This window comes from Gigantopelta aegis, chromosome 2, assembly GCF_016097555.1.
Source record: "Gigantopelta aegis isolate Gae_Host chromosome 2, Gae_host_genome, whole genome shotgun sequence".
In the NCBI taxonomy this organism is placed as follows: Eukaryota; Metazoa; Mollusca; class Gastropoda; order Neomphalida; family Peltospiridae; genus Gigantopelta; species Gigantopelta aegis.
In genome coordinates, this window is record NC_054700.1 from 25296396 (window position 1) to 25420793 (window position 124398).

At 36.3% G+C, this 124398-nt stretch overlaps 4 protein-coding genes across 7 annotated transcripts; 1 reads left to right on the forward strand and 3 right to left on the reverse strand.

The window, feature by feature from the left end:
• The first annotated feature begins 1474 nt into the window (after window positions 1–1474).
• On the forward strand, window positions 1475–44400 carry LOC121383104. 2 transcript variants are annotated; one of them, XM_041512897.1, is made up of 5 exons: window positions 1527–1582; window positions 2127–2143; window positions 35057–36769; window positions 39692–39817; window positions 40949–44400. In XM_041512897.1, exons 3-5 carry the CDS (start codon window positions 35381–35383, stop codon window positions 41138–41140), a joined length of 1707 nt encoding a protein of 568 aa, XP_041368831.1. In that variant the 5' UTR covers window positions 1527–1582; window positions 2127–2143; window positions 35057–35380; the 3' UTR covers window positions 41141–44400. The 2 variants fall into 2 exon arrangements, with proteins under 2 accessions (XP_041368823.1, XP_041368831.1); XM_041512889.1 differs by lacking the exon at window positions 2127–2143 and having other exon boundaries at window positions 1475–1582.
• Window positions 44401–46068: 1668 nt separating this feature from the next.
• LOC121383114 (leucine-rich repeat-containing protein 61-like) lies at window positions 46069–64845 on the reverse strand. Of its 3 annotated transcripts, XR_005959264.1 has the most exons (9): window positions 64749–64845; window positions 61724–61810; window positions 60299–60445; window positions 59823–59883; window positions 59065–59216; window positions 52103–52171; window positions 50127–50252; window positions 49261–49399; window positions 46069–47192 (listed from the first exon to the last, which is right to left on the reverse strand). XR_005959264.1 is itself a non-coding variant. In XM_041512910.1 (8 exons), the coding sequence occupies exons 1-8, from the start codon at window positions 64762–64764 to the stop codon at window positions 47113–47115; spliced, it is 738 nt and encodes a 245-aa protein (XP_041368844.1). In that variant the 5' UTR covers window positions 64765–64845; the 3' UTR covers window positions 46069–47112. The 3 variants fall into 3 exon arrangements, 2 of the variants coding, with proteins under 2 accessions (XP_041368844.1, XP_041368851.1); XM_041512910.1 differs by lacking the exon at window positions 49261–49399; XM_041512917.1 differs by lacking the exon at window positions 46069–47192 and having other exon boundaries at window positions 49335–49468.
• Window positions 64846–74670: 9825 nt separating this feature from the next.
• LOC121383127 (induced myeloid leukemia cell differentiation protein Mcl-1 homolog) lies at window positions 74671–77387 on the reverse strand. Its single transcript, XM_041512935.1, has 2 exons — window positions 76346–77387; window positions 74671–75812 (listed from the first exon to the last, which is right to left on the reverse strand). The coding sequence occupies exons 1-2, from the start codon at window positions 76817–76819 to the stop codon at window positions 75696–75698; spliced, it is 591 nt and encodes a 196-aa protein (XP_041368869.1). The 5' UTR covers window positions 76820–77387; the 3' UTR covers window positions 74671–75695.
• A 15439-nt stretch (window positions 77388–92826) lies between these two features.
• LOC121383134 (anti-apoptotic protein NR13-like) lies at window positions 92827–112882 on the reverse strand. Its single transcript, XM_041512948.1, has 2 exons — window positions 112230–112882; window positions 92827–93108 (listed from the first exon to the last, which is right to left on the reverse strand). The coding sequence occupies exons 1-2, from the start codon at window positions 112812–112814 to the stop codon at window positions 92992–92994; spliced, it is 702 nt and encodes a 233-aa protein (XP_041368882.1). The 5' UTR covers window positions 112815–112882; the 3' UTR covers window positions 92827–92991.
• Window positions 112883–124398: the final 11516 nt, after the last annotated feature.

The following is a 124398-nucleotide window of genomic DNA, read 5'->3' on the forward strand; positions in this document are numbered from 1 at the left end:
CACATATTAAACTAATGTATTGCAAATTATCCACATATTAAACTAATGTATTCTAAATTATCCACATATTAAACTAAGGTATTGCAAATTATCCTCATATTAAAGTAATGTATTCCAAATTATCCACATATTAAACTAAGGTATTGCAGTCCACATATTAAACTAATGTATTCCAAATTATCCACATATTAAATTAATGTATTCCAGATTATCCACATATTAAACTAAGGTATTGCAGTCCACATATTAAACTAATGTTAATGCCTCCTTCTCCCCTCCTCATTTGTGACATGGTCACCACCATAGGATATAGCTCTGGTAGAGTTCTCACCTGCTATTTGTTATGTCACAGGATCAAACACCCTCATGGTGCACTAGCTGGAATGAGAAATAACCCAGTGGGCCTCCCCAGCAGGGATCAATCCCAAACTGACTATGCATCATGCGACCGCTTTACCATTGCACTACGTCCCACCTGATCTTTCAACCAAGCAAGTATTAAAATATACACATTTGATACTAAGTAGCCAGCAATAGAAATAAGAAGACATTTTCACTAGTCCACCAGACAAGCACAGCTAGAAATCTACTTGTCTGCCAATATATTTCACTTGTCCAAATAAATGGTTTGTTTTATTCAAGTCCAAGGACAATGCTTTTGATTGCTCAAATTGAAACTGCAATGAACATTTTCACTTGTCCATTGGACAATCATTGAGGTACATTTTGCTTATCTGAGTATATTTTAACTTGTCAGGACATAAGGCTGGTACAGGGTTCAAAGCCCGGTGCCAGCATCCACACAGAGCATTTTTTAATGACTCATTGGGTAGGTGTAAGACCACTACACCCTCTTCTCTCTCACTATCAACTAACAATTAACAACGAACCTACTATCCTGGACAGACAGTCCAGATAGCTGAGGTGTGTGCCCAGGATAGTGTGCTTGAACCTTAATTGGATATAAACCCGAAAATAAGTTAAAATGAATGTCAGGTCAAACAGACAAGTGTTTATTTTTAATACTGACAGCCATACTTTAAAAACGTGCTGAGGTGAATAAAAAATATTCTTTTCTGTTGTAAAGTCTTTGTTACCACAGCAAGCATTCTTTGGTTACTAAACAATCATCATAGGCATCAGAAGTTGGAGCAGGGGGCACAGCTCCCACCCCACCCCCAACTTTGGCCTTCCCTCAAATGAAAAGTGATTCAATATAACTAGTCATCCATCTTTTGACATTTTCACTCATGACTGGTCGACAATAAAAGTAACAATAATAATTGGCCGGGTGTTTTATTCTGCTAGTGACTCATTGCAACACGACAGAGGGTCTCGGTTAACCAATTACCAGCCACTCAAAGTAAGTAAACCTTCGTTTCGTCAATCAAATACCTGTCCCTGTGCCCACCTGTTGATTCTAGGGGAAGATGAGTCCACTGAGAAGCAGGTGAGAACAGGTAGGAAATGAAGCCCAGCTCGTAGTGCTAGGTGTTGTCTAACTCACTGGTGTAAGAGTGTGGGTGGCACTGGCTCACAGGTGTAAGTCGTTACAGGTAAACACCATTTGCAGCTTGAAAAGGTAAGATCACACTACATGCAAAAGGTAAAGTTTGTTTTGTTTAATGACACAACCAGAACACATTGATTAAGTAATCAGCGGCTATTGGGTGTCAAACATTTGGTAATTCTGACACGTAGTTTTTCAAAGAAAACACACAACATTTTTCAGTTAGCAGCAAGGAATCTTTTATATTCATTTCCCCACAGACAGGACAGCACATACCACAACTTTTGATATGCCAGTCATGAGGCATCAGTCCATCCAGGCGTAAAAGTAAACATTGATTAGTCTTTAGGACCAGGAATGTGAAATGTAATTTAATGTCTGTTTACTAGTTATTTAAGACTTTTTATTAAAAAACAAAACAAAAAAACTTCTATCCCTAAAGTGTCCCTTAATTAAGTGTGTAAGTATTTGCATGTGCAGGTGCGTCGTGTCTTCAAAATGTAAGCTGGCTGTAAGTAAACAGACTGGCTTTGGGTATTGGGGATGTAAAACATACTTAAATGCATGTTCTGTTTATATTAAGGGTTGTTTCTTTTTCTTTTCATGTAATACAAAGATGATCCATGTCAACGGGTAAGCATGACTTGTATACATGATTAAGCAATAAAAATATAATACATTGCTTTAAACTTGCAATATGTGCTCTGTTTGTAAAATACCATACCAAATGTCAATTTTTTTATTAATTGTCTTTTTTTTTCTCATTCTTTTTGGTAAATAAACTATTATCTTACACAAACAGACAAAGATGGTTGAAAAGTAACTTTTTTATTCGACCCATTTTATCTGAAAATCACTATTATCTTACACAAACAGACAGAGATGGTTGAAAAGTAACAATTTTTATTCGACCCATTTTATCTGAAATAAACTACACTATTATATTTACTGAGGACAGGATGTAGCCCAGTGGTATAGCACTTGCCTGATACGCAGTCGGTCTGGGATCGATCCTCGTCGGTGGGCCCTTGTTCCAGCCAGTGCACCACGACTGTTATATCAAAGACCATGGTATGTGCTATCCTGTCTGTGGGATGGTGCATATAAAAGATCCCTTGCTGCATTTGGAAAATTGTAGCGGGTTTCCTCTCTAAGACTATATTTTGAAATTACCAAATGTTTGACATCCAATAGCCGATGATTAATAAATTACCAAATGTTTGACATCCAATAGCCGATGATTAATAAATTACCAAATGTTTGACATCCAATAGCCGATGATTAATAAATTACCAAATGTTTGACATCCAATAGCCGATGATTAATAAATCAATGTGCTCTAATATTTGCCATGTTTGTTTCATGTGTTAAATACCATTTAATACTACAAATACCATTTAAAACTACAAATACCATTTAATACTACAAATACCATTTAATACTACAAATTAACAATAAATGTGTTACATGTACATGTATATATTGTCTGATAACCTCACAGCACCAACTCACATTAATATGACATCATATATTAACAGTAACATCATACTCATATTACCTGTGACATCATACTCTTTAAGTGCAATCATTTTTCATGGGAGAACTGTGTCCTGTATACTTAAGAATTAGAGAGAAACATTTATTATATAACATGCAGTGAAATATCTGGAAATATCATTGAAATAAAAGTGTTATCAGTCACTCGGTGACACTTTAGAGTGACAATTTAACTATTTGACTCTAAAATGTGTTATTGTCACTGTAGAAAGTGTTATCTTCACTGTAATAAAAAACATGAAATATCCTCTATATATTGGAGATCCCTTTTGAGACTTGTGATTGGTTGCTCTACAGAAATTTTGCCACAGCCAAACGATCCAATGAGACAAACATGATTGAAATTTAATGCTCTGTGGCACATAAATTAACCTAAAATTGATTGATCTGTGACACATAAATTAACTTAAAGTGCAAGTGCTGTAAATACGTTTTGATTGAAAAGGACATTTAAATTGATTTTAAACCTGGTTTTGGGAGAAATGTAAGCAATAGACTAAGACATTTGTGTCCGTTGGATACCACTTATTTTAAAGCTTCTTGTTCAAAAATGTATCCAACTTGCTTTCGCTTAATAGATACATTATGAAGCAACTTATAAGAAATGGTATCTAATATTTGGCCATTCATGTAGTATTCTTTCTATATAAGCTTATAAAATGTTCCTTCCACATTAAATTCTCCATATATTAGACCATATACCTATACGGTAGTTGTGCACTTACGGGGATCTTGGGGGTGGGACGTAGCTCAGTGGTAAAAGCGCTCGCCTGATGTGTGGTCAGTCTAGGATCGATCCCCATCGTTTGGTCCATTGGGCTATTTCTCATTTCAGCCAGTGCACCATGACTGGTGTATCAAAAGCTGTGGTATGTGTTATCCTGTCTGTTGGATGGTGCATATAAAAAATCCCTTGCTACTGATGGAAAAATGTAGCGGGTTTCCTCTCTAAGACTACATGAATATGTTAGAATTACCAAATGTTTGACGTCGAATAGCCGATGATTAATAAATCAGTGTGCTCTAGTTGTGTCATTAAACAAAACAAACTTTAACTTTATCTTTAAGGGGATCTTAGTGCTAAGATTGCTTTGTGGAACCGGATCCAATCCTTTAAACAGCAAAATATGCTTAAATTGCAATTTTTATTAAAGCTGCACCCTTCGGTTTTTTGGTAAAGTAAACTACTACAGCTTTTTTTTACCTTTAACTTGTAAGATTTCATTTAACTGATCAAGTCTGACAAATCTAATGTGTGTCTGCTCCTCCTGGTGTTTGTAGGAGCTAAACCTTAGTTTTATGTCAACACGAAATGTCATGTACCTCCGAAACTAGGACCAGCAGCCAGTTTATTCATTCACCTCTTTCAAGCAGCCACCTGTCCAAAGAGACCTTTTCTTTTTTGTTCTTTATGGGATCTAGCCTGGTGAGTAGAAAGCTTGCCAGAGATGCTGGGCTTGTTGGGTCAAATCCCTTCGGTGGACCCATTCTGATTGTGTATTTGTTCACCCCACCAGGCCACCATGACTGGTATATCAAAGGCCATGGTATGTGCTGTCTTGTGTAGGAAAATGAATGAATATTTAACAACACTCAGGTACAAAACTATACATCAGCTATTGGTGTCAAACACACGCAAGCATATAAATACATTACATTTTATATATATATATATATATATATATATATATATATATATATATATATATATATGTATATATATATATATACAGTCAAACTTCGATCACTCCACCTTCGATCTGTCGAAAACTTTGATCTCTCGATCTGAAGTGACGGTCCCGGCCGAGTTGCTATACAAACTAGTAATAACAACCTTCGAAAACTCAAACTTCGAAAACTCGATAACCTCGATCTCTCTACCTAATTCTTTGGTCCCGCCATAAAGATTTAATAGGGTATGCACCTCTAAAACTTGTCGCATGTGGATTGATCAAACAGTCGTTGCCGATAGTATTTTAAAGACGGATGTGTTGTCAATCATGTCAAACAAGCAAAGCGCACCTGTCTCAGGTGGTCTTGACTGTCAAGGATTAGGGTGATAATTACAAAATAATAGATCGCCGACTAAGTGGAATGAAATGATCATATGTTTAGTGTTCGTCCGTGGCGGAGAGCCTCGCTACGTAATACTTAATTACAGACATAGTCTGGTTAACATCAAAGAGCATTTGTAATAATTGATAACACTGTTTGTTTTTGCTCTCAAAGGCGTGAATTGTGTCAAACTTTAGCTTTTCTATCTATGTATTTGTTAATGTTTATCAATTACCAGTCATTTAGTTATTGATACATCACAGATTGAGAAGTCTGGGGAAGGACCCGGTAATGTGGGGTTTGCCAAATCGGTTTTAAAAAGTTCTGCTTTCTTATCATCCAAGCAATCTTGTGTAGGGCCAAGAAATGGAAGGTTGGTGGCCAGATTGGAGAAAGAAAGTAGAGGTGCAAAGCATAAATAATTTTGTGTAAAACAAATGTACTTATAGTGTTATTAGGCATCCAGCATTCTATTTGTTAGTTATGTTCCGCCATGTTTTGACATCTGTAAAGTAAGTCAACGTTACGTTTTGTTATTTATATATGTATGTAAATGCCTTCTTTTTTCCTTTTTTCTGTCAATAAATACATGTAGCCTATATGCCCAAGCATATATTTCAAATTCATCTGGGTGATCTTTTTTGTTTTATTTACTTATTTTTACAATATGCGCTAAATTAATGTATGACAGGCATCGAAGATGCCAACAGCTGGGGTGGGGTGGGGTGAGGTTTCTGATATATTAATTCGCCTTTCAACTGGAGATGCGTAGTTTTTAGAATTCAGAGGTATGCGTCGAACCGCACGCTTCTTACCATATTAAGCGAAATAAACCAGTTGCAATGCAGTTTCAAATTTGAACTCTTATATATTAATTTCGAAAACTCAAACTCCCTGAAACTATTTCCTCATTCCCTTCAAGATCGAGTTATTGAAGTTTGACTGTATATAATATATAATTGTGTCAAACTGGAGTAAAGAACAGTGGAATGTCTGTAGGAAATTGCATATAAAAGATCCCTTGCTGCTAAGACTATCAAAATTACCAAATGTTTGACATCCAGTAGCTGCTGGTTAAAAAACCCATGTGATCTAGTGGTGTCATTAAACAAAACAAACTTTAACTTTTCTTCTTCATGTGTCTGTTTAAAACAGGATGGACTGTATTTCTATAAACAGGTACAGCCATGATGAATCATAAGGCTTGGAGCAGATGATATACACATATATTGCACAACAGGTGGAATTTTGACTGTCAGGTTTAAACATATTTTATGTCACTCATTAACAACAAGGGATTGCTGAACAAGCTCACAGAGACTGTGATATTAGTGCCACTCCCACCACAGCAATATTATAATAGAAATAGAGATTATTATACAAGCTTGTGTGTCATACTGAGATTATGAAACGAGTGTCGGGATTCTTGTATCGCCTGAGCGAGATTGAGGATAATACACAAATCCTGACACGAGTTTTGTAAAATCATTATGATTCACATGTGACTGTAATCATTTCTTTATTATCCATATTATCTATAATATTTTTTTTTATGAGTAACAAGGACCATTTAAAAACATTTCAAATGTAACTAGGACTAGGAGACGACAACACGACATCATTTTAGTAAAACATTATACAGAGATAAGACTGGGGAAGCCGCATTAAGTTATGATATCGCTTCCTAAAATTATGTCATTATTTGTGCACGTAAAATCAATACTGGTTATATTTCTCTGTATATCTTGAACTATGTGGATAATAAACTTTTTTATCTTCTTTGATTATACCAGTTTATGATGATACTATCCACAATAAAGCTAGTTTTGCTTATTCCTAGTAACAACACAATTTAGTATTTGTTGTAAATGTTATTTTTATCAAAAATGGTTCATTATTGTTATTTGAATTAAAATGTTTGAATGTGCATGCATAAACATGTTAAAATGTAGCAGTTTGTACCTAAGCAAATAGTGGCCTGCAAGAACCTGCCAAAACTGATCCATGGGCATCCCTTCCCATTCATTTAAAAAGGCCAAACCAATGTCACTTTTAAAAAAATAAAGGTAATGTAGGAAATGCCTGAAACTATTATTTTCTGTGATGAGGTTCTTGCCATGTACTGTTTGTGTTTAAAACAATAATAAAACTTCTCTCCCTCATACTTGTTTTGAAGATAAAAGGAAATAAACTAAAAAACATTTTAACTTGTCCTTATTAAAAATAATTGTATTTATTTAAGACAGGTATGGAACGTTAATTAACAACATGGAAAAGTATCCATATATAAGTGATTTATCAATTCAATTTCTTTTTATTAGATGATAAGTCATTTTGTATTTTAAGACTTAATCTATGCAATATGATTGTACTTTATAAACAAACTTGTTTACACTGCATTTTTAAAAAAAATGTTATTTGAGTTGATATGGGTTTAAAACTCATTTTTAAATTGCATGCCAATTTATCAGTTCCCTTTTGTAACAAATGGACTATAAATTTATAAGATGATTTAAACAATAAAGAGACTTATTAAGAGTTCAATTTGTGCTGTATTAGATGATTATTAACTTTATGAAAAAAGTGATACTTCCATTTGTTTAACACCACCACTAGCACCGTGATTCATCAATCACTGGCTGTTGAATGTCTTTGTTATCTTTACACATCAAGAACACTAGTGGGGTGTCACGATACACAGCTGCATCGATGCATCATGATACTACCGCTGACAATATTATCATACACGATACACTTGCTTGTGTATCGATTCATATTTTGACCATTTCTATATATTTATCCCATATTCATTTACAAACACCAATTTGTACTGGTATGTACTTATATGACAAGTTATTTCTCAGCACAGAATAATATGTTACTGCTGATGTCAGTGTATCTATGATGTGGAATTTATGGATCATAACTGTTTTAGTTTCAAATTTTTATTTTTTATTTTTAAATCATTTCACCCAAGCTTCAAATTCTTGTTTTACTGGGAAAACATTATGAATCAGGTATCATGGTACATATCGTATCGTGGGTTATGTATCGTGATATGTATCATATCGTGGGTTATGTATCGTGATATGTATCGTATCGTGGGTTATGTATTGTGATATGTATCGTATCGCGGGTTATGTGTCATGATATGTATCGTATCGTGGGTTATGTATCGTGATATGTATCGTATCGTTGGTTATGTATTGTGATATGTATCGTATCGTGGGTTATGTATCGTGATATGTATCGTATCGTTGGTTATGTATTGTGATATGTATCGTATCGTGGGTTATGAATCGTGATATGTATCGTATCATGGGTTATGTATCATGATATGTATCGTATCGTGGGTTATGTATTGTGATATGTATCGTATCGTGGGTTATGTATCATGATATGTATCGTATCGTGGGTTATGTATTGTGATATGTATCGTATCGTGGGTTATGTATTGTGATATGTATCGTATCGCGGGTTATGTATCATGATATGTATCGTATCGTGGGTTATGTATTGTGATATGTATCGTATCGTGGGTTATGTATCATGATATGTACAGTATCGTGGGTTATGTATCGTGATATGTATTGTATCGCAAGGTAGGTGTATATCATGACCGTCTAGTAGGGCCCTCATGAAATAATTTTACTTTATCATTCATTAAAGCTTGTGATAAAAGAAAATCCTGCGGCTGCACAGTGGTAAGTCTGTATTTACGAGGAATCCTAATTATCGCTCGTCATCAGCCTCAGACATAGTAACAGGTGACTGGCACTACTTTAGGATTGTTGTCATGTGATGGCATTTTGTGTCTTACCGGGATTATCACCCGGGTTTAGTTTATCAATACAGTTCTGAGCAGCTTGGAGATTTCTTAGCTGACCATAGACACGCAATGGCTTCAGGGATTTATCCAGGATTTTTCAGCAGGGTCCCATTGCTGATGGGATTGGGAAAATTAGCACAATTTAATCAAAATTTGGATTTTTATTTAAGCAATTGAATGATCGAATGAATCATTGTTAAACTAAATTAACAAAAAAGACATGATTACAAGAATATTTAATTGAATCAAATTGGGAATGTTCAGTGACACTTGGTTTTGGTAAGGGGCCTATGTTTGGTACCACAGAACATCTGGATAAATCTCTGGGCTTACTGCAGCTTAGTACCAGGGAGAGAAAATGTAACATATGTGGATGATAAGTCAGATGATCACATTTTTCTCACATCTTTAAAGGGTTTGCTGCCACTGATGTTTTTTTATTAAGAGAGATTCTTTAACCTCTAAAATTACATATTAAATAATTTTCTTGTTAAAAAAAATAAGTGTGTATATTCAGTATATTTATTGTGAATGAAGCTAAAACAAGGGTGACTCTCCATCACTCTTTTAAGGCTAGTTCAAGCAGAGTGATACTTAGCTCCCATTAACATGTGAATTTATATGGAATCAGTGTGGTAATGTCTTAAATGGCTCTCCACAATCCAAGTTAACGTGAATTTATATGGAATCAGTGTGGTAATATCTTAAATGGCTCTCCACAATCCAAGTTAACGTGAATTTATATGGAATCAGTGTGGTAATATCTTAAATGGCTCTCCACAATCCAAGTTAACGTGAATTTATATGGAATCAGTGTGGTAAGAAACTTAAATGGCTCTCCACAATCCAAGTTAACGTGAATTTATATGGAATCAGTGTGGTAATATCTTAAATGGCTCTCCACAATCCAAGTTAACGTGAATTTATATGGAATCAGTGTGGTAATATCTTGAATGGCTCTCCACAATCCAAGTTAACGTGTGAATTTATATGGAATCAGTGTGGTAATATCTTAAATGGCTCTCCACAATCCAAGTTAACGTGAATTTATATGGAATCAGTGTGGTAATATCTTAAATGGCTCTCCATAATCCAAGTTAACATGAATTTATATGGAATCAGTGTGGTAATATCTTAAATGGCTCTCCACAATCCAAGTTAACGTGAATTTATATGGAATCAGTGTGGTAATATCTTAAATAATGGCTCTCCATAATCCAAGTTAACGTGAATTTATATGGAATCAGTGTGGTAATATCTTAAATAATGGCTCTCCATAATCCAAGTTAACGTGAATTTATATGGAATCAGTGTGGTAATATCTTAAATAATGGCTCTCCACAATCCAAGTTAACGTGAATTTATATGGAATCAGTGTGGTAATACCTTAAATAATGGCTCTCCATAATCCAAGTTAATGTGAATTTATATGGAATCAGTGTGGTAATATCTTAAATGGCTCTCCACAATCCAAGTTAACATGAATTTATATGGAATCAGTGTGGTAATATCTTAAATGGCTCTCCACAATCCAAGTTAACGTGAATTTATATGGAATCAGTGTGGTAATATCTTAAATGGCTCTCCATAATCCAAGTTAACATGAATTTATATGGAATCAGTGTGGTAATATCTTAAATGGCTCTCCACAATCCAAGTTAACGTGAATTTATATGGAATCAGTGTGGTAATATCTTAAATGGCTCTCCACAATCCAAGTTAATGTGTGAATTTATATGGAATCAGTGTGGTAATATCTTAAATGGCTCTCCACAATCCAAGTTAACGTGAATTTATATGGAATCAGTGTGGTAATATCTTAAATGGCTCTCCACAATCCAAGTTAACGTGAATTTATATGGAATCAGTGTGGTAATATCTTAAATGACTCTCCACAATCCAAGTTAACGTGAATTTATATGGAATCAGTGTGGTAATATCTTGAATGGCTCACCATAATCCAAGTTAACGTGTGAATTTATATGGAATCAGTGTGGTAATATCTTAAATGGCTCTCCATAATCCAAGTTAACGTGAATTTATATGGAATCAGTGTGGTAATACCTTAAATAATGGCTCTCCATAATCCAAGTTAACGTGAATTTATATGGAATCAGTGTGGTAATATCTTAAATGGCTCTCCATAATCCAAGTTAACATGAATTTATATGGAATCAGTGTGGTAATACCTTAAATAGCTCTCCATAATCCAAGTTAACGTGAATTTATATGGAATCAGTGTGGTAATATCTTAAATGGCTCACCATAATCCAAGTTAATGTGTGAATTTATATGGAATCAGTGTGGTAATATCTTAAATGGCTCTCCACAATCCAAGTTAACGTGAATTTATATGGAATCAGTGTGGTAATATCTTAAATGGCTCTCCATAATCCAAGTTAATGTGTGAATTTATATGGAATCAGTGTGGTAATACCTTAAATAATGGCTCTCCATAATCCAAGTTAACGTGAATTTATATGGAATCAGTGTGGTAATACCTTAAATAGCTCTCCATAATCCAAGTTAACGTGAATTTATATGGAATCAGTGTGGTAATATCTTAAATGGCTCTCCATAATCCAAGTTAACATGAATTTATATGGAATCAGTGTGGTAATACCTTAAATAGCTCTCCATAATCCAAGTTAACGTGAATTTATATGGAATCAGTGTGGTAATATCTTAAATGGCTCTCCATAATCCAAGTTAAGGGAGCAACTAATCACTCCCCTCAGTTTTTTACATGATGAGGCCTGCATATGTATGAAATTTGTTGAATGTAAAATCTAGTTTGGGCAACTATAAACATTAGGATAATGAGAAACACATAGAATTCAAAACAAAAAAGGTTTTATGAAATTTTAGTAATTATAAAAGCTCTAATAGTTAGAAATATGTTATAATGGCAGGACACTCTTTTAAAACCAGAGAGGGGTGGGACTTAGTGCTTGATGTGTGGTCGGTCTATGATCGATCCCTATGTTATAATGGTAGAGAGGGGTGGGACTTAGTGCTTGATGTGTGGTCGGTCTATGATCGATCCCTGTCAGTAAATATGTTATAATGGTAGAGAGGGGTGGGACTTAGTGCTTGATGTGTGGTCGGTCTATGATCGATCCCTGTCAGTAAATATGTTATAATGGTAGAGAGGGGTGGGACTTAGTGCTTGATGTGTGGTCGGTCTATGATCGATCCCTGTCAGGCCCATTGGGCTATTTCTCATTTCAGCCAGTCCTTCACAACTGGTGCAATAAAGGCCATGGTATGTACTATCCTCTGTGGGATGCTGCATATAAATGATACCATGCTGCTAATCAGAAAGAGAAGCCATTTGTGTGGCAGCAGCGGGTTTCCTCTCTCATTATCTGTGTGGTCCTCAACCATATGTCCAATGCCATATACCTGTTATTAAAATGTTTTGAATACGGATATAACAATATACTCGAATATTTGGTGCAACCATTCTCGCAATTTTTGAGACCTGTGATTCGATTGTTCTTACAATGTTTCGACCGATTTTGTAATAGATCAAGCACATAGACCAATTTTTTTTTTTATTCAACCCATTGGACTGATACCCTATAACACTGTTACCTTTTTAAAATATTGCTTTTCCTTTTTGCAAAACCTTTTCACTTTTATATTCATATTCGTGATATGTATTGTATTCGCCACCATGTGTATTCGTTACACACCTAGTTTTGAATGCATCATTAAATGGTTTTTAACATTCATTCCTTCCTTTAATACCACAGAACAGTAAGTTAGAAAATCAAATTTTTCTCATATCCTTAATACCACAGAACAGTAAGTTAGAAAATCAAATTTTTCTCATATCCTTAATACCACAGAACAGTAAGTTAGAAAATCAAGTTTTTCTCATATCCTTAATACCACAGAACAGTAAGTTAGAAAATCAAGTTTTTTTCATATCCTTAATACCACAGAACAGTAAGTTAGAAAATCAAGTTTTTCTCATATCCTTAATACCACAGAACAGTAAGTTAGAAAATTAAGTTTTTCTCATATCCTTAATAGCATATTCAGGGATAGGACATAACTCAGTGGCAAAACACTTTCCAGATGTTCAGTCAGTCTAGGACAATCCCCATTGGTGTGGACTATTGGAAAAATGTAGCGGGTTTCCTCTAAGACTATATGTCAAATCACCAAATGTTTGACATCCAATAGCCGATGATTAATAAATCAAGTAAAAAAGTCTGTATTTGACTCACGTCATTTGGACCTGTGAGATGACTCAGTGTCAACTATCAGCAACTATAGAAAGGCTCTAATGTCCATGGTTTAAAAAAACTACAATTGACATTGGTTTTGTTTAACAACACCACTAGAACACATTAATTTATTAATCTTTAACTATTGGATGTCAAACATTTGGTAATATTTTGACATATAGTCTTAGAGAGGAAACACGCTAAATCTTTCCATTAATCACAAAGGATCTTTTATAAGCATCATCCCACAGACAGGATAACACATACCACAGCCTTTGATATAGCAGTCATGGCATACTGGTTCAAACGAGAAATAGCCCAATGGGCCCTCTGATGGGGATTAATCACAGATCGACCACAGATCAAGCCAGAGCATTACCACTGGGAATCAAAAAGAATCGGCTAAACACAGGATTTTTAATTCATTTTAATTCTGTTTCTGACGTTACATTAGGCCAAATGACATTCCTTGCCCCGTCCTTTAACAGACCCTGAATAGACGTATTTTCTTGGATAACAAACTGCAGAGTTTCAGTCTTATGTCATCAAATTGAAGTGCATCTTGGCAGCTGTAAAATGTTCCATACAGACAGCAGATAAACAGTTGATCTCAGGAAGGGTTTATCTTACCCACACAGGCCAGCAGGAAGAAATTCACAAAATTTCCGGGACAAACATCATTTGGACTTTGATGTGTCACCGTCTGGGCCACACTCCATCACGGTTTTAGAAACAGCATTCAAGTGTCAACGTTCTGAAAATGGGCAAATTTAGGTGTTTTGTAAACAGTTATATTCTTTGGCATTTGTTACAGTAACCCAACTCATAGCATAAGTTAGTACTTTATGAAAGGTATTTGGTCCTCTTACATCAATGTATTTTTAGCTAAAATATAGTTTGTTGTTTTTGTTTTCCATATCTGGCTGTATGATATGTTTTTCTGAGTGCATAATCAGCTACTTGATGTCGAACATTTATTAATTCTAACATAATCATAGCAAAAACTCACTATATCTTTCCATTTGCAACAATGGATCTTTATATGCACTTTCCTACAGGCAAGACAGTATATAGCATGGCCTATGATATACCAGTCAGGGGTATTGGGATTAAAAAAATAACAAAATAAAAATTGTGTGTGTGTGTGTGTGTGTGTGTGTGTGTGTGTGTGTGTGTGTGTGTGTGTGTATATATATATATATACTGAACAAAATAAGAAACTTCCGCTAACTTTGCTTGAACATAACTTGATGAAAACAAACCGGGGGAATAATTGTTATGTATGCGTTTAAAGAGTGTTCCATGATGCATCGTTTGGTGCAAAAATCATGGCCATGGGTTAACAGAAACTGGGAGAAATTTTGACCAAGTGTGGTAGGGGATAAAAAAAAAAAAACCCACTTAATAACGGGTATGACCACCTCTTGAATTGACCACTGCAGTGCATCGCAGGCGCATAGAATTGACTAAAGTGTTGATTTCTGCCTGTGGAATACTGTTCCATTCCTGAATGAGCGCTTGACGAAGTTTGTTGACATTAGTGGGTGGGTTGGGACGACACCTCAATCGTCTGTCCAGACTATCCCAGACATGCTCGATGGGGTTGAGATCAGGACTTTTAGCAGGCCAGTCATCAATGAAATTAATGTTATTTGTCCTAAGAAAATTTACAGTGTCTCTAGCTGTATGAGAGGTGGCATTATCATGCTGAAAAATTGAGATGTTGGCGTTGTTATGGAACAGAGGAATGACGTGATGAGCGAGAATGTCATCGTGGTAATGTTGAGCATTTAAATTGCCATCAATGACGACTAGTGGTGAACGATAACCATGGGCAATGGCTGCCCAGACCATGACACAACCCCCACCCCCGAAACGATCTCGTTCAAGAACACAACAGTCAGCATAGCGCTCATTTCTCCTATGGTAGACGTGCACCCTGCCATCACCACATTGTAAAGAAAATCTGGATTCATCTGAAAAAAGAACGGTATTCCAGCGTCGCCATATCCAACGAGTGTGTACACGTGCCCAATTAAGACGATTTAGACAATGACGTTGCGTTAAAACGCATCTGACGTAAGGATGTCATGCATGCAGATGATTACGAACAGTTTGCCCACTGATTTGGTTATTATGAAGCCCAGGTGTGTTAGCAGCAGTAGCAGTGGCAGTTTGGAATCGATTGCGCAAATGCGCGTTCGTGATATAGCGGTCTTGACCACGCGTTGTAACAGGCAGACGTCCACGAAGTGGCAAGTCGTTAGTGCTTCCTGTCATTCGAAATCTTACGCAAAGATTTCGTATCGCTCGACTAGAACTCCCAACATGTCTTGCAACGTCTTCTGTCGACATGCCAGCATCAAATGCCAATCACCCGTTCGCGTAAATTATTGAGTATTCTTGGCATACTAAAAATGCTACAATGTAAAAAACGTTAATTGTTTTTACAAATTTTGAAGCGTTTTCGTTCACTTGACAACAATGTCAGTAAGACAAGTAAAACAAATTGACCGAATACTACATGGGACATGTCGAACCATGCATGCATGTGCAAATTGAATTTCACGTTGTCGACGATTAACAGTGCAAAAATAATCGATAAAATTCATGAATCCTGATAATACAGCTCAAGGCTAATACTACCTATATAATTTCATTACACAATGAATTCTTTAACACAACAAATACTATATGTACAAATCGGAAGTTTCTTTTTTTGTTCAGTATATATTATTATTATTATTATTATTATTATTATTATTATTATTCCACTGCCCACTTTCCTTTTACTCCTTTGAATTCTCTCTCATTTCTTCCCAATCTGGCAACGTCTATCCTTCAATCTTTTTGCTGTCCACTTCCACATCCCAGTCCTTGTCTCTCCAACCATGGCAGGTGCTTGTCTCTTGTGGCTATCCGTGCCACACACCTATCATTCCCCATCAACCTTTGGCTGTGGGCTTAGTGTGACCATTTCGGAAAGTGTTCAGTGGTTACTTCTAACATGGTTAAAAGGCACTTGTAATCACCTACCATATTCCCCTAGTACCAGCGGTCGTTAGTTAGTGCCATGGGTCAGACCAGCTTTATTAGCAGCAGAGGACAAGGATGCTAGGTAGGTGGGAGGATTGGGATTAGAAAAAATAACCGAGAGAATGGATCCACTGAAGTGATTTGATCCGATAACCCAAGACCCTCTGGGAAGTGATAGAGATAGATTCTACCCCATGTTATTATTAATTTTAAATTGTATTTAAAGGACATGGTATGTACTGTCCTGTCTGTGGGATGGTGCTAATTAATCAAAACGAGTAGCCCATGGAGTGGCGGCAACATGTTTTCTCTTTAATTATTTTTGTGATCCATAACCATATGTCTGATGCCATGTAATTGTAATTAAAATGTGTTGAGTGTGTCGTTAAATAAAACATTTCTTTCTTTCCTACAAATCTACTCGTTTTGTGGGAAATAAATAAAGCAGATTGTCAGAGTCAGTGTGTAAATATGGCAAACTGAAACAGAATGGAAACCACATTACATACATTCAAAGATACGTCATTATTTTCCTAGATAATCTATAAAAATCCTATTTGCTTCCTTTATGACTTTTCCATTAATTTTCCACCTGTTTCTATAGCTCTAGAAATGGGAGTGTAGTTCCATCATATTGTAATTATTTTCTTTTTAGTATTTCAACACAAAAGGTAAAACATTGATTTTAGCATTTATTATTTTTTACATATATGGACTCTGTGTGTAGTGATTATCTCATTGTCTGTATATGTGTGTGTTTGTGTGGTTTGGTACAAAAGCTTTTACATATATGGACTCTGTGTGTAGTGATTATCTCATTGTCTGTATATGTGTGTGTTTGTGTGTGTTTGTGTGTGGTTTGTGTGTGGTTTGTGTGTGTTTGTGTGTGTTTGTGTGTGTTTGTGTGTGTTTGTGTGTGTTTGTGTGTGTTTGTGTGTGTGGTTGTGTGTGTTTGTGTGTGTTTGTGTGTGTTTGTGTGTGTTTGTGTGTGTTTGTGTGTGTTTGTGTGTGTTTGTGTGGTTTGTGTGGTTTGTGTGTGTTTGTGTGTGTTTGTGTGTGTTTGTGTGGTTTGTGTGTATATGTGTGTGTTTGTGTGTGTTTGTGTGTATATGTGTGTGTTTGTGTGTGTTTGTGTGTGTATGTGTGTGTATGTGTGTGTTTGTGTGTGTTTGTGTGTTTGTGTGTGTTTGTGTGTGTTTGTGTGTGTTTGTGTGTGTTTGTGTGTGTATGTGTGTGTATGTGTGTGTTTGTGTGTATATGTGTGTGTTTGTGTGTGTTTGTGTGTGTTTGTGTGTGTTTGTGTGGTTTGGTACAAAAGCTTTTTTTTCCATTACCAAGCACCACCTTGTGTGTAAAAGTACACATGCAAGACAACCTTTTTTTTCTCTTTTTTTTAAAGACAGTTTGCTGCTTGATTAAAAAAAAAAACCCTAGGTGATGAGGCCAAAGTTGTTGTTGTTTTTTGTGCTTTTTTTTGGTGGGGGGGGGGGGGTTTGTGGGGTGTTTTTTTGTGTGTTTTTTTTAAATCTTTATTTTATATAAACCTGCATCACATGTTTTAGAGCATGGGTGTGGATGTTATGGGTAAATGGAAGAGTGAAGCTAATCAGTAATATCATTATCCCATCTGTGATTACTTAAGTACATAATACAGGTTGCACTATAGCAAATAAAAACTCACTGCTCTCAAAGATAATGTATGTTGCTAAAATACTTATTATGCACTATATTAACCAAAATATGACCTATAAATATGAATACTTCAACCCTTCTACCACAAATTTAACTAATGGAAGGAAATGTTTTATTTAATGACACACTCAACACATTTTTATTTATGGTTATATGGCTTCGGACATATGGTTAAGGACCACACAGATGTTGAGAGAGGAAACCCACTTTCGCCACTTCATGTGCTACTCTTTTCGATTAGCAAGGGATCTTTTATATGCACCATCCCACAGACAGGATAACACATACCACAGCCTTTGATATGCCAGTCGTGGTGCACTGGCTGGAGCGAGAAATAGCCCAATGGATCCACTGACGGGGATCGATCCCAGACTGATCGTGCATCAAGTGAACGTTTTACCACTTGGATACGTCCCGTTCAAAATGTTAACTAACGAAAATAGAACCTTTCTTGGCTCATTTTTACAACACAAAGTTTTGATTTTTTTTTTACAGGTACCCCATACAAGTTTAAAGGATAAGGATATTTGACACAGTGATAGTGAATAATATAAGTTGTAGAAGCATCACTAAGGGTTTATGGATTGTTATACCGTCTGTATCTTGCTGACATGTTTAACTAGTAATTAACAATAACAGATTAATGCCAAACTGTAAGGACTACTAACCATCGTTTATATAATGAAACTTTGACTATGCAGAAATGACAGTCATTTTTTGCACCCTTGTAACAAATGAATTTCTGCATCGCACATTAATATAATAACAATAGTCCAATGTTATAGGTGGGGTATAAGAGATTTGACTTTGCCCATGCATGGTATAAGGGTTTTGTCCAAGGCTAAATAACCAATGAAATTCAAATATTTTACATGAAGGCAAGAGAAAAAAACAAATTACATACTGTACGTTTATTGCCCAGATACAAACCTTTATCACCAGTGGCAGGAATGGTGGTTGTAACTGCACTATCAAAAGTTAAGAGCACTTTGAACTTTGACCCAGCTCAATGTTATTTGATTTATTGTTGCTAGTTAGTAAGAGTAATCTTTGTTTCCAGTCACAATGATAATATGTCAAACATCAAATAGCCATCATTCATCATTTCTAATGTACCAGGGTGTTGGTAAATATTCCTTTCCTTTTAAATTTAGCAACAGCACAACACTCATTCATTTTCCACATTAATGTACAACTCATTTTCCTCATTAACGTACAACTCTCATTTTCCTCATTAACGTACAACTCCCATTTTCCTCATTAACATACAACTCATTTTCCTTATTAACATACAACTCATTTTCCTCATTAACATACAACTCTCATTTTCCTCATTAACATACAACTCTCATTTTCCTCATTAACATACAACTCCCCATTTTCCTCATTAACATACAACTCATTTTCCTCATTAACATACAACTCCCCATTTTCCTCATTAACATACAACTCCCATTTTCCTCATTAACATACAACTCCCCATTTTCCTCATTAACATACAACTCTCATTTTCCTCATTAACATACAACTCCCATTTTCCTCATTAACATACAACTCCCCATTTTCCTCATTAACATACAACTCATTTTCCTCATTAACATACAACTCCCCATTTTCCTCATTAACATACAACTCCCATTTTCCTCATTAACATACAACTCCCCATTTTCCTCATTAACATACAACTCTCATTTTCCTCATTAACATACAACTCCCATTTTCCTCATTAACATACAACTCCCCATTTTCCTCATTAACATACAACTCATTTTCCTCATTAACATACAACTCCCATTTTCCTCATTAACATACAACTCCCATTTTCCTTACTAATATACAACTCTCATTTTCCTCATTAATGTACAACTCTCATTTTCCTCATTAATGTACAACTCCCATTTTCCTCATTAACATACAACTCTCATTTTCCTTATTAATATACAACTCTCATTTTCCTCATTAATGTACAACTCTCATTTTCCTTATTAATATACAACTCCCATTTTCCTCATTAATGTACAACTCCCATTTTCCTCATTAACATACAACTCCCATTTTTCTTATTAATATACAACTCTCATTTTCCTCATTAATGTACAACTCTCATTTTCCTCATTAACATACAACTCCCATTTTGCTCATTAGTGTATAACTCCCATTTTCTTTATTAACATACAACTCTCATTTTCCTCATTAACATACAACTCATTTTCCTCATTAACATACAACTCCCATTTTCCTCATTAACATACAACTCATTTTCCCAATCTAATTAAAATTAGCTCCACTATTACATGTGGATCTAACACCAGCCAGTTGGAGCTCATGTCCACCAATCAAAACCTTACTTGCAGAATCCTACCAGTGATTTAAAAATAATTTGAAAACATTCCGAATTATCCTGAGGGTATACGACATGTTTCGTGTGAATTACGAATGTCGTAAAACATGTTTTATTTTATAAAATAAATAATTTGTAATGTAAAACTGAAGACTGATTTAGTTGGGTTTTTTTATAAATAAATAAATAATGTAAATAATGTAAAATTGAAGACTGATAACCCACCCCGTACGTATTGGTATGGTTCGCTGGACTGCGGCCACTAAAATACACTCGCCCGATATTTTTATAATTTGTATGCTCCCAAATAACGTTATAAAAGGCGAAGTGTGATTGGTCAATATTTAAATTATTATTTACAGACGAAATGTTACCTGGACATTGGGGACTACGCAGTGTTGTTAGTTTTAAATCACTGGCAGGATTCTGCAAGTAAGGTTTTGATTGGTGGACATGAGCTCCAACTGGCTGGTGTTGGATCCACATGTAATAGTGGAGCTAATTTTAATTAGATTGCTCATTTTCCTTATTAATATACAACTCTCATTTTCCTCATTAATGTACAACTCTCATTTTCCTCATTAACATACAACTCCCATTTTCCTCATTAATGTACAACTCCCATTTTCCTCATTAGTGTATAACTCCCATTTTCTTTATTAACATACAACTCTCATTTTCCTCATTAACATACAACTCTCATTTTCCTCATTAACATACAACTATCATTTTCCTCATTAGTGTATAACTCCCATTTTCCTCATTAACATACAACTCTCATTTTTCTCATTAATATACAACTCTCATTTTCCTCATTAACGTACAACTCTCATTTTCCTCATTAATGTACAACTCCCATTTTCCTCATTAGTGTATAACTCCCATTTTCTTTATTAACATACAACTCTCATTTTCCTCATTAACATACAACTATCATTTTCCTCATTAACGTACAACTCTCATTTTCCTCATTAATGTACAACTCCCATTTTCCTCATTAGTGTATAACTCCCATTTTCTTTATTAACATACAACTCTCATTTTCCTCATTAACGTACAACTCTCATTTTCCTCATTAACGTACAACTCTTTTTTTCCTCATTAATGTACAACTCCCATTTTCCTCATTAGTGTATAACTCCCATTTTCTTTATTAACATACAACTCTCATTTTCCTCATTAACATACAACTATCATTTTCCTCATTAGTGTATAACTCCCATTTTCTTTATTAACATACAACTCTCATTTTCCTCATTAACATACAACTATCATTTTCCACATTAGTGTATAACTCCCATTTTCTTTATTAACATACAACTCTCATTTTCCTCATTAACATACAACTATAATTTTTCTCATTAACATACAACTCTCATTTTCCTCATTAACATACAACTCTCATTTTCCTCATTAACATACATCTCTCATTTTCCTCTTTAACATACAACTCTCATTTTCCTCATTAACATATAACTCTTATTTTCCTCATTATCATATAACTCTCATTTTCCTCATTAACATATAACTCTCATTTTCCTCATTAACATATAACTCTCATTTTCCTCATTAACATATAACTCTCATTTTCCTCATTAACATATAACTCTCATTTTCCTCATTAACATATAACTCTCATTTTCCTCATTAACATATAACTCTCATTCTCCTCATTAACATATAACTCTCATTTTCCTCATTAACATATAACTCTCATTTTCCTCATTAACATATAACTCTCATTTTCCTCATTAAACATATAACTCTCATTTTCCTCATTAACGTGCAACTCTCATTTTCCTCATTAATGCACGACACTCATTTTCCTCATTAATGTTTTCTGTTGACTTACAACACTGCAGTGAATTGGAGAAATTGTAAGAATGATCTATATCTGGTGACTGAATGAAAGGAAATTAATCTACCGTACATTTGTTTGAGGGAAAACATCTGAGTTAGTTGCACAGAAATCTGTTAATGTTCATCATATTGTATGTAACAACAGATATTATGGATGTACTGATGACAACATTTTTAAAATCAGTTATTGTGATAAACAAGTTGTGTTAGTAATATACCATTTATTTGGTTTTGCTAAGTGGGTTTTTGTTTTGTTTCCATATTGGATACGTGATTGTTAGAAGGAATCAAGCCATTTTGGTATAAAAGTTGAAGTATTTAAGTAGGAATAAATATAATTATACTAACACATCTTCTGTAATACTGGTTAATAATGCATTAGAAATAATAATTTTGAAAAGTACCAGTTGTTAAAAAAAACCCCACAAACAAGTACTACTTTTTAAAAAATGAAACAGTTCTTTGGGTTTTGTTCCATTTTGGAAGTGTTTGGGGTTTTTAGAGAATAATCATTTGTAATGCAATCTGGATTATTATTAGTCTTCTACTGGTCCAACCGGAGGGGACTATAGATTTCATCTCCGTCTGTCTGTCTGTCCATCTGTCCCACATATAGTTTTCCAGATGTTTCTTTTTTTTTAGAAAACCTTGAGATATTGAGCTGACATTTTGTATATAGCTTTATCATATACTGTTACAGATCAAGTTTCACTTTCATAGTGATTTACCTATTTTTGACAGAGTTATGGCCCTTGAACTTAGGAGATGTGAAACATTGTTTTCCACACATTTTTTCAGAAGGCCTTGAGATATTGACCTGAAATTTTGTATATACACATGTAGCTTTATTATGTATTGTTACAGATTAAGTTTGACTTTCATAGTGGTTTACCCTTTGTTGATGGAGTTATGGCCCTTAAACTTTGGAGATATGAAAATTTGTTTTCTGGACTTTTGTTTTGCAATGCCTGAAGATATTGATTTGATATGAAATTTTGTATATATCTTTATCATGTACTGTTACTGATCAAATTTAACCTTTATGGTGATTTACCCACTTTTCACAGAAGTATGGAGGCCCTTGAATTTAGGAGATACGAAAAATGGTTGGGTCTGGTAGGGTACATGTATTGCTTTAGCAGTACTCTCAGAATGCTTGTTATATTTGTTTTGTTGTTGTCTAATCACATCACTTCACTGGAGCACATTGGTTTATTAATCATCAGCTGGTGGATGTCAAACATTTGGTCATTCTGACATATAGTCTTAGATAGGAAACCCGCTTTCTTTCTTGTTTTAGCAGCAAGGGATCTTTTATATGCACCATCCCACAGACAGGATAGCACATCCCAAAGCCTTTGATATACCAGTTCAATTTGGATTCATGCAGGAAACGAAATGTTATAATTTAAAGAATTATTTTTAAAATATATATTGTCACATTTCAAAATACAATAAGTAGCATTATATATTTTGAACTTTTTTTTAATTGAAAATCAAATTTTTCTTTAAAGCATCGCTCAATAACATATTTTCTCCCCCAATAAAATATAGTTGCATTATATATAAGATTTTTTAAAATTGAAAATCCAATCTTTCTTTAAACTATCACTCAATGAAATATTTTCTCCCTCAATAAAATATAGTTGCATTTTTATAATTTATATAAGATTTTTAAAAGTTGAAAATCCAATCTTTCTTTAAACTATCGCTCAATGAAATCTTTTCTCCCCCCCTCCCCCCAAAAATATAGTTGCATTATATATAAGAGTTTTTGAAATTGAAAATTCAATCTTTCTATAAAGTATCGCTCAATGAAATCTTTTTTCCGAGTTAATTACTCATACATCTGGTGTCAGCTTGTGATGAAGTCGTCGTGACTCGTCAAAACATGGTCAATATTTGCCACCAAGTCTATCCTTAGAAAGTGTCAATGTCAACTGCTGTGACTTAACCAAACATTTCTCTTGATACGGAGTCTATCTGAACCAACCCACTCTGAGTGGTGGTGGCCAAATGATACTTACTTGTTAGTAGTTCCATCGTTTGTCTGTCGCGGCTGCCGGACGTTATGTGTGTGTGTGTGGTTAATTGAGATGTGTTATTGGCACCCATAGCAAGGACTCCAAAAAGAACAGATGAAAGAGAACGTGGGTTTTTCTCTGACATGGATTTAGCATGATGGGATTGTTGTATGTTACAGATCATTGTCAACTTTTTCTAATGTTTTCAGGAAGCTGGGTAAGCATGAATAAACATTTCTGAAAAATGCTTTTTCAAAGGTTTAGCACAGTACAGAATGTATAAATTGGATACATTTGGAAGTTTTCATGGCATATTGTATGTAAAAATTGTTGGGTTTTTTTGGTGTGTTTTTTTATAATTTATCAATATATATCTGTCACAAATTTTATAAAATTGTGCAGTATTTTGGTATAAATTCCCGCACATTCAATTTCTTTATGACATCAGCCAGTCATAATCAAGTAAATGATAGAATGTTTTTAATAATGTAATGCTATTTTTGAAAGGTTTACTTCAATACAAAATGTATTTAATAAATATGGAAGTTTTCATGGCATGATATAATGTATAGGATTTACCATATTGCTTAAATATATTAATGTTGATGGGCTTTGTTTCACTTTGGTGGGTTTATTGGGAGAGTAATCAGTTGTAATGCAATTTGATTCATGCAGGAAACCAAATATTATAATTTGAAAAAAATGCATTGTTATATATAGTCTTTATCCAAACATATGCCAAAAGACAGCATTTATAAATTAGATTTCATTGAATTTATTACCAAATTAATCTGCCAATTTCAGTTTGAGTTCTCCACTACGTATCCCCACTCTAACAGACTGGTATAAAGGAGTAGTCATTGCAGTTTAACTGATTTTAATGCTTATATCCAGTATGGTTCAAGCATGCTGTCCTGGGCATGCACATCAGCTACCGTGGCTCTCTGGCTAGAACAGTGGGTTAGTGCGAGAGAATTTGGTGTTGTGACTGTCCACCTGGCCACTGGGTGATTACAATCTGGGAGCTGGACGTGAACTCGGTGTCTACCACTTGAAGTCCTATGGCCACAACACGACTCAGGCTGTTTGGTGTCCTATAAGTTTAACTTGAGTCTTAGAGGTGGTGTTAAACCAATTATTTGTTTTATTGTTCCAACTAGTGCTCCATTACTGGGATATCAAATGCCTTGCTTTGGGCTATGCATGTAACAGTGAGTGGGTTTCTGCTTTCACTTTTTACACCAAATGTTAGAAATGTCTAACAGCCATAGTTTAAAATATATTCGCATTAACTGTTATAAAGAATTAGGGTTTTTTAAAAGTACATACATGTATACATTTTATTCATTCCCCCGTCTGTAGGTTTTGTTGTTCCATGCATTAACTGTTATAAAGAATGAGGGTTTTTTAAAAGTACATACATGTATACATTTTATTCATTCCCCCGTCTGTAGGTTTTGTTGTTCCATGCATTAACTGTTATAAAGAATGAGGGTTTTTTAAAAGTACATACATGTATACATTTTATTCATTCCCCCGTCTGTAGGTTTTGTTGTTCCATGCATTAACTGTTATAAAGAATGAGGGTTTTTTAAAAGTACATACATGTATACATTCTATTCATTCCCCCGTCTGTAGGTTTTGTTGTTCCATGCATAAAGTGACCCATGTTGGTGGGCCCATTGGGCTATTTCTCATTCCAGCCAGTGCACTGTGACTGGTATATTGAAGGCTGTGGTATGTGCTGTCCTGTCTGTGAGATGGTGCATATAATTGATCCCTTGTTACTAATGAAAAGGTATAGCAGGTTTCTTCTCTATGTCTGTGTCAAAATGACCATATGTTTAACATCCAATAGCCGATGATTAATAAATCAATGTGCTCTAGTGGTATCATTAAACAAAATAAACTTTTAATAAATCAATGTGCTCTAGATGTGTTGCTAAACAAACAATGTTTTACTGTTCCAACTTGTGCTGGTATATCAAAGGCCCTGGTTTGTGCTGTCCTGTCTGTGGGACAATGTTTTACTGTTCCAACTTGTGCTGGTATATCAAAGGCCCTGGTTTGTGCTGTCCTGTCTGTGGGACAATGTTTTACTGTTCCAACTTGTGCTGGTATATCAAAGGCCCTGGTTTGTGCTGTCCTGTCTGTGGGACAGTGTTTTACTGTTCCAACTTGTGCTGGTATATCAAAGGCCCTGGTTTGTGCTGTCCTGTCTGTGGGACAATGTTTTACTGTTCCAACTTGTGCTGGTATATCAAAGGCCCTGGTTTGTGCTGTCCTTTCTGTGGAAAATGCATATAAAAGTGAGTGGCTTCCTGCTTTCACTTTCTACACCAAAAGTTAGATATCTAGCAAACATTATAGTTTAAAAATATGTTGGCATGAACTGTTACAAATAATTACATGTATATATTCTATTCATTTCCAATGTGTAAGTTTTGTTGTCCCATGCATAAAGCGACTCCTGGCCTATTTCTTGTTCTAGCTAGTGAACTGTGACTGGTATATCAAAGGCCGTGGTATATGCTACCCTATCTATGTGATGGTGCATATAAAAGATCCCTTGCTACTAATGGAAAAATATAACCGGTTTTCTCTCTATGACTGTGTTTGACATCCAATAGTTGATGAACAATGTGCTCTAGTGATGTCGTTAAACAACACAAACTTTTTTTCCATGCATAAAGTGTACGTGTAGGTGTAATAGGAAAAACATTGACACTATAACATCCTGTAAAAGACAACGTTCTGATCAATACATTAATTGATTTTCTTCTCTGCCATATGTCTACTCAAACACATATACATGTTGTGTTCAACAGAGATGTAGGTAATCCAGTTTGTGTAAACACTCGGATACTTTCATCTATGTCTCTAATAACTCAGGTATTCTCTTTTTAGTCTGGTTCATCTTTGTGTTCTGTTGTAAGGTGATTAATGCTAACCTGCATATAGATACTATTATTGGTTAATACATGAAAGCTGCAATCTCTCTTCTGTCTCCCATAACTCACTAACAAAACTCACTCAAAATAAACCTGTGTGGTTAATAAAGTAAAAAGTAAAGTGTGTTTTATTTAACGACGCCACTAGAGCACATTGATTTTTATCTTATCATCGGCTATTGGACGTCAAACATATGGTCATTCTGACACTGTTTTTTAGAGGAAACCCACTGTCACCACATAGGCTACTCTTTTATGACAGGCAGCAAGGGATCTTTTATTTGCGCTTCCCACAGGCAGGATAGCACAAACCATAGCCTTTGTTGAACCAGTTATGGATCACTGGTCGGTGCAAGTGGTTTTACACCTATCCATTGAGCACTCACTCAGGGTTTGGAGTCGGTATCTGGATTAAAAATCCCATGCCTCGACTGGGATCCAAACCCAGTACCTACCAACCTGTAGACCGATGGCCTAACCACAACACCACCGAGGCCGGTTATGTGTGTTAATAACACTGAGGATGAATACAACGGATGGGATGATTAATGTTTTTGATTTTCAATTCAAGTTTCGACATTTCTCCATGATACTTTCCACAAGTACACCAGATATTACAGATACATCTTAATAAAAAAAAGTTTGTTTAACAACACCTCTAGAGCACATTGATATATTAATCATTGACTGTTGAATGTCAATATTTTATATGTACCATTCCACAGACAGGATAACACACACCACAACCTTTGATATACCAGTCGTGGTGCACATCCTGGAATGAGAAATAGCCCAATCTATCTTTCTTGAAAGAAAAAAAACCCACACCATTTTTACCTTTTCGCCACACCATGATAGCATGTTGGGTTTGAGCACAGACTTTGAGGTAGTCTATGCAAATAAGTCACATGCAGTGGAACTGAGTTATGATTGGCTGAAATGCCGTATAGTGCCACCACGATTCCCAGCAGAGTGCAACCTAAGGAAATATTGATATTCTTCTTCCTTTTTTTATTTTTTTTTATTTTTAGGGGCGGGATGTAGCCCAGTGGTAAAGCACCCGCTTGATGCACGGTCAGCCTAGGATCGATCCCCGTCGGTGGACCCATTGGGCTATTTCTCGTTCTAGGCAGTGCTCCACAACTGGTGTAACAAAGGCTGTGATATGTACTATCCTGTCTGTGGGAGGGTGCATATAAAAGATCCCTTGCTGCTAGTCGAAAAGAGTAGCCCATGAAGTGGCGACAGCAGGTTTCCTCTCTCAATATCTGTGTGGTCCTTAACCATATGTCTGACGCCATATAACAGTAAATAAAATGTGTTGAGTGCATCGTTAAATAAAACATTTCTTTCTTTCTTTCTTTTCTTCTTTTTTTAAAATTAAAATAAACTGTGGTATGCAAATTAAAAAAATAGTGCATCAAACAGTGAACCTAAAACCACAAATATTGTGAACCGTGATTAATCATCGCACCCCCAGTGAATACTATGAGGCTAATTTTTGTAGAGGGGGCAAGCTGGTTTTTGCCCGAGTTAAATAAAATGCCCAAATCTGGATTACAACATTTTTTCATATTAGCATTACTACAAAACAGTTATATAGGGTTGCAAACAAATGACTACACATTTGTACATGGATTACAACTAACTTTGCGGGTAGAATGATGGAAATACATGGTAAAAATGTCTCAGGTTAGCACATTTTGCCCGAATATCTCTATAATTCTTGCTCAAATGTTAGGTTTCACTCCTGTCTCATACACTTATGTGTGGGACAGTCGAAATGTTTGTAACTAGTTACCAAAGTATGGTACACCATCATATATTTGAATTTTTCTGAAAGCTTGTTGTTTCATAAAACTGCCATATCAATAACACAACTTGTTATTTGTATATTTGCAAAATGTACCATACTGAAACAATGAATTTGGCCAAATTGAAACACATACGTTCTGTCATCGCGTTTCTTTACCCACGAAGGTGAAAATTGTGGTGGTTGATGGGCAGCCAGAGAAGTTCTGTATGTTAACTCGAAGGACTAGTAGTATAGATCAATATAGACTAATATTTTAGGGAATGTTATCTGAAACAACTTAAACCTTTCAGTTTTTATTACCGGTATGTTAAACTGTTAGAAACACAACTTAAACCACTGAGTACCTTTCAGTGTAATACCGGTATGTTAAACTGTCTAGAAACACAACTTAGACCACTGAGTACTTTTCAGTGTATTACCGGTATGTTAAACTGTTAGAAACACAACTTAAACCACTGAGTACCTTTCAGTGTATTGCCGGTATGTTAAACTGTCTAGAAACACAACTTAAACCACTGAGTACCTTTCAGTGTATTACCGGTATGTTAAACTGTCTAGAAACACAACTTAAACCACTGAGTACCTTTCAGTGTATTACCAGTATGTTGAACTGTATAGAAACACAACTTAAACTGTATTACCAGTATGTTAAACTGTCTAGAAATATGTACAAAAAAACTTAAAAACCACTGGTCTGTACTTTTAAGTGTCTTATGTGAAAATGTCTCGAAATGCCCTGTAAATCCAAACTGTGACTGTGTGTAGCTAGTTATTTTACAATGTTTGTCATCGACTTGCTGTGATATCATAATGCGATCTCCTCAAACTGACAATTGCCGAATGGAAGCGACTTGTGTTTGCATGAACAAACAAAGTGTGGCATGTGATCACAAAGACAACATGTCTGTGTTTAGCTTGATGAGTGTCCAGCTTTCCGTCACTCTGGTTGACTTTCCGCAAACCATCTTGTTATAGCTGTTTCATTTTCCTTTCTTAATAAATATTTATATGGCAGTCTCGGCCAAATGTGTTGGGGCAGACGGATAGGAATGCTTACTTAAAACACCTCTGCTCATTGTTAATCATTGGCTGTTAGGTGTCAAATTGCGACACTTTGTCTAGAGGTTCAACGATGAAACCAGCTGCTGCAGACACCACAGCACATACCATTGCCATTGGTATACATGTACAAGTGATAAAGTTAATGTAAGTGAGACAGAAATATCCTTAACACCAAGACTATAAGACGTTTGTTAGAATTAGTGTTTGTGAAAGCCCATAATTTGTTAAAAGGATTTCATGGTGATGTACCAAATGTCAAGATTTGAACATTCTTGCTAAGAATCTTTAACTATTTGTTTTTCTGTTGACTAACTATTGTGGTATGTATGTTATAATCAATTGATCAAACCAGTTATTTAATCACATGACCAAATGACTAATACAAAAACTTTGTTGAGGAATGATGGTGAATAATTTGGTTTTATATATTTAATTATTCTAACTTCAAATACAGTAAAATCCACTTAATTGCATATCAGTTTCTGGGTTTTTAATTGGTTATTTGCATATGATATTGCTACACAGAATTATTTAGCATTAAAACAATACAAATTATATTGCATAATTGAATAACCCTCTCAATTATGCATGTCAAAATAAAAAACAATCTGAAAATTTTGCCACAAAATCTTTAATATTTGACCAGAATCAATTAATAGTATAATTGCATGGCCGAAAGCAAAGATATTGCATTGTGGAACTACCTGGAATGACAAATATTAAGATGGGTCCTCTGAGCTACATTCCATCCTGATAGGTTTGTGGTGATTACCTTTATTATTACAGTACCATTTTCATTCATTGTTATTGGAAAGACCACTTTTGAACATTCTTTCATATTCTATTCCTTTAAAGAGAGTGGGTGATACATCAAAGGTTGTGATAAGTACTGTCCTGTCGATGGGAAAATGTTATGAAAGATTCCTTGCTGTGTATCAGTATGAGTAGCCTGTGTGGTGGCAGCATGTTTCCTCTTTCTCTCTTTTTCTTGATCAAGTGTTGAAATAACCATATGCTTGACATCAAATAGCCCTAATTTAGACATAATTAATATTCCTTCCTTCCCTAGTTATTAAGCAGTGTAAAATAACCATATGTTTAACATCAAATAGCCCTAATTTAGGCATAATTAATATCCCTTCCCTTACTAGTTATTAAGCAGTGTAAAATAACCATATGTTTGACATCAAATAGCCCCAATTTAGGCATAATTAATATCCCTTCCCTTCCTAGTTATTAAGCAGTGTAAAATAACCATATGTTTGACATCAAATAGCCCCAATTTAGACATAATTAATATTCCTTCCCTTCCTAGTTATTAAGCAGTGTAAAATAACCATATGTTTGACATCAAATAGCCCTAATTTAGACATAATTAATATTCCTTCCCTTCCTAGTTATTAAGCAGTGTAAAATAACCAGATGTTTGACATCAAATAGCCCTAATTTAGACATAATTAATATTCCTTCCCTTCCTAGTTATTAAGCAGTGTAAAATAACCAGATGTTTGACATCAAATAGCCCTAATTTAAAGGCCTGTCACACCTAGCCGATTTGGCTCGCCGGAGCTATACCGGAGCACAAATTTGGCGATTTTCGAGATCGGTACTAGTACGGCAGCGCAACGGTATCACATCGCTAAGAATGGTAGTACATCGTCAGCACATCGTCAGAACATCGGCGAAAAAATTAGCAACGGCAGGCGACGGTATAAATTTTTGAACATGCTAAAAAATTCTGCCATTGCGCTGCCGGAGCGAGCAACGGGACTACAACGGCAATACAACGGCTGTACTCCGGTATGGCTTCGTTAATGTCGGTAGAGTACCTGTAGCGCCCCGTAATGGATCGGCGGCTCTCCGGTGGCCTCATTGTGTACCGTACTGGTACAGATGTGATAAGGTAGTCCTGCCGATGTACTAACGATGTACTACCATTCTTAGTGATGTGATACCGTACTAATACCGTAGTACTACCGTACTGCTACCGTTGTGCATTTTGCATATAAATAGGGGCACAGACTACCAGCCCGTCATTCCTTCATTTGTCACCGAGGATGGCGGACCTGTGGCTACACGATTATCAAATAGCCGTGCTCCAACACCAGAACCTGGTGACTCAGTTGGCACTTAACCAGATCCAGGCCAGAAGGAGGAGAAGAAGAAGAAGAAGACCTCAAGTACCTCGAGCAATCTGGGTGAGACCATGGATGAGCAGACGTCATCAGTTTGGCATGTATGACCAGCTGCTGGTGGAGCTCCGCAAAGAGGACCAGAGGGCCTTCAAGAACTTCCTCAAAATGCCCCCAGAGATGTACGATGAGCTGGTACAGCGAGTTGGTCCCAGGATCACCAAACAAAGAACCTGGTACAGGGAGCCCCTGGATCCTGGTCTGAAGATTGCCATCACTCTGCGCCACATCGCCTCTGGGACCAAGTACGCAGCCATGAAGTTTGGTTGCAGGGTACCCCACAACACCCAGTCACTGGCCGTGAGAGAAGTCTGTCAAGCCATCATTGATGAGTACCTGGACGAGGCGATGACCTGCCCCACAACCCCTGAAGGCCGGCGTGAGATCTCAGACCAGTTCATGGAGAAGTGGAACTTCCCACATACCTGTGGTGCCCTTGATGGCAAGCACGTTGCCTGCAAGGCTCCTCCAAAGAGTGGTTCCGTGTATTATAATTACAAGGGGTTCTACTCCATCGTGCTCATGGCACTGGTAGATGCGGACTACAAATTCCTCTGGGCAGATGTGGGTAGTCCCGGAGCCTCGTCTGACGCCCAGATCTACAACGAGTCTGAACTCAAAGAAATGGCTGAAGATGGAACCACTGGCTTCCCTGCTCCAGATCCTCTTCCTAATGACTACAAGGATGTGCCATACTTCTTCGTCGTTGATGACGCATTTGGCCTACGGAAGCACATGATGAAACCATACACCTTGCGTGGTCTTACAGACGAAGAGAGGATCTTCAATTACAGACTGTCCCAAGCCAGGAGGCTTGTTGAAAATGCCTTTGGCATTCTGGCAAACCACTTCCAGATTTTGCTTACCACAATGCAGCACCACCCATCCGCCGTCAAGATCATCGTGAAGGCATGCATTGTTCTCCACAACTTGATGAGGATGAGGTATCCAACAGAAATGTCTCCCAAGGAGATCACAGAACAGTGGTATTCGGTAGCACATCGGCTCTTACATCGGTAAGACAACGGTAGAACAACGGTATCATAACGGGATCGCCGGTACTACATCGGTATTGCTACGGCCAATTGTGATTTTTCAAGTGCTTTCTCGACGGAGCTCTACCGATTTTCTTGCCATTGTTAATTGTGCGCTCCGGTTTAGTCCCGGCGAGGTACATCGGTAGTGTGTGACAGGCCCTTTAGACATAATTAATATTCCTTCACTTCCTAGTTATTAAGCAGTGTAAAATAACCAGATGTTTGACATCAAATAGCCCTAATTTAGACATAATTAATATTCCTTCCTTCCCTAGTTATTAAGCAGTGTAAAATAACCATATGTTTGACATCAAATAGCCCTAATTTAGACATAATTAATATTCCTTCCCTTCCTAGTTATTAAGCAGTGTAAAATAACCATATGTTTGACATCAAATAGCCCTAATTTAGACATAATTAATATTCCTTCCTTCCCTAGTTATTAAGCTCTGTAAAATAACCATATGTTTGACATCAAATAGCCCTAATTTAGACATAATTAATATTCCTTCCCTTCCTAGTTATTAAGCAGTGTAAAATAACCATATGTTTGACATCAAATAGCCCTAATTTAGACATAATTAATATTCCTTCCCTTCCTAGTTATTAAGCTCTGTAAAATAACCATATGTTTGACATCAAATAGCCCTAATTTAGACATAATTAATATTCCTTCCCTTCCTAGTTATTAAGCTCTGTAAAATAGTTTAGATTATTACAGCTTTTTTAATGTTAAATTAAATGTTACTTACAATGTCTTTATTTGCATCGAACCACCTCAGTGAATCACTAATTGGGATTTTCTCTTGTTCCAACCAGTGCACCACAACTGGTTAAAGGCCGTGGTATGTGCTTTCCTGTCTGTGGGAAAGTGCATATAAAAGATACCTTGCTGCATTAGGAAAAATTGCTGATTATTAATTAATCAATGTGCTCTAGTGGTGTTGTTAAACAAAACAAACTTTAACTTTACAATGTCTTTATTAAATTATCAATTTAACAGTTTGTTTGAAAGTTTGTTTTCTTAAAGGACACCACTTGAGCTATTGGATGTCAAATATTTGGTAATTTTGACTCGTAGTCATCAGAGGAAACCCACTACATTTTTCCATTTGTGATCCAAGGATGATTTGATCCTCTGATGCAAGCACTTCATGCGAGTGCTCAACCAACTGACCTAAATCCTGCCCCTTTAAAAGGATGTCTCTGGTCATTCTGGTGTTTGTTGTAGCTCCGAATGCATTTTATGTAAAACTGAATTAGTATGTACCTCAGACAGTAGAGTCAGCGACTGAAACAAAATCTTCTTAGACAATTTTGTGGCAATATATCATGGATATAAGGTGGGTCTTTTTTATTTCCTTTCACACAGAGCAGAATCTAACTTGGTCAATAGGTGCTTGGCTTATAGGAATCAAAGGTTGTGGTATGTGCTGTCATGTTTGTGGGAAAGTACATGTATAAGACCCCTTGATGTTAATGAAAAAACATATAATTGATTTCCTCTGAAGATGTTTTGTCAGAATTATCAAGTGTTTTAAATGCAATAGCCAGTGATGAGTTAATCAATGTGCTCTAGTGGTGTTGCTAAACAAAACAAACTTTAACTTTCAGAGTGTATTTGACTTTCAGACTGCATTTGACTTTCAGACTGTATTTAACTTTCAGACTGTATTTGACTTTCAGACTGTATTTGACTTTCAGACTGTATTTGGTGATCCAAATACATGTTTGAAACAAATGAGTGTTTTCTTCTTATTTTATTTTTTATCAAATATTCTTTAAGAAATTTAAAACTTGGATAGTTTAAGGCAATATTTTCTTTATCTTTAACAAATATTTTTGTAATTTTTCAGGCAATATTTGGTGGTCACTTATCTGGAAGAAGAGTGCGAGGTGTGAAAATCAACCCCATATTCCACGACCAGGACAGCAGCAGTGAAGATGGTCATGACCAAGTGGAATCTGAACAGACAACACAAGCAGACGGAACACAGCAGCTCATCAGTCCATTCCATATAGATACTCCAGTGCACATTGACGTCTACGAGAGTCTCCCACGACCAGGACAACATGCCAGACTCATCAGACACCAGTCAGATTTTGTACCGTGTGAACCTCACCAACTCTACCTGGATCTTGGTCATTCCAGTGCCCATTCCTTTCCTAGGACAAGTTACATGTACAGCAGAAGCAGAAAGGCTTCAATTACAAACCTTCCTCAGAATCTGAGGCAGAATGCTGAACGTCAGGCTCAGACAAGTCATTTAGAGTCTGAAAGCATAGCAGAAGATGATGGTTGTATCAGTTTGTCTAGCATAAATTGTGTTGAAGATTCTGCGGATCCTAACAGTATAGTTATTTCTGACTGTGGTGCTACTGGAGGTAGTCAGATAATGGCAGATGATGACTTTAATAGTCTACCAACTATTTCTGAAGTCAAGGAAGAATATGAAAGGCCAAATATGTACAGTGACTTTGACACTTGTCATATAGATAATCCTCTTTCTATGGCGATTAGAACTGATGAAAACAATGATGTACGTGTTGGCAATAACAGCAGTGAGGACATAATTAATATGGAAGAGGATGAAAGTGCACATGTATGTAGTAACTCAAAGAATTGTCTTGTAGATGGTTCGGTCTCTTTAGAGGCTAGAACTGGTGAAAGCAATGATGTACATGCCAGCATTAATGGCAGTGAACATATACCTTCCACAAATCTTTCATCTATAATTCTAGATACAGAGTTGTGTGACGGTGACACTGGGGAAGTAAGTATTAAAACCAAGTCTTTCAAAACACTGGAACAAGATCCAAAAATCCTTAAGGATTCAGATTCACATGTTGAACAAATCCATGAGGAGGATGTTCAGGAGAATATGTTGTTGTACAGCAGTGATGCTGACTGCAGTCCTACTGGAGACTTAATGGCAGCACCCAATCAAAATCACATTACAGACAAGGAATCTGATTGGCCAGATATGGATGATCTTGCCTTGCCTTGTGATGACAATGTTACCACTGATGTCATTGGTGATCCAGAGTCAGAAGATGAGAACTGTTGTAATATCCATTTTGAAGATTCATCAGGGAAAGATAATTCTGATGTCATATCAAATGATTCTAATTCTATGCCCTGGAGTTCTCCTTCAAGCTCTACTTGTACATCTACAACGAAACCGCTCAAACCCATTTTACATTCTTTGACATCGGGTGAAGATACTGACATCTCAGCTTGTGCTAAGAAGTCCGAGGTCTCACTGAACGATATTAAAACTGTAACATTTGCAGATGACACTGTGTTCAATGAGGACAAACCAAAACGTTACCAAAAGGAAAAAATAGACCTGAAGGAACTGTACAGGGACCGGATCTGTGGTAAGCCAGGGTTTGGTCTGGTTAATCCAGTGTTTGTGATGAGTGATGAGGACTCTGTGGAGGAAGGGCTGACCGACGATGAGAAAGTGAAGAGAAATTCTTTTCGCATCAATCTAGTCAATGCAGCTCCCTCAATTCTCGATAATTCATCACTGAATTCAGAAAGTTCAAGTCCTATAGCTTGCATGGTATGTGTAACCTAGTCAGGATATTACTGGGGGTTTTTTTCACTTTTCAATCATGGGTTGCAATGACACTGGCAATTAACATAGATCAACACATGGTGGGGGGGGGGGGGAGGGCAGGAGGTATTAACCTCTTCAACTCTGAATATTATGCAATGCCCCTCCAGTTGAAATGTGAAGTAATATACTGAACCGCAAAAGAAACGTCAGTTGGATATTAAGTATCAGTATGTTTATTTTTCAAATGTACGAATACATGAGTGGAAACATCAGAGAAAGTTAATTTTTTGCACACTTCTGCAACAGAGGCTGGGGAATGTTTCCTCATAGTTCTCAGAAGGGCATTTAACATCTGTTGGATTCAAATCCGGACTGAGGGCAGGCCATGGCATGGTTCTGATATAGTGCTGCTGTAGAAAGTCCCTGGTGGGCACGGGCATTGTCCTGCTGTAACATGTGATTCTGGCAATGGCCAAAATAGGGCACAATGTGAGTTCGAAGGACTTGGTCGATACATTTGTATATTGCAGAGCCGTGACACCATTACCTCGACCTGGGCAAATATTCTGAAAGACCACAGGTCCACCTTTATGGTTGATCCCGATGGCTCCCCAAACCATGATGCTTTTCCCACCCCATGGGTCTCTTTCCATCACAGATGCATCTGCATACCGTTCACCTCTTCTTCGCCAGACCCGTACTCTGCCATCTGCCATTGAAATACAGAATCAACTTTCATCTGAGAAGAGGACTCTTCTCCATTGCTTATAGCGTCAATGTTGACGAGCTGTGGCCCATTGCAGTCGTTCCTGTCGATGACGGTTTGTCAGAATAGGGCCCCGAGCAGGACGTCGACAATGGATATTGTTGGAGGCCAAGCGGTGATGGACCGTGTCAGCACTGATGAGTCGTTGCTGTGTTCCAATGGTATGGCAAGCCATCTCGGTGGTCATGGTGAAGTGGTCTTGCAGATGTTGGCGCACAATAAAGCGATCTTGATGTGGTGTGGTGGCTCGGGGATGACCATTGTGCGGACGGTTGTAGGTGGTGTTGGTGGTGTTATACTGATGTTGCAGATGGTAGATAGTCCTGATGTTGATGTTATATGCATTTGCAATGATCTGCACGGCTCTTATTCTTCCAATAGCTTGTTCTCGCTGGTTTCTTGATAATCGTGGCATGGCTTTTATATCGAAACGACAAATGACAGGCTAGCAATCGAAATTTGCAGTTATACCCATACCTACCACGAGGTGCATGAGCATTTTGAGATTTCCAAGAAATGACTGCATCTTCGACCCACGTTAGTTTTTTAGTAAGCGTATCGGCGAATTGTCACAAAGACATGCAGTGGAATGAGGGGAGATGTGTTTCTTAAATAAATTATTTCTTAATTTGTATTAGCATTGGAGAAAATGACGTTTCTTTTGCAGTTCAATATATATAGCCCCCACCCCACCCCCATTCCTGACAACTTCCAATGTCTATACAATAGGAGCATGTGTCGGCATCATGAGGCTGAGCTTGAATAAGGCTGGTGAACTAGCTTAAGTCTAAAAGGCAGGGTAAAGCCATCTTAGTTGCCAAAAGTATGGACATTATATATGGCAACTATTTTGACCATGTTTATAATAAAAAGTAGCTTCAATCAATTTTATTTATTTATGAAGAGAATCTCAACCAAATGAATATACTTCAGCACATATTAGTGTTGACATCTCCCATTGAAAGGGCAGCACATACCACTGTAAATAAACGTGTTATGGAGCACTGGCTACAACAGAAATAATCTACTGCTCTAATGTACATCCTAATCCACTGCATACAAAGACTGCCTAGTGTTAAAACAAATCCAGCGTAGGCCACCCCCAAAAAACAAAACAAAACACAATGAAACAAAACAAGACGAAACAAAACAAAATGAAACAAAGCAAAAAAAAAAAAAAAAAAAAAAAATCATTCTTTCTAAAGTGTGATATTCACTTTGCTAACTAAAATTAGATTTGCTTTCTATTATTACTATCAACTGGCATTAAAAGATTTCATTTTGGCCAACATAGAAGAGATTTTCTTGCTGGAATGTCAGCACAAGAAGAATAAGCCATTCTTTTCAAGATGTCTGCTGCACTCCCTGGTCCGGTAACAAAACAAAGTGCAGGCGGGTCAATAACAGATGCCCATTCATTGTTGAGAGTCTTGTTGACAAAGTGCACAAACAAGAATGTTGCTTAATATTAAAATATCATCAAAGGTGAATATTTTTGAAAAACAATTCATGAGGAATTTTGTCAAAGATTCTACAGAAATATTTTCTGAAATCATGTATTGGATAGGTGTTGCTAATTGTAGCCAAATATTTGCCACTTTGAAAAGGAGTTATTTAATTTCTTACTGTACATATTTCATCATCATATTACAATAGATTTGAATTTTGCTTGATAATAGAAATGAGAGATTAGGCCTAATAATAAATGTAATTTTGCTTGATAATAGAAATTAGAGACTAGGCCTAATAATAAATGTAATTTTCACTACAAAACTTATTGGGGGCATGACTTAGCTCAGTGGTAAAGTGCTCGCCTGATACATGGTCGGTCTGGGATCGATCCCTGTTGGTGGGCTCATTAGGCTATTTCTCGTTCCAGCCAGTGAAATGGGCCCTAGACTGACAACTCATAAGGCAAGCACATTACCACTGGGCAACATCCCACCTATTTACATGCATGCATCTATGCAATGGGCTACATGTGTCTATTAAGTGGTTATGTGTTCTTAGCAATACTGTCCAGTGTATGTAAAAATTGCCTATGTGATGGCAGCATGTTTTCTGTCTCTCTCTTTCCCACGTATCAAAATAACCCATAGTTTAGAATGTGTCAAGGTGACATAAAAGAAACATATCTTGTTTTGTTGTCTGTGTTGTAGCCACTGCCGGATCTGAACACCCCGTCGTACATGAAGAAGTATCTGACTAGGTCTGTGTGCCCCGTCAACTCACAGCAACTCGAACCAGCAGAATCCAGTCTCAATGTGCAGGACCAGGAAGCTCATGTAAGTGCACTCTTTGTCTCCGTCAGTCACTCACTCACTCACTCTCTCTGTCTCCTCTATCTCTCTGTCTTATCTGTCACTCTCTCCGTCTCTGTCTGTCACTCACTTACTCTGTCTCTATCTCTAACCGTTTTTCTTGCTCTCCCACTCTCTCTTATCTTTACATGTGTCTTTTTGACTGCTGGGGAGGGAAAGGGAGGGAGGGAGAGGGAGAGAGGGAGGGAGAGAGGGAGAGGGAGAGAGGGAGTGGGAGAGGGAGTGGGAGAGGGGGAGAGGGGGGGAGAGGGAGTGGGAGAGAGAGAGAGAGAGAGAGAGAGAGAGAGAGAGAGAGAGAGAGAGAGAGAGAGAGAGAGAGAGAGAGAGAGTGAGAGTGAGAGTACAGGGAGGAAAAGAGCAAGACATAGCCACTGGTGTACCTTTACCACAAAGCCATACACACACCACCACCCATTATCATGAATGATGTGAAAGATCATGGAAGTAGATGTTTGGTCAGAGACTCATTAAGGGGGCATGGGGGTTAAATGGTTCAAAAACCACTCTGCTAATGTATACCTGCTGTTGCACAAAGGATACTCTTGACATGTACATGTAGTAGCAAGAAGAATTTTATAAAACATTTCCCATATACTTATCACCATTTTAAAGTATATTTCTTTTGGAACAATCACAGACCAGGTGAAAAACCCATTGATCTTTTGAAGTGGGTGAATCATATCATCTCAAAGCTCACCCTAAAACTATTAGATATTTTAAGTTCTTTTTCAGGGGCAATTAATTTGCTTGAGAGAAAATGCCAACTACTGAATGTTAAAAATCACAACTGATTCAATTTTCCAATTTATTTCTGTTCATGATCAAGTCATATGTTGACTCTCATTGAGAAATAATTTGACAGTACAATGTACTTTTGTTATAATGTTATTTTTTAAAGATTTTGAAACTACTGTTTCACACATAAAAGTTTAGATAAATGATTTTAGTAATTTATGTATTTTTGACAGGTCAATCAGAGAACAGGGAACATTGAGACTTTTACCTTGTGGTTTTAAGCACTTATTTTTATGACAGATCAATTCGAAGACGTTATTTTAATATGCTCAATATATTTTTTAAATATCTTTTTGACAGATCAATTCCATCTATGCTTCTTCTGACATCATCCAGGTGGCGCCTGTCACTGACACAGCACCGGGGATGACAGCGCGACAGAAGAGATTAAAAATCATTAAAGGAGTCATCCTCGTTATGGCTGCCTTCATCATCATAGCTATTGCTGTTGGACTTGGTATTTTGTTCAGTCAGAGGAACGCAGATTCCTAGAATAAATAATGGGACATTGGTATTCCTGAATCAAAGTTCACTCTTGGCTAGATTGTGGTGCATTGTTTGTTTATCTGGAAAAACTATTTGATGAGATAGCATAACTTCAGCCATCCTGAGTTCTATGGTTCTATATTGCCAAAACAAATCTCAACATAGTAATAATGTATAATTAAATTTCCATTACATTCATTCAAATTTAATGTCATCCTATTGATCATGGCAACGCAAGTTGATTCATTTCTTAATGAATGTAAAAATAATGTCATGGAACATATCTGATGATGTCACGTTATATTGGTACTTTGATTTATTGAGTATTATTATTCAAGAACAAAAAAATAATAATTCAAAATAACATATGAACTTTTAGTGCTATTATTAGTAAGTATGTTTAAAATTAATTATAAGGATTGTCTGGTATTTCTTTTACATTCATTGGGGTATGAAAAACAAAATGATCCACCAACTTATGCATGAACGGTTTCACCGATTCACACAGTTTGTGGATGATTTTTTGTTCATACGCTGATAAACATTAAAGAAATAACAGACAATCTGTAAACAAATATGGAAACTTAATGAAATAAATAGTTTTTGTTGTTAAATCTTTCTTTAGCTGCAGATACGAAATGATGTGTGAAGTATCTAATACTAATTAGGGTATTACAACAAGTTATTTGAAACCATAATTGGCATCAGTAATGTTTCAGGCCTTGATATAAGGCAGCTTGGGGTTATAAAAACAATGATCACTTGATTTTTACTTGAGGAGATCAATTTGTTGTTCACCTACAAGACCACCAGGTGTTACACCAACTGATCTCCAGAATCCATCTCTTGAAATCGCAATGAAGTGATACTATATTTTAGGTCATGTACTTGGGACATCAAAGTTTCGCAATGAAGTGATACTATATTTTAGGTCATGTACTTGGGACATCAACGTTTCGCAATGAAGTGATACTATATTTTAGGTCATGTACTTGGGACATCACAGTTTTGCAATGAAGTGATACTATATTTTAGGTCATGTACTTGGGATATCAAAAGTTTCACAATGGAGTGATACTATATTTTAGTTAACGTACTTGGGATATCAAAGTTTCGCAATGAAGTGATACTATATTTTAGGTAATGTACTTGGGATATCAGTTTCGCAATGAAGTGATACTATATTTTAGTTAACGTACTTGGGATATCAAAGTTTCGCAATGAAGTGATACTATATTTTAGTTAACGTACTTGGGATATCAAAGTTTCGCAATGAAGTGATACTATATTTTAGGTAATGTACTTGGGATATCAAAGTTTCACAGGATTTGGGGCTTGACAATACCCTCTCCTCTCAAAGCAAATTTTTTTTAAAAATATATTTTCCCAGAGTGCATGAATTGTCCCCCTACGAACTTCCCTCATGTTAGTCTAGACTTGCATAAATTCCTACACATGCCTGAGCTTTCTTATTTAATTCTGCACAAAAAAAATGAAAATTAAAAAAGAAATTGCAATAAATGGACAAGTATATTGTCGTATGACAGACTAGTGTTCAAATGTGTATGTTATGTTTGGTCATTGTTAAATATTATTGATGTTATATTTTGTATTTTGAATAGAAGCAATGTTATGTTCATGTAAATAAAACTTGTTATGTGTAAATTATCTTTAGGATGTTTAGTATAAAGTCTTTCATTGTAAAGTGAAGAGTGCAAGTGCAATGTGAAGTATGGGTGCCATTTCTCAAACCCTTGATTACACACACACAAAAAGTTAAATTAAAACATTGGAAGCTAGAGTTTGGCTCCTTAGGCGAGCACATTGCTTGATCAAATTTAGTGCTGCAAGGAAAATTTGTTTCAGTGTTGTATCTTGATTTTCTATGCAAAATTCAAATATTGCTATTATATTAACAATTCTTACATGTTAAATAGTAGCTCCTACTCAATTCAATCAATAAATAACTGTTACTAATCAAAATTTTGAAAACAAAATATTGCCTGTATTGTACTTTATTATAAAGTTTATATAATGGTCATCATAACTTTAACCCTTGAGTCATCTCTTCAGTGTATTTGTATAATTAAACTTCAGTTTTCTATAAATTATTAATTTCTGTGCCAACCAAATATTAAATGTATGATTTTATTTGATTTTAATGTATGAAGACATTTAATCCATTCATTCATCCACCCACCCATCCACCAACCTATTTATTCATCCAACCCACCCCCCACCCAATCACCAACCTATTTATTCATCCACCCACCTACTCATCTATTCAACTACCCACCCATTAATTTCTGTTCAACCATCTGAAAATTATTGACAAAATTAACCTACTGAGAAAAGCAATAGAACTGAAAGTCATTAAATATATCCGAGTTATTTCTCATATGGTACATACATGTAGTTATTTATTAAAGCAGTGTAAATATAAATATTTATTCTATAACTTACCCATAATATCCATGTCATAAACCTATTTGAGTTAAAGTTTTGCTGTCAATGTGTCATTTGTTTACAGCCAACAAGACTTCTATACCTGAGCATAATGTTTTGATGAGATTTAGTCAAAAGTGCATGATGTAATATTACCGGTGAGGAGACTTTACAACTTTGATTTACTAAAAATCAAATTAAAATGTTATTTTAGAAGTGTTATAGGATAAATAGAATTCGCTACTCGTGTTTTTGAATATGTAAAATATCAACCTCATCTAGTTAATGGTTATTCCTCGACAAATACTGATTAACATGGACTCAGTCAATATTTTCCATATTAAAAAACACTTATGACAAATCCTCTATATATTTTATATGCATAGACCCATACCCCTGTCCCACTGTGTGCCTACCTTACCACTCCCTGGATACTCTCTGGAGAAGTATGTTTTTGAATACTTTAAGAGTAAACTGCAAGGTGTGTAGTTAAGGGTTTATTAAATGTCCAATCTCAAAATGTGGTGCTTATCAATTGTTTTTGTTGTTAATTATTACGTGTCTTTACTTATTTTAGAGATGAGTTTTTCAATTTAACATCAGTAATATAGACCTAAATTTGATTGCAACAGAATTAATGCTGGCATTAAATACTGTAGCAAAACAAACAAAAAACAGAAAACAAATCATTAGCTCTAAGCTGTGATCATCTTGATAGTGTTATGAAAAATAGTACTTGTTATGTATAATTATGGTGCATCATTGTTCATTGTTAATGTATTCAAGTCTTTGAATTTTGTCAAATAAAATTTGGCACTATTTGTATTGTTTGAGTTTTATTTTGTAGCAGGACTTGTGCAAAGATTAACATTTTGTCGGAAAATAACTGTTTTGCATTTTTTAAAGATAATTTGTCAAAATATTCTGCTCAGCCAGAGCTAGTCTGGTTTCATTTTTATGTAGGGGACGATTACACTGTGGCTTCCATGTAACCACCGCCAGGTCTTATTAACTTGTAAAACGTTTCTTTTGTTTAAAGACACCACTAAATCACATTGATTTGTTCATCATCGGCTATTGGATGTCAAACATTTGGTAATTTTGATATAGTCTTAGAGAGAAAAACCACTATATTTTTTCATTAGTAGCAAAGGATCTTTTATATGCACCTTCCCACAGACAGGACAGCACATACCACAGCCTTTGGTGTACCAGTCATGGTGCACTGGCTGGAATGAGAAATAGCCCAGTGAGCCCACCGACAGGGATCAATCCTAGACCGACAACCTATCAAGCGAGAACTTTACCAATGGGCTATGCCCTGCCCCAAGATGACAGCTATTACTGATTACAACCGTGTCAGGTAGTCTACACTTCACAATTCATCTCATTATTAGCAATAGTATACGGTGCATTAGCAAGTAGCATGCAGCTATTACTGATTACAACCGTGTCAGGTAGTCTACACTTCACAATTCATCTCATTATTAGCAATAGTATACGGTGCATTAGCAAGTAGCATGCAGCTATTACTGATTACAACAGTGTCAGGTAGTCTACACTTCACAATTCATCTCATTATTAGCAATAGTATACGGTGCATTAGCAAGTAGCATGCAGCTATTACTGATTACAACCGTGTCAGGTAGTCTACACTTCACAATTCATCTCATTATTAGCAATAGTATACGGTGCATTAGCAAGTAGCATGCAGCTATTACTGATTACAACCGTGTCAGGTAGTCTACACTTCACAATTCATCTCATTATTAGCAATAGTATACGGTGCATTAGCAAGTAGCATGCAGCTATTACTGATTACAACCGTGTCAGGTAGTCTACACTTCACAATTCATCTCATTATTAGCAATAGTATACGGTGCATTAGCAAGTAGCATGCAGCTATTACTGATTACAACCGTGTCAGGTAGTCTACACTTCACAATTCATCTCATTATTAGCAATAGTATACGGTGCATTAGCAAGTAGCATGCAGCTATTACTGATTACAACCGTGTCAGGTAGTCTACACTTCACAATTCATCTCATTATTAGCAATAGTATACGGTGCATTAGCAAGTAGCATGCAGCTATTACTGATTACAACCGTGTCAGGTAGTCTACACTTCACAATTCATCTCATTATTAGCAATAGTATACGGTGCATTAGCAAGTAGCATGCAGTTTCAAGGCCAATGCTGCCACCAAGCTTATAATTAAACGCCTTTTATTTCATAAATACAGGTCTAAATTCTTAAACAGTTTACTACTTCCAAACACAGTGAAAAGTTACAGTTTTTGTATAGAAAATAACTGGGTTTCTGCAATGTTTTAAGTTCAGTAGATAATTTGGTGAAATGTACTACTGACCCAGAGCTTGCCCTGTTAATAAACATTAAGTAATGAATAATTTAGTAATAATAAACAGCACTGATGAAGAGCAGTACTTTGTGCTAAACGAGAACAAATCAAATGTAATAGCAACCAAGTTTCATTCTTTCTCACATTTTATTCTGCTTGCACATTTCTGGTTCAATACACAATTAAATATAAAAAGATTTACCACAAACACTTGTTAGTCAATAATTTAATGTATATTATGCTTAAATAAATAGACGAGTATCTGGAGCTTTCTTCTCCCATCTTATTATCACTATGTCAAATGCCCCTTAAAGAAATATATAAAAGTTTTGTTTAATAACACCACTAAAGCACTGATTTATTAATCATCAGCTGTTGGATGTCAAACATTTGGTAGTCGAAGAAAGGAAACCCACCACATTTTTCCATTAGTAGCAAGGGATCTTTTATATGCACCATTCCGAAAACAGGATAGCACATACCACAGTCTTTGAGATGTCAGTCATGGTGCACTGGCTGGAGCGAGTTGAAGAAGAAAAGTTACAGGGGTGAGAATTCACAAGAAAACACAATAAAAGAGGTGGCTGCTTGGATAGATTGGTTATGTGGTGAAATCTGTTTCTATAGTGATGGGCAGACACCTTTACAGTACCAGGAGCAACTACCCACCCCTCCAAATTACTGCACAGCACCTTCAACCAATTTACACTTTTAGCCCAGCATTAATATTTTGTCTTAAATTAAGTATTGGCAGGTTTGTCGTACGGATGGCCATATGAGACAACCATCTAATGTAGTTGGAGACAAGGACTGGAATGTGAAGTTGGACACTGAAAATAGAAATAGGAGCTGCCAGATGAGGATAAAAATATATAATTCAAAGTAGAGAAATGAATGGATGAAGTGGAATGAGAGGGGAAAAAACCCCATAATTAAAAACATTCCTGGAGGACATGTTCTCAGACATCAATAAAAACATCTTGTGGTTTTTCGTTCCTTGCTTTTTTCCCACACTCTGAACTGTCTAGGCGTTACATCTATTTCTATATGAAGCAAAACTAATCAAGTATCATGAGTGTTTTATTTCCTCCAAACCATTAAATGTCAAACATTAAGGGCTATTTTTGTTGTTTTGTAATAATCTTTGGACATGGTTTGAATTTCTCTGATGGTCATGACTTGAATTCAGACTGTAGCTGTACAAGTCTGGCATCTGCCTCTTCGCTCGTTCTTCTGCAGCCAGCAAGTAGGCCTGAAATAAAGTCAAGTTCTTTACTGCTTTAAGTTTTTACAATTTATCACCATAATACAATGTACCACAATATTATAAATATATACAGGATATGTACAGGATTATCGTGAAGACTGATTTAGTAAATATAATAACAATAATAATTAATAAATTAAGGTTTTATTGACTTATATTATTTAATGCATATAAGTCATTATTAAGTATACTGAGAGATACATGTATTATTGGTTTAATATACATGTAATTGCAATAAAGATAGAACAGTCTGTTTAATGACGCCCCAGCACACAGCTCAAGTAGGCCTGAAATAAAGACAGAACAGTCTGTTTAATGACACCCCAGCACACAGCACACAGCTCAAGTAGGCCTGAAATAAAGACACAAGTTTGTTTAACGACACCCCAGCACACAGCTCAAGTAGGCCTGAAATAAAGACAGAACAGTCTGTTTAATGACGCCCCAGCACACATCTCAAGTAGGCCTGAAATAAAGATACAAGTTTGTTTAATGACACCCCAGCACACAGCTCAAGTAGGCCTGAAATAAAGACACAAGTCTGTTTAATGACACCCCAGCACACAGCTCAAGTAGGCCTGAAATAAAGACACAAGTCTGTTTAATAACACCCCAGCACACAGCTTAGGTAGGCCTGAAATAAAGACACAAGTCTGTTTAATGACACCCCAGCACACAGCTCAAGTAGGCCTGAAATAAAGACACAGCTTAATCACCAGCTTCCAGGGCCCGTGCTTATAAAACGTTTAGAGTCCAGACTCAATCTCAAGTGACGTCACACGCATGCAAGTTGTATGGCGTTGTCATGGCGTTACTGTCTCAGACGCTATTAAGAGTATCGAGTCTAGACTCTAAAAGTTTTATAAGCACCAGGCCTGGTTAGATAGAATATTTCTATTGTATATACCTTCAATATATATCAATGATAGAAATGACGTAATACAGGGTGACAAACATTTCTTACATGTTAACATGACTTCTTTTCGAATTCAGATAAAAATCTATTTAATAATAATTTTCACTTGAAAATATTTAATCATGACACTTAAATGTAAATAAAAAAACCTATTAACAATCCACTTTCATTTACAATTACATGTATTATATGACACAATGGCAAGAGAAAGCAGGAGGTGTGTGTCAAAAAAACAGGAGATTTTTTAACTACACACGATTTAAAACAAGTTTAAAAAAAAAACTATAATAAGTTATATGAACACTACATAATGTCATGTATACTTGTCAACCTTAGTTATTGGCATTATAAACAAAAAAATAATAATAAAAAAATTAATTTAAAACAAATTATATATATATTAAATTTTGTTTTAATTATTTTTAAATATTATTATAATTTAATACATATTTTAAAAATAACTCTTATCCAAAAATCTTAACACTAACAAATTTAAACATTAATTAGTACATTTACGGTATTACACTTACAGGTTGCATCATCGTTATTTGTGTTTCGTGAAAAGTAGACACAAGACAAATTTATATAGGCCTAAATCTTATAAATTAATATTCAGTTTTTACTACAATAAGGTACAGTGGTGTGGTACTTATTTAAAATCACCATAACCATGCAATAAACATTGTATTTCCACTAATAATTTCTACTAATCATAGTAAAAGCTCATTACTGACATCGTGTGAAATATACCGGAATTATACCTATTTCCGTGAGTAACGTTATGTCAAGCACAAGATTTATTAATCGTAGGAAAATAATCCCTTGAAGTGTACTCTTGTTACTAATATTTTACTGCACAAACCTACAGATCTAATTGATACAAGTATTGGTCTTTCTGTTGTCTTGCTTTGACATCGTGTGTATTGATGCATGCGTTCGCTGTCCACTCTGACACTTCCAGCCATAGAACTTTGCGTTATGTAATCCAGTGGGAAGACATTTTACGAGTCAGAGGTGTTATTAGGACTAAATTGGATAGTTTTATATATGGCAACACTGAATGTCAATACACAGCCACGGTAGCTTGGATTTTTTTTATGCTTAGAAAATTACGATTTCCCGGGAGAAACGTTTTACCTGTGGGAGACTTGATCAAATACCAGGAGTCTCCTGCGGAATCTGGGAGGGTTTACAGTCTGCATCATGGCAGGGCTCACTTCGCTCTGACCAGCCTGACTTCGCCATGCCAGTCACTGTACGGCAAAATCTGTGTCACCTTTTTAAAAATAGTCATCACTTCCAATGTACACAATCATGGATGAATGGTGAAGAACTTGAGGAACACCTATTCATAGATAATAATTAAGTGTGAAGTGTCTGAAAGTTTGAAGGGAGACTGGCACCACAAACTCATGCGACAGGCTCACAGACAGACGGTCTAGCTCAGACAACACCCGTGTCTGGCACTAATAGTTGGCCTAAACGTGCCTAACAACTCCACAGTGTATCAAGTAAGAAACTGAGACTGTGGAATGCATTTAATTACCTCTGGGTAATCTAAGCTTGACCATGGTACTAGGACAATACTCTGTGTGGTGAAGTTATTAAATGAAATGAGAAGACAAACGTGCGAGAGAATGAATTCTAAACGGTTAAATTAGTGCTTTTCAATTACATTTTATTATATCTAAAGAAGGCGACATGTGGAAAGGTGATTAAAAAACCCACAACTATAGAGCACATATCCAACTTCTTTTTGGATTAACAATTCAAGTCTCCCTGCTGTTAAAAACTTCGCCCTCTCTAAAGTTTGAGAGAGAAGTGACTTCGCTTTATGATTTTGACCTGTGTGAGGCCTACATGGTTAATGCATTTTGTTCATTCTTGGGAGTCAATAATTCATATATTTATGTAATGTGTCATTGTCTTTTTAAAAATTACAGCTAAATAGAAGAATACTTATAACACTGATGCCCCTGAGACTTGAGGAAATTGGAAATTACCTTTCAACTGTTCCTCGGCATCATACAGATTTGACTGCTGAAATTTTCTTGGTATCTGTAGAGTCAAAACATCATCTGAGAACCACTTGGTTGCTGGAGCAACTATTGATGGTTCATCATCACAAGCTAAAATCAAACAAGACAACTAAGGATGATGTACAAAGTTAAATGGTAAACGTGTGTGGTAACTGAGAAAAATATTAAATGTCAAAATTACATTCAGACAATAAATGCTTTGCTAGATTGTAGTCAGCTATTGGGAGGTAACATTACCAATGTTTTCCCTTCCAATAAAGGTTAAATCAAGTTTGAATCTTACATTAAAATTGCTCTTTGGCTAAATGTGAAAGGACCATTGAGTTAATTCCCTTGAATAGTGACAATATTCATTCATATTATTTTCCCTGTCTGGAATTGTGCAGTGTATGAACTGAAAATTACCTAGAACATGAACAAGAATTCAGAGAGTACTGGTAAAGCAATACACGTCCCCTACCGGACGCCCAACAAATGTTTGTATCTCCTAACTTTAAGGGCCATAACTCTGTAAAAAAATGGGTAAATCGCCATGAAAGTTAAACTTGATCTGTAACAGTACATGATAAAACTATATACAAAATTTTATCTTAATATCTTCAGGCACTGCAAAACAAAAGTCCAGAAAATAAATTTTCATATCTCCTAAGTTAAAGGGCTACAAGTCTGTCAAAAATGGGTAAATCGCCATGAAAGTCAAACTTGATCTGTAACAGTAGCTGATCTGATGAAGCAATACACAAAATGTCAGCTCAGCATATTGAGCCATTGTTTAAAAAACATCCAGAAAATTATATGTAGGATAGTGGATGGGCAGACAGACAGACAGACAGACAGACAGACAGACAGAAGATGAAGATGAAACTTATAATCCCACTAATAATGATGTCCTCTTTGTTTTTTTATAAAGGTTACAACGTTTAGTGTACACTAATAATGATGTCATACACTAATAATGATGTCCTCCTTGTTTTTTAATAACGGTTACAACGTTTAGTGTACACTAATAATGATGTCATACACTAATAATGATGTCCTCCTTGTTTTTTAATAAAGGTTAAAACACTTAGTGTACACTAATAATGATGTCCTTGTTTTTTAATAAAGGTTACAACGTTTAGTGTACACCAATAATGATGTCCTCCTTGTTTTTTAATAAAGGTTACAACATTTAGTGTACACTAATAATGATGTTATACACTAATAATGATGTCCTCCTTGTTTTTTAATAAAGGTTAAAACGCTTAGTGTACACTAATAATGATGTCATACACTAATAATGATGTCTTCCTTGTTTTTTAATAAAGGTTAAAATGCTTAGTGTACACTAATAATGATGTCATACACTAATAATGATGTCATACACTAATAATTATGTCCTCCTTGTTTTTTAATAAAGGTTAAAATGCTTAGTGTACACTAATAATGATGTCACACTAATTATGATGTCCTCCTTGTTTTTTTAATAAAGGTTAAAATGCTTAGTGTACACTAATAATGATGTCATACACTAATAATGATGTCCTCCTTGTTTTTTAATAATAATAAAATGTTAAAGCCATCTATTAACATGAGACAATCTGAGGATTTGACTATATAACTTTGTTAAAAATAACAAAAAGGTTTTAAATCAAAGAAAGGAATGTTTGTTAAACAACACCTCAGCACATTATGAAGTAAGGTTATTTGGTGTCTAACATAAATTATGGTTATTTCAACTGGTCTTGAGACAAAGAGAGGAAACCTGCTGCTACCATGTAGGATCCTTCTACCTAAAAAGCAGCAAAGAATGGACTTTCTCATAACCAGGACAGTACATACTATGGCCTTGATGTATCAGTTGTGAGACCTGTCTGGAGGGGGACTGTCTTCCTAAACGCATCTTATGAAACAGAACTAATAAACAAAATACAGAACAGAAGTGGAACAAAGTTGTTTACCTTCTAAAGCTCTGTCCAGTTCCCGGCACATGGCATAGAGTTCACTCCCCTTTCCTTTTAACCTCTCTCCTTCAAAAAATAATAAATATTTTGATGGATTAATAACACAACAGTTAAGTGTACTTTGCCCTTTTAGAGAATGTCTTTTTTCTTAGAAAACTAATGATAAAATGTCTTAATCTACTGACCAGGGCTCTGTTCCACGAAGCAATCTTAGCGCTAAGATCACCTTAAGGTTTATTTGTCTTGTTTCACGACACCACTAGAGCACATTGATTAGTAATCATCGGCTATTGAATGTGAAACATTTGGTAATTTTCTACATCTAGTCTTTGAGAGAAAATTAATAGCAGAGGATCTTTTGCATGCACCATCCCACAGACATGACAGCACATACCACAGCATTCGATATACCAGTTATGGTGCACTGGCTAGAATGAGAAGTAGCCCAATGCACCCACCGACGGGGATCGATCCCAGACTGACTGCACATCAGGCGATCACTTTAAGGTAATTATGCACTTACGGTGTGCAACAGAAGCCGTATCATACATGACAATTATGAATCTGCCATATTAAATACTGTATATCTGTACAAGACTGATTCCACTGTCAGGTTTTTTGCCTATAAAGGAGAACTGATCTTGGCAAAAGCTAGTAAGTTATGATTGAGTATGAATTGTGGTTCTTTAAAATAAGCATCAAAATAATATAATCGGATACCAGAAATATATCTTCCTAAAACACTAACCTCAAGAAACAAAATCATTCAACTGTCTAATAAAGCATTACCAGATAGATAAGTCACAAAAAGTGATTTAATTCACCGCATATTGCCTTTTGTTTTAGCAGGGCAGTATGGTTGAAACTCCATCTGTATGAGAGGGCTTAATTTAGCTGAGTTGATTGAGTGCTTGCTTTAGTTGCTTGCATTACAGGATCAAACCACCTCAGTGGATCCATTCAACTAATTGGTTTTTTTCTCGTTCCAACCAGTGCACCACAACTGATCAAATGCCGCGGTATGTGCTTTCCTGTCTGTGGTAAAAATGTACTGTGTTTCCTCTGATGACTAAGTGTAAAAATTACCAAATGTTTGACATCCAATAGCCAATGATTAGTTAATCAATGTGCTCTAGTGGTGTCGATAAACAAAACAAACAAACCATCTGTACGAGTTCTCTAGTACAGGCTCAAAAAACCTTTCTACAGCTTCAGTAAACAGTGTCATGTCTGGAGGCATGGATGTGCACAGAATAATATTTTAATTAAGTATTCTACAGAAATACTGATCAAATTATTTTGAGAGCTAAGTAGTACCTTTAAAGATCCCTTGTTCTCTTAGCATATTGTGGTATTTCTGTGTACAACATCCATTTAAGTGAAATTTATTTCTGAGTTTATAATCACCTACAAAATCATCCAGTCCTCCATAACACACAATTGTTAAATTTTATCTCGTGACACATTCATAACACATCACCAAAATGATTAAGGACAATAATTTTAGAGATAAAGTTTGTTTTAACGATGCCACTAGAGCACATTGATTAATTAATCATAAGCTATTACATGTACATGTCAAACATTTGGTAATTTCGACATATAGTCTTAGAGAAAACTTGCTACATTTTTCCATTTTAGGGATCTTTTATATGCACCATCCCACAGACAGGGTAGCACATACCACAGCCTTTGATATACCAGTCATGTTGCACTGGCTGGAACGAGGAATTGCTCAATGGACCCACTGACTGGGATCAATCCCAAACAGACCGCACATAAAGCGAGCACTTTGGCACCGGGCTACAAACTTTAGAAGAAACATATGGGAAAATCCAGCCATAGTAGTAAGACAATGTATAACTACAAACTTTAGAAGAAACATATGGGAAAATCCAGCCATAGTAGTAAAACAATGTATAACTACAAACTTTAGAAGAAACATATGGGAAAATCCAGCCATAGTAGTAAGACAGCCATAGTAGTAAGACAATGTATAACTACAAACTTTAGAAGAAACATATGGGAAAATCCAGCCATAGTAGTAAGACAATGTATAACTACAAACTTTAGAAGAAACATATGGGAAAATCCAGCCATAGTAGTAAGACAATGTATAACTACAAACTTTAGAAGAAACATATGGGAAAATCCAGCCATAGTAGTAAGACAATGTATAACTACAAACTTTAGAAGAAACATATGGGAAAATCCAGCCATAGTAGTAAGACAATGTATAACTACAAACTTTAGAAGAAACATATGGGAAAATCCAGCCATAGTAGTAAGACAGTGTATAACTACAAACTTTAGAAGAAACATATGGGAAAATCCAGCCAAAGTAGTAAGACAGTGTATAACTACAAACTTTAGAAGAAACATATGGGAAAATCCAGCCATAGTAGTAAGACAGTGTATAACTACAAACTTTAGAAGAAACATATGGGAAAATCCAGCCATAGTAGTAAGACAATGTATAACTACAAACTTTAGAAGAAACATATGGGAAAATCCAGCCATAGTAGTAAGACAATGTATAACTACAAACTTTAGAAGAAACATATGGGAAAATCCAGCCAAAGTAGTAAGACAATGTATAACTACAAACTTTAGAAGAAACATATGGGAAAATCCAGCCAAAGTAGTAAGACAATGTATAACACAATGTATAACCATGGATGGATTATACAAAGGTTATATTTAGCTACATAAGTTATTCAATGATAATATAATTGATGATAATTCATATATAATTGGCATATAAATTGGTTATACAGTGGGTGAATTAATACTGTGTTTAAACAATAAATGGGATTATCATTACTAACAAATGTATAATTGACACATTATAATATTATACTGGTTGAGTTATACAATGGAGTGGTTATACCATAGATATGATATGCAAGTGATGAATTAAAGAATACATGTAATGTGTTTAATCTATTTTAGTTACTGAATAATTTCAACTTTGTCACATTGTCTATACAAATAACAAAATACTGTTTAACATAAAATAACAGATAATTAATTTTTAATATCATTAAAGGAGGGGACAATTAAGGCATTTGACCTGGTATGCATATTCAACGATATATAATGCACATTATTGCTTAATATCAACAAGTATAATCGTATAGTTAATTAATAAAATGGTTAAATGTGACGGCTATTATACATAACGGGCGCAGCCATTTTGTACCATCCCAGTGAATACGCCCTCTGGAGAGCTGGTGGTTACGTAATACCTAATATAACACGTCACGTCAGGAATTAGTCTTCGAACTGAAGAAACAAAACATACCTGATTTTTGCGGATGCATCGCAATGTTCTGTAATAATAGCTATCCCAGTAAGCCAGCAACAATTATATATTATTTTTCAATACAAAATAAACCACCATTGTCAAAGTGTTGAAATAACTGTATTATGTTTTGAACATAAATTAATCCACATACTGAAATAATAATCAGTGTTTTCTTGGTTAAATGGTCTTTTCTTTCTGTGGCCTGTACCTGTGGTTCCTGATTGGCAGGTGTATATTTAGACGGTCTCCAGACACTGTGTCTAGACACACTAAAAAGACGTGCCTCTTTTATTAAAGGTAGGGTCAACTCAAACAAGAGCCTTATGTGTTGGAAAGATGCATACCCAGACAACCAACACATACTGACACTTTAAGAAATGAAAAACGTGTAATTTTAGAGTTAATAAGAAAACATGATTATTCCTGCTAACTGGGGGCAGCCATTTTGTTTCGTTTCTGTGACGACCGGTGGTATAGCTTGGGGCGAAGTGACGTCAGCTGCGTCCATCACAGTGTAAACAAACGCTCTAATTTATGACAACGCGCTTCGCTTTCATCAACCTGACTTGTAAAACAACATAAATGGCTTGATATCTATCTAGTATAATAAATTATTTAACTAAATATATTTCAATTTGCATCAAACTAACGAAGTGGAGTTATAGTATTTTTCTTTTTTAAAAATCCAGACAAAAAATGCATATTATTAGGCCTATTGGTAGGGTACGTTCGAGCAAAAATTACCACTCCCGATACCCAAGTGATACTTTTCTTTTCTTTGGGACGACGTAATTGGTCAGTTTTGTGATTTTAGATGGGAAAGTCTACTTAATCAAGGGTTTCACAGAATTACTTACTGTAATAAAGCAGGACGGCTGATAATGGAGGGGTATCCGTGCGGTTATCACACAATACCCTGTGATCTTAAAAGAGGGGACAATTAAGGCATTTGGCCTGGTATGCATATTCAACGATATATAATTATATATATATTATTGCTTAATATCAACAAGTATAATCGTATAGTTAATTAATAAAACGGTTAAATGTGACGGCTATTATATATAACGGGCGCAGCCATTTTGTACCATCCCAGTGAATACGCCTTCTGGCGAGCTGGTGGTTATGTAATACCTAACGTGTCACATCAGGAATTAGTCTTCAAACTGAAGAAACAAAACATACCTGATTATTGCGAATGCATCGCAATGTTCCCTAATAATAGCCATCCCAATAAGCCAGCAACAATTATATATTATATTATACAAAATAAACCACCATTTTCCAAGTATTGAAATAACTGCATTATGTTTTGTACATAAATTAATCCATGTACTGAAATAATAATCGGAGTGTTTTCTTGGTTAATTGGTCTTTTCTTTCCGTGGCCTGTACCTGTGGTTCCATATTGGCAGGTGTATATTTAGACGGTCCACAGACACCGTGTCGGCTATTGTCATCAGAGGAAACCTGCTACATTTTTCCTAATGCAGCAAGATATCTGTTACATGCACCATCCCACAGACAGGATAGCAAATACCATGGCCTTTAATATACTGGCTGGAATGAGAAATAGCCTAATGAGCCCACCAATGGGGATTGAACCCAAACTGGCCGTGCATCAAGCAAGCGTTTTACGAATGGTCTACGTCCAACTCCTTAAAGTGCTGTGCCAGATGTATGATGTATTGAGCTATATCAATCAAGATATTATTTAATATGATTAGAATTTTTTTTTTTTAAATGTAAAATAATTATATACCGGTATATTTTCCATTTAAAAATATTCCCCTGAAAAACAGAACCAGCTGAATTCGTTTCGGGAATTTCCATAAGATTTGATCCGTGACGTCACGAAGGGAACTCCTTTCAATAGTCAGCGCCATTGTTCATTGCTTCTTTTGTGTTTATTATGGTTAAACGGCGTGTTGTTGGCGGCTGTAGCAATACAAAAGCCGATAAATTTAGTCTTCACGCATTTCCTAGTAATGTTGCTGTCAGAAAGCTGTGTGTGAATTTGATTTAAACAACGTGGAAATACTGGACAGGAAGAAAATGCCGGAGACCGTTGCGACAGCAGACACTTTAGTTTCAATTCGTCCGAACTGGCTTGTCGGCTTAAGCGAGATATGGGAATACCATGTGTTATGGCTTTTACAAAAAGATGCCGTACCAACAATTTTTCTGCGACACAAAACAAATGACAACAAGCCGACGCCATCCACACCGAAACGACCTTGGGGTGCATATCATCAATGTTCCAAATTGCGTGATGTTTTCAACTCCGGTCAGTTTGTTTTCTCATGCACGGTTCGTGCAATCATTGAGATCCGATTTGTTGTCGTTTGCATCTCGTTCATTTGTGAGATTTTTATTTACAGTTCGAGAACATTAAAACAATAAAGTACAGACAAGTAAGTATCTATAGCCTAGTCCGTCCCATCCTACAAAAATGTAGGGTTTTTTTGTAAAAAAGAAAGAAAAAAAGAAGCTAATTTTGTATGCATCTTGGAAAACAATCGGCTCAGAAATAAAAGACTTGTAAATTCCATAGTATGAAAAAAGGCGTTCCCTGTAAAACAGACTATAAATACATTAAATTAATTTTACTATACCTCCCACAGAGAAAACCTTTTTTCATACTATGGAATGTGCTATAAGTTATTTATTTCTGAGCAGACTGTTTTCACAACTTCACACAAAAAAATAGTATTGTTTTGTTATTTCCAAAACACTTTAACTTTTTTTTTTTACGTCAAACTAAATTGAAATTATTCACACAAAAAAACATCTTCATAGATGGATGGGACGGACTAAAAGTCGTTTTTGTTTATTTTTTTAAATTAAAATAAATAATTTATTTCTGAGCAGACTGTTTAAACAACTGCACCCAAAAAATAGTATTGTTTTGTTATTTCCAAAACACTTTTACTTCTTTTTTTTACGTCAAACTAAACTGAAATTATTCACACAAAAAACCATCTTCATAGAGGGATGGGACGGACTAAAAGTCATTTTTGTTTATTTCTTAAAATTACCGATATCGGGTCCACTTGACTCGTAGAATTCAAGAGTTATTTATCGTCTTTTCTACTACATCACAAGTATTAGAACATACAGTGTAGCAAAATAATTCGCACGAAAAGCTACAGAACAAAACGAATAAAAGTTGTAAATTAGTGGTAAGCTGTCTCCACGACCATTTTCATCGTCATCTGTTAGGCCGGTGGTTCGGCGGAAGGCATTATTTGTTGTGTTGCACAAATATTAGTCCAGTCGTCATTACTACACTATTCATCATCGAAAGAAGAATCGCATGATCAAGCTTGGCAGTCGTTGTCGGTCCCACTTTCGCTTGCGCTGGAAGTCATCTCGTGGTAGGTTTCTGTGAAGCGCGTTCCCTTCGTGACGTCACGGCTAGTTACAGGCAAATGTTTTTACCGAGAATTTTACTCGGTCGTTTCTGGCAGTGTTCTACGGGAGTGATATTTTAATACTTTTATGGGGCATTTTCGTAATTATTGATTTACATATCACGGTAAATTATTATTGCAATGAATTAAGAAAGCATTTAATTGTGGAATTTGAAATTTTAGTGTATGGTCTGGCACAGCACTTTAAGAGAAGCAAAGGAGAAGCAAATCAGTCCTACCATCTAGAACACTGAGATTGGGGAACATTGAGATCATTTCAGCGCGGTAGTCGACGTTCTGACACACGGGGTTCGACAGGCTGTGGATGACATCCTTGAGTCTCAGTTCCTGCAGATTTTCTAACCCGGTCAGACATCGCAGAGATTCAAGACTGAAACAAGAGAAAACATTATGAAAAAAAAAAGAAAAAACATTACCTGAATAAAATTAACAATTTTCTTAGTCTGAACTTTCAAAACGTTTCTATATGCATGTAATTTAATGTTTTTATTATTACTGAAAGTATAATATTAAAAAGGTGAAAGTGGTTTTGTTCTGTTCTTTGTATAAAATTAGTTTACAATGTGCAGTAGACTGAATATGATTTGAAATGCAAAAAAAACAGCTAGGTTAATGCCAAAAAACCTACTCTAAAAAAACCACCCCAAATTTAATTTTTTTTAAATGCAAGATAAATCTGCAACATACAGGTAACTACACTAATAATTACTATTAATTACATTAATTATAAACATTTTACCTTGAGCTGTAACTGACTTGTGACAGTGTTAATATATGCTAAGAAGAATGACAACACATGACTATATTACTTGTATTTACTTTGGTTATTTGAAGTCAAGATCCACACAATGCAAACTAACAGTGAAAATGTATATCATCTCAAGTCAGTTCTGTCCCTTTAACAACATTTTTAGACATAACTTTCATATCTTGCTGTTCTTATTTGTTAATCTAGCAACAAGTTACGTGTAAAAACCTTCCGATTAAATTTCCTGCCAGGTTCAGGGTTTTCAGATTATCCAAAGCTTGCAGACCTTCTGTGGAAAATACAAAAATACACAAAAGATAATTTATTACAAACGTACCCTAGTACATGTAATATGTTTTCAAAAAAGAAACAAAATATTTCACAAACAAATTCTGTAAATTATTTTTACTAAACTAGTGAGTGAATTCTATGATAAGTTTTATAACTAGAAAGTAGATACACAAAAGAAAAAGAAAAACAAACTTAGATAATGTCATTATCATGATGATTTGTTTTGTGTAACCTATTTTGATTGCCCATCCAAATTCGGGCAAAACAGTGGGAAAATTTGGGCAAATTTTATCTGGGTAAACTTTCAGGCAAATCAACCCCTCCAGCCCCCCTAAATCAAACAGTCCCCATATGCCCATGTCTGTGCAGTTTGTGGAAGCTTGAATCGATCAACCAAAATATAGCGAACGTACCTAGAGATGTGATGTTATTCCCGGACAGGTTCAGGGTATGCAGGTTTGTGAGTCCAGCTAGTTTGTGCAGTTTTGAAATGATGTTTCTCGACAAATCCAACCTCTCCAAACTAAGACACTCACTAATACATCCCAGATCATCTATACCTGCAAGAAACATTCAGTGATACACCTTAGATAATCAGTATCTATAACATAACATTCACCGATACACCTTACATAATCAGTATCTATAACATAACATTCACTGATACACCTTACATAGTCAGTATATCTGTAACATAACATTCACCGATACACCTTAGATAATCAGTATCTGTAACATAACATTCACCGATACACCTTACATAATCAGTATCTGTAACATAACATTCACCGATACACCTTACATAATCAGTATCCGTAACATAACATTCACCGATACACCTTACATAATCAGTATCCGTAACATAACATTCACCGATACACCTTACATAATCAGTATCCGTAACATAACATACACCTTACATAATCAGTATCCGTAACATAACATTCACCGATACACCTTAGATAATCAGTATCTATAACATAACATTCAGTGATGAAAAAATTTAAAGGAATATTTATTAAAGTTAAAAGTTTTGTTTTAACGACACTACTAGAGCACATTGATTTATTAATCATCGGCTATTGGATGTCAAATATTTGGTAATTTTGACTAATAATCTTAGAGAGGAAACCCGCTACATTATCCATTAGTAGCAAGTGATCTTTTATGATTCCCAAACCGACCATTCATCAAGCGAGCACTTTACCACTGGGCTATGTTCCACCGCTGGAATATCTGATAATAATATCATACTATAATACAGCTGGATAAAGAATTTGAGTAATTGTTAGACAACACTTAACTTGATGTAATTATATTTTGTCCAGCCAATCAGAAAACATGTCTGATGCCTCCGCTTAGGCTACACTTTTCACTTACTCATTTCATTTATAGTTAGTTTCATGTTTATATCCAATTAAGGTTCTAGCACACTGTCATACATCATACATGTAGCTGTAGAACACTGGTTGGAACCAAAAATAAGTATTCAGGACTCGAACTTAAAGATTTGTCTCCCACAGCAATTTTTAAAAGAATTGCCATAGGTGAAACAGCCCACCCACATCAATTTTGAGCCTGCATATGGCAATTTTTTAAAAAGTGACATTTGCAGCAAATAAACATGACTGAAAGGTTATTTTGATGTATACAGACAGATTTCAAATGTGCAAATGTTAAATATTGGCACATAATATACACCAGGAGTATACACTTTTGCCATTGTTGAGGAGCTTTACCAACAGCAAAAAAACCCCAAAAGTGACCAATTTATATCTCAACAACGCCAATTGCCGTCGATGCTGTCGTTAAGTTCGAGCCCCAAGTATTATCCTTACCAGCCTCTCGGAGACAAAGTGAATGTATACTCTCTACATCAAACTCCCCACTTCTAGTCTTAAGAAGCTGTTTGCTGATTTTCCCATCTGAAACAAAATAATACAGTAGATAACTGTTAGGCCTACCTACATAATGCGTTAAGCACTAATAAGTCAAAGAACTAGGAAATCATTTATCTATTTATATAGAGTAGGACCAAAAAACCCATACATTTTCATTCTCAGTTACAATGAGCTTGATATTTGGGATAGATTAATTTGTTGGTTATTATAATACATGTAAAAATAGCAAAATATGTCACTTGCATCTTTGAAAACAATGCTTTAATATGTGTTTTCACTTTTTCAGTGCATGGCATCAGCATAGTATTTCCAGTAATTATTAGATCAATAATTGTATTTCAGGCTAATCTGTTATGACATCTATATGGTTTATTTTTATTTAAATTTTGACATTTCTTGTAAGGTCCACAATAAATGTCAAAATCAGCTCTTGAAATTGAAGACAGTAAAACTGGCATAACATGAATTTCAAGGTTGCAAAATAATTAATGATAGGCCATTGTTTGTTGTTGTTGGGGTTTTTTAAGGCCTGTTTTACACTTTCAAATTTTCTCCTGTGAGTTCAGCCCACTGATCTTGGCTTTTGAATTTGTTGTTCAAATCAGACCTAGAAAATGAGTACCAGGTATATCCTAAACTCTATAAAAAAAATGTCCTCATCAAAACTGTTTCAGTTTGCTTCTGTGTTCTTTTAACAAAAACTGTGTAAGCACAATCTCTAATTAAATCACATTTTGTTCACAAAAGAAGCATGAGTCACACACACACACACACACACACACACACACACACACACACACACACTCACCCCCACAGACACACACACAGACATGCGCAAATAAACATACACACACACACACGAACACGAACACACATACACACAGAAACATACCCACCCACCCACACCCACTGACCCCCCCCACACACACAAACACAGACACACATACACACATGCACAAATACACACACAAACACACACACCACACACACACACACACACACACACACACATGCACAAATACACACACACACACACATTAATAAATAAATAAAAGTACAGCTATGTAGCCTACTTTGCACCATGAAAAAGTGTAGGTCTGCTTTTACATATAAACATATGCCCAATATAAGAATAGGTGTAAGGTAAGTTAAGTGGCATGTAAAATTGGGCACAAATTCATGTCGACAAGATTCAGCCCTGGTTATGTGTACACATTACAGATCGTATCCACTGAACATTATATTTTAGGTTTTTTTTTAAATTATTATTATTTCATTGAGATGGGGTGGGGGGAGGAAGGGGTTGTGTCGGTTATGTCAGTGCTCAACGTTTGGTGAACGCAAATATGTTGGAAATTATATAATCGGGAATTATATAATCCTATTATCTAATTTAATATAAAACGCTAAGCTATTTCGCAAACCTAACACGTGCGTAGCTCGTGTTCTAACACGTTCGTACCTGGGTCACTTTGTCGTTATATCGAAATTGTCGTAATAGTGAAATTGCCATTATAAAAATTTGTTTTGCTTAATGACACCACTGGATCGTAACAATAATACGCAATCGCAATCAGCTATTGGATGTCAAACATTTTGTAATTTTAACTTATAGTTTTAGAGAGAAAACTAGCTACATTTTTCATTAGTAGCAAGGGATCTTTCATATGCACTATCCCACAGACAGGATAGCATATACAACAGCATTTGATATACCATTTGATATACCACTGGCTAGAATGAGAAATAGCCCAATGGCCCACCGACGGGGTCGATCACATACCTTTTTAAATATACATGTGTCTTATTATTAATCATGGTGCATTCACTGTCGTTCTGATCATTCCTTTGTTAAACACATGTACGATTGATACCTACTTCGTTTACATGTCGTAAATTACTAGACTTGATTGTTCGAAGCTAATCCATTAATTGAATGACGAAAGGCTTATTTTCAAAAGCAATACACATCTACAGATATAGCCGATACCCATAATTTGGACATCATGTGACAATGTCCGTTCGCAATGAGATCAAGGATGCCAAATGGCTGCGTGTATTGCCAACGTACTATAGCATATGTGATAATGTAATGTTGTTGTAAAGAGATGTTTTCAGACGTCGGGTGCACGTGTTCCTAATTTGCTCGGTCGGTGTTGGAAGGTGTGAATTCTGGTGTAATGAACAAAATAACATTTATGTACATTTGTTCCCGACAATTTGTGGTCGAATGGTGTAAATGTCGTAGTAACGATGGTCGTTGTAACAAGGTCTGACTGTATAGTAAACAATTTCACTGGAATGTGTATAAATATTTGAATAGATTTTCCATTTGGAATGAGATTTAGATTTTGAATTTGATTGAAGTACAATCAGCCATTACACTCTTAATGCAGTGATTCTTTCTGATGTATTTTATCACACAGTTCTATAGACAGGCGATTTAACCGATCTAATGTCAAATTTTCCGTATACTGATACAGATGTGTACTGTTCAGGATGATTTGTGTTAGATGAGTTTTGTCTTTACATTCTGGAATCCAAGTGGTGACACCTAATAACTTTATTAGCTCTCTATTAATGTTTGGCATATAAAGTTGTCTTAATGAATGGTATTCTGGACACCGGGTTTGTACATGGTCAATGTCTATTGAAAATAGTTTGAACATTACTAATGCACCTGAATGCGTTTGAAGAAAATTTTGTGATTAAAAAATTGTACCTTTTACGAAATATGGATTTCAAGTGAAATTACGGTAAGATATGCTATATTTATTGTGTACGAAGCCAAAACAAGGGTGCGAAGAGTGACTGTCGTCGAACGTTAGATAGTAGGGCGACTATTCGGAGTCTATAGATTACTCCAGGATATAGATTGAGGATACAACGTGGTACTTTGTGCTAGCCACTAGTAACAGAGACGTGACCGATTGTAGTTCATCAAAATCAAATTTCCATTAACCTGTAGCTTCTGCCATATTCTGTCAATGCAACATAGTACTAAGTAAACAAAAATCTGAAATTTTTTTAAGCTGCTTCTTGTTGTCAGGCGAAATACATTACTTAGAGTTATCTACCCTTAGTTGGTAATTTTGGGGCTTCGAGCATCAACTTTCTTCCATCAAGATTTTCTTTTTTAAAGTTTAATATATATACATGCCCGTTTTTATTTCGGGACTTTAAAAATGTCTCGGGTAATAAGCCGAAAACACGCCAGAATCGCTATAAAGGGGGTTAATATTTTTAAATTTTCCTTATGGGGCTTTGGGGCTTCGCGTCTGCGGCGCGGTTTTACACAATACATTTTATACAATCATAAAAATTAGCCCCCCACTTTGAAAATCCGTCCTACGGGCCTGATATATATATTTATTTATTTAGGATTGTTATAAATAGAGTACATATGGATATTTAGTTTTTTTAAATATTGTTCATTTAAAAAAAAAAAAAAAAAAGCAAGCAGCGTTTGATCCGATTTATCATTTTATGTCAGCAATGCTGGGGTAAAAGCGAGCAATAGATAGCTTGACTGGTTTTTGCGCCTAAAGTCCAATAAATGTGAAATCATAGAAAACGATGGTACCAGTCAAACTATTCGCGAGCGCTCTGCCGACGCAACTTCATTGACATGTGTTATGCACGTGCTAAACGTGTAATATCTGATTTCCGATTTAGTTTCCGACAATCTTCGCTGTGTTCCGCCTGAATATATACTCAAAGGCAAAAGTTATTGTAACAGATTGTTTGGAGTAATAAATTTGTAAATGGATTTATGGATGTAAACCAGAGAAAATGTGCATGAAACAGCTTTAAGAAATGCAACCAAGCAGTTGTTGTAGCCATTGCATGCCTTGTGCAAGAAACATGTAATATTTGGAAGAAATACTGTCCAGTGTTCACCATAAAAGGCCAGACATTCAGTCGCAAATCATTAACACTGTACAGCCTTCAGAAATCCAAAAGTCAGAAAAACACCATCAGTGAACTGTTTGATGCAATTTCATCATGCCACGCCTCAGTGACAGCTGGCGAGTCATAGTGATGCTTGAATCTGGGACCTCGCAGCGTGACGTCGCATGTCAATTCAACGTCCACGGAAACATCATATGGCACTTATGCCAACGATATCAACAAAACAACTAGGTCAGGGACCGTCCCCGTAGCGCCGACCACCCGTGACCACCCCTCGCCAAGACACATGGATCCGAACCACGCATCTGCGAAACAGATTCCAGCCAGCAACCCTCACAGCCCGTACCATCCCTTTCTCCAGCGTTTAGTGGCCTCAATGAGACGACAGTGCTAGGCCTGTATCAATGCTTAAGGTAGACACACTCGCTACTGACTGTGAACTTCACTATGGACCCCCTCTAGTGATGTGGCTCATTTGCATATGGGAGGTACGCCCTTTTTATGGGCTATTGCTCCCGGTCTGTTGATGACGTTCAACAACTCGTCCAATAGTTGCTGGATGGACTCTGAAGGTCCTAGCAACTTGGCTTTGCGAAGTCCCCCCTTGAACCATGACCAACGCTCGCTCCATTTTGTTCTTCTCTGAGTCGTGGCATTCTTAGTGTGACGAGGAATATGACACCGTTACGTGACTTTTATGTGTTTACATACTGGCATTTCACGTGCATTGCATGCAGCATGATTGAGCATGTAGCGAACGCATTTCACACCATTGTGTGTGTTTCTGCTATTGTATGTGTAACGAGAACAAAACCAGGATTAAAACCAGGACAAAAGTACCAATCAATGGCTTCCTCTCATAAATTGTTATTTTAAGTCCAATAAATATATTTTTCATTAATCACAACAAAATGTTGAAAAATATCTGTTTTGCGTTTTCATTGTGTGTCAGTATATATGTGTATATGTATGAATATCTATATATTGTATGTATTTCGGGTTTGACTATTTGTCACGGGGATTCTATAATTCCCGTAACTGAATAAAACACGATTATCAAAATATCTCTCCTAACTGTATATCTATTAGATCTCTCTGTAACAGGCTGTTAAACCCTAGTATGGCTCGTCTCTAGGTATGATCAGAGATACGATCTTATATAAAGTATATATCAATATAGCACGTTAGTTCTCTAGAAAACACAACAAAAACACAATACACTTTGGAATCTGTATTAATCTACGCTGACAAATGTACAGCCGTAGTAGTTAATTAATAACAACAATAATAACAACCCAGAACTGATCACTTAATTAGTTAATCTCTAGGTGTCTAGTTACACAATATGCGAATCACTTCACCGTTACACCACACCCACACGTGTGATAATTGAGAAACGCTTACAGGAGAAGTTAATTAATAAAGGAATTACAACACCATTCCTAACTGGTTAATTTTTAATTAACCCTTACTACTCGTTCAGTAACGTGTGATAATTGAGAAACGCTTTTTGGGGAACTTAATTAATAAAGGAATTACAGCTCTATTCCTAAAGGGTTAATTTTTAATTAACCCTTAACTACTCTTTCAGTAATCTGTAACACAAAATTAATACTGGTACCTATCACAATAAAGACAATAACCTACAGTTTACCTAGGGTCTTCTAGGATGACTGGCTAAGCTTTATATTACCAAATACTCATATAATGTTAGAACAAAAAGTCTACGATTTACTTCGTCAGATGACCGAAGACACTGTCTAAAGAATATTGGTATAATACAGTATTAAAATATTTAAAGTCACATCAATCACATCAAGGTTATACACAGAGCAGAAATGATATTTACCAAGTCCTAACGGACTACGTTCGTGATCCCCTCGAGCCGTCCTAATTCGTTCTCCTAGATATCTCTAAATCCTAGCTATTTATTCCAAAATCAGAATTGGCCTGGGGGAACAAGGCGGTACCTCACGTATCATCTCATATTCTACCTCGGTATATTTCTCTCTGATCGTCAGTCTGGCTGTCGCCAACCGCGAGCAATCTCCTGGCCATAAACAGCACTACCGGAGATATTACGTAACTACTAGCCACATGGCCTCCGCAGCTGGCTGAGGGTGTGTATTGGAATGTCCGATCGTGCGAAGTATTACGTAACAAGTTGCCCATCTGGGCTACGGGCAATAAACTGCACACGGCCCTCTAACACAATTAAAATCGCCACAGGCGAAACAAATTTAAGAGCATGTACCGTGACACACCCCCACCTCAAAAAGGATATTTCCTCTACTCTAGGAATAGGGAAATATACTACATTAAAACAAAAAGGTGCGTTAACCGACGCATACGGACATTTATAACACAGGTAATAATAAGGTGACTACCAGTAATCACACTGAGTCTCTGAGTCCCTGGTATACAAATAAAATATATATAAACAAAACAGAAATAAAGAATGTTAACACATTATCATAACGTTCAACTGCGGGACAGGGCATCAGCGATTACATTGGATGTGCCCTTGATATGTCCAATGGTAATTGGGAATTCCTGCAGAAGAAGACTCCATCTGAAAACTCTCTGGTTGTAGGTTTTCATTAGGATGGTCCAGTCCGTCTTCGTCTTCTGGGAACAGCACAGCTCCAGCACCCACGTCACTGGCATCCACAGCTAGCTTGAACGGCATTCGGTAGTCTGGTGCTGCCATCACGGGAGACGAGTAGCGCATCTGCTTGATACGGTTGAATGACTTCTCGCCTTCACCTGACCAATGGAACTTCGTTTCCTTCCTTTTCAGCGTCGCACGTTTTCCAGGTTTTCTCCGATAGGCATGCTGTCGACGCGGTGTAGCGTTGGGTTCCAAGCGCACATCTTGGCTTAAGGTATTGGTAACCGTTGGAAGGTTCTGACAAATGGAAACATTGTCTTGTTTCAACGTAGTCAACTTTGCTCGCTGGGGGCTCAAGTCTGCTAGAATCTGGCCGTTGGCCAACTTGACCTCTGCAGTCTTGACGTCATCACAGGAAATTGAGTGTCTCTCAATTTGGACCGGTCTCTCTGGAACTATCGGCAGTCTGTCAAAATAACCTTTTAGCAAATTGATGTGACAATACCTACGTTTCCTAACCCTATCAGGAGTGTTTATCACATACCCTGTCTTATTAACCCGTTTGTGCACAACATAGGGCCCGAAATACCTGTTCTGCACAGAACCCCGTTTAATGGGAAGGTACAGCAGCACCTTATCCCCTGGTTTAAATTCCCGACTCCTAGCCTTCCTATCAAACACTGATTTTATTTTGCTCTGAGCATGGCTTAGTTGCTTCCTAGCTAGTTCGGTCGCCGGCAACCTCCGATCTCTAACTCTCTTATTTATTAATACTCTCTCAGTTAACAATGTAGTGCGAACTGCCAACACTTTTGGAACAGCCCCCTGCTCTAGAATTAACTCTTGTCTATTACAAGGTAAATCCCCTCTATCAAAGACAACTGGTTCAATTCCCCTCTGCGGGAGATCAACAGGTTCCACCACATTTAATTCCTCAGTTGACTTGTCTACAATTTTACTGATAACCTCATCCACTCCAAGTTCATGGCTCACACACGTATCAGACAAATCACAAATATTCTCTGCGTCTTGTGCTAACCTACTGGTCATATCCCTAGTCATTACACACGCAGGATATTTAATCTCATCAACCTCACACTCTTCTATTGGTAACGTGCTGTCTTTAATTAACAATTGGTCACATTTCGGCTGACAACACTGACTAGTCAAATCATTACCCAACAAAACTCCTATGTTTTCAACAGGCAAGTCCTTCACAACACCCATAACGACTGGTCCCGTCACAAACTTCGAACACAAGAAAACTTTATGTAACCTGACAACCATTTTTTCTCCAGTAACCGAGCTTAAAGCCAAACTATGTCCTGTATCTGAATTTTCAATACCAGCTAAACACTTTTGCGTTATCAGACTCTGACTACACCCGGTATCTCTATAGATTGATATTGCCTTAGGACTCAACTCTTGTTTCACATCACAAACCATACCAGTGGACACATACGGATTTACTTTCTCTGCCATGGGACTAACCATTAACTCTCGCTAACGGAGCTTACCTCACTAAACCGACCACTTGCGCATTATCGCGTTTCCTTTTAAAACAATCCCCGATAAGATGGTTATCCTTTTTACAGTAACTGCAATGTGGACGAAAAGTTCGTGCATTGGCTGATAATGCAGGTCTATCCTTACTTTGCCCACCAGGTGCATTCCTTGCCGGACTAGCTGACCAACTAGATGACTCTCCCCGATAGTTACTTTCCCGGGGAAAACCTGGCCGAAATTTCTTCTTATCACCCTGTTGTAAAGAGCTACCCGGTACTGCCTGAGCTTTGTGTATTAACACGTAATCATCTGCCACTATGCCTGCCTCCTCTATCTTTTTTACATCACGATCCTCTAAATGAATACGTAAGCTAACTGGTAATCCATTTTTAATGTCCTGTAAGATCAACAACTCCCGTAACTCGGTATATGACTCTACCTGATGAGAAACAACCCATTTATCAAACATCCCTGCCTTCTTAGCCACAAACTCACTATAAGACTGACCCTGCGTTTTTCTCAACTCGCTATACCGTAACCGATAATCCTCAGGTCGTAATTCATAAGCCCTCAACACTGCAGTCTTAACTAGGTCGTACTGACTTGCTCGCTCATCACTCATTGAATTATAAGCTATACTAGCCTTCCCCTTAAACTTAGACACGGCTAACAATGTCCACTTAGACTGCGGCCAATTTAGCTGCTTAGCGGCCCGTTCAAAAAGTTGAAAGAACATATTTACCTCCTGGTCATCAAATACCGGCACTGATCTATAAGCCTCCGACATGTTAAACCCATTTCCGGCTTCTCGTCTGACTTCTTCAGTATTCAACTTTAACTCATGTTCCACTTTTAATTTTTCTAACTGGAATTCTCTATCCCTATGTCTATCTTCTCTATCCCTCTCTTCTCTTTCTCTCTCTCTCTCTCTCTATCCCTCTCTCTATCTTCTCTATCCCTCTCTTCTCTTTCTCTCTCTCTCTCTCTCTATCTAATGCACGTTCTTCTCTTTCGTACTCAAGTTTTTTAAAAGCTAATTGTTGTTCCACACTTAACTCATTTATCTCTATCTCTGGAACAATCTCACTGTCTTCCATAACAGGCTTATCACCAAAAACTTCCTGGATAATAATTGTCTTTATATCACCTAAGGTTTTAGCTGATGTTAAATCAATTTCTCGCTCACCCGCGATTTCAACTAACTCGGCCTTACGTGCTCGCTTAATCTCCACTACACTGAGCGTAGGCCTATCCAGCAAATTCTTATCCATGTTTAGATATGACGCACTTAATATTAATTAATTTTCTAGTGAACAACGTGCTACTTCTGGTAAATTTGTAAAAATTAATTTATAAAGCCCCCATTTACAAACAATACTTTTTTAAATATGCATGTCCCGTTTCAGATCCGGGACGAGCGCCCCAATTTTCTACTCCTGTCACGGGGATTCTATAATTCCCGTAACTGAATAAAACACGATTATCAAAATATCTCTCCTAACTGTATATCTATTAGATCTCTCTGTAACAGGCTGTTAAACCCTAGTATGGCTCGTCTCTAGGTATGATCAGAGATACGATCTTATATAAAGTATATATCAATATAGCACGTTAGTTCTCTAGAAAATACAACAAAAACACAATACACTTTGGAATCTGTATTAATCTACGCTGACAAATGTACAGCCGTAGTAGTTAATTAATAACAACAATAATAACAACCCAGAACTGATCACTTAATTAGTTAATCTCTAGGTGTCTAGTTACACAATATGCGAATCACTTCACCGTTACACCACACCCACACGTGTGATAATTGAGAAACACTTACAGGAGAAGTTAATTAATAAAGGAATTACAACACCATTCCTAACTGGTTAATTTTTAATTAACCCTTACTACTCGTTCAGTAACGTGTGATAATTGAGAAACGCTTCTTGGGGAACTTAATTAATAAAGGAATTACAGCTCTATTCCTAACGGGTTAATTTTTAATTAACCCTTAACTACTCTTTCAGTAATCTGTAACACAAAATTAATACTGGTACCTATCACAATAAAGACAATAACCTACAGTTTACCTAGGGTCTTCTAGGATGACTGGCTAAGCTTTATATTACCAAATACTCATATAATGTTAGAACAAAAAGTCTACGATTTACTTCGTCAGATGACCGAAGACACTGTCTAAAGAATATTGGTATAATACAGTATTAAAATATTTAAAGTCACATCAGTCACATCAAGGTTATACACAGAGCAGAAATGATATTTACCAAGTCCTAACGGACTACGTTCGTGATCCCCTCGAGCCGTCCTAATTCGTTCTCCTAGATATCTCTAAATCCTAGCTATTTATTCCAAAATCAGAATTGGCCTGGGGGAACAAGGCGGTACCTCACGTATCATCTCATATTCTACCTCGGTATATTTCTCTCTGATCGTCAGTCTGGCTGTCGCCAACCGCGAGCAATCTCCTGGCCATAAACAGCACTACCGGAGATATTACGTAACTACTAGCCACATGGCCTCCGCAGCTGGCTGAGGGTGTGTATTGGAATGTCCGATCGTGCGAAGTATTATGTAACAAGTTGCCCATCTGGGCTACGGGCAATAAACTGCACACGGCCCTCTAACACAATTAAAATCGCCACAGGCGAAACAAATTTAAGAGCATGTACCGTGACACTATTACATACATAACGCACTAGCGCAGGGGATAATTAAATCAAATTGTTTCATGTCGTTGCTGGGACTCGAACCTGTGGCACCGAATCGCCCACAACTTGCAGACCTACCACGATATGTCTGTCTGTCTCGTTCGTTCTCTCCCCTCTCCCTCCGTCGTTCTCTCTCTCTCTCTCTCTCTCTCTCTCTCTCTCTCTCTCTCTCTCTCTCTCTCTCTCTCTCTCTCTCCCAAGTAAAAAGTCCAGTTTTAAGAGGTTTAGAGAGATTCTCTTCTGTACATATATTTAAAAAAGGACCGGATACCTCTTAAAACTGGACTTTTTACTGGGGGGGGAGGGGGGGAGAGAGACAGACAGACAGAGAGAGAGAGAGACAGACAGACAGACAGAGAATATAAGATACATATATTTTTTTCATCTCAGTACATATTGATTCTACCTCATCATACACCTGACTGTAGAGATAGTTCAAGCAAGTACAAAAGTCGTATAGGTCCACCAGCCATGAGTGGGTTTCAAAGATATCCAGGGGCGGTCCAGGATTTTGTAAAGTAACTTTTGTAACAAAAGTGTAACAGAAATTGAGTTTGTCGAAGGCAACTGACCGAAATCTGTAGACGGCTCGGTGGCCTGTTTCCCGGGAGTAATTGAAATATAAATGCTTGGATAATTCAGGGTAATGTATATTGTGGATGATGAATTTATTTTTTTAAAAACAAATTCATTAAAAAGGATATTTTAAACTGACGGGGAAATCACGCGATCCCTGTAACCACCTCCGAATCCGCCGAAGCTTATCCATGTTTATATCAGTGATTATTATTGATTATAGATACCACTCCACGGGTTTGCTTCGTGTTAGGCGCAACCTACCACTGTTGCGAAACCGGAGTGTGTGTGGGCGGTATCTAATAATAGTAGTTTACTCACATTGTAGACGAATAGCCGCCGCTGTGGAATTCCGACAACTTCAGATTTCACAACGAGCGCAGTAGGCACGGTGGTTTTCATTGGATATGCTACATGTACACGTATTATGTAAATTGTTAGGGTTTTTTGCAACTGCTACACACTCACACTAAACTTTAGAAGTAATAACAAAAGCCAGAAATATATATAGTGAGAATTAAAAAAATTAAAAAGAAGGAAAAGAGGAAATCTAAAGAAAAAGTTATAATATATACATGTACTTTTATTTATCTATCTATCCATCTATTATATATATATATATATATATATATATATATATATATATATATATATATATATATATATATATATATATATATATACACATACACACACACACATACCAGGGCGACCATCCTAATGGAAATATTTCCCCGGAATTTTCTAATATTTTCATATTTCAAAACAATAATTTAAAGTGCGCGAAAACGTCATTTTCATAAAAGTAATTTTAAACAGTGCGAAAAATATTTGCAATATGATAATACAAATGAGTATATCATTATTTATATGTGAATTGGAACTTCCTCATAAAAAGACACAGCCCCCCCCCCCCCCCACACACACACACACACCTACACCCAAAATACCCACTTTATTAGCAAATATTCTATTACAGTTTAAGACTCCCACCTACAGATTAGCAATAAAGTGACAAACTTGGGACCAATGTTATTTTTATGTAGGTACATTGCCACATATGCACTATTTCACCATATGCATGTGATGGGGTCGAACTGATTTGGGGACGAAACGTCTGCTACCCACATTAAGATTGGCTGCCGTTTTGCATTACGCTTACATTACTATTACAGTAACACTTTTGGGGAGCCAGTGTACAGAAGAAAAAAAAAATCGCGTTATTATTTTACTTACTCGAATAAAATAATATTGGTAGGTGTGTCATGTCATGTCACACAGTTTTGAGTTATATCTAGATACCTATCGAATGAGGAAGACTTGTGGGAAAAAGTTCCAGAACAGTGTAAATGATAGAGTTGTGAAGAGGTTTGTCAACATTAAATATTAGACACAGTCAACGACTGGAAACTATGGATAGGAACAACACACGTCATGGGATGAGTGAGCAAGTGTTTTGAGTTAGCGAATTGGAGTGAGTGAATGAGGGAATAAATAAATGACTGACTGAGTTGACATACAAAATGTAAACATAATAATAAATATAAAAAATACACAAATGACAACAAAAAACGTTTTATTAAAATGCATGACAAAAATGCCAATATAAATGTAGAATAAATGAACTAATGAATTGTTTTTTATCAACATGATTAAAATATATTTTTTCAATGAATATAGATGTTTGGTTACATGTTTAATGTTTGTTTTAAAATACCACATCATAATGAAAGTTAAAAAAAATGTATAATCAGTATGGGTTTTATAAAAACAGTGATGACAATTAAAATTAATGAATTCTTAGACGATGACTCTTACACTAAAATCTGACAAGACCCTTTCATATTGCAAATATATTGTATAAATAACAATAATGCCATATTGTATTCAGTATCGTGTAGAAGGGCGTTAATAAATAGTCCATGAGACAGGGGTCGGTCGGTACCACCTGGGGTGAATGGGTGGGGCGAGGGGCGAGGGCGAATGCTCATAGTGATTTTCATGTCAAGGCCTACATTCCTAGAGATGGAGAATTTATGATAGCGTATGGCAGGCATATGGGCCCCTTATCAATCCGCTACATTTTAAAACTAAATATTATTTGAGGAAAATTGAAGGGTCCCATACTGACAGTCAATAGCCGTTGTTTTGTCCGTGCTAGGGTGTCATCAACATTTCATTCAAATCTTTTACTGCTACTGAACAGCAGTCTTTAAAACGGGTTCATCAAAGTGGCTGCCTTAAAACTTGTTGCACATTTGTTCTCGTTGATGTATCTGTCCACAAGGTGGTATGCGCCAGTTTTGTTTTTCACTAAAATCAGTCTGATTTTCTCGCCAATGCAATGCATACATATCTCTGTTCTAAGAATCCTGACGTCATATCACATTAGGTGTGTGTTAATATAATAAACACATATCACAGCTGTAGTGAATTACTGTCACAATGCCCGGGGGTGCTGGTGTTGAAGTGCGGGCTGAGTGTCACAGTCCCTTTGGTAGAACGTATAGTTTGATGATTTTTCCATTGTACGTTCATCAGTACGCAAGTTGTAAATGTCATACTGGTTTCTTCAAAGATACAGTCACCGAACGGCCAGGATGGTTGCCATAGCTCCCAGACTAACAGCTGTCAAAAGTAGTCCCTTCCAAATGGTTTCTTCCACTGGGTTTGCGTCTGAGAAAGCTTCGACAAAAGCGTCCTGAAAATAACAAAATATCTGTCAAAGATCTCTGCATTCCAACAAGTAGGACGACGATGTTGTAGCTATTTTCATGCTTTTAACTTCTAAGGTTAGTGAATAAAAGCTGCTGTTTGTTTGGCTTTTCAGCTAGGTATATCTAATTAATTTTGTTCAGTGTCATAACTTCCATGTTTTCAGCCATTAGATTCAGGGTCATGACAATAGTAAAACATAAATAGCGTTACATACAACTAGTGGTGAGACTGGTCAATTTTATAAATTCACTTTCTACAATTACATTTTGTATCATTTACGTTTTTCCAAATAATTTTTCTATAAGAATAAAACTTAGCAGACTAACTACTATTTTATTTGTATGGTTTATGACCTTTCGAAAAATGGAAAAATTTATTTATAAATGACAATAATATCTATACTTCCAAAATATATTTAATTTATGAGAAGCATGTAAACAGACTTGCTGTTCTTGCAAATAAATTGTAAAAAACCACAAAAAATCAACAGATACAAAAGACCAATCTGATACATACCCATCCACCATGTTGTAATATCCAGGGGCCAAGTTTTCGCCAGATGAATTTCCCCGTGATAATGGCAATATTTTGAAGAACTTCATCATTCCCATTACGTTTACAGGCCATAGCCAGACGTGCTGCGAAGGCGTACACGGTCACTATCCGCCCCCAGTTCGTCTCCCCGTCTTCAAACACCTCGTCTGCTACTTTTTCAAAAGTTAACAACACATTTTTCTCGCAGACGTCTAATTTCTTCACCATGGAGTTAAAGACAATCTTGTGTCTCTCCAGCAATTCCCTGACGCTCTGTCTCATCACCTTACAATACTTGCTGGTCTCGTAAATTTTCATCGCCGGCGTTATTGTGGTAACTGTAGCAAAACTGGTGACGATGTCCTGAGCGATTATAAGAGTCCAGTCGTAGTTTATCCTCTTTCGTTCAACCATTTTTGTCTCTTTCAAAACCGAGAGAGTTTCGGTTTGTGACATTGTCTTCTTTTTGTGTTGTTGTCCTCTCGACGTTATCGGTGGATTCAGTTGGTATATCAGAGGTCACCACACGAAAAGATTAACACCGCTTCTATACCTTTCACCAAGAACAGTTGTGGCCAACACGCCCTATCGTCCTGATCAAACTGGTAATGAGTACAGCTGTTTCAGGTTAAGCAGGCCTATCGCTTGGTAAACAGCTCTACAGTGACGTCTGATCGCCAAACAACCTGTTTACTTCTTCGCGCTCTATTAACCCGACTCAGCTATTACTGTAACTGGTCGTGAATGCTCGTGTTCGCTAAAGTTGACGTTACACAGTCTTAGTCAGATTATACTAAAAGCTTTGCTGGATAACTCTAGCCAAAGATTTATAATATACTGGTTTGAACTATTAATAACTCCACTAGTTCAGTGAGCTGTCCGATCCAATCTGTCCAGTTGTTAAACGATACCACGTCTTTCCACACACTCACCACTGTCTAAAGTTTTGCTGCAGGAAATCCCTGTGTGATTGGTACTGATACTTTAACAGACGTGGCCTTTCCTGGATATCTTTACTTGTAGCAATCCCCCTACACGTGAATCACTGTGTCCCGGATACACCTACCGCTATGAAACGAATGAAACCTCAGTACCGATCGATCGAATTAAAACAATTTCACTTTGCTTTTAGACCCTTACTAAACTTTGTTTCATTCCATTCCCATTTATTTAAAATATTCCAGCTTCAATTCTTTATATTGTGACTTGTATAATAACATATAATTTAAGATGGCAAAAAAATCCAGGTTACAGTTTGGTTGAACAATAGTATAATAACAGAAACTGGGAAAACGGAAACAGAAACTAGAGAAGACAGTATTACTTCCTTGGTGTAATGGTACAGCTATTAGGTCTACAGAGGAAAAACCGGGCAGTAAGGGAACGTACTGATCTTAACATACAATACAATATTTCAGCTTGCGAACTTTTTTTTTTTTTAAATTATATTACAAAAACTACAGGGCCTTGTTTAGCGGGGGTAGGGGAGTAGAAGCAACAGCTTTAGACAAATAAAAAAATTCCCTTTCACGTTTAAAAGTGCCCATGAGTATACCCGGATAAGATCCTCTAATATCTTTCCTTGGTTATTTTGGTTCTTCCACTCCACTTATTTTAGACTAGCTAAGGCCCTGGACTCGTGTTTTATTATAGGCTGATGTTTAATACAGATTACTGGTAATACTACACGTGAAATACTCATTTGTAGTTACCCTTTAAGTCATGCACTTGCTTTCTCTACCAACTTGGAGCTTGTTGATTAGTTTTTGTTTTGTTTTGTTGTTTTATTATTAATATTTATTAGTTTTTTTATTAAGTTATTTTTTTATTATTAAGGTGGGTTTTTTTTTTTTTTTTTTTTTTTTTTTTTTTTTTTTGGGGGGGGGGGTTTGCGGGATGAGACACTAGTATTGGATTATATTTGCTTAACGCTGATTAGTTTAGTTTACAGCATATTTATGTATATGTGAAAGGCTTTGTATATTATTATGAGTGTTATGACCTTTTATATTTTTAAAGCATGTTTTCTACGCTTTATCAACATAATTGCACTATTCATCAAACGTGTACAAAACACTATTGTCTACCTGTAGTTTGTTTGTGGCACGTGACGTGTGTTATGGTGACTAGGCATGATTTGTCTTTATTACATCATCCATGGTCACGTGTGGTTCAAAGAGATCGATGATTCTGTTAGCGTAAATGCATCACTTGTGACGTAGTCTGTCTGCACGTAACATGGGAAGTTACATAAACAGGAAAGTCTAGCATCTATTCCCGGTTTAAACCGTTCTTTAAACCTTTTTTTTGTCCGTATAAAACAAATCTTTGTTGCCTCAGGGTCATAAATTATTATCGTACAGGTGTTTTAAAAACAAGACACAAAAGTACCTAACGTTTTTTCAAGACGTATTATTTATTTTTTAATTTCTGAAACATTTATTCATAAAATTTCAAGTAAAGGTGTAAACTGATTAACATACAGTCATACAGTAAATGGTGTTTAAAGAAACATGTTCACAGTGAAAAAAAAAAAAATCATATGCACGGATAATACGTTTCCTTATGCTAAACTATTCATAGTGAAATGATCAAATCTAAAGACGTAAAACGACTAAAAAGACATGACCAACTGGTTAACATGTCAGGTGCGCAGGAAATTTTGCAGGGGGGGGGGGGGGGGGGGGGGTCGAGGTGTCTGGCGAAGCCCGATAACATCTCAGTACTTCTATATCCATTCACAGGAATGTAAAAAATCGGGATATGAAAAAAAAAAATAGCCTTGAGCAGGAGGGGGGTTTCGAAAACACACACACACACACACACACACACACACACATAATCCAAAATACCACAAAAAAATGAAGAAAACAACAACAACAGTAACAACAAAACATGTTAAAGGTGTTATCATCACTAAAGACTGATCACTTAAAACTACTATTTACTTATATTTGTAGACATTTTATTTATGTAACTGGGACGGGAAACTGCCCCTGCCCTCTTAATATTCAGGCCTGCCCATTCTGTGTAATATTCGCACGTTACCCGAGACCACGTTTTACATTTTTACTTTATGCTCGTACTTAAATTGAGGTTCCACCACGATGTTATAGACATCCACCTTAGTATTTTCTAAGAAATTGATTATAAAACGTAGAAATGTTTCCTTTTGCTATACCACGGCAGTATACGGTCCACGCACATATACCCTTGCATGTGCGTGTGTGTGTTTGATATTAACAACACCAATGTATCTACTTCGCCCTTCACGACTTCTTTTATTTACTGGTTTACATTAATATGCAGGCATAGGTGTACGGGCTCCCATTTCTGTGTGTGTGTGTGTGGGGGGGGGGGGGCAGGCCAATTTTCTTTCCGAATTAAAGAGAGTCTAATATAAACCTAGCGGATCTTTTTGTCTACATTTTGCCTGAACACCTATATAAATAGCCTAATAATATATGGTATAAGATATATACTAAAATTGTCTTTAAAACTAACTAAAAATCGTACTAAAGGGGGTGACTGTCTGACATACATACTGCATGCTGCATTTAGTGCAAGTCAGTGAATAAATCACAAAATCTGATTGGCAATTCAAGGTGTGTCTTATGGGGAATGAAACACCGTCTCTGTTTAGAATGGCTTTAGAAACAGTCGTGGTATCACATGATTTACACCTTGGTCGATGACAGGGTCTGCACCCCCAAGTGTTACACGTGTCTCTGTTAGGCTGAGGCTGTCAAAGTTTATTCATTTTGAGAATATTGCCAATAGTGGTGTTTCTTCTCTCTGCAATAATCAGGTGATTATTTTTCATCACTTTGGTCATGTTTTCACTGGTTTTCAGAATGGCATTTTGTTTTGCAATTGTTCTCAAATCTGGTTGTTGTGGGTCGTAGGTTGTCACCCAAGCTATAGTACCCACCGATGTATGGGGTTTCTGTTTGTACTGTAGAAGTGTTTTTCTAGACTGAGTTCGGGCTTTATCAAACATTTCTTTAATGACCTTGGCTTTATAACCACAGTTGCGCAGATACTGGTAGAATTTGTTAAGGTTTATCTCGGCCCATTCTGGTTTACCACAGATGCGTCGGATCCGGAGTGCTCCACTGTATGCAATAGAACGGAATACATGTCTAGGATGTCAACTTGAAGGTGTTGGATATCTATGGGTTGCAGTCTCTTTAGAATAGAGATCAGTCTCAATGCTGTTTGTATCTAGGATCACTTGAATGTCACGGCATGGGACACTCACTACACTCATTTCCATAGTAAACTTAATAGTGGAGTGGTGTTGATTAAGTATAGTTAAAAACTTCTGGATTTCTTCAGTAGTATCTGATGAAAATGCACAAATGTCATCGATGAATCTGTAGCAAATATCTGGGGTATGGGGTGTAATATGCCAAAAGTGTTTCATCCAGAATGACATGTATATATTGGCATAGGTGACAGCAAAAGGGGTACCCATAGCAGTACCCAAGATTTGACGATAAAATTGTCTGTTGAATTCGAATTCGTTGTTACGGAGGAAAAAATTAGCTATACTAAGAAAAGCTGTAGTTTCTCCATCTTCCAGGATGTTAGTATTTTCTATGGCTTTCTGAATAGCTTGGATACATTCGTCAATGAGGATATTGGGGTAGAGGCTGATGACATCAAGGGCTAATACATGAGTGAAATGTGACTGTTTACTATTGATATCTTCTATTTTTTGGAGGAAATGGGTAGTGTCTTTAACTAGATCTGTGCAGTATTGGTCAGCAACTGGTTTAAGTTTCCAATCTAACCACGAGGCAGCTTGTTTGGTGGGGGCTGTGACTTGGCTACAAATAGGTCTCCCTGGGGATATATCACAAAGTTCATGCACTTTATGTACTTTTCCTAGGATGTAAAATTGTGCTGGTTTCTCAATAGGCCAGTTAACAGTAGCTTTAATTTCTTCCTCTGGAATGTCAAGTGAATGAAGGCAGTTTTCTAGGTCTTGGTGTATTTTCTAGGAATTGTCTGTGTATACCTCTACATACACATCTTTATCTTTCAAGTGACGTTCACATTCAGTGATATAATCCTCCTTGTTCCAGATAACTATACCTCCACCTTTGTCTGCCTTCCCGATAACAATGTCTGGGTCACTTTTAAGGGATTGGAGGGCTTGACGTTCTACTTTAGAAAGGTTGTCTCAGACTGTGGTGGGTACATGACTTTTAAGTTGTAGACACTGAGACTGACAATATACGTCTAGGGCCTCATCACGCTTTTCAGGGGGAGTCCATGATTTCTTAATATATAGAGAACGGGGTAGAATTGCTTGCTAGGAGCATCTAGAAAAAATTCCTTCAATCTATTATGTCTATGAAAGGCTCTCATGTCTTGAAGTTCATGAATTAAATCGTAGCGAGGTGGGAGGGGGAAAAATGACAATCCCTTCTTCAAAAGGGATTATCTTCATATAATAATATATGGCATTGTAAAACAAAAAACGTTTTAGCATCAGAGGGGGGGGGGGGGGGGGGGGCTACACCTGTGATATGCTCGTATTCCATAACTTATTAGGTTCTCTTTTACAATGCTGTAAATTTCTGTATACTCTATTGTAAATATAACCCAAATCATAAACACATATGATCCCCGAAATTATTTAATGACACGCATCTGAAATAATGTTTAATTGAAAACACTATTATTGTTTATGAAATGTTTATTTTTGTTGAATGTACGTAGTATTAAACGTTGATGACAGTACACCATATGATTTCGAACCAGACAATATAATTGTATTGTCTGAGACGTCAACAGTTTAGTTATGTGCAATTGAATTAAAGTTACAAAGTCGGTGAGCCGTATTACGCGCATGTCAACACAATACTACAGGTATGCCATGAGCTCATGTCTACTTTTAACGTCAGCCATTTATCCTTGTTTACTTCTTACATACAATGTTTGTATTCATATTTACAATCATTATACCGTGAAGTCGGTCATACCTATCGGTCAAAGACTTTACGAAAGGGTGATATAACGTGCATTCAGCAATATCATTCAGTCATACGCACAATGTGTGGGTTTTTTTCGTCAGATATATATCGCATATTATTCATACATACACAAGGCAAACATTGAAAAACATTAGTTTGCTGTAACCCAGATTTTAAATTGTTTTAGCCATAATTTCTTTTTCTTTGTTTTTCAATATTATACTCCTCCTCCTACCCCCCCCCCCCCTCCCCCAAAAGGTGAAAAAGATTAAAAAGGACGAATAGAGAAAAAGAACACTGTTAAAAAATAACATTAAAGAGAATGGACGGTTGGAGAATCTTCCGGTTATAAAAAAAAAAAAAAGAAGACGCACACACACACACACACACACACACACACACACAGAGAAAGAGAGAGAGAGAGAGGAGGTTAGAGGGGTGTCGGTCGGCATTAAAGGTATAAACAAATTAAAATAATATACGTTCAGTGTAAATGGAACATCGTATACTTTGTACTATAAATACTAACCCCGCTGACAGCAATAACTACCCTATAAGCAATTAAGATTCAGCGTACATTATAACCTCCTAAATATTAAAATAAGTGCACGGTCCCAGTTCTTAACTATGACTAGAAAACAAAAATATCATCTGTCGGATTAACCCATATAATGTATCACACCACGTCATGGATTGCATATTACTGTCTGGGAAAGGTCGGGGCGACCCCATGAGTCTATGTTATACAAGAACTGTGTGTAGCGCCATGTCAGTGGCCCCGACACGTATTATAAAACGTATTGATTAAAACACAAGGTCGTCTGATATAACACGAGAGAAACAACATTATACTGACATTATAAAGTGGTTTGGTTTATATTTTTGTTGTTATCTTCATGTTTTTGTACACGTGTGTTTTTTTGCTATTTTGTTATTTAATGTTTTTGTTTTTACAAATTTAAAAAAAACGAGTGATAAATAAAAATAAGAAAAAAAGGAGAAGTTATTTTAAGATTAAAATACGTGTAAACACGTCAATCGATACACACAAAAAAAACCCAAGAAACTGTAAATGTCAAGGTTGCATGGGGTGGTACAGCACTGGTGGTGGTGTGTGAGGGGGGAGGGGTGTGTCAGTTTTCACTGAAGCCTACGTGAAACATTACCAAATGTTTGACATCCAATAGCCGAAGGTTAATAAATCATTGTGCTCTAGTGGTGTCGTTAAACAAAACAAACGTTAATTAGTATTGAAATGTATGGACCATGATAAATGAAAACAATTGTCTGAGGGTGCGGTAGACCGATCACCACCACTGCTTCGTCGGATCGAACCACCTGATATACCCATTCTGTTCTTTTCCCCGTTCCAACCAGTCCCACCGCTGGAAAATTGAGTATATATCAGGCAAAGACTGCTGATTTAAGTGATTTTTTAGGATAAAGACAAATGTGCCTTTTAAGGCAGTTTGCTACGTTTTCCCCATTAGCAGCAAGGGATCTTTTATATATACTCCCCAGAGACAGGACAGTACATATCACTGCATTTGATACACCAGTGGTGGAACACTGGTTGGTAAGGGGGGGGGGGGGGGAGAGGACTCCAGAATGGGTCCACGGAGGTTGTTCGATCCCACAACAAAAGAACTTCAGGCGAACGCTATACCAATCGATATTAATCACAAAAGTTAGTTTTGTTGAGCGACATTACTAGAACATATTGATTTATTAATCGTATCCTACTGCTTGTCAAACATTTAGTAATTCTGACATATAGTTTTAGAGACAAAACCCGCTACAATTTTCATTAGTAGCAAAATGTTTATATGCACCTTTCTAGACAGGACAACACATACCATGACCTTTGATACTGTCGTCGTGCACTGGCTGGAAGGAGATATATCCCAAATGGGCGCTCTGACGGGGATCGATTCTAGACCGACAGAGCACCAGGCAAGCACTTTACCATTGTGCTACGTCTCGCCCCTGATATTAGTCACAATAGTTAAAAATAGTAGTCATAAATGTTGGAAAATTCCAGCAACTGGAGGCGCCATTATTATATTAATTTTCCTTCCAACTAGGAAGGAAAAAGGTATTAATTTCAGAAAAGCTGGAAGACGGTAAATGTTGGAAAATTCCAGCAACTGGAGGTGCCATTATTATATTAATTTCCCTTCCAACTAGGAAGGAAAAAGGTATTAATTTCAGAAAAGCTGGAAGACAGCATCTCCCTGTCCCACCCCTCCATTACTGGCACAAATGAAAATATATGAAAGTAATTTAAAGTATTACTTAAAACACCGGACAACACACACACACACACACACACACACACACACAGACAGAGACAGAGACACACACAGAGAGAGAGAGAGAGAGAGAGAGAGAGAGAGAGAGAGAGAGAGAGAGAGAGAGAGAGAGAGAGAGAGAGAGAGAGAATTTCTGCCAGCAGGTCACTGCTAAGACTGAGTGACCTTTAACCCACTAGCATGGAAAAGTGCAAATTAAGTTAAAGTCAAAATCAACATTCCCATCTCAGAGAAAACACAAAACATTTATAAAATCTCAGAACATTTATTGTACAAAAAATAAGCACAGTGCTGGAAATTAAAACAAGAAAAAAGAGAAGTTTTCAACACATCAAATATCAACCATTTCTCTTCACTTTTAAGATATAGCGAGTTTAAAGTATGTGCCGATTTATCAAAACTGACCAGCAGCAACTGAAGCAGCTTCTGTCATCCACACCAATCCTTGAATGATCCTCAGAAAACCCAAACACATGGTCCATATTTAATAATGTTAGTCCAATCAGGACAGGATATTAGTCATTAGTCATTTTACAAGTTCACAATGCAAAATCCAAATGTTTTCATTGAAATGATTTTAAACTTGTTCAAGGTCTCTGTAAACAGCTGTATTGTTTAAAGCATTGAATCTATTTCAGATCAATATAAATTACAAGTGTGAACACAGCACATGAACATAGAAGACTTGCTACTGCAATTACACATTCTAGTATCAATAAGCTGGTGTACACACCTTTACAAGTAAGGAATGGAAATGGTTGCAATTGAGGTGCTACTGATATTACAAAGAAAAAGACACGCAACTGAATTTAAACAAATATTTGACCACATATGACCAATGCTTTAACTACTGAATTCAGAAGTGACCACAGTATTCATTAAAGTTGTTTGTATCTTATCACAACTAAACACGACCAACATTTAAACACTCAATAATAATACATCCGTGTTAAAATGTCACTGAAGTACATGTACTACTACCTTTAGATAATCATTGGATACATCAATCGGAGACATTACATCAAAACACACTTCACTGGTGCCAAACACTTCTAAATATGTAAGAAAATAAATTGTATGCATTTTGTGGATTGGTTTTAACAATTCGGCTCAGTCAATGCCGTTTTATTGTGTTTTCCTAAACATGTGAAAAACTGAACAAGGAAACCGTGAAGAATGAAAGCTGAATATGGATTTTGCATCACTCAGCAACATTACAGATTTACAATAATCTCTTTGAGAATAAATGCACAACACACACAAACATGACAGTCAACAATTAAAAGATTTGTAATAAATTGCACATATCTATGCACATTTACTCAATGACATATAAACATTTATAGCTTAAATTTGGTTTGATCAACTGAGCAGTTTTTGACCTTCACTCAAAAATCTGCCCGAGTTTAGTTCAAAGTTTAAGTCTCTCAACTTGGACTGGAAAGTAGGCTGGTGTCCACAGCATTTTCATCCATAAATCTGTTTCTAATAACCTAAATTGCAAACAACCTATAATTTCAACGTATCACCATTAATTTTCAGCTAATAAGTACAAAATACCTCATTTATAATTTGCAGTACAATTTCTAAATGACCAAATGTGTGGGTGTATCCTGATGGATCTGGACTTTCCGATAAGCTGTACACGTACTTCTATCATATTATTTAAAATCCTTCCAGCCATTTAAGAGCATAATTGCTTGTGTTTATGCATCTCTAATCAAGTCTACATAAAAATGTCAAATTGATCTGCCGAGGTAGCCAAAATAAGTCATGAATTTAAAATTTGTATTACATCAGGGTAGCATATAATGTCCATCAAAATATTAGGACATAAAAATGCACCCAAAAGCATTCTACATTTGAAATCTACGCAACAAATGATTCTGCATCATTTGCACAATTTAATATCAAAGACAAAGCAATAAATAAAAGTATATAGGCCTAGAAATTGTAAATTCCAAAATTAAAAATCCTACTGTGAGATTCTACAGAATCCACTACACTTTAGCTTTGAAAACCTAATGCACATTCTGTATAAATATGCAGTATAGAACACTGCACCACTTAACAAAACACTGCATTATGGGATCACTATGATCATGTATAACAACTACAAGAAAATTTCCATTCATGAACTGTTTCTATTCATACATAACCAATGCAGTAGGTAATAGCTAGCCCTAACCCTTATGTACACAGACTTTCTAAACACCACATTTGTCAAAATAAGCAAGCTAAGCAGCAAACTGCATGGACTATTGAACCATCCGTGCCACCTATGGTATATTTTACAGCAAAATGTGATGACAAACTAAATACATGTACATTGTTTATAAAGATGCCTACACTGAACAAGCAGCATTCTACTTTGAAGCATAATGATCATCCTGAAACACCTAATACCCACTGGGAATTAAACAATTTCAACTCTGGGCGACCTATTATTCCATTTCTACCAACTGATAAAATTATTAGATACAAACACCACTGAAAATTAATATAATGCATGTTTCCAAGATGATATTCAAGTACAACACTCTAGTACATTTATATTTAAAACAGACATCAACAGTTCATACTAGTTTTAACAGTATTTCTCTTTAAATCAGTTTTTTTTACTTATACATCAGAAAAATTAAATAATAATAATAAAAATCTTCAAGTCTCAAGAAGCATGTTGGATGCCACAAAATAATTTTCAAAATTAAAACGACAAATGAAATAATTCATTTTTCATTTTTTTTAAAACCCAAATTAGGTACATGTACCATTCATGTTTTTAGTGAAATCCATTATTAATGTAATTTTACAGTGCTAACTTTCAGACCAAGCTTCTGATACTATTTTGAAATATAAAATGATTCTAAATTCTACTAAGTGGCTATGGTATGTTACACACAAATGGAGTAACTGTAAAATCACAATAAACTGAGAAAATTGTGAAGTTTTACATTCAGTAATTTATTTATTAGAGCAGTAGTTTTTCATTAAAAAACAATCATGCCTCTTTAACCATAAAGATTTTTATTCACACACATCAGTCATGTATACATATTCTACTCATATGAACATTTGTAAGGAAGATATATAATGAAAATTAACACAATAACAATCAGATACTGTCAGAACATACAACATATAATGGCATTTAAAAATATATCTGCCATGTCCACTGAAAAACTATGTCACATTGTGTATACCCATTTGTACGAAACTAACATCTAAAACATTTAACAGCTGCACACAAACATTTGTGTTCTGTTTGAAGACAGAATTCTATTGCTAAAAATATACAATTTATTACCGAATAGAGATTTTACCAGTGGCAAGTTGAAAGCTGAATTCAATGAGCTCTTTGTTAGTGGCACTCACCCTGTATTCAAACAAATCCACGTTTCAGTACTTTTTATATATAACAGATAATGGATGCCACCGAGTTCTAAGCAGCAGATAATTTGAATTGCAGTTTGCTTTAGATTACTTTATGTTATGTAAATAACTTATATATAAATGAATGAGCACTGCCAATTCGAATTGCAATTGGTTTTAGATTACTAAAATGGGTTATATATGTAAATTACTTACATATAAATGGTGCCCCTTTGCTCCTTAATTTTGCACATAAAAAAAAAAAAATAATAATAATAAAAAAAAGTTTAAAAAGTCAATGTCAAAATGGTCATCATTCAACATAATCTGGTTAGTTATTAACGATAAATTGTGAATGCTGATGTAACAGCTGAAGTAAAATTATAAACATTAGCTATTTTTGTTTTCGCCAGTACAACTTCAGTGAAGAGATACTAGTAAACAATTTTATAAATTCAATGCTCATTTATGTTGTAGAAAATTAGACACCAATAGATACAAAGCAATTAGTTTCACACATCTGAATAAGTATTTGTTTTTATAACAGGATGATTCCAGAAAATATAATTGTACCATTAAGAAACTTAGAATGTAAATCTACATGTACTGGTGTAGATATGAATACTAAACAAAGCGATGTAAATGCTGAGAAACAGCAACACATAAACCCCACGAATACCATAACACCTTACACATACAGACACATTAACAACAGTCGACAACTTTCAAAAAACATCTGGCTTAGAGTCAGATGTACACAAGAAAAATATCCATGTAGTAAATAATTAGAGAAATTAAATTTAACATTTATTGAAAAGCTCACTTCACATTTAGAAAGGAACATTTTTAAAACGATTATCCAAAAATATAATACTAATAATTACACAACATCAAACTTGACATGTAAATATTTCCTAATGGCATGTAAATTTAATTATATTTATGCCACAACTATTTCCATAAAACCTATCAAATAATTTCTGAACCTAAAATAAAAACACAATTGTTTCACAAAAAGTTGGTTCTCAATACAACTTCCAAAAAGAAATATTTGTTAAACTTTAATACAAATTTGAAAAGAAAACATCAACCATTTTCATCTACAGTACACATTTTCACAGAACATTCAAAAACACATGGACTGTTAACCTAACGACACCTAACAAACTAAAAATGAAATTTATTAAAGGTTCATATAACAACCACCAACGATGAATAAAGGCATGACGAGAATGCTGCAGCTAAAATGTACGGTACAATTCAGATCTTTGTGACTATTGTTATTAGATATATTGAGAAAAAATTTGAAATTTCAATAAAAATCCACTATGGTATGTAGGTTCCATCATAATAGTCTGTTTTGTTTTGTTTAACGACACCACTAGAACACATTGATTTATTAATAATTGGCTATATTTTCCACCAGTAGCAGGGATCTTTTATATGCACCATCCCAGTCCCATCATAATAATAAAATAACTGAACTAGATTTGAACAAATATTTCTCCAGTAATTAATACCGGTAATAAATACAATGACAAAACAGCCAAAGTACAAAATCTGATGCAATTATTTTAATTAATATTTATTAAACTTTTAAAATTTTTTACTTTCAATTTACATTTTACTGTATTAAAAAAGAAAAAAGAAAAAAAAAGGGAGTAAATTTAAGACTTTACTAAAACAAAAGAACTATAGTGCTGTCGGAAATAGAATAAAAACTATTTTTGTTGATTATTTCTTAAATATTAAACAGACAAGTAAATATTTTGTAAATATCTATTTAATTATAGTCTACCTAATTTAGCATTTACTTGTTTTGGCTCTCATTGATGTACAAGGTGGTGTTTACTCTTGAAATTAAAGAAATATGTCGGTAAACAGGTGATTTGTGCACTTTATTAGAACAGACTATAACAAAGTTTGGTCAACGTATATCAATTTCATTGCTGTTACAATATGTGAGGGACGGTTTCTGATGATGGTTTACCCCTATTCCTCTCCAAAATATTAGTAGACATTTATAAGTAACTTTTGAGCAAAACTGTCAAGAACCATTTTGAGTTTGTGATCTATTTTCACAAGTTGCATGACAGCTATTACAAATCATGTTTTTATTAAATTTTACTTTAGCATTTAAAGACTACACCTTTAACTATATGCCCATAAATGATTATAGAAAATGATTTTATCTACTAGTAGAAAATAAATTTTTATTGGAGAATCTTTATCACAAACAGATGCTCACATGTAACTTCTGATATAGCACCTTTAACCTTCCGAGTACTGCAGGCGAGATATCTCGCCCGATGTCACGTCAGTCAACATTCTGTACACTGTACACAGTGCATTCCCTAATTCATATTTCCCGCCGTTTTGCACATGACACTCACCAGAAACAAATATAATAAAAGAAAAAAGATTTTTTTTCAAAATGGTGGCTTTTGTTATGATTTTTTCAATTTAAAATACCTTGAAATTTTGAGTTCAAAAAGTCGTTTTCGGCAAGTATTTTTGCTTGACAACAATGGCGGCACGTCCCGGTCATCTTCAGGGATCGATAGCTGATTGTGACAGCTAATTTGATAATAAATTTGATCATTTTACCAACAACGAAAATTACCAAATATTGCAATATGAATCGTAGTTCGGGTTTAAAAAAAAATTCTGGTCACAAAATCACTGTTATCGGGGAATAATGGACACAAATACTGGACAGCTGGCCACAAATGCCCGCAAGTAAACGCAACTTTTAATTTTTTTTGCCTAATTTTAATCACCATTAGCTGATCTAAAAATAATAAAAATTACAAAAAAGACACGAAAATAATACTTACAGATTCATATATAGAGGATAATAAACGAGTTACCAGTTATTATCAATTTTATGTACAGAGTGAAAATTATTTCACGAGGGACATAAATTTGATAATAACTGGAACAGAGTTTGTTATTCTATTTATTACCTAAGCTATTTTTTTTTCTAAAAAGCTTTATTGTCCACGCACATGCACGAAGGCCAACCTGTATAAAAATGATGTAAACCACTAAATACGCACTGTTCTGAGAATTACTATAACATAATTTAATCACGTTCATAGATAATTAAAAACACACACAAGTTCTCTTTATTCTGCTTCAAACTCTATAATTAACTGCATTAAAATGACATTTTGTTATTAATTTAACACCAAAAACAGAGACCCGTAAATGCAAACTCTTTAAACTACATGACGTCATTTTGGGTTTGTCAAATCGTAATGACGTCATATTTAGTACCAACAAAGTCATTGGTTTGTAAGCATCAAATTATCCAATAGTATTGTTCGTTAAACCAATGCAGAATATTTCTCACTGAGAAAATATTTTTCCCTGTTATGAGTGACCGCTGGGGTAATAAATGAACTTTATTTCATGTATTTATAAAACATTTAAGTGAATATATGTGAGTAAAAATTATAAACTTGTACCCTCTCAACGTGGTTTTTGTTAAAAATTAATCCAGTACTCTAAAGGTTAAGTGGTTGCAAGATTGTGTAAATTTCTACTGTATTTATATTGAAAAGCCAGTGGCAGCCTAAACAATGTCACAATTACAATGTCATGGCCATTAATGGCCAATTGCAAAAGCCGGACCTAACAATGACATCAAAACAGTTTCTTGATATTTTTAACGCCACTGTTTCTAACCTGTTTGTAATGTTTTTAATCATGTATCAGAATTTTTGTTTAGTACGAAGCTTGTAAATTAATATCACATAATCGGAGTACTTGTAATGTTTGTATTAAATGTCAACATTTCCAGTCTAATTAGCTCGCTAATTTATACAGAGCAGAACGTTGTTGTAATGTATTTCGTTATATTACATGTAATTATATATATATATATTATACATATATAATTTTCGGCAAATATATATGTATATATTTTTTAAGGCTGTCGTTTAAAAGTTATAAAACAATGTCGAAACTGTAAATGATCAATAGGACTGTGCTTAGTTTCGGTTCACTGCCTCATATCCAGCTTGACCCGACCTCGTTTGAATATGTAATTTTTGCACATGGCATGCTAGTTAGGTTACAGAGAAACATGTTTTGCAATATACTAGTAATTTTCATTTGTGCCCTTTTTTTGCTCCACGTTTTGTAACCATACTGGAACAAATAAAATATTATCATGTATTTTTTCTTTCTTCGCAGCTAATGCAAGATTACGAACAAAGCATTGTCAAGTTCTTGTTCATATTTTCGTAAAAATAGCCGGGTTTGTCAACAGTGTTTTGTTTATGAAACTTTCCCATTAGGTGAAACGAAACTGAAAGCAACACAATCAACAATTATTTATTGTTTGAGTTTAAGGGAGAATGGATCTCTTTATTATTATTAAATACAAACAATAATTAACTAATTAAATTTGTGGCTTTATTTTAACTGCGGCTTATTTAAAGGTGCGGTTTATGTACGAACAAAGGTCGGAACTTGGTCTAAAAACAAAGGGTGCGGTTTATACACCAGTGCGTGTAATACGCCGGAAAATATGGTAAAAGTTTGTGTAAGGGTAAATGAAATTAACACATATCCATCAAAATGTGTTATAGTCTGTTCCAATAAAGGTTACAAATCCCCTTTTTACTGACATTTTAATTTTAATTTCAAGAGTAAACACCATCTTGTACATCAATGAGAGCCCAAACAAGCAAGTGCTAAATTAGGTAGAGTATCATTAAATAGGTATTTACAAAATATTTACGTGTCAGTTTAATATGAAAGAAATAATTGATGAAAATCATTTTTATTCTATTTCTGACAGTACTTTAATTAATGCTCTTCTAAGTAATGATTTGCATCCTTTTATAAAATTTTCTTAAGCAGTGTTCAGTAGTCTCAAACACAAAATGGTCAATATGAGAAGTATATTATTATTATTATTTTCTACAAGTAAGGACAGTTCATCGTATCACTATCTTGCTGCAACCACAGTGGCTAATGCACCAAGTCCCATAGCTGTAAAGAGCAGACCTTTCCAAATCTTGTCTTCAAATTCACCTTGGTCAGGAAAATATTCTGCAAATCCATCCTTAAAAAAGAAGAAAAAAGTCTTAACAACATACATTTAGTAAATTAAAACAAATAAAATATAATACTTATTGGTGAGAAATAAATAAACTACTGAAATATATAGAGAGAGTAATTATTCTCAACACTGGTCAAATTCACAGAAATTCTGAGTAAAATAAATGAGCAATATAAGCGTGTTATGAACAAGCAGTTTTTTGCCCACACAGAAGAAGTTTGTTTTATTTAACTACGCCACAAAAGCACATTGATTTTTTTTATCTTATCATCGACTATTGGATGTCAAACATATGGTCATTCTGACACTGTTTTTTTCAGAGGAAACCCACTGTCGCCACATAGGCTACTTAATCTTTTACACTTTTACAACATCGCCCACACAGAAATCTTTTTGCGCAAGCACATGAGCTAGAGCAATTACTTACGTCAAACCTTAAAGACGGGCCAATTAATTTTTCTTATTACCATTAAAAATAATTTTGATTATTTGTAAATGTTGTAATACAAATTTGTACTTATTATTAACTAGGCGGCATCATTGCATAATGAATCTGATAGTGCCTCCATTAAAAAACAGGCCCTAATCTAGCATTGAAAAAGTAGAAGTGACTTCTCCCTTCCCAGAAGAAAGGGGAGAACTTTAATAAAAATAGGCAAGTGAACATTTATCAGTACATTTCGTAAGTTTCGCCAGTTTCCGTGTTCAATCGGGAAAATTCTTAATTTTACACTGTTATATTTGTATTATTTTGATATAAAATACTACTTCTCGGAATAAAATTTAAACAAAACACTTGTATGCTTTATTAAAAATGTGATATTATTAAGTAGTTGATAATGTGCTGTTATATTAAAATTAAAGTATAAATTAGTATTTTCTGGCATTACTTAAATGAATGTGGCTGAGGATTAACAATGCTTGACTGGTCACAGCACACAGCACGACACACGTGACTTTGAAAAACAATAGTCCTGTTTACGCGTGTATCTAAAGAATGTCAACATTAGACTATGACATGGTATTTTATCTCTTCACAACAGAAACTGGCATGAATATTAACATTTGTTGGTTGATAATAAATTGTAAAAGGTAAAACATTATTTCATCAAATCAATTGTACATTACAGTGCACAGGTTCACGATTACTTGTGGATACACTGGTGCCAAAGTACAAACACTGTCCGACATATGGCGACAAGTAGTACAGGGCGCACATTAAGTCAATACTTTTCTTAATACTTTGTGTCCGTTTGGACTAGGCGACAAGATGCCAAGTAAGCTATGACAATAAATAAGTCGGGGTCTTAACGTCCGTTCTGTGATTTCGTTTGTGAAATCAGATTAGGTCCAGAATATCACAGCGACCGACTTCTCACTACTGCTAAAATCTTAGCGACTTGAGCAGACTTTTGGCAGAAAAAAACCCCGATCATTTCGCCAGCAAGATTAGGGCCCGATATTCAATATTCGAGAATTTGAAACTTGTTGACAATTTCGTAATCAGTGGCTTGTATAAAATATATAAGTATACACAGATACACATACATACATGTATGTATGTGTATACTTGTGAGTGCATGTTTACGCAAGTGTGTAAACCATTGGTGCAATATGAAAGAACTTTGAAAATTATTTTCCTCCGCTTTTTAATTCCTGCATTAATAGCACATTTTATTTGTAACAAATAGATTGGAAAAAAGAAAAGTAATGAGTATTTTCCATGGAAAAGTGGGAAGAGTGCCTCATACTATGAGTCATAGTCATAACAATGAATGAATGAATGTTTAACGACACCACAGCACGAAACATACACTGGCTATTGGGAGTCAAACTATGGTAATGGTAGTCCTTAACAAGTAATTCATTCAGGAATTTGTGTATACAGTGAAACTCCTCTAAACTGGACACCCTCGGGACCAACTAAAAAGTCCAGTTTTAGAGGTATCCGGTTTAGAGAGGTTCTCTTCTGAGACTGTATAGATATTTAAAAAGGGACCACGAAAAACTTCGGTTTTGAGGGAAAAAGAAGAAGTTTGTTTCAGGTAACATGGCCAAAAAAAGTAGGGTAGGTAGGTATTATTATTTTTTTTTTTTTAGTTCAAAGGTTACCCTACCTTAAATGTGTTTGCCAGAGAAAAACTCAGTCTCAAGACGAAAGACATGAAGGCAAGCTGTCTGAAAAATCTTAGTTTACTCTTTGCAGCCAGAGAGAAATAAAAACAATTTCACTGTCAATGTCAGTTTTAAGTTTCACATGCCATTTTCAAAAGACAGGAAGACAAAAAAAGTTCAAACTATTCCTTTCACCAATAAAAGTCAGTAGATGACTGCACAGAAACTTCACAGCTTTGTTCAGTTTTGTCAGAGGACGACTGCACAAATGTGTCCAAGTTGGTCAATAGATGTTTGCACAAAAAGTTCACAGATTTATCCAGTCAGTAGATGACTGCACAGAAACTTCACAGATTTGTCCAACTTGTATTGGAAATAACAAAACAATACTAATTTTGTGTGCAATTTACAAATCAATCGGCTTAGAAATGAATAACTTGTAGTAAATTTCATAGTAATAAAAAAAGACGTTCTTAGCTTGAGTGCTCCGACTGTAAGAGAGCTAGACGGACATTTGGACATAATGTGTGTTTATGTTCAAATGTCCGTCTAGCTCTCTTACAGTCAGAGTACACGGGCTAAGGCGTTCCCTGTGGGACGGACTTATAGTTTTAATGTTTATTAGTCTATTGAACGGACCCATGCTAAAATCACCCAAATTAATTTATTCCCAATTAACTGAAACACTGAAATAAATGTGAACTGTTTAATGTTTGTGGTTATTCTTGAATATTCCGTTTGTTTAAGTATTACCCATGCTCAGCAGTTGATAGGCCCATCTACATCATTGGCGTAGGAAGCGGGGAAGGGGGTACTTTGTAGCAGCATCGATGGTTTATATATTAATTTTATACGTGTGTGTACCCACCCACCCCACTTTTTGGTATCTTCCTACAGGCTACACCTGTGTATATTAAATTCTGGGTACTAGGCCTAAGCAGTAGCCAACAACGAAAATTGTACCATGCCTTCTTCAAATGACCTTCACCTTTGCATGCGGAAAAAAACGCGATGACTTGTAGTTTGTGTATGTGGTATCGAGAAATCCTTGTTTTGTTGAGATTGCACGTTGTTTTTGGAAAATAAACCTACAATGTATGAGATGACTGGAGTTACGATAATACAATATATTTTCCTCTATAGGCCTACAGTATTTAGCAGTTTGTAATAAAAGCCGTTTAATCGCCACACGTTACCGTACTGTCATGCGATCTCGTGTGTCACCAATTACCGTGGTACCTAATAAGAGCACGTGCTAGTAACAGTGTTCTACACTCGGTTTTATAACTTACTCTTCTTTGGCTAGTGGACAAAATTGTTTTACTAGCTTAGCTTAAAATGTTACTCGCCACAGTGCGACACTACTCATTTTGTATCATTTATGAATGTGTTAAGTATCTGGATTGTTTTCGCCAAATTACTAAAATCAACGATGAGTTCCGAATTATACCGACAATTAATACGGAATTCACAGTGATCAATCGGACAACTTCATAAATAGTGAAATGTTCCGACTGCACAATGATGTCAACAAATTTCATTTGTTTTCGCTGCTAGGACTCTGAACGCACATGGCAAATAATTTAATACTTAGACGTTTTTGGAGTCAGTCGCCAGATGGCGACGATAATAAATTCAGTCAGTCACCACGCCAACATTTTGGTCGCAACGTAGAACACTGGTTAATGATTCCAATTTCAAACAAATTAGTTATGCTCATATTCATTCAACGTCCAGGCATGTCTAGTCTGGGTCCAGTTTCTAACAACACCAGTGACTGGGTCCAGGGCACGGCGTAAGAAGGTGCCAAAAAGTGGGGTGGGGGTGTATAAAAACCATCGCTGCTGCCCCCCACGCACACACACCCCTCAACCTCCATTTAACACACACACTGACGTGTAAGAGTTATCCTACTTGAGTACTTCTGTCTGCTTTGTCGATCCGCGACCACAACTTCTCTGTGCGCTTCCCTCCACCCCAGCAGAAAAAAAGAGTTCAGGGTCGGTGGCAAAATTTAGGGTCGGTCGGGTGACCGGAAACAAAAAAAAAAAAATTGGGGGGGGGGGGGGGGGGGGGCCTAATATTCAGTCGGGCAACTTAATTCTATGATACTAGGTGCCCGTCGGACGACTGACTTTTTTTTAAACACCAAAAGGAGTTGTGTCACCCACAATTGCTTTTAAACTGTCGTTATTTAAAGTAGAGGGGATGATTTTCCACGATCACGAAAAACACAGACGGAATCGCGGAATTTAGTAACTGAAAGGGAATTCGCGATTTAAAAAAAACAAAAAACCTTCAAAAGTTGTATTTCTGGTTCAAGCACCATTATAAATCTTTTTGGTAGTTTTAAGATTCAATATTAATAATATACGCATATAGTGTTTTTGTATGCCAACTTTCGTATGCCTAAACACTACCAGAACCGTTCATTCTCGGAAGTTACGCTGTAAGCTTGTAACAAAGCATGTTGACTGTTTACCCGTGTCACTTTACACAGTAAAATTTAATTTGAAATATAAAAATAAACATGAACCAATACAATTTTAGAATGTTTATTATATAACAAGATTTCTAGTATGTTCAATTTCATTTTTTTTTAATAATACTTGTTATGATTCGTAAGTATAACCGATTTACACAACGCTTTCGTTGGAAAACATAATTTCGTAAATCTTTGGGCATATTCGTTAATCGGTCTGTACGGAAGCAATTCACATTTATAGTCGCTCCCACTGGGAACACCTTTTTTCATGCTATGGAATTTACTACACATTATTTATTTCTGAGCCAATTGTTTTCTAAATTGCACATGAAAATAGCATTTTACTTTTCTTCTTACTGGTTTATTCTAGTAGCAGATGTAGCACGTGCTACGTTCCCGCGCGAGTAATTGTGTACATTTATTTTTCCAGGTAATTTTTCCTCTCTCCCCGAAGCGGTTGAAAAATATATATCTTGGGAATTGGGCCCCGCTGTTATTTGTGCTATTGGCCCCGCGAATCCTTAAACTGGTTCTGAATACATAATTCTAAACAATTTTTGTTTGTTTGTTTGTTTGTTGTTGTTTGGGTTTTTTTTAAAAGGCCTTCATTTAAAAGTTATAAAACAATGTCGAAACTGTAAACGATCGACAGAACAGTGCTTAGTGTCGGTTCACTACCGCTGGCCTATATCCAGCTTGACCCGACCACGTTTGAATATGTAATTTGTGCACACGGCACGCTAGTTAGGTTACAGAGAAACATACATGTGTAATCGAGTGGGTACTACTACTACTAGTAATTCTTACTTGTGCACTTTTTTTTTTGGTTCACATTTTGTAATCATACTGGACCAAATAAAATGTTATCATGTATTTATTTATTTATATATTTTTGGCAACTGATTAAGATTACAAACAATGCATTACCAAGTTCTTGTTAATATTTTCATGAAAATAGCAGGGTTTGTCAAATGTGTGTTTTGTTTATGAATCTTAACCATAATCCATTAAATGAAATGAAACTGTGAAAGCCACACAATCAACAATTATGTATTGTTTGAATTTAAGGGAGAATGGATCTCTTTATTATTATTAAATACAAACAATAATTAACAGTAATTAAGTTTGTAACTTTGTTTTAACTGCGGCTTATGTATGGACGAAGGTCGAAACTTTGTCTAAAACCAAGTGATGTGGTTTATACACCAATGCGTGTAATAGGCCAGAAAATATGGTACATCACTTTTTTAGTCATTACTTAACTTCTTTTTTTAAGTTTGTGTCAACAAAAATGTGTACAGGAATTTAAAAAATAGCAATAGCCAACAAGCTCAGAGCTGGAACAATAAAACACAAATGGATATAGTTTATAATAATAAAACATGACACCAATTAACACACAAAAAGGAAAAAAACCCACACGGAATTTGCAAAAATCTGAAACGGAATGTGACAAAATCTGGAACGGAAAATCATCCCCTCTACTAAAGCATCAGTCGAAATCACGTGGGTTTGTTTGCCACTCGGAACTCCTCGGCCAATTCTGTGAGATATCAGGAAAAATCGTAATCAGCTGAACATTCCAGTGCATTCGACTGGAACATAGAGTGCATTCGATTAGAAAATAGCTGATGTGTCGCCAAATCACAACAATCTTAAGCAATTAGGCCCTATGTGTACATGTGTATAACTACAAATATTTAAAAACATTATTAAAAAGTAATGTATTTTATTGTCAGACATTTTACATATAATATTACATTTTACACTGACAACATATTAATTCCAAACCAACAAATTCCAAACCTGTTGGTTACTGTTTTATTGGAATATAAATATAACTCTAGTTTCAAAACACGGATGAAATCAGGGCAACCACATTTTTGGAGGGTCAACCTCAATGTGAACCCATACTTGCCCTCCGGGCAAGCAACCAAAATCCTTAAAATTGAGCACTGTATATATATATCTTTGAAGAAGAGAAATGCCCATATAAGGAAGCCTTACTCAAGAGCGGATATAACTATAACCTCAAATACACCCCAACAGCAGAAAACAGCAGACGCAGAAACAACCGCAATAGGAACATCACCTGGTACAACCCACCATATAGCTCCAACGTGAAAACCAATGTAGGTCACCAGTTCCTCAGATTACTCGATGAGTGCTTTCCCAAAAGCAACCCTCTCCACAAAATTATAAATCGAAACACCGTTAAAATTAGCTATAGCTGCAGAAGAACACAACAGCGCTAAGTCAGTACATTTGGACACTGAAGGATAGATTCACCCCATACACCATTAAGTGGAAAATTTTATCCAAAGCAAAGCCATACTCTCCAGTGAGCAAAAGATGTAACCTCTACCTGAAGGAAACACTGTTCATAATGTATAAACCTGAAACCAGCACACTAAACTCCAAGAATTAACTCGTATTAGCATGTCGACACAGATGCAAATACCTTCTGTGCGCATACCACACATCACCTATAGACCTGCATAGTGACGTAACCTCGACGTCACAGAGTCCATTACGTCATCAGCTTTCCGTTGACGGTGTAATTAAATCTACATCTGATGAGAGAGCAATTCAACTCTCTCACGAAACAAGCCTGTCATGTAGTGATAAACATACACTATATATATATATATATATATATATATATATATACTCTTCAAAAGAAGAAACGCAAAACCACATTGTCGTAACATTTGGAGAATTGATTTAATTATTGAATGGTGAGTCCGATAATTACCAAATGTTGCAGGATTGTTCACAATTCACTCTAGTCCATTGTGAGTAAGTGATAGGACACACCACCAAGGTCAAGGTCATCTGGAGTCAATACCGGGTGTGGCCTCCGCGTGTGTTGACAACTGCCTGGCACCGCCTGCCCATTGAAGCAACCAGAGTACGGATGACGTCCCGGGGGATGGTGGCCCACTCGGCCTGCAAGGCTGCTGCCAGCTCGGGCAGGGTCTGGGGCTGTGGTTGTCGCTGTCGGAGGCGTCGGTCCAACTCGTCCCATAGATGCTCAATTGGGTTCAAATCCGGTGATATCGATGGCCAAGGAAGGACATTAATGTTGTTGTTCTGTAGGAAAGCCGTTGTGAGACGTGCTGTGTGAGGCCTGGCGTTGTCATGTTGGAACACTGCGTTGGCGTTGGCCATAACTGGAACGATGTGTGGCCGGAGGATCTGGTCAATGTAGCCCTGTGCATTCAGGTTGCCCTGCACGTGGACCAGGTCAGTTCTGCCAGTGTGTGAGATGGCTGCCCACACCATGACACTACCCCCGCCGAATCTGTCCACTTCCTGCACGCAGTTTGCCGCATAACGTTCACCACGACGCCTATACACGCGACATCTTCCATCATGACGTCGGAGCAGAAATCGGGACTCGTCACTGAACCACACCTGTCTCCATCGCAGTTGAGGCCATTGTCGATGAATCTGGCACCACTGCAGTCGGAGTCGACGGTGTTGTGGTGTTAAGATGACACCTCGAACTGGACGCCTGGCACGAATTCCTACCTCACGTAGGCGGTTCCGTACGGTCTGGTCGGATATCCTGCGCAAACCTGGTATTGCTGCGGCTGTGGAGGTGGCAGTAGTCAATCGTTCCCAAAGGTGGCGTACCCGGATGTAGCGGTCCTGCCCGGGGGTAGTGACCCGTGGTCGACCGGATCTAGGGAGGTCACGTGTTGATCCATGTTGCTGGTAACGGTCCCACAGTCTGGAGATGGTGCTTGGGGACACATGGAATGCCCTGGCAACGGCCGTTCTGGATTCGCCTGCGTCTAGTCGGCCGATGGCATTGTTTCTCTGCGGTTCACGGAGACGTGGCATGTCCTGGATTGTCAACTGTCGGCCAGATACAGAGGCCAGGCAAGTGAACACCCTGCACTTTTATACTGTCGGTGTTCATGTTGCACGTGCAGACAACGCACGTGCAGTGGTGACATGGTTTGCACGTGGCTGCGTTTTTGCGAATATTCACATTTTGGAACTTTATTGTACAGTAGCTGCGTTTTATCGAATGTAACCGTGGGAATGTGTTTGGGACATGCAATGACCTTATATTCACAAAGCATGAACTGGTAGGAAACATAAAATCGGAGTTATAACCCATTTGTACCCTTTTTTGAAGAGTATATATATATATATATATTCGGGATTCGTCAAGAGTTAAGAGTTAACTGATTTTCTACTTTATGGTGACAAATACCAGTCTATATTAATCAAGTGATCGACTTTTAATCCTTTGTTCAAGTTGTTAATACGATTGTAATGTTTTGCTACATATTTTACTTTCCTTTTAAATAAAGTATAGATATCTTTTACTCCGATAATATACTTGTTAAAATTTGATTTCGACTGTTTGGAGAAAACATGATAGAGGGATGATCCCAGTTTCAGATTTTGCAACATCAGTTCCAGATTTTGGCAAACTATATCCCTTGTTTTATTGTTCCAGCTCTTAACTGGTTTGCCATATTGTTATTTCTTACAAACATACATTTTTGTTTTTGTTAAAACATTAACAAAAAAAAAGTGATGTAATGTTTACTGGCTGCTAATAAGGAAGGAAGTGTTTTATTTAACAACGCACTCAACACATTTTATTTACGGTTATATGACATCGGACATATGGTTAAGGACCACACAGATATTGAGAGAGGAAACCCACTGTCGCCACTTCATGCACTACTCTTTTTGATTAGCAGTAAGGAATCTTTTATATGCACCATCCCACAGACAAGATAGCACATAACACAGCCTTTGATATACCAGTCGTGGTGCACTGTCTGGAACGAGAAACAGCCCGGCCGCTAATAAAAACAAAAAAGTGATGTAGATAAGTATGTGTATTGTATGTTACATATACAGTCTTTAGCCAATGAACTGGTAGTAGTAATAGTATAAATCAGTGATGTGATACCTATTTTAAAATAAAAGCTGATATCTTTTAAAAGTTTAAATATCTATTAAAATCTAAATAAAGGTAACTTTTTAACATTTTCGATCAAATCCAGTCTATTTTGTAAAAATTATTTTATGCCAAAAAAAAAGAGCTGAAAAATCACATCCCTGATGAATGCATGCAGTGAACATTCTAGCTGATGAAAGCCATCGTTGAATGTCACCAGGGGTGGGATTTAGTTCAGTTGGTTGAGTGCTCGCTTGAGGTGTTTGCATCACAAGATCGAAGCACCTCAGTGGATCCATTCAACCTGACTTTTTTTTCATTCCAACCAGCACACCACAACTGGTCAAAAGCTGTGGTTAAGCAGTGGTTGCAAAACAAGGCGTTGCACGTCGCATGCGACATTTACTACACTCATTTCCAACGTCTATTTTCGCCACAGTTGCTCAGACTCCAGTTCATATTTGCTTGGTTCTTGTCTGAATGTATAGCTCGGCTTCTATGGGTTAATTTCTTCATGAAAACTGAGTTTCCCACGAATAGTGTCGATTACTGCTCATTGCCTTTGTTTTTAAAATATATTTTGTTTTGATTCAGGAGCACACTAGACCCAGTGATTTTCCGCGATTGCGGAAAACGGACGGAATTCCCATTGTGAAACAGAATTTTCATTTGGAAACGGAATTACGATTTTCCGTGAAGTTAAAGGGACATTCCTGAGTTTGCTGCAATTTTTAAGATGTTATCGACTAACAGAGACTTTTTGATGAGGCCAAACAAAAAAATAGGTGGTTTCCGATTGCATCCCCCCAAAAATTAGGGTAGGTAGGTAGGTGGGATTTTTTTATTTTTTTATTTTATTTTTAATTTTTAAATTGAATACTATCATAATAATAATAATTATTATTATTATTTATCATCATTATCATTATTGTTGTCGTTGTCGTAGTAGTAGTAGTTGGTATGCACTGTTTGTGTATTTCCTTAAATTAATAGGACATTTGTATTAATTTCGTTGTTCTTAATTTAAATACTTTATGCAAACATTTGAGATGCATTAATAATAAGACCTGTTGATTTACGTGAAGACGAGAATTAAGCTGAATTGATACGATTATATTTAATCGAAAATAACCTGTACCAAGGCTATGTTCGAATATTCGGTTACTTCCGTGACCGACTAAGCTGTTCGGTGGTAGCTAATCAGGGGAAGGAACTCTATTACAAAAGCTTTTCCATAATTTCTCGATGTTTTTCGGAAGGGAATTACATGTGCAAAATGTATCGTATAATAGTACGTAAACAATGTGCAAGGAAGGAAATACTCGTTTGGTGATGTCCTTTTTTATTTTTACTTCTTTTTTTAATTTCTTTTTTTTTAATCATTTTTTTTTTTCAGTTTAAGAGAAAAAATTAGGGTCGGGGGTGGGGGGGTGGGCGGTAAAACTAGGGACGGTCGGTCGACCGGAAAGACACCTATTTTTTTTGTTTGGCCTGACTGTAATTACTTATCAATTATATTTTTCTGCATAAAATATTAGTGGCTGTGTATTAAACAGTGTTCGAGATTAACGGTATTCCGATATCCCTGGGATATCAGAATTCAATTCTGGATACAAGACTTCAATAACCCAGTATCCCACCAGGATACCATATAATCAGAGCCCTCAAAAGTACCCGGTCTCCGGCGGAAAATCGCTACCCGAAACAGCTTTTGCCGCCGCCTACTTTTCGTTGATGGTAAAAAAAAAGAAGTGCTTTCTCTTCTTTAATAAAGTCTCCTACAAAACTTTCAACGAGTAAAATTGTTCAGTTGCTGCATTTAATGGATGGTGACCGATTTGCGCTAACAGAGGCCATGAGAATGCATCTCAGAGGTTCGATTTTTCAAATGTTTCTAGGGGAGGGCCCCCAGACCCCCCGCTTTGCCCCCTGCTATCATCACTGTTGTAGCCTGCTACTTCTTAAACTATTGAGGGCGTTGATATAATGTTGATTATTTTAATCCGACATTTTTTTTTTCTGCTGAAACAATGAAAATTGTCATTTACTGCTGAAGTTAAGTAACAGTGTCATCCAAGTTTGTTACGATGTTATTTATGAATTTCATTTAAGTGGGATACTAAATTCTCAGGTGGGATACCAGATTTTGAAATGTTAGTATCCAACTGGGATACTGCCCAAAATTTTTAAACTCGGACACTGATTAAACGTGTTTCTGATCGTTCTAATATTTGTGCTATGTTAAATTTCATTTTATTTCCTAAAAAAAGATTTTTTCGTACATACGAAATTATTTGAAGACAAAATCCAGTTTGGGCTTCTTACAAGTATTGAAACGACCAGAAACACATTGAACATACAGACACTGATATTCTAAACAAGAAAATATATTTAATATGTATTTAAACCCGCACACCCTAGTTCCATCCAGCGAAAATCAATTATAATTTGGTTAATCTACAAATCTGTAACACACTTAGATCACGTTTTTATCAAACGGAGTGAAAAAACAGGTTTTATATCGATAAATACCATGGGAATCCCCATGTCCCAATTGCTTGAAATAATTTTGAAAGTTAGTATTCTGATGTCACCGGTAGATGTCGCTCGAAGCACAACAATGCCTACGTCACGACAAATTTCACAGACTTGGGGTGTGTTCCTTTCACCTCTCCTGGACATGTTCCAACTGTTCTGTCCTGGTTGTATCCCCTCTCCAGATATCGTAAGATTTAGCAAAATTATTGGTTTTAAAGGTTTGCAACGTTTTGTATTGGCACTTAATTGTCTGAACTTTATTGTTACTGAAAATGTTCACGAACTGAAGAAAAATCTCACAAATGAACAACAACAAATCGGATGTTGATTGCGCGAACCGTGCACGAGAAAACAAACCGAACCAAAATGATAACGGTCACGTGGTATACCAACGTCTGTGACATTGAAATGGAAATATCCCCTCTAAAAATAGATTAGACCAAGCCTTGAAATAAGCGGCCGGTCACGGTCATTGTCCGGTACAAATTTGTAACTTGTCAGTAACAATGTCGATTGCGCTGGTCACCATGTCCGAAGCTCACGTTGTAATAAAAGCCGGCTGTTTTGGAGTCGAATACACTTAACCTTCTGACTACTGCAGGCGAGATATCTTGCCCGACGTCACGTCAGTCGATATACTGTACACTGTATACAGTGCATTCCCCCAATTCATATTTCCCGCCGTTTTGCACACGACACTCACCGGAAATATAATTAAAGAAAAAAGATTTTTTTTCAAAATGGTGGTTTTTGTTTTGATTTTTTCAATTTAAAATACCTTGGTTTTCGGCAAGTATTTTCGCTTGACAACAATGGCGGCACGTCGCGGTAATTTTCAGGGATCGATAGCTGATTGTAACAGCTAATTTGATAATAAATTTGATCGTTTTACCAACAACGAAAATTACCAAATATTGCAATATGAATCGTAGTTCAGGTTTTAAAAAAAATTCTAATTCAGAAAACCACTGTTATCGGGAATAATGGACATAAATACTGGACAGCTGGCCACAAATGCCCGTAAGTAAACGCAACTTTTTCGATTTTTTGCCTAGTTTTAATCACCATTAGCCGATCTAAAATAAAAAATTACAAAAAGAGACACGAAAATAATACTTACCGATTCATATATGAACTTTATTTCATGTATTTATGAAACATTTAAGTGAATATATGCAAGTAAAAATTATAATCTTGTACCCACTCAACGTGGTTTTTGTTAAAAATTAATCCAGTAGTCTAAAGGTTAATGCACCGATTAAAACAAAAAGTGATTACGAATGAAAAAATACAAATGTGTACCAGTGGGATTCGAACCGGTTCGCAGGGCACTTGACAGTCCAACACGAAGTTCATCTACAGTCCGCGTACCTGTTTAGTAGTATTTTTTATAGTCTCGATTTTGCAGGACCTTACATTGTGAAAAGTAATGTCATGCATATTAGTAATTGACCGTTCGTACTTAGCGTATACTTCCTGTGGTGTTTTCGTTTAAAGTTTGCAATTCAAATTGCCTCGTGGTTAACAATTAAAGGATGTTGAACAAAATAACTTCAGTCTTTGCTGTAAACGAACAGACAGGTACCGATAATGACAAATCAACTGTCCCTGTTCCCAGTATCCGCGGAGGGCAGCCGCCGAATAAATCGTCCCCCAAAAATTCTTAAACAAATATCCCGCACAGTAGTATCTTAAAATCTAGCACTGAACTAAAATGGTAAAAGGAGTATTTAGTTAAAACAAATGCCTCTTTGTGGCTACAGTTTGAAGAAAACACCAAAGGCGAGGTTACACTTGACGTGCTCGTTCTGCAAAACATTTCAAAAAGAAATGCAGTATAAACACGATTTTTGGGATGCATGGATCAGAGTCCACACATCTGCGTATGTCAAATGCTAAAGATCACTCGGCAACCAAAAATATAGAATATTACCACAAACAAGACACTGATGACATTGAAAAAAATGGATGAGTCTGAGTCAGATCATCATGAATCTGAAAGTTCAACACAAAGTGATAGCGACAAGTTTCATGGGTTTCTTAAGCCCTATCCTAACCAGCCGCGAGCGATTATTTTAGAAATCATTGACTTCCATTGCTGCATCCTAACTGTACGCATGATTTCTAAAATAATCGCTCATGTAGCTCGCGGCTGGTTAGGATACAGCTTTACCAGAGGACATATATTAATGCATCATAGTCTAGTAAGTATGTAACAATAATAAATGTCATCATTTGGTGACTATTGCCTTAATTGCTGCATTGGTTATTTAGTAATTAAATATATCAATTATTAAACAACACAAAACATAATTTATTTCATTTTTATTTACAATGTTTTGTGACAGGTACAATTTCTTTCATGTCAGGCACAAATTGATTGGTGTAGGACATTGTGTCAGGTTCACTAAAATGTTTTATTTCAAGGCTTGTTAGACCTTGTCTGCTCAATGTTTTTTTCTCAGAGGCCCGTGCCATTTTATGAAATACGAAAAATGCATTTTGTGGTATTACAAAAACCAGGATTACCAAAAAACACTTCAGGTGAATGGAAATCAGGGATGTGCCTAAAAAATTTTAGGTGCCGGGCAAAATTCGAAGGTCCGTCCAATAAATTTAGGAGGGCTGAATGCATGCTCCCCATTGTCGTTTTTTTTTTACATTGCAGATGCTCTTATCCGTCTTTTGGGTTATTTGTAATTAGCTTTTCTAATTGATATTTATATCTCAGGTTTATATTATTTAGCAAATATATGAGCTGCTAAATGAAAAGATATAACATCCCAGAAAAAGCAGAAAGTACTGTGTTGGTATTTATAAAGGCTGAAAGGCAATAACTTACTACTTGGTGCCAATCAGTTAACAGTTGAATAAAGTGTATTAAACTTTAAGGCGTCTGTTTTTCTTTTCTGACCATATTTTAACAGCTGTTTCAAATGGAAAATCTTCCAATTTAGGACCCTCAATTACAATTCTCATAATTGAGTCTAAAGTCGTTTCTGTCATTCTGTTGCGAAGAATTGTTTTTATCAGTTTCATTTGGGAGAAATCGCTTTCACAGTCTGCTGTATGTGGTGGTAGAACCATGTAAATCTCTGCAAGAAATGCCATAATTGGATAAACAAGTTTTAAGCCTTTGTTGGCAACTAGATCATGAACAACATCTGAAGCAGTTTTTGAATGCATGTGGTCACTCATGTATTGTTTAAAATCACCCCACTCCTGAACTGCATTTGCCTCTTCATAGCCACCAAATCTCTGGATTAGTGTTTTTATGTGACTAATTGCATAGTCATCTGCATTTCCATAATTTTTTTGTGAGTCAAACAAGCTGAAAGCCTCCATGATAATTTTGTCGGTAAATCGATTTTTAATGTTTGTAATGATTTTGTCAAAGTCACACTTAGCTACAATGGCAAGATCATTATCTGGTTGACATAGATTTCTTTGTACTTTATATCAACTCCTAACCTTTCTAGTTTTGTGATGAAATCAGTAATGTTTTTAGATTATCACCATCCTCTACCTTCAGTTTTTCAATCTTATTAATTGTAGGAGCTACTACATTTGCAACCAATGAATAATCAAGGTTACTGATTTGAAATATCTTGGATAGGCGATTAATAGTTGGAAGTACATCACAAAACAGTAGAAGAGTCGCCACAAACTCATACTGGCTTAGGAAAGTATATAAACCACTGGCAGTGGCATTCCCCCTTTCTTCAGATTCATGCCCAAGACTGATAATCACACTGCTAAGAATATTCTTCAAACGTTCAACTGATGTTCCAACACTCAGCCACCTTGTTGATGAAGGCTCAAGTATCTTAAGCTCAGGCTCTTCAAGCAGTTGCTGGACAGCTTTAAGTCCTGCAGACCTAATAGCACTATTATGATAAAAGTCATACAACTGTCTAAGAATAGCTTTGAATTTATTGACATATGGTATGCTATCTCCACCCTGAGATGCAGCTAAATTAAGTTTATGTGCAGCACAGTGTAAGCCTACTGCCTCACATTTATGTAATTCACCCACAGCGTTTTGAGAAATAATCTGTTTATTCTGTATTAATTTAACAGCCCCATTGCGAACACCAGTCATTACAGCAGCACCGTCAGTTCCAGTGCCCCTCAGGCATGTATATTTCAAATGATTTTGTTCAACAAATTCAGTAACATGTTTAGATATATTATCAGCATTTAATGTTATTAACATCTGTTTGTCAGCATTGTAATTTTTTTCAGTTGAAACACTTGACTGAACTTTCATGCAGTCTAATATTTTCAAAAACCTATCCTCAATAGATCCATTATGAATAAATCGAGTTCTTAAAACCATTTGATCCTTCACAGAACAGTCCGTTGTCTCATCGAACATGAGAGAAAAGTGGTTACTTTCTCTCAGTTTACTCAGTATATTGTTTTCAATAACACTAGACATGCATTCCAGCATGTCCTGGATCGATTTCCTTGCTTGTGTACACAGCATTAAGACCAACATTAATTTTTGACTTCAAATTCAATTTTAAATAATCCAGTAAATCGAGTAATGGTTCAAAGTTCGTTTATGTGCTATTCTCTGTTTACACAAAAAGTAAAGGCATGCAAAAATTTGGCACATGGAGGCCAGTGGTATTTCTGGTATGATACTAACAGCGATGTTACCGGTGTGTGATTGGGCAAGATCTAATTGTACTGCATCAATGTGACCATGGGATGTTTTATGATCGACAACACTCTTGAGTCGGATTCGTCTACATGGTTGTTTGTTCCAAGTATCGCGATCAAAAGGACGTTTGTCATACTTTTTGCAAAGTTCACAAAACATTCCTAATCCATCAATATTTATTAACCAGGGTCTGTTTAATTTCCATTTCATATTAAAAGACTTTGCCCGTTTCATTTTTTTAGAACACGGTGTAATTTGTTCGAATGTATTTTTCCGTTTGTCAACATCTTTGACAGTTCCCGTAACACTAACCGGTGACGTATCGATACAGGTACATTGGACACTTTCCCTCAAAACGGTCGACGTAGTTTCATTGCCGACAATAGACCTTGTAGCCTCAGCTATCTTTTCACATTCACTATTATAATTTTGTTTGCCACTTTTCTGGAAGTATTTTAGTAAAGACATGGTTGATATTTTTCACCGTGTCGTCTGCTAGTAGCACTAGTCATGTCGCAAAGAGAAAACGTATTTAGCATTTTGATTGAATGATATATTCTATAGTAACCAATGAATAAATAAGACAGATGAAGCATTCGGAATATCAGTCGCTATTCTCCGTTGGGAGTGTTTTTCCACCGCTGACGAGAATGGCCGAATGGTTACGAATGTCTTCGGTGCCGAGATATGTGTGCTAACGTTGGTAAACTATTGGACTGGTTCCTGAAGTGGTCGTTTGGTTTAACATGTAGCGCAAAAAACAGTCTAGTGAGCTTTTTTGTTTTTCGACTGTACTAAGCTTGCTAGACTGGTTTTCTGTCTGCAGTTAAAATTATATTAATACAGTTGTAATGTTAATAGTGTAATTGTGACCGTGCGTCAATAAATAGGCTGAAGAAGAGAAACAAATGTTTAGTAAAATATTCATAGAAATTTTTGCATATTATTTAAATAACTAAGTTTGGGGTTATTTTTCTGACAAAATATTAGTGCCGGGCAAAAAGCCCAAATTTCTTAAAAGTGCAGGGCGGTAATTTTGAGTGGTGGGTAGCCGCGCCCGGCACGGGCACATCCCTGGAAATGTATATTCTAAATAATAAACGGTAAGTAAAGTGCAATTTTATTTGTGAAAAAATGGGTTTAATAGCGAAAAACAACGCCGTAATGGTTAACAACTAGCCGTAACTAGGGTGTGTCCCTTTAATCGTAAAAAAAAATTATTAGTCGGAAACATCTTACAATGCTGCAAACTCGGGAATGTCCCTTTAAAACAACATACTATTTTACTATTGCCACATGCTGTAAAACTGACGATTGACCCGTGCGCAGTACTACTGGCAAACACTAGACTGGATTATGCGCTTCTCGGTAAACCAAATGGTCACATTGGGAACCAAATCAAATACTTCTCGAACGTTAGCGAAACGTTTGCTGGCTAACTTGGGGCTAGTTTACTGCTTAGTCTGTTGCGCCTGCGCAGATGGGACAGGTTTTTTTTCCAGGAGTAAATTTAGCCAGCGGTTTGTCGTTAACGCTTGTCTTGGAAGACAGATTTTTACGCTACACATTAAACTGAATGACCATTTCGGGAACCACCAGTCAAAATATGTTTGCAAACGTTTAGCAAAAAAAAACCTGGCTGGCTGAACGTTGCAATGTAACTTTATTTCCGCTGTGTCACGCACACATATTTATAAAAAATATTTATAATTGTGCTTGGACCAGAAATAAAACTTTCGAAGAGAAATTTTTTCTTAATCGCAAATTCTGTTTCAGTTGTTAACTTCCTCAATTCAGTCAGTTTTCCAGGGATTGCAAAAAATCATCCCCTGTAACACGCTTGCAGTCTGTTTTTGTGGTAATATTTCTCCAGAATTTACCCCTATTGCTGATCTGTTTATATATCAACTTTGGTTTGGTTGCCAGGGGGTCGATCATATAAAACGTTTTAGTTGCCAAAAAAAAAAAAATGTCACATATGTAACCAAATCGGTCACAATGTTGCTACCTGGATATAGATTATTATTTCTGTAAGTATCTTATTAGTGAATTTGAAGAGTTCAGGTGCAAAACGTGATATAAACCTTTTTTTTTTAGTTAAAGCCATTATTGTATGTCAGTAAGGGCTAATCGTAGGCCCGTTGATTTGCCGTAAAATGCGATTGATCCTTATGAAATTGTATTGGGTAAATCCTGGGGGATTTTAAAATCAAAAGAGGATATACACCAATTTAAAAACCCACTTTTACTAAAATTGAAAATGGATATATCGCTTTTTGGGCCTAAACTCTTCATTTGTTGTTAGCCAAACGCAGTTTGGGACATCAATGGTGTATATTGTGGATCAATTATGATATTGTATTATGTGTAAGAGATCAATTGCATACCCATCCTCCATTATCCAGAATCCATCTTCCCAATTTGTTGCCTACGTATTTTCCAACATACAAGGAAATCCTTTGTGGAAAGTCATTTTTTTGCTGGTCTTGGCAGTGTTTTGCTAAACGCACAGCAAAGGCATACACTGCTACAATTCTACCCCAGTTTATTTGTCCGTCATCAAATATTTCATCTGCAATGTTAACAAATGTTTTGAAAGCATTTCCTTCTTCAACATTAAGTTTGTTTACCATCCCTTTAAACACAATGTTATGACGCTCCAGCAGTTCCTTCACAGTTCTTCTCATGGTCTTGCAGTATTTATTTGGAGGTTTCCTTTTATCTTCCACTGCAAGACTTATAACAACATCAGTAGCTATAACTTCTGCTTCACGCCCGACAGCTTCAAGAGGAGAGCCTGAAACACTCGACGACGTTTGTGTCGATTCATCAGCAAATTGAGTGATATCGTTTAGTCCCTTAGAACCAGGCAGAATACCCATTTGTTTCGTTAATTCGGCAAAAATATTTTTGTTGTGAAAATTCATCTGTATCTTTGATGAACCAGTCATAAAATGCGGTTCTCCTGCCATAACGAACAGATTTTTACCCCCCAAATTTCCCAAAAATGTAATCCAAAATGGCTACAGACACAAGATAGTCCCGGAACACGTCATATCACATGACTAAAACCTTATCTTTAATTGGACAATACTGACAGAGGTCCTATGTCATAGTGCTATTTATAACAACAAAATAGTATCGTGATGTGGTATCTTGGTTATTTAGTTGATGTAAATAAACATCTATTGATAAAATCTCAGATCAATTATTATTACACATGTATAGATTATATATTAGATCTAAATGTATATTCGATCTTATTTAAGAACATTTCAATTCAGTATAAACACACACACACACACACATACATACATACATACATGTATTGAAGATATTAAGCTGAAAAAGGCACAGGGTGTAGACAATGTCAATAATGAGCTTATCAAATGTCTCTTTCCATTAATACTAGATCATGTTGTCAAACTTTTCAATGATATATTGTCAATAGGCTATTTTCCTCCACAGTGAGCCCATTCAATAATTGTCCCTTTGCACAAAAAAGGTGACAAAACAGACCCAAGTAACTATCGTGGAATCGCTCAAAGTAGTTGTAATGGTAAATTGTTTTGCAAAATAATAGATAAACGAATTGTAGACTACCTACAACAAACCAACCAAATTGATATCTGTCAAGCTGGGTTCAGGCAAGGATTTAGAACAACAGATCACATATTTACACTAAAAACCCTGATTGATAAATATAAATGTAAAAAGAAAAAGGTCTATGCATGCTTTGTAGATCTCAAACGAGCATTCGATTCTGTTGATAGAAGCAAATTATTTAATAAAATTGCTCTTATGGGGGTTACAGGTAATGTTTTAAAAATAATCGAATTTTTATATGTTAATGTTACATATAGTGTTCAGACTGATAAAGGCATATCACAACCATTCCAATCAAACAGTGGTGTTCGCCAGGGCTGTATTTTATCTCCAACACTATTTACTATGTTTATTAATGACTTCCAAGAATATTTATGTAACATTGGAGATAAAGTATCACTAGACACAATGCGCTTAAGTCATCTACTTTTTGCAGATGATCTTCTACTTTTATCAGAAACCCCACATGGTCTACAACAGCTCCTTGATCAACTAGATATATATTGAAATGTCAACAATCTTACTATTAATTTAAATAAAACAAAAATTGTTATTTTTGGTGGCCAAAGTACAACAAATAAGCTTACTTGGCATCTCTCGGGCAATAAAGTCCCAGTTGTAACAAAGTATACACATTTAGGGGTTGACTTTACTCAAAATGGATATTTTAAAGAATGTTCCTAATCACTTTGGAGCAAAGGACTAGGTTGTTTTTACAAGATGCAGAAAGAATTCTAAAATGTTAACCTACCAGTAGACATTTCATGCCAGTTATTTAATTCTCTTGTTCAGCCTGTCCTTTTATATGCCAGTGAGGTTTGGGGTGCCCAGTTCATATCATTAAAATATTTGGAAACTTTCCTACCAGAGAGAGTGCTTTTAAAATTCTGTAAATCAACACTACAGGTTAATAGTCGTACCCATAATTGGGCCTCTAGAGCTGAGCTAGGTTTGTACCCACTCCTGTTGTCTGTGGTAAAAAGAATGTTACATTTTTACTCCCATATGCAAACTACGGACAACATTATTTTACAACATGCTTTGTCTGAATGCACAAGCCTTGAAAAGAAAAATATTGGTTGGCTTCACAAATTATATTATTACAATGGTGAGTTGAATCAAAAACGAAGCACTGTCAGTTATCCCATTCATCTTATAAATATAATTAAAACTAAGTATCACAATATTTTAAAAGAAAACCTTATAGCTCCAGCCAAAAGAGATGGATCCAGTAATAAGATGCGAACGTACAAATTATATAAACACAATATTCAACTAGAGCCATATTTATTACACTGTATACATCCAGAACACCGTAAAGCTTTTACTTCTCAGTGACCACAAATTAAAAATAGAGACTGGACACCATACAAAAACCTTCACTCCAGTGGAAGAACGTTTATGTGACCACTGCAATGTAATTGAAGATGAATACCATCATATCATAATGTGTAAGAAATATAATAGTCAACGTGTCAAATTATATGCATATCTAACTTTCCATAATTACCTATTTAAAAGTATGAGTATGCAAGAAAAAATTATATATATTATGCAAAACCAAAATCCAGCCAGTGCTGGTGCGTATGCAAATTTGTTCACGATTATACATGTATTGCCCATAATTAGTCCTTATTTAGTCATTATGTTTGTTTCTTGTTTATGCATATGTTTTGCATCCAGTTCCGTATGTGCAATACAGTTTTTATCTTTATCTTATCTTTTTACATACATACATACATATATCTATAAATAGAGGTTATTACCAGTGTTTTTCGATATCGTCAATATCATATATTAGGAAAAAAATTTATATTATGCGAGCCTCTGGCGAGCATAATACATTATTTTTATTCCTAATATATGATATTGACGATACCGAAATACACAAGGGTAATAATCTCTTTATCATATAATCTCAAGCTTAATACAACGTGTTTTTGTAAACTGTACACGCAACTTTAATTCCAGTCCGCCATTACTAGATATTCAAATGACGTAAGAATATGTGGCGCGGTGTATTTTTGAATGAAAATGATGTCAACTTTGAATGACGTCATTTTGGATGTCCTTACATCAAAATAAAGTTATGCCTAACGTTTTTTGTTTTGTGAACGTGGACAGCTTTCAGTGTCAAATTGCCATTGAAATGTTTTTATTTGATGACTATGAATGCATACGTCAATCATGGAGTGTCACCCAAGTACGTTTGCTTAAATGTCAATAAACCTAGTGCCGAGACCTCGACTAATTTACATCTAATTTGCAAAGTTATAAAATTTTCAAAGTATGTGATCTGAAAAATATCACATACTTTGATTGCACTGAAAATGTAAGATTGGTCTAGCGAAGTTTCTATAGAGGTTGGTCGAGTCATGTTCCCTCTAAGAAAAACAATATATATATATATATCTATAGAAATTTCGCTAGACCAATCCCTAGAATCTTCGCTCGCCAGTCTAGACCACATACCCTGTAGTTAAATCCCTGCATACGCACCTGCTCAGCCTTTTAATTTTCACAGAACTAGGGAGATTGAGAAGTCGCACTCCCCCAAAATTGGTTGTAAATGAAAAAGACGAGGGCAACACACATCCATAACAATTCAGTGACTCAGGTGATCTTGAATTATAACCCGTCATATGTAGTCTCTTACAATTATTATCATTTAATAAATTCCTCGTTCTCACAAATAAAGGAATGGGCCGCAGTAGTCAAATACAGTTAAAAATTCAGAAATATGTGTGTAAATTACATTAAAAGTCTTGAATGTGCTATCTAGATTATTCATTGACTCTTCTATAAAATATTAAATGAATGAATGAATGAATGAATGAATGAAATGCAATGAAATGAAATGAAATGAAATGAAATGAAATGAAATGAACTGAACTGAACTGAACTGAAATGAACTGAACTGAACTGAAATGAAATGAAATGAAATGAAATGAATGAATGAACAAACAACAAATACAAGTGTGGTATGTTCAAATGATAGACGTTATTTTGCATCCCTCAGACTGAATTAACGGGGATGCTTCCTTTGAAAAGCAAGCGATACGATACGCGCGTTTCCCCTGGAATCCGCCAATAAGTTAAACATAAGAATTAATAACATTTATTTCAATAACAAAGATTTACAAAGTCTGCTAGCGGTAATATTGAACTTTTGATAAATGTTTTGCTCTTTATGATAACTATGCGGCCCTGAAAACTGGGATTAATATACTAGTAGCCTATATGTAGATTTTGGCATACATTCATATTGATTTCATGGTGTAAAAGTGCACACAATTCAAACTCCTGAAACAAAATGTGCACACGAGGTGGATTTTGGACTGCTATGTATATTCAATGGGATGGGGTGTCGTCAGTGGTAAAGTGTTTACCTAGACGTGTCTGTGGGATGAAGTGTGGTCAGTGGTAAAGTGTTTACCTAGACGTGTCTATGGGATGGGGCGTAGTTAGTGGTAAAGTGTTTACCTAGACATGTCTGTGGGATGAAGTGTGGTCAGTGGTAAAGTGTTTACCTAAACGTGTCTATGGGATGGGGCGTAGTCAGTGGTAAAGTGTTTACCTAGACGTGTCTGTGGGATGAAGTGTGGTCAGTGGTAAAGTGTTTACCTAGACGTGTCTATGGGATGGGGCGTAGTCAGTGGTAAAGTGTTTACCTAGACATGTCTATGGGATGGGGTGTAGTCAGTGGTAAAGTGTTTACCTAGACATGTCTGTGGGATGAGGTGTGGTCAGTGGTAAAGTGTTTACCTAGACATGTCTGTGGGATGAGGTGTGGTCAGTGGTAAAGTGTTAACCTAGACATGTCTGTGGGATAGGCGTGGTCAGTGGTAAAGTGTTTACCTAGACATGTCTAAGGGATGGGGCGTAGTCAGTGGTAAAGTTTTTACCTAGACTGTCTAAGGGATGGGGCGTAGTCAGTGGTAAAGTGTTTACCTAGACATGTCTGTGGGATGAGGTGTGGTCAGTGGTAAAGTGTTTACCTAGACATGTCTAAGGGATGGGGCATAGTCAGTGGTAAAGTGTTTACCAAGACTTGTCTAAGGGATGGGGCGTAGTCAGTGGTAAACTGTTTACCTAGACATGTCTGTGGGATAGGGTGTAGTCAGTGGTAAAGTGTTTACCTAGACATGTCTGTGGGATGGGGCGTAAGTCAGTGGTAAAGTGTTTACCTAGACAAATCTGTGGGATGAGGTGTGGTCAGTGGTAAAGTGTTTACCTAGACATGTCTGTGGGATGAGGTGTGGTCAGTGGTAAAGTGTTTACCTAGACATGTCTGTGGGATGAGGTGTGGTCAGTGGTAAAGTGTTTACCTAGACATGTCTGTGGGATGAGGTGTAGTCAGTGGTAAAGTGTTAACCTAGACATGTCTGTGGGATAGGCGTGGTCAGTGGTAAAGTGTTTACCTAGACATGTCTAAGGGATGGGGCGTAGTCAGTGGTAAAGTTTTTACCTAGACTGTCTAAGGGATGGGGCGTAGTCAGTGGTGAAGTGTTTACCTAGACATGTCTGTGGGATGAGGTGTGGTCAGTGGTAAAGTGTTTACCTAGACATGTCTAAGGGATGGGGCATAGTCAGTGGTAAAGTGTTTACCAAGACTTGTCTAAGGGATGGGGCGTAGTCAGTGGTAAACTGTTTACCTAGACATGTCTGTGGGATAGGGTGTAGTCAGTGGTAAAGTGTTTACTTAGACATGTCTGTGGGATGGGGCGTAGTCAGTGGTAAAGTGTTTACCTAGACAAATCTGTGGGATGAGGTGTGGTCAGTGGTAAAGTGTTTACCTAGACATGTCTGTGGGATGAGGTGTGGTCAGTGGTAAAGTGTTTACCTAGACATGTCTGTGGGATAGGCGTGGTCAGTGGTAAAGTGTTTACCTAGACTGTCTAAGGGATGGGGCGTAGTCAGTGGTAAAGTGTTTACCTAGACATGTCTGTGGGATGAGGTGTGGTCAGTGGTAAAGTGTTTACCTAGACACGTCTAAGGGATGGGGCGTAGTCAGTGGTAAAGTGTTTACCAAGACTTGTCTAAGGGATGGGGCGTAGTCAGTGGTAAACTGTTTACCAAGACATGTCTGTGGGATGGGGTGTAGTCAGTGGTAAAGTGTTTACCTAGACATGTCTGTGGGATGGGGCATAGTCAGTGGTAAAGTGTTTACCTAGACATGTCTGTGGGATGAGGTGTGGTCAGTGGTAAAGTGTTACCTAGACATGTCTATGGGATGGGGCATAGTCAGTGGTAAAGTGTTTACCTAGATGTATCTATGGGATTGGGTGTAGTCAGTGGTAAAGTGTTTACCTAGATGTCTATGGGATGGGGTGTAGTTAGTGGTAAACCATTTACCTAGATAGGTCTATGGGATGGGGTGTAGTCAGTATTAAAATGTTTACCTAGACATGTCTATGGGATGGGGTGTAGTCCGTGATAAATGTTTACCTAGATGTGTCTATGGGATGGGGCATAGTCAGTGGTAAAGTGTTTACCTAGACGTGTCTATGGGATGGGGCGTAGGCAGTGGTAAAGTATTTACCTAGATATCTATGGGATGGGGTGTAATCAGTGGCAAACAGTTTACCTTGACATGTCTATGTGATGTGGTGTAGTCGGTGATAAAGAGTTTATCTAGACATCTATGGGATGGGCGTAGTCAGTGGTAAAGTGTTTACCTCGACGTCTATGGGATGAGATGTAGTCAGTGGTAAAGTGTTTACCTAGATGTCTATGGGATGTGGTGTAATCAGTATTAAAATGTTTACATAGATGTGTCTATGGGATGGGACGTAGTCAGTGGTAAAGTGTTTACCTAGACGTGTCTATGGGGTGGGGTGTAGTCAGTGGTAAAGTGTTTACCTAGACATGTCTATGGGATGGGGCATAGTCAGTGGTAAAGTGTTTACCTAGACGTGTCTATGGGGTGGGGTGTACTCAGTGGTAAAGTGTTTACCTAGACTTGTCTATGGGGTGGGGTGTAGTCTATGGGATGGGGTGTAGTCAGTGGTAAAGTGTTTACCTAGACGTGTCTATGGGGTGGGGTGTAGTCAGTGGTAAAGTGTTTACCTAGACATGTCTATGGGGTGGGGTGTACTCAGTGGTAAAGTGTTCACCTAGACTTGTCTATGGGGTGGGGTGTAGTCTATGAGATGAGGTGTAGTCAGTGGTAAAGTGTTCACCTAGACGTGTCTATGGGGTGGGGTGTAGTCAGTGGTAAAGTGTTTACCTAGATGTGTCTATGGGGTGGGGTGTACTCAGTGGTAAAGTGTTCACCTAGACTTGTCTATGGGGTGGGGTGTAGTCTATGAGATGAGGTGTAGTCAGTGGTAAAGTGTTCACCTAGACGTGTCTATGGGGTGGGGTGTACTCAGTGGTAAAGTGTTCACCTAGACTTGTCTATGGGGTGGGGTGTAGTCTATGAGATGAGGTGTAGTCAGTGGTAAAGTGTTCACCTAGACGTGTCTATGGGGTGGGGTGTACTCAGTGGTAAAGTGTTCACCTAGACTTGTCTATGGGGTGGGGTGTAGTCTATGAGATGAGGTGTAGTCAGTGGTAAAGTGTTCACCTAGAAGTGTCTATGGGGTGGGGTGTACTCAGTGGTAAAGTGTTCACCTAGACATGTCTGTGGGATGAGGTGTGGTCAGTGGTAAAGTGTTTACCTAGACACGTCTAAGGGATGGGGTGTAGTCAGTGGTAAAGTGTTTACCAAGACTTGTCTAAGGGATGGGGCGTAGTCAGTGGTAAACTGTTTACCAAGACATGTCTGTGGGATGGGGTGTAGTCAGTGGTAGTGTTTACTTAGACATGTCTGTGGGATGGGGCGTAGTCAGTGGTAACGTGTTTACCTAGACGTGTCTATGGAGTGGGGTGTAGTCAGTGGTAAAGTGTTTACCTAGACGTGTCTATGGGATGGGGCGTAGTCAGTGGTAAAGTGTTTACCTAGACGTGTCTATGGGGTGGGGTGTAGTTAGTGGTAAAGTGTTTACCTAGACGTGTCTATGGGGTGGGGTGTACTCAGTGGTAAAGTGTTCACCTAGACTTGTCTATGGGGTGGGGTGTAGTCTATGAGATGAGGTGTAGTCAGTGGTAAAGTGTTCACCTAGACTGGTCTATGGGGTGGGGTGTAGTCTATGAGATGAGGTGTAGTCAGTGGTAAAGTGTTCACCTAGACGTGTCTATGGGGTGGGGTGTACTCAGTGGTAAAGTGTTCACCTAGACGTGTCCATGGGATGGGGTGTACTCAGTGGTAAAGTGTTCATCTAGACGTGTCTATGGGGTGGGGTGTAGTCAGTGGTAAAGTGTTTACCTAGACGTGTCTATGGGATGGGGCATAGTCAGTGGTAAAGTGTTTACCTAGATGTGTCTATAGGGTGGGGTGTACACAGTGGTAAAGTGTTTACCTAGACTTCGTCTATGGGATGGGGCGTAGTCAGTGGTAAAGTGTTTACCTAGACGTGTCTATGGGGTGGGGTGTAGTCAGTGGTAAAGTGTTTACCTAGACGTGTCTATGGGGTGGGGTGTACTCAGTGGTAAAGTGTTCACCTAGACTTGTCTATGGGGTGGGGTGTAGTCTATGAGATGAGGTGTAGTCAGTGGTAAAGTGTTCACCTAGACTGGTCTATGGGGTGGGGTGTAGTCTATGAGATGAGGTGTAGTCAGTGGTAAAGTGTTCACCTAGACGTGTCTATGGGGTGGGGTGTACTCAGTGGTAAAGTGTTCACCTAGACGTGTCCATGGGATGGGGTGTACTCAGTGGTAGTGTTCATCTAGACGTGTCTATGGGGTGGGGTGTAGTCAGTGGTAAAGTGTTCACCTAGACGTGTCTGTGGGATGAGGTGTAGTCAGTGATAATAAACCATTTCGTGATGTGAGAGGAGTCACAATGTCAACCCCACTCAAAGATTATGATTAGCCAGATAAAGAGTGTATAGATACCCAATCAAGTATATTGCATACATTTTGTCCATTTTGAAACACAAAAGCCGAAACACAAACACTTTTATACAAAGTTTAATGTCTTATTAAGTGGAACAAACTGTCCCCCTCCTAGTCTCAAGAGGCAATCATCATGTACACTAATATTGTCATACAGTACAAAATAAATCTTTTGCTCATATACTGACTATACATTCACATTAAATATTACAATGAGCTCAGTACAAATAATTGAAAGGGGTAGATAAATTAATTCCACAAAGAACAAATATATTGGTTTAAAAAGCCTTAGGCCACATTAATGGACACTCGTTTCCACCACCTGCAATAAACAAACTCCATTCTTACTCATCTTATTATTATTTTTAGAACTTACATTTCTGTAACATATACATGTATAGTATTTAAATATTTGAAGTATTTAAATTTTCATAACATATACATAGTATTTAAATTTGTATAACATACATATGTGTATATAATTTGATAGCATGTACAAAAATATATGTACTTAAGTCAAAAATTAACAACTAATAATTTCTCTATCTGATGGAAAATTTCATATTTAACATACTTATTGAGACAAAGTTAAAAAAATTTCCTAAAGTGAAAGTTTGCAATTTGTGAAAAAAAGAGAGGTAAATAATAATTTTAAAAATCAATAAGAAATTTAGCTAGACCCAAAACTATCACAAAACATTCAAATAAAACTTATTTATACTACAAGCCCTCCATGGTTTTTCCCGATATAGAAATGCAGGATATCCACTTATTATAACTGTAATTTACTTACTGTAGTAATAATTAAATATCCAAATATTAAAATATAATTGAGATGTAAATATAGACATCAACATTTTGTTTTAGTTGCACATCCGTCATGAATTTTAAAACAGGATGTTACAGAAAAAAATAAAACATTAAAATACATACTGAAAATGCACATTATACGGAATTGTTCAATTACAAGATCAAAAGGCAAATACTACTTCCCATTCAGTTGTCTCATAAATAAATATTATACAAATAATGGCCAATGAACCATTCAACTAATAATTAATTTTAATTCTAACAGTGAGGAAAAAGCAGCATTTGTTTGGATCTATAATCCATGAGATTTAGTTTAATATTAGTGTGGGTTTTTGGTTGTTGTGGAATTTGCATCTAAAATTTTACTACATTCATTAGTTATGAAAGTCATTCAGTTTGTTAAACCGAGTGGGTGAGGGTTGAAGGAATGATCTCCCTTGGAGAATCCATACATTTTATTCCACTGAAGGATGTAGTATATCCTATAATTTCGATAGAAAAGTGCATACAAAAGATCTCTACCTAGACTAAGTGTTTAAATAACCATATGCTTTACTACTGATAGCTGTAGTTTAAAAAATGTGCTGAGGTGTCAAAAAACCATTAATTTTTGTTGTTCAATCCAGTATTAATACAAGTGATTGATTACAGCAACTGGCCGAACTGGAGCCAGTAACAGAACACCTATAGCCGGTAACAGAACACCTACAGCCGGTAACAGAACACCTATAGCCGGTAACAGAACACCTATAGCCCTTATCATAGGCATACATGCTCACATTTTTGTAGGGGGCAGTCTCATTCTTGCCTGAATTAAACAAAAATGCTTGCATCTGGTTAACATCATTTATTCTTATTAACATTTGTCAAACAGCTATTCAGGGATGTAAACAAATCACTGCACATTTTTTCATAGATTACAAATAATATTGTGATTAGAATGTAGGTAATACATAGTCAAAAGGTTTTAGACCAGCTCATTTTGCCTGAATATCCCTATCGTTTCTTTTTTCTCCCAAATCTAATGATTTGTTCCACTACTGGGAGGGGATAACAGTTGGCCCACTTACCCCAATCTCATATGCTTGTGGTCCTTCCCAGCCTCCATCAACATCGTTTTTTGTAAATACTTTCATTTCATAGAAAAAGAAAAGTAGAACAATTTTTAAAATCATTTTTGTGTGCAATTAAAAAACCCTATCAGTCCAAAAGTAGATTGTACTGCATACCATAGTAAGAAACCAACGTTCACTGCTAAGGAAGGACTATAGTTCATTATCCTTGAAAGTAGGAGGCTGTTTAGAAAAATGAGTGGCCATATGTACTGAACACATAAAAGTGTATAATTTTATGTTAGAAAGTATGTGACACAGAATACTGTAGTCACCAAAAACTACCACGTACCAATAAACACTCCAAGTTTGAAGTGAAAGGAGTCACTGAAAGGTGCAGTGATATATATTTCCCACCTATTCTATATAGTGACAAATTTCCCCACCTACCCACCCCAAAGCAAAAAAACTAAATGAAACCAAAGCAATCATTGAAAGATGATTTGATGATCAACTGTTTATTAAACTAGAAATGTCAAGGCTGCTAAGAGATGGGGACAAGCTGGGAGGTCATGCCAGGTATCCCAACATGCACCTAAGGGTATCACTATCGGATCTAATTGAAAATCCTAATACAAGATCATACATCCAGCACACCCTAGTAACACATGATCTTCAGTATGAAAAAAAAAAAGAAAAAAAAAAAGAAGAAGAAAAAAAGTTTGTTTTGTCTAACGACACCACTAGAGCACATTGATTAATTAATCATCGGCTACTGGATTTCAAACATTTGGTAATTCTGACTCGTGGTCATCAGAGGAAACCCGCTACATTTTTCCTAATGCAGAAAGGGATCTTTTATATGCACTTTCCCACAGGCATCAGTAGAAACAATCATCATTATTTATATTTACTAGGGATCGTTTATATGCACTTTCCCACAGACATCAGTATGAACTATCATCATTATTTATGTTTACTAGGGATCTTTTGTATGCACTTTCCCACAGACATCAGTATGAACTATCATCATTATTTATGTTTACTAGGGATCTTTTGTTTGCACTTTCCCACAGACATCAGTATGAACAATCATCATTATTTGTTTATTGCCCCTAACTGAACATTTCCCAGACAGACCTGTATGTAT

Bases quoted from the DNA above. Each gene is read 5' to 3' on its own strand.
- LOC121383104 (XM_041512889.1), top strand. From the start codon at position 35,381: ATGTACAGCAGAAGCAGAAAGGCTTCAATTACAAACCTTCCTCAGAAT. The intron at 36,770-39,691 runs GTATGTGTAACC...TCTGTGTTGTAG, and splicing joins CAAGTCCTATAGCTTGCATG to CCACTGCCGGATCTGAACAC. The intron at 39,818-40,948 runs GTAAGTGCACTC...TCTTTTTGACAG, and splicing joins TGCAGGACCAGGAAGCTCAT to ATCAATTCCATCTATGCTTC.
- LOC121383114 (XM_041512910.1), bottom strand. The intron at 60,446-61,723 runs GTAAGGATAATA...TGTTTCTTGCAG, and splicing joins ACTTTGTCTCCGAGAGGCTG to GTATAGATGATCTGGGATGT. The intron at 50,253-52,102 runs GTAAACAACTTT...GTTTGATTTTAG, and splicing joins ACTGGACAGAGCTTTAGAAG to CTTGTGATGATGAACCATCA.
- LOC121383127 (XM_041512935.1), bottom strand. From the start codon at position 76,819: ATGTCACAAACCGAAACTCTCTCGGTTTTGAAAGAGACAAAAATGGTT. The intron at 75,813-76,345 runs GTATGTATCAGA...TGTTATTTTCAG, and splicing joins TATTACAACATGGTGGATGG to GACGCTTTTGTCGAAGCTTT.
- LOC121383134 (XM_041512948.1), bottom strand. From the start codon at position 112,814: ATGGCAGGAGAACCGCATTTTATGACTGGTTCATCAAAGATACAGATG. The intron at 93,109-112,229 runs GTATGCAATTGA...TTCTTTTTTAAG, and splicing joins TTCTGGATAATGGAGGATGG to GATGGATTTGCAGAATATTT.